Consider the following 144,179-nt stretch of genomic DNA (forward strand, 5'->3'; position numbering starts at 1 on the left):
TCCCTGTTGTGCTATTCAGGAATTAACAGAGTGATTATTCACATCTACTTTAGTCACCTTACTTAGACTTGCTAAGCACACTGAAACTGCCCTATTTGGCATTTTTGAAGGTACCATGATAACTAGAAAATCTGGACATCTCTCAAAAGAGGAATGTGAGTTGTACAGCAAGATTATTTCATATTTCCACACTAGGTAAGACAGCTAGGACCACATAGTAGTTTATCAGTGTCCTATTAAATACTTTCACCTTATGTCATAATGGGTAACTTTCCAGTTCAATCTGCCAGGATGGAACATTTTTATTTTTTTAATATAGATATTTATACCTGGTCTTTCTTCCAAATGTGAAACGTAAAGTAACTTACTACATTATTCTCCCCATCTCTATTTCACCAGCACAACATACCTGTGAGATATGTTAGGTCAAGAGAGAACGGCTAGCCTAAGTTCACTCATGGCACAGTGAAGATTCAAGCATGAGTCATTCAGTTTCTGCTCAGGCACTCTAACTACTACACCATATTAATTATTATGCCCAAGTCACACTTTAGATGCCCTTTTGGAGTTCTGCTGACTCTTCAGTGGAGTAGCACACATGCATCTAGGCCTATGTGTACAAGATGAAAGCTGAATCATACATTGCTATTTCCCACAATGCAACTTCAAGTGATATTCTAATGCTTTCTGCTAGTATTCTAAATACTGTATGGTAAAACCTTACATGGATATCACATAATACCAGGTAACTAAAATTAAAGACAGATCACATTAAAACCTAAATAGGTTTATATGTCAAAATAAGCTCTTCCTGTGTCAGTCACACCAACAGTCAGGAATGGTTACACATATCTAATATCAAAGAAGATCTGAAGTGTTTTGACCCAAAGAAGGCTTCTTCAGAGCTCAGTGTACCACACACACAAACATGTTTTTTTTTAAAAAAACCATAGTTCATAAACTAGAATTTCTTATTCAGGCCAGGAGGTTTGTGTGTGCATCCTGTAATTGAAAAAATAATAGTACAAATATTACAATGTATAAGCCATCAATCTTAAAAGAAATATATATATAGGGAATAATGACTTTATATACAAATGTCTAAATATTCACTATATTAAATGATAGTTCCAAATAAAGATGTAATTAAATACTATGAATGTCAAAGAACCATCTTCAGAATTATATCCACTAAACTACAAGAGAAAATAATGACAAAATATATTTTCATAGTGACCCATATTGTAATTTGTTTCCTTAAAGCTATGACATTAATGCCCTATTTTCTATTTCTTTTTTTTATTTACAACTTTATCAAGGGATTGTAATATACAAATATCTCCTAGATTAATATGTCCCCCTTCTACCACTTCCACAAAGTCAGAAACTAAAGTTTCCCTCATCTTAGCTACGTTCCAAAGCTTTAGCCACTGCTCATGCTACAGGTTTCTTTAGATGTCAATGTTTAGCAAACCAGATTGGCCATGGCAATAATCATATGGCACATGAACTGCTCTGTTTGGTTGCTGGTCTTTTTAAAAAGGCTAATAAACTTGGTGTGTCTAATTACAGTCATACTTTTAACATGCTGTACATAAAATTAACGCCCATAATTCTTGTTTAACAATGACTAATCTGCTAATAACAAGTATCCACATTTGTTGTATTTCAATTTCTATTGCATTTTCATTATTATCCAAACGTATCACCTAGCTTTTTCCATTGATGTACTGTCCAATTATATTGGGTAATCAGTGTAATCAAGGCTACTATGACTGCATATTTCCTAATGTTTTGGAGACATTTCAGTACTCCCAATGAAAAATAAAATTGGGAGTGCCAGCTCCCTTTATTATATAGAGGAAAAAGAGATATTCCTTCGACAGGAAAAGGAGTCTTAACAAAGATATGTCTTGCGTGAATGTTTTTTTCACCCTTTGCAGCCCACTCCTCTGAAATGAGGCGCGTCTATGCTTACTGATAAGAGTTCAACTTCAACCAAAGCCATGAATGTAGAAAATCATTACGAACAAATAGAAATTCTCTGCCAAGGAGAGGCCTGTAAATCCCTTTCTTCAGGTGAGCCACCGGGATCCCAGAAGAAAGGCATGGAGAGTCCATAGGCAACAGGCACATCCCCCACACCGTCAACCCCATCCTTTCCTCCATAGTTATTATATCGAAACGCGCGTGCGCAGCAACTAGCTCGGCCTGCAGGCCCGGCGGAGGTATGAGACGCGACGTCACAAACCCATCCCTTCACGTGTGGGCGGGGCTGCGCCTATTGTGAGGTTTGAGGTGAGAAGAGGCGGAGCGATAAACTTTTCGGCGAAACGGACGCGGCCATTTGGAGCCCGGCGCGGCGAAGGAAGCCGAGCGGGTAGGGCGGGTTTCGAGAGATCCGACCCGGCCTGTTTGGGGCGGCGGCGGCGGCGGCGGCGGGACAAAAGAGCAGCCACGACGACACCAATAACACCATGGTGTCGTGTATCATCTCCCGAGTTGTTGTGTAAGTGGGGTGAAGGTGGGCGGAAAGGTACCGAACCCGGCCCCTCCCAACCGCTTTCCTGTCACAGACGCCTGTCGTTGCTCACCCCCCCCCCCATGAAAGTGAGGGGGAAAGGGGTGCTACTGCGCGTGCGCACACAGCAGCCGATCCAGGTTGTCGTCGGGGATCTCCTGTTCTGTTTACCCGGCCAATTTAGTGCGGAGTGGGGGCAGCGGGGAAAGTCCTTCGCTTTCTGCTCCCCATTAAAACACCGGCTCTTTTTCTGCCTCCTCGCATGGGCATCACAGGGGAGGGGGGAGACGTTTCGTTTGCGCGTTATGTTTTCTGGTGGGCTACTTGAGGATGTAATGTGTGAATGCGATAGATGAGCGTTTTAAGGTGCCCTACGGGTTTGGATTCCCCTCACGGCCGTGTGGCTGCTCGGCGTCTGCTTTTAAGGTGTGTGCAATGGCATGATAAAGAATGTGACGGGACTGGATAAAGTTGTCTTGGATTTAACCCTCCAATAAGAGGTGCTGGGTGGCTCGGCCTGCCTTACTGAAGGCCAAAGCTTCCTATCTGGAGGTACCTCTTACAGCGAGGCTGTTTGGGTAGACTTACTGTTTGAAGCCAGTATATGTGTGTGTAGACTGTGCAATCTTATTCTGCTTCTTGGTCCCTGACATTGAAAGCAATTGCTGGGGCTAAGCTGAGCTTGAGGCACAAATTGTCATATCTAGTGATACCACAGTGAGATGTCATAAAAGGAAAGTGCAGCATTTATTCAGTTCTTCAGCTTTTTAGAAAATTAAGGCATTTAATGGAATGATGGTGGGTTTGATAAGGTGGCCAGTGGTGTTTTTGACTTGGCCCTTTGGAAAGGGCGCTCAGGATGTACTACGTATGTTTTATCTTGTACAGCTGGATTTATTTTTGTACAGGAGCAGGTAGGAGTTCTGATCGTGGGCGGTGTGGTGCTTGAAGCATTGAATCTGACTGGCTGGTTGATCTGCCTTCAAACGGTTGTCAAAAGTTTGCAGTACTTTCACAGTGGGATAGTGGGATAACCCACTATGGGATAACCCTATGGGATAGTGAAAGTGTACTGTTTCCAGAGATAAACTGAAGATACAACACTTGTCAGCATTTGTTAAGCTGTAACTCTGGGCTAGATAACCCTAGGCATATGTGCTGTCAGCAGTACCTAATACTAATTTTGCTTCGCACTCTGGACAGAAATCTACCTAAATTGGTAAAGCACCGGCAGCACCTCTGGGGCCAGTGATACAGGAGAAGACAACAGGTGTGGCATACGCCCATCATTGTCTCCTGAACCTTAAAAGTTACCGGTTGAGCCTTGGGTGAAGTCCTGGCATGTTGGGTGAAGTCCTGGCATGTTGGCGGTTCTCCTAGCACTTGACTGGTCCCAAGCATGCCTGGCAAAATATAGCCCTTTCTTAAAATGAGGGTTTATTTTGTTCACACACCACCAACTTTGCAGGTAGATATTGCAGGTTTATTAGCAACTTAGGTTGGAACATTTACCAGTGTCGATAAACCTTCTGTTATGTTTGAAACTGTGGTGATTTTAACTTGAGTTGCTGGCAAGTATAAAAGCAGGTGCTGACTCACAGGTTGACCTGGCTGATCTCAAATAATGAAGTTTTGTGGCACCTTAAAGCAATGCTACCCCTGTGTAATTTATTCTTCTATGGTAACTGTATAAGATCAACAAGTTGTTTTTCTGAGAGCCAAGTTGAAGACTGGTATTACAAAACACCAAAGCTTAGGTGACAAAATACATTTCAAGTGTTGGCAGCTATGAATGATACATGAACGCTGTGACTGAGCCCTTGTTTCCTTTTTTATTGTAGGGAAACTTGCTATATATGTGCATGCTGTAGTTGCAGCTTGATGTGATTAAGTGTATTAAATTATGTGATGTATTGCCTTTTACAGTGTATTATTTTATGGCACCGGTGTTTCAGCCTTAAGGGATCTATTCTTGAAAAGGGAGGCACTTTATTATGGAGTAGCTAAGATGTCCTGAGCGTCTCTGCCACGTGAGCAAGCCATTAAGTGTTCAAGGGCTCTTCCTTAAAAGCATGTCGTCAACCAGTAGACATGTTTCAAATGTTTGGAATTCTGTAGTGATGAGTTTGTGGTAGAAATGGCACACGCGGCCAAGAGATACTTTTTCTTAGACCTTTTAAAACTTTTGTGAGCAAGCAGTAAGCTCATATAAGTGTAGTTGGAATATATCGGGGAACAAGTGACACTGGACATTTTCGATATAATAACAAAAAATAACCCGTGGCAAGATAAACAGAGCGAAATTTTGAAGATATGGACAATATATGCAGACTGGATGAAAGAAGCTGGAGTCAGTGAGGAGATATGGGAGAAGAGATTACAAAGAATGAACTTACTGCTGGCTGTTTGATAAAATTATGAAGAAAATACAGGGGGGAGGGGGAAAAGGGGAAAATATGTTGTTTGAAGAAGAATATTAATATAAAATTGAATATTCAAATGATACAATAAAAAATATAAGTGTAGTACATCCACTCTGAAGGTACAGCCACTGGTCTGACTGAGAAACAGGTGCACATTATAAAAGGGATAGTGATGTGGTCCTTAGAAATCCAACCTGTTAATGGATGCTGTGTATATGCACATCCAGAACAACAGCCTTTCAAGCTGATTTAAATAACTGATCTGAGTTTAAAAAATATTTTGGTACTTGCCAGATGAAAATGCAATAAACTTGTTGCTGTGGTTATAAAAATGCATTCATTTGATAGACAATCTCAAATGGTGCACAATAACTTTGCTTAGGTATTTAAATGTTTTTACTATAATTAGGAAGCATTCGGTACGTAATTCTGTAGACCCCAGACAAGGAATCTTTTTCAATCTGGGCTGTAAGCAATTGTTAATTCCATCACCTGTCTGCAATATTAGAAGGCACTTCTTTCCAATGTTGTCTTTTGCCTGTTGCTTTTTATTTTTTGGTCCTGTCTTTTCTGTGAGGAGCTCAATATGACATCCTTGGCTTTCCCCACATCAGTTTTCCTCTCATGATAGCTGTATGAAGTAGTCTAGGTCAGGGGTCTGCAACCCGTGGCTCCGGAGCCGCATGTGTCTCTTTCAGCCTTATACTGCAACTCCACATGGTCTGGAGGTCGGAGGGTAGCGTGGGCATGTCCCTCCAGAGCAGCTGCCATCCCTCCTCTGCCATACCTGCAACCGCCATCCCCCCTCTGCCCCATGGAGCAGGCGGCTGCTCAGAGGGGGGATGGCAGCTGTGGCTTGGCGCCACTGCCTCCTGCAGCACGAGAGGAGGTGGCCCCGGGCAGGCCGCAGCTGCCATCCCCCCTCTGCCCCACGGAGCAGGCAGCTGCCTGCTCCATCAGGCAGAGGGGGTTTCCCTGCCCGGCGCCTCTGCCTCCCAGCGCTGGAAGGAAAGCTGAGTGGAGGGGCCAAACAGGAGGCGGCTCGTTGCAGAGCCGCCTCTCCTGCTCAGTAGACCTTCGGGGCCATGGAAAACAGATCCAAATGGCTCTTTGGGTGGTAAAGGTTGCCGACCCCTGGTCTAGGTGATAGGGACTGGCCCAAGGTCACCCAGTAAGCTTAATGGCATCTGTGTCTCCAAAATGCTTGTGACTATGCCACAGCTTTCTGTTTTAACCCTTTACCTGCTGCCAAACAAAGAAATCTTGAACAGAAGCAAGGGCTGGCAGTAGTTAATGGAGGTCACTTGTGTGTTCATGGGATAAAAGCTGACTGAATGACCATGCACTTCCGTAGTTCTTAATTCGAATGTTGAATGAATTTTAGAGGCCAGGTAGTTAGCAGGCATAAATGATTATTTTCCACCTTTATTTTTTTTACTAAGAAAAACAGATTTTGGAAGGAATGTATTCAGTTTTATGAGAGATTGCATTCAAATCCAGGTAATAATTTACACCAAGTTATTATTTTTTAAAAAGAGAAATACAGCTGAAGCTCTAAAACATAAACCCAGTTAAAGTACATGAAAAAATTGATTCAATTTTTGAACAGTTTTTTTTAACTTATGAAAAAAACTTTCTGGCTTTGAGAGCGCTTGACCTGTTCACCTGAGCAGTGAGTGGATAACGTAGCAAGCCATTTGCTCAGGGCCAGTAATCGTTCTTTCTGGATGATTAGCTTAACCAACTGAGAAAGCTGCTTAAATATTAGCATAATGAAGGCAAATCTTAGCTTTGTATATACATATGGCTAGTTTAATTGAATTAGAATGGCACTTTTATGGAGTTAACAAAGCGAAGATCATCTTTATACAAAATTGACTAAGAGATGGAATGTCCCGAGGACTCAATTCCCATCAATGGGTGCTTTGGACTCATAAAGTGACTCCTGTGCACCTATTGATTGGAAGTGCATCCTTCACATTCCAACGGCTCCCCTGGCCTGGTGGGGAGGGTGGCTTCCTGCCTCCCTTCTGGTTGGGCAGGGCAGCAGCCTCTCCATAGCCCCACCACCTTCCCCAACCCAAATAACGTCTGCCCTGCTGGGGACTCCCCACTCCACTTCCCAAAGCCTGGGCATCTTGGAAAGTGTATGTGGGGAGGAGACAGCATGATCCTGCATGCTGTCTAGTTCAAGATCTCCCTTCCCATCCTGTTTCCAAAAGCCTTGTATCCTTGGAAAGTGGGGTTGGGGGGAGAGTCCCACATGCAAAATCTCCCTCCCCGCCCCATCTCCATAGACACCCACCCACCCTGTGCATCCCGGCTTTGCAAAGAGAGTGGAGCTAGCAGGGCCAAGGGGGAAGTAAAGATGGGGAGCTTCCCCCTTCAGAGGGTGTTAACAACTGACATTATTCTCCTCTGCTCTGTTGTTCCTTACAACAACCCTTTGAGGTAGGCTAGGTTGAGAATATACAATTTGCCTAAGGTCATCCAGGAAGCTTCCACATCAGAGTGGGCATTTAAATGTGGGTTTCCCAGATCCTAGACTGATAGTCTAGCCCAGGGGTCTGCAACCTGTGGTTCTCCAGATGTTCATGGACTACAATTCCCATCAACCCCTGCCAGCATGGCCAATTGGTGTTGCTACTATTTTGGGATAAACCCAAATCAATAGATTTGGCTGCATAGAATATAAGACAAATTGATGTACGTCCAAAATAGTAAGCTTTTATTTCACTTGCTGCAAAGCATCCAGCAAACAGAACCAATAGGTTGAGGTAAAATCAATGGTAAAAACCATTACCCAGTTATAATAGTATTAAGAGTACTATAAATGCTAACAACAAGACTTACTATGCAGATCTACTGAACAGGACCTTTAAAGAATGCTTCACACGTGAATTTTACAGAGTGCCACTGCTGTATGTCAAAACCTGGTTATAAATCAGTCAAATTTCAGGGTGGTTACACTGGGCTTTGCTGATTGTAGTCACATTTGCTGTTTGAATAGTATGAGTGTGCATCATGGTCCTGTATTCAACTTCCAGGACTGAGTTGAAAGCAGTTTTGGACCTTGTCGGTGGATTTGGCTATTGGTATTGGTTGTCAGCTTATTATATGGGGGGGGGGGGGGATGTAGAGTTTAATAGTCAGTGGAAAAGACAATAATGCTGCAGCAGGAAAAGAGAAAGACCACCATGAAATGGATTGGATTGACTCTACAAAGAAAGTTACACCCCTTGGTTTGCAAGACCTGAGCAAGTCTGTTAATGATAGGATGTTTTGGAGGACATTGATTCATAGGGTTGCTATGAGTCGGAAGTGACTTGATGGCACTTAGCACAAGCACACAGAGTACTCACGGCCCAATCCGAGGGTGGGTGAGTGGGAACAGCCTCTGGGAGTAGCCGAGGGCTGTTTTGGTGTCTCTGCACCCTCCACCAGCATAAAGAACACTGCTGCTGGTAGAGAGGCCATAGAATGGATGCCAGCGGGGTGGTGGTGGTGTCCAGGGGTGGAACTGATTTTAGCTGGCTTCCACCAAGGCTTTGGAACCGGGAATGTGGAGGCCCAGGGCTCCGCCTGTCACGCTATGGAGGGCTTTCTAGGCAGCTGGGGGAATTTTCTATAATGCTGCTTCCCTGTACCACCTGAAAGCCCTCTGGAGGCAATGTGGCAGCGGTGCCATCCCTGGCTGCTTAGCCCTGTGGATTGGCCTGTCTGTGTGATTCGTGTTTCATGACATACTTCTCAGCTGCAATTTTACCTAAAGCAGTTAGAGATAACATGTGCCATTCACTTGCATTGAAATTTTCAAATGTTATAGCAAGAGAAAAAGAGAAGGACCAGTAACCTTTGTGTCAGCTTGTATTACGATTTATAATCAGGTGCATACATTTTAGAAAAGATGGTTTTCAAAAGTGTACTTTGAGAAAAGCATCCTTTGGCTTTCACATTTCCTTCTTACTGTAAGCCTTTTGTAGAAGAAATTCTGAATATATTGGTCATCACAGAAGGAAGTGTAAAATTCATATTAAAATTATATATCCAGTTAAATTTGTTACGGCTTAATAAAAATTACTGACAGTTTCCAATAATAAGTTTGAAGAAAACACATAACAGATTCAGGCTATGCTCATAAGGGAAACATTTGGCTCACTCATAAATGGATTTTCCTCTTTAGAGTAGTTTGGGTAGTGATGAAATTAGGTACTCCTTGTCACTGGTGGACCTTTACTCCTGAACCAAAACTAAAAGAGAGCGTAGTGGTACAGTTTAGTAACCGTATCAAGGAAAATAACTGTACTTCTGACAATCATTCACTGTTTATAATATGCTTCTTGCTGTAATAACCATTTTTCTGTGTCAGTATGGTTGTATTAATGACGTACATATTTAACGAGAACTACACAAAGTACATATTTAAATTGGGTATCATGTGGTATGTGATTCTCAGAAAGAAAATGTGTTACTGTTACCACGACTTGCCAGGTAACCATAAGTGATTTCAGCTCAGCAACTTAATGAGGCACAGGAAGCAGGCGTTCTTCAAAGCAAAAGGATTTTATTGCAGATGGTGGTCACAGCTCGATGAGGAGAGAATCGCGCCCTTGCAACGCAGTGCAAGAACTTTTATTCCCAAACTTCAAAAGGGGGCAAAGGGGAGGTGAGGGGGCGAGTCCCTCACCCCAAAACCCCAATCATGAAACCAAACAGTTTACAAACCAGATACAGTTACACTTTTCTGAATGGGAAACCCAAATCTCGCTGTCAGGCGTCTTCCCGCAGGATCTCGCAATGGTCCTGAACGGAAAGCAGATAGCGTCTATTGTCCGCGAAATCCAGATGGGCTTACCGCCGCACCCAGCTATCTCCTATCAGGTGGCTGCACCTTTCAGTGATGCCCTAAGGCTCCCGCCTTGCTTTGCTGTAACAAAAGGAAAGTTCAAACTGTCCAATGGTGGTTCCTACACGTCTTCCAACGGCTGGGTGACCCTTGGGTGCTGGCAGCGGATTCGATTTGTAAATCCAAAGAGGGTCGTTGTCCTTATCAAAGGGTCGGCTGGGCATTGGTCTAAGCTGCATTCCAGAGCCAACTTCCTTGTCCCTTAATATCAGACCTTAACTGGCTATTGCTTTTACTATCAGACACAAATTTCAAAAATAACATTTACATTAGGAAAATCTTAAAGGATAACACATATACTTATACTTATAGGTAAGACTTCACAACTACTTATTGGCATGGCTTTCTTAAATCTAACTAACAAAAACCTTAAGCTAACTGAAAAACCTAACTAACACTAACATCCTAAGCTGCAGGCACATCCTAATTTCAACTTAAAAGGGGCAATTATTACATCCTAAATGACACAAACACAAGGGAAACCATATAGCACTGGCACAATCATACATATACATTCTTTGTGAACCTTATGAAGGCTTCTGAACCACACAAGTCTCTGCATCCGGGCATGGAGCCAGTGTAGCCAGGCAACCTGTCTTCAAGAAAATATTTCTTTATTTTCTTGTGGTGGTAACAGTACCAGCAGAGCCTCTTACTTTCTACTGCTGACTTTTGCATGAGTCCCAGTGTTTTTCCTGGGCTCCCCTGAACTCCAGGGGTTGCATTGAAAGGAGAATGGGAAGAGATATGGCTGAACAGGGAGGCAGAAAGTTCTATTCCATGAGCAGAAATCTTGTGGCAGATAGTAATATCCCACTCATTGGTAGTGGACAGAATGAATTTGACCAGTTGGAATGACTGAAATAGACTGAGGAGGGCAGAGGAAGGCTTCCAGGAAGTCTCTGTAGAAGACTCCTTTCTGCTTTGCATGCCTTTGGGCAAGGTGAGGTCAGCAGTAATTAAATGTCTGGCTTTTGTATTGTTTTGTTGAATCGGTGTAGTTAGATCTGGGAGGAGGCATTCATATAGTGTTTCTGAAATCAACTGGAGCTTTTGCAAGTCTGTACATCTACATACAGTAACCAGTACAAAAATAATACATACATGCTTTTTAAGAAATGCTATTTTAAAAGATGGATACGCATTCAATTTGTACAACTCATATCTCACAATTTAGTCAAAAATTAATTGAACATGTTGTTTATGAAAACCAGGAACTACTTTGCGGCTGAGAAAAAAGTGTAACTATTATTGGTTGCAAAAATGTTATGTGGTTAGAGAAGTATATCATGAAAATACCACATGAAAATACCACATGTTGTATATCTTGAAGTACTGGAATAAGGGCTCGAAGGGAAAACAAAAGAACCAAAGGAGCATTATGGCAGGTTTCTGCACTAGGTGTAATTTTCATTTAATTTCTTTTAGGGTCACGTTGTTTTATCTAGCCAGGTGATCCATCACAAGATAGATTCAAATGCCAGCCCTTTTTGTACCTCCTGGAACACCCCTTTGGTATCTTCTTTGGAAAAGTATTTTAAGCTAACCGGGATGTAGGTTTGGCGGAGAGTAATTAGAATGTTATGCATAAAAATAATTATTTTTCAATTAAAAGCAAAAGGTCCTGTCTGAAGGTTCACAATCTAAAAACAGGACTCACATAGGGATGGGAAGAGTTGAGGTCACGAATGTTAGCTGAATATAGGACCATTGTTTGAGGAGGCCTTGTTTGTTGACTGTATTCATCAGTCATTCTGAAAAGCCTCCATTATGTTTTATGTACCAAGAATGGCCCTGAGCAGCATAGATTGTGGAACATGTTGCGGGGTTCCCAGTCTACTGCTTGTAGCTTATGCTGATTCTAGTCCTGACTGCCCTTTTCTGAGGCTTCTGGGTGTTTTTGGAGTCTCTAGTGGGGTTTTTTGGCTGGGGCTAATAAATGAGTTTGCAGAGATGTCAGTCTGTGGTCTTCAAAGTCAGTAACTCTGGAAATCTATATATATTTCAATCTCACCCATCCTCTAAGGAGCTCAGGGCACCATGAATCTTGCTCACTGCCTTCCACTGTCTCTTCACAACAACCCTATGAGATATGATAGGTTGAGAGAGAATGACTGGCCCGCAAACTTGAAGTGTTCATCTCCTAGGTTGCAGATAGCTGGGTCAGCAGCAGCGCCAGAGCCAGAGCAACTTGTCATAGTTGACCTTTAACGTGATTGGTTGAAGAGACTGTGACTCTGTTCCTATGGAAGGCTGTTGCTGGGCAAAGTACTAGCTTGAACCATTATAAAGGCAGTGTATATAACTCTGTATGTTTCTTTAGGCTTCTTACTTATCTTAGTGCTTAGTCCTGTGTAGCTTAAGAACTTTGTATTGTGTTATGCTGCAACTAACAAATAAAGCTTTCCTGTGGAAAGAACATCTTGTGTGAAGTGTCTTATTCCTAAGTGGAGGGAGGCTGCAGGGTGAACAATTGGACTACTAGACCTCCTTGTCTGCTATGGGTAGCTCCACTCTACTTTGCTGATAATTCTCCCTGCCAAGAATGAAGAGATAAGCAAGCATGACTTGTTTTTGATCTCTTTGTATGTCACTGTGGAGTGTGACTATGGTTCCTGAAGGCCAGGAAACAAACGTTCTGTCCCTTTAATAGAAGTTTAATATGTGGGAACGTGTAGTCAAAGTTTACGACCTTGGAAGTAAATATCACTTGGTAAATAATATACCATTGAGCCTAAAGGAACAGGACTTTTTCTCCAGGCCTCTTAACAGCCCTGTCTGACATATGAATAAAGAATGTGAAAATTAGTCGTTTTAAAGTGACCAGTGGCTCAGCACCGGAAACAAATGTACAAGTGTTGGCCATGGGATGAAGAGTTCACAACTTGGCAACTGATAAAAAGTCTAGTTGGGTGCTTTTTTGGTGGCCTCTACCTATGTCCTGGCTCAGGTGGTTGAGGGCTGTGGGGTCTGAGAAAAGCCCGTGATGAGAAGAAAGTTCTATGAATCGTGGCAGAAGTAGAAAGAAAACCACGTAATGGTTTGATATCCAAGGACGTGAGGATGTTTAGGGTTAGGAAAGAGAAAGTTAAGAAACGGAGTAGGGCAATTTTTTTTACTACAAGGCTTAGCAACAGAATTGGCTGAGAGCTCTTGGTGAAAACAATTTCAAAGGAATTGGTGACAATGGAGGCTGTGTAGTTAATAACCTGCTGGCCTATTTTATGTTTTTCGTTCCAGTGGTGGAGTGGGTGGGCTTTGTAGAACTGCATGCAGGCTGGATTAAAGGCACGTCTATGTATTTCAAATAGTGTAATGTTTTAAATAAGTGTTCTTTGGCATCAAAAGGGTATTTCCAGGACAAAAAGGCACTCATGCACATCCAGCTTTCTAAAATCCTGTTTAAAGAAGAAATGTTTTCAGCTTGCCCTTAAAATAATACAAAATTTTCCTCTTGCACATTTTATTTAATATGGAGTGAATTGCCTTTTTTTATAGTATGTGTTTTGTAGCATATAGTCAAAATACAAAAGCAGTATTCAAGACAAGTATATAGATTAATGTTGTTTGGGTAAGCAACTGTATGGTGAGGAGAGGAACCCTTTAAATACAGCCCTTCAATACAGTTTCTACTTTTATATGTCTTTTAAAAGCAAACAATCTCTTCTTGCCAATGCAAATTATGCCCCTGAACAATGACAGACTTTTCAGTCTTGGTAAGTGACCATAGATGGGCAGTGGCTCCTGTTGTAGGTTCAGAATTTTAGGGCAGGCTCAAAATAAGATTCTTGGCAGTCATGCCTGTCAGCAAAGTTCTACTGAAAAATGTAAGTGGTATGCTCATAAACCTGTGTGTGCAGCTATAGTTACTTACTCCATGTGCTTATGAGGAAAATTTGTGGCTGTGATGTACTTTGGAGTGAGGTGTCTGTAACCTCAAGTCTTCTGGTAGAATAGGAAAATGGGCAGTTACCTGGGCACATGTGTAAATATAATGTCTACAGACTGTGGGCAGATAACGGGTATAGCTCTACTGTGTGTGCTCAGGGGGTACCAGGTCTGTTCCATCCTGTTGAAGTTCAGTCTGCTGTCTCTTTAAATGCTTAGAATTCTGTGTCAAGGAGAATTTGTTCTTGCTGTTTTCTGGCACGCTCCCTGCTGAGTTTTTGGCGCACATTGATCACACTTGGAAGATTTTTCTGTTTAGCCCCTAAATCTATGAAACCTTTGTGTGCATGTTCTCTACTGTTTTAGTGCTATTTTTCTGCATTATATCACATCAAATTAAATTTATTATTAATACAGTCATTGCCCTGAGTATAAGAGTACTAGATAAACTCAAACATTTACATAAAACACATAACACAAAAGATAAAACCCTTTAACGTTCTGAAAAGTTTGCACATAAAATTTAGCCCAACAAGATGTAACAGATTTTGTATTCTATCACACAGAGCCTTGCAGTTCATGCTGAGATTTCTGAATTTTCATCCAAGAGTAGCATTGTGGCAAGCACAGAATCAGATCGGCCAGGTAGCCTATTAAGCAGAGGAGAGATAAACTTGAGACGAGCCTCACTATAGAAGAGGCAGCAAACTAAAACATTTTTTAAAGTTTTTATCTCATTTGAATCACAGGGGCATAACCGCTCTAATATGGTCACCTTTTAAAACCTTCCATCCAAAACCACAGATGGGAGTACTTGGCATCTAGCAAGAGTGAATTTCCTTCTGGGGTTGGCAGTAGGAGAGACTACGTATCTAGATTTTTATGGCAACAGGAAAGCTGGTGACCTCTCTAGGTCTGCCTGTCGCTCAGTGTCCTTTACCCTTCAGAACTCATTTTACCTGTAGATACCAATAAAGGTAGAGATTTCAATTTCTGTACAAGATTTTTATACATGGGAGCCCAGCTGGATTCCAGAAAGGCTTGTGTGATGCATCTGTAGATTCGCTTTGCACCCAAACCTTCTCCAGCCTTTGAGTCAACCCAGAAGACCATTTAGCTCATCAGTCTGCTTATTCTTATTCTGCTGGTGTGACCTAAACTAGATGACAGATTTTAAGGTGGATCTGCCTGGACAGTGGAATTATTTGCAGTGCGAGAGGAAGATGGACACTCTCCAAATAAGATAATATTTGGAAATTCTTCACCAGGGGCAATAAGGCCCAACATATGGTAGGGAATCTGGAACCTGTCATGAATGTGAACTTGCCATGGTAGTCTGCGTTGGTAGAACCATTCAAAATAGGAAGTTGTAAACGATATGCCTTTTTGGCAAAGCAGAGGCCAGCATAGTTCAGTCCCTGGTTCTTGGAGGAGTGCAGTAGAAGGGTACTTGTGAATTTATTCTCCAGGTCACCTAATGACAACTTGTAAATTAGTGCCAAGTGAAGAATCGTCTGGACTTAGTCTGCCATTTAAGTCTCCTGTCAATAGTACCATGTATTCCAGGAGAAGAGCAGTGACGTGATAGCCAATTAGCAATGATGTCATTTTTCCTGAGTTGTGCTCAGTATCATATGCTGTGCTTATCCAGATTTCTGTAATCCTAATACATTGCTTATTAGATGACTAGGAAGTAATCCACCACTGTTTAACTTCAGATATGGCCTTATTTAAAATTAATGAGGAAACAGGTCTGACAGATCAAAACCTACTTGTGTTTGAACATAGAGGCAAAATAGCCCCCGCACCTGAGCTTGACAACTAAAAGGCCTGAGTAATTTAATAAAGCACATTTATTCCATGTACACAGCACATTTATTCCATGTACACAAATGCATTGCTACATGGATTTTCTTTCACATCAATGTGAAACTTTGAAACTTCAATATCTTGTTATTTCATTGCTTCCTGTTTTTCCAGTTTTCTTTATCTATTTAATGAAACACTGATGAGAAAAATATTACAGTTCTGCTAGTTATTTTTGTGGCACAGAGTAATAAACAACAACTTTTGTCATTGAGCCTAGTATAGTGTACACACACACACACACAAACAATTTGAATCTTTTGCATATAACAGAATTGAGCATTCTCTCATGGGCTTTACAATGCTTTACAATGATACTTTGTTACCGAATCTGTTAGATAATGGTTTTGGCTGCCAGTCAAACAACTGCTCAAGAGTGCCAGGCAGTGTGTTGCATGGACAATTGCACAACTGCCTTTCTTGTGTTCTTTCAAAACTGGAAAAATGGGCTGTTCAAAAGAAACCTTCATGCAGTGTCCAGCAATAAAACTAAAGCCATAGGTTTAAGACAGGGGTGTCAAACATGTGGCCTGGGGCCCGATCCAACCCCTTGATGGGGCTTATCAGGCCTGCAAGCCAGCTGAGGCAACCCCCTCCCCACTGGGTTCACCAGGCCAGATCTGGAGCAAAGTTTTTGTTTGTTTGCCTCAGCTGGCTCATGGGCTTAATAAGGCGTCTCAAGGCAGCAACCCCACCCCACCCCACTGTAGACTCGTTCTGGGGCCATTTGAGGCAGCCACCCTCTCCAGCACTGGGCTCCAGCCAAACCAAGTCACATTTATGTCACAATTGGTCCTTGTAACAAATGAATTTGACGCCCCTGGTTTAAGGTGTGGAAGGCAGGGATGTTAAGAACTTAGATTCAAAAATGGTCCCCAGCTGATCTTAACTTGCTCATGCTCTTTCCTTATGTGAAATTTATTTACATTTATAGTTTCAGCCATGTGTTTGTGGGACATTTTTAATGGTTTTTAAGATAATGTTTTAATTAGTATATTTTAATTTGCTAGCTGCCTTAGTTGCCCTGTGGGGACAGAAGGGTGGTGCAAAAACCTTGTTAATAAATAAAATAAATTATAAATATGTAGACCATCTGTTACCCAGGATGGAAACAGTCTCTCAATAATGTGGGGAAAGTTAGCTCAGAGGAGACTGCTTATTAATATTCCAAGAGGCTGGGTAGGGAATCTTTAATACCAGTGTATACAAAGATCAGCTCTTGGAAGAAAATCCACAAAGAGGAATATAATGCAAATTTGACAATCTTTCTTGTAGGGATAAGAGGTTCACAAGCACTTGATTCAATGCAATGAATACACACACACACACACACACACACAGAGAGAGAGAGAGAGAGATTGGAAAATAGGTTTGGAATAGAAAGGGGCATGGGAGATTTTATATATATTTGGAAGGTGCCAGAACAACCTCTAGGAGGTGTCCAGATGGATTATTTAAGAAACAATAAGAGTGCATTGCAAAGTGATAAGGAGAAGTTAGTTACAGAAGGAAGTATCTGGGTTAAGATAATCAGTGGAAGCAATGTCTTCTTGTGGCTGGAAATGAGTATCCATTCAGCAGGGCTACTGTATCGTGTTGAGGGCACATTCTTTAACTATGGAGCTGAAAATGTGCTGCTATGGCAAACAAGCTGAGACGATGAACAGAAAGTTTTTTTTTTAAATCTTGGCAATTCCTTGAGGGTAGACCTGGCTATTGCCAGAGAATGGGGTCCCCATCTCTGCAACATCATCATCACCCTTTAGATGAGTAAGCACTCTCCCCCCCCACCCCCACCCCCACCCCCGCTATACCAGGGCGGTATGGGTACACATCTTTTTCACTGAGACTCAGCATGAATTAATGCAAGTTAATGGGACATTCAGTAAAGAAAACAATAAGGTTTTGAAAATGGAGCTGAAACAAAGCACAGGCATTAAAATGACACAGTATGTTAAATGATGCAGAAATTGCGTACCAGGATCATATATCAATGACTTCTGTTTGTGAAGGGACACTTCTCTTAGCGGCGGAGGACATCTCAGGGAGGCAGGAAAAATAATTCCGTCACTTCCTGTCAAGGCTCAGGCTCCATTTTAGCCAGTATTTTTCCTGCCTCAATAGGGAGTTCATGGAATTCTTCAGTCTCCTGCACTTGATTTTTGTTTTTGCATCATTTGGTGCTTGATCCATCCTCTTTGTCTTTGTCTTTTCTCTGTGTCTCTTCTTGTTCTTTTCCCCACTTGTATTTAGGCTGTTAGAATCTTTGTATTGTAGTGTGCTCTCTCTTTTAGGGACATTCACTAGCGGCCTTCTTTCCCACCAAAAAAGGGTTTTCCCCTCATAGGGCTAACTACCACCACTCTGCAGCAGAACCTGCCAGAGCAGCCCTTAGGAGGGTGGACTCCCCCACTAGAAACATAGAAGATCCCCGCTCAGCCCAGCATTGCGCATGCGATTGTGCACTGGGATGCAGGGCTGAACCGGAGGCTCATAGGCCTCAGCAGCCAAAAGGCGCACGGGGCAAGTGTCAGGCGGGATTGGAGCACCTGCCTTCAAAAAGTAAGTAGTTTGATAGCCACAAGCCCGCGCCACGTCTGGAGCACATCGCAGCACCCACTCCTCTGGATGTCTGTGCAGCGTCCCAGTCGGAGGCCCCTGTAACGATAAGAACATAAGAACATAAGAACTAGCCTGCTGGATCAGACCAGAGTCCATCTAGTCCAGCATTCTGCTACTCGCAGTGGCCCACCAGGTGCCTTTGGGAGCTCACATGCAGGATGTGAAAGCAATGCAGGTGCTCCAATCCCACCTGACACTTGCCCCGTGCGCCTTTTGGCTGCTGAGGCCTATGAGCCTCCTGTTCAGCTTCTGCTGCTGCTGCTCCTGAGCACCTGGTCTGCTAAGGCATTTGCAATCTGAGATCAAGGAGGATCAAGATTGGTAGCCATAGATTGACTTCTCCTCCATAAATTTGTCCAAGCCCTTTTTAAAGCTATCCAGGTTAGCAGCCAACTGGAATCAACAAGGCAAGATCGCAGCAGTTTGGGGGGAGGTGTGCAAACCTTGGAGGAGGGAGATAGCTCTGGAACTGTTCCCTTGCATGCCCCCTTTGACTGGCAGTCTTTCATCCCGTCTGCCAGTTTCTTGAATAAGGCTATAGATGACAAGCTGCAGCAATTCCACCAGGGCAGAGAGGCCAGGCCTACTGACTCTCTTCTCCACTCTGAAACAATGCAAGTTCCTATGCATGGGCAGACTAGGGGTTACCCTAGGTCCCCATTGCAGGGTCCAGATCCTCCACAAATGGGGAAGAATAGGAGTTACCTTTCTCTGACGTATTTAAACTAGTATTTCTTTATTTACAAAAGTCAGCTTTCCTGACGTTCAGGGTGATCAACTCTCTTAGCTCACCTTTAGCTTTCCATAAGATCAAGAATTCCAATATGATTTTGTCGCTTTCCCCAAAACTATTACTATTTTTACTGCATTGACCAAGTCATTCCTATTGGATGGGATGAGGGATAATAGTTACGCTCCGAAAAAAAAAGAAGTTTTAAAGAATTTATTGTCTATTCCATGATAATTTGAGTTCTCTGTTTCAAATTGAGTAGAAAGGGGAGAATGGAGCAACTGCAGGAGTAAATGGTATATCATGGCAAACTAATTCTAAAGTGTACAACAAGATTCAGGGCCAAAAAGATTGAATTTTAAAACTCGCAAGAACGTGATAAATTTTCCGGACTTGAATGACATCTCTAACCTAAGTTCTGGTATTGTCGTGCACACAGAGATGGTATGTAGTGGTCAAAGTCCAGTCCAAGGTCAGCACACATAGTCCTTCTCACGGGTGTCAAATCCTAACAGGGGTAACGCAACCAACACAAAGCCAGAAGTCCAGGCTGAGGTCAGAACAGAGGCGACAGTACACATACACTCACAGCAGGGTAGCAGCCAGCATACTCATTGCTTTCACACAGGCTACTGTTTCCCCCCTTCTTTTCACAGGAGGCTGACCAAGCAGTTGGAGATAGCCTGCAATTGGCCATCATATCAGCCCTGTTCCTTCAAACACTCTTTTTTGCTGTTGAGGCTGGGGCGATGCAGGGCTGCCAAGCGCACGCTGTGCCTTGTGCCTTGCAGGTCCTCATGCAGCCTTCCTATGGGCTGCTCACAGGCTCAGGGGATGCAGGGAGAGAGAGAAAGCTGACCTCTTTGTGGCTGGCCTGGTGGCAGGAGGCTGAGGAGCTTCTAAGCTGGTCCTGGCTGTGGCTCAGGGTTCACTCCCACTGCACAGGTTTCCAGTTGAAGCCCAGGGGACATCTACTCCTGTGGCTCCACTGCTGCTGGTTGGGGGGTACAGCACCATGTCACTATCTGACTCCCCATCTGATAAGTCCTCTGAATCCCTGGAGTCAACTGAGCCTGGCGGGGCTATGGCAGGTGTCTAGGGCATATATGAGGTAACCTGTATGGTATCATGTCAGATACCAGCCGTACATAGTTTTCTGTCAAGTCAGCTGAAATAAATGTTTTATACCCATGTGTCTATAATTGATCCAAAAGATCCTTTGGTAATGCTTGCCATGCCTCTCTGACAGGATGTGGCACCTGTACTGCGGCATCATCATTCTAACTGCTTCTGGTTTCTGTGTCTGGTTACTTTTGCTTTTTGCTGCTTTTGCTAGCATGCGAGCTTGCTTCAAGGACAGAGAGATAACACAGCTGTTCCTCTGTCTGGGAACATAGCATGGCTTGAATAATGGCTGCACAAGGGGGGCTGAATTGCTTAGCAACAGAAGGGGCCATAGAGCTGTATATCTGGAAGATCTGGACGCCAAAAACTAGTCTTTTCAAAGATTCTTACCATGTAGCATTCCTGGGAGCTGTTTTTCAATAAAAGGATTTCATTATTAATTGAGTCTGATTATTGGACAATCCAGAGCCACAACAGTTTAACAAGGCTGCATTACTGCCTGAGCTAGTTGTCGTACACAGAGAACCATGGCTGCCACTGATACACAAGACGTGGGCAACAATTCCTGAGAGACAAGGAACCGGGGGGGGGGGTCCCACTCCCACCCAATTGAACCCTACAGTTCAGGAGATGACTCAGCAGCAATAGGGACCCTGGGGTGGTCATGGCTGTGGTCAGTGGAGTCCCCCTCCCAGATGGCAGGACCATCATAGATAAGACCCTTCCAGAGACAGCAGCATGTGTGCTGGCAATGGGAGAGATTGGATTTCAAGGGAAAGAGAGACGCTTGCTGGACTGAGTTGCAGCAGGTGATGGCTGTGCTTGGAAGCTGAGAATGTAATCCTTCAGTAGCAGGCAATGGAGATGAAATGAGGCTTCCAAGACATGATGCAGCAGTTGGAGGCATTGAGGGTGAAGATGGGCAAGAAGCTGTGGTACCTAGGCGACCCGCACCATCCATGAGGCCCATCCTGGCACTGATTAGGCCCAACCAGTGGGACTTCTCCGAGGTGCGATGACATGAGACCTGAAGGCACCATTCTGTGCGGCCCCAGAGGAGCTACCCTATTCTCCAGGAGACGTAGGAAGTCTCTAATGGGTATTCCTATGCTCTTCTTTCAGGAGGCAGGACGTAGTTAAAACGAATCACTTCCCGTGTGACCTCTTGGAAGGTTGAAGTCCCCAGTTACTTCCTGCCTCTGTAAGGAGTGCACGGACACTTTCAGAGCTTCGTGTTTTAATTTCAAAGGAGCCTTAAATTGTTTTTTCCTGTGTTTCTTTTCCCCTCTAGTTTTGTTTGTCTGGGTTCCCCCTCCTTTCCCCCACCTTTCCCTCCGTTTTTTGACTTAGAGAAGAGCTGACGATCGGAAAGGGGGAGGAATTTTCGTTCTCCTCACGGCGAAGGATTGTTTTCCCACCGTTTTGAACGCCGCTTTCTTGAGGAGAGTATTGCGGCGGTGCTCCTGCCTAGCAGAGCACATTACTGAGGTGGTTTGTGGCAACACAATGGCAGACGGCAGGTTCTCTCCCATAAAGGAGGTTTTTGCCCCAAACGTGGCAGAGTCTACGCGGGCAGCAGCAGCCAGGGCTTCCACTCCCCAGCCGGGGCCAGTTGGAAATGCCCCCCCCCCCCCCCCGAGCATTCAACCGCTATGTCCGACCGTCTGCCACCCAACTCAGGGGGCTGTAAATCGGGGGACCAACAGACCCAAACAAAAAAGGGCACTGGCTCAAAATGTTCTGGGTCCCCATCAGTTGGCCAGGACCAACCAAAGAAGGCTAAAAAAGCCAACAAAAAGTCTTCTGAATCAAGGCAAGTGAATAATATAGAAGGGGCAGCGGGCTCTATGGGACAACCCCCCACCAGTACACAAGTAGCGGGAGGGCAGAGCAACCCTGTGTTCTCAGACAGTCCCACAGCCTGGAGTTCATTTTCTTCCCTTCAATTTGCCAATCTAATTGTGCAGCAACTTAATCAGCAACAGCATACTGCGGTGCATGAACAGAACTGCCCGGCTACATTTATCTTAGGCCCTCAGCAACAGGGGGAGGAAAGTGAGGAAGACATTACGTCTCTCTGGAGAAAGGCTCTTCACGGTGAGTGAACCAATAGCCGATTTTCTGATCCAAGTGGTGGGATACATACAAGATTGGGCAAGTACCTTTGCATCAGACAAGAGCTGTCCACTATGTCGAGGACCTACTTGAGGGAGAAGCAGCCATCTGGTTCATGGGCCTATTTTAGGTTACTGCTGCTGACCGGAACAACTTTTGACTAGTTCATGTTGGTGCTACAAGACCAGTTCGAAAACAGCCGCAGCGCTTAAGACAAGGATCCCGATCTGTGTCCGAGTATGTGGCCAAATTAAGATGTCTAGCCAGCCAAGTATATGCTTGGCCAGAAGTTACCCTGGTGACTTCTTTCAAAGATGACTTGGATGCTGAGCTGTTACAGTGGTCCCTGGTACAAGATGACCCAGAGACGATCCTGGAATGGATCTGGTTGGTGCGGGAAGTAGAGGCCTGAATGCAAACAATAAAACAGGCCAAGCAACAACAAGAAACCCCCAGTTGATTGGTGCTCATGGGTAGAACTGCTCTATTTTATATATGATGGTTTATTGTACACCGCCCAGAGCCCTTCGGGGATGGGGCGGTATAAAAGTCAAAAGAATAAATAAAATAAATAAATATTGTGTTATGTGAAATGATGTTTCATTCCTATGTAGATAAGCAAGAAGAGTTAATGAGTAGTGGGCAGAAAAATTGTGTATAAAATTTTCAACAGAGGCATTGTTTCATAAAATGAATAACCGTGAATGGCTGCCATTGTCAACACAATATCTTTTAGATAACCTTTTTATTTTCTCACATAGAAAAACAACACAAAAACATACAAAAAGAAAAAGCAAAGACAAACACAACCCATTACATATCATAAGGTGACTTCCAGCTATTTCATCTTTGACTGCAGGTTAACTCTAACCTCAGTGCATACAATTAACATGTTTCAGTAATTCTTTCTTAAATGTCTTCTAGTAATTACCGGCACAATCTATTGTTTTCTTTAGATTTCAAACCTTGACGCTGCTTCTCTATTTGAATAGTTCTTCAAAAGGTAATCTGTAAAGGGTTTCAAGTTTTGAGAAAATTTGTCCAAACTGTGATCTCTTAATAATGCTGTCACTTCTGCCATTCTGCATATTCTCTAACCCTTAGAATGCAATCCTCTTTTGTTAGTATCTTTTTGTTTCTCCATCATTGTGCAAATAAAGTCCTTGCTGCAGTTGTCATATGCATAAACAGAGTTCTGTACTGCCTAGGAAAGACTTCATTCACTGTTCCCAACAGAATAGCCTCAGGGTTCCCCCCCCCCACCCCAAATAGTTTTTTTTTAAAAAATTGCAGCTTTTTTCAGTATTATATCTGAAAAAGTCATAGCCTCTTTACCTGTTCACCACATATCCATATGGCTGAAATTACTGTCTGTGGACTCAATAAATCTTGTTGTCACTTCTTAGACATTTGCACTAGGAGACAGCACCTATTTGACACACCTTTATATATCTTTGCCAATTTTTCTGGCATTAGATACCATCAATACATCATTTTGTAACAATTTTCTGTCAAATTGTAACATTCTGCAAATTTTAAACTCTTCTACAGACTGTCACACAGTTCCATCAAAATATTATGACTAACAGTTCTAGACCATTTAATCATTACAGATTTAACCATCTAATCTTCTGTATCTTGTTGCAACAGCATCTTATACCTTTTGGTAATCAATTTGTCATTGTTTATACTCAAGTTACATTCAAAATTTGTAATTTGTGGATTAAAATCAACTTTTTTATAATTTTTAAATGTTTCTAACAGTTGATAGTAAAGAAAACAATTTTTAATTAAATTTTAAATCATTCATAGGTTTACGTTCACATTCATTATCTTGAAAAATCAAGAACACTCTATGGGCCGTTTTTCTTGCATATTCACTTTTCTGGCAATATTAGACAGATATGGCAGTTTCAGAGTTATAATCAATATCCATCAGGTGGTTATCCCTGGGAATTGTGTGGTGGAATACATGTATGTCTTGATTTATAAATTGGGGGCAGGTAGAGATGAATCCATGACTACATGGAATAATCCAAATAAAAAAATCAAGTTACGACTTCACATGATTTGACAGTACACATCAGATCAGAATCAAAGCTAAAATTGCACCATGTGCATGGAGATATAGAACAGTCATATAATATAAATGATGTTATGGAAAAGTGACTGTGAAACTAGGGTGCCCCTTGGCCTCCTTGGAAGAGAATAAAATTCTGTTGAAATGGGTGACTGAACAGCCACACCTATGGCACATCATGTGCAGTTATTTGGATATACTAAAATGTCTTTAGATAGTTCTTTTGTTTTATGTCCCCTTAAGGGGAAGTATAGGGTATTTGGTCTTTTAAAATGTGTACAAGTATGATGCCAATAACTATGTGAAAGTTTTACCGTACATTTGCTTAACCAGAAAGCTCTGTTAACAAGCATCCTGCCTTATCCATATGGCTGAAATTACTGTCTGTGGGCTCGATAAATCTTGTTGACACTTCTTAGACCTGTGCACTGGGAGACAGCACTCTTCAATGACAGACAGGACCAGTCAGTGCACGCACCCACATCTGTCCTTCTTGGTAGGGGCTCGCTGTCCCCCCACCTCCCTTCTCCTTTTCTTCCTGTCTGTAATGGTTGAATCATCACTTTCCTTCAGGGGCTGAAGCGCTTCCTTCCTGTCTATTGTAGTCTGTTACAGCTGTCTTACATCAACATATTCAAGGTCTTTGTGGAAACCTTAGTTTGTAGCACAGAGAATTGTCTTAGCTGTTACAGCATGATGTACTAGGTAGTTGGCTTCAGGTATTCAAGAAAAACAACTTCCTTTAATTCCTTGGTGAGTGAGGAGATGCAGCTTGTTCAGTTCCATTTAATGTTCATTTCTAGTCTCTCAAATACTGCAAACTTTCATGGATAGTGAAATGAGTGAGTGAGTGGCACTACAGTCTTGGACTACTAAGAGAGCCATTTGCAGCTATCTTATTACTTTCTTCCCATGTAGTGTTACATAGCCTAAAACACTGGTTTCCATTAGCCATCTTATTACTTTCTTCCTATATAGTGTTCCATAGCTTAAAAACACTGGTTTCAATTCTTTTTGTTTTCTGTCTTGCCTGCTGTGGTTGCTAGTTTGTATGGGAACATCTATGCGAAAGCTCATGGGGTCTGTAAAAAGTTGATATTCTGCCAGATTTATCACCCTGGGTCAATTTATCCTCATAAATTGTTGTGGAATAAGTGAGCAAATGTGGCAAGCGTTTAGAAATTAAAAAAATAGTACAGCACACTGTAAAAAATAATATTTTGGAAATCCACTGTTGCTGTTGTACCTGGAAGATGGAAAAGCTGTTCTCTTAGCATTCTATTTCCTGGCAGGGGTGGGTAAAATATTGTTTAGCGTTCTGCCAGTATAATTGGGATATTTACTGCCAGTTACACTGGTAGAACATTGACCAGTTTTCTGCAGGTACAACAGGAGATGGAAACCAATCATGGTATTCCAAATGCAGGCTTTCTTTCCATGCGATGTGGTTCATTCTTTCATACTCCCACTGACTTATTCCATTCAGTTCACCCGTGAAGTTAGTTTTCATTCCTAAACAGCTGATGGTGTGGTGGTATGACCTTGTGAGTTACTGTACTCTTCAGCTCTCTTCCTCATTTGTTGTTCCTAGCCAAGTCCTAAAAACATGACTCTACACTTTTAGTATTACTTGACATATAAGAATGCAGGTAAACAAATCTTAAGCATAATTAACCGTAAGTGTTGAGAGCAGGACAGGGCCAAGGATGATCATACTTGAATCCAGATCTGGAATGTGCTTCGTCCAGGTAAAGGTGCAAAGTGTTACTCCCTGAGGCTTAACTCTGCCAGCATAGGGATTAATTTTGCATACCTGTTTGCTTGAAAAAAACTGGAGCTTGACTGTGCACTTCCAGGTAATAAACTAAGCTAGATCACAATCTCATGCGATTCCTGATTCAAGTTCCAGTTTAACAATGCAAGGATGGGTATCAAAATACACTAATAGCTAATTAAGCGAGCAGTGAAGTGTAAAGTAAGTTTATATAGTATCTCCCACTTGATAAGCAAAATCAGTGTGAGCTTCAAACAGCAGCAGATTTAAGCAATTTAGCCCTTTCAAATAACTCATGTATTTCTGGGATGTGTGTGTGTGTGTGTGTTTAAATTTTGGCTTTTGTTGGAAATGTTTTTAAACTATTATTGTAAGCTGCCTTTGAGCAGCTTAAATAAAATAGTCATGAACCTACTACAAAGTCCAGCACCACCATACTTCAAGCCCAACAATGAACTATCAGATCAGCAGGGAAAAAAATAAGCACCACAACAGTGAAATTCCAAAAATAATACAATCATAATAAGGCTTGCTAGGTCGAATGTTTGTCTTGCACAGTTTCTTGAATTAGGTAAGAAAAAAGAGCCTCATTAACCAAATAAGCCAAATCATCTCCCATGAAGAGGCCATCTCCTAGAAGATGACTTTGGGCATTTCTAAGTTGGTGAGAGGTAGTTAATCTTTAGTTAATCTTTAATAGAGAGGGGAAGTTTTTGTTATGTGTATGTGAGATATTGATTGTATACCTATTCAATCAATTATGAGACAGGTAGCAACTACAATGTGTCTAATTTGTCAGCATTCCTTCTAAATTACTTTCCCCTTTGATTATTTTTGAAAGAAGCAAAACATTTGTATAAACCCTGTCAGCTTGGCTTGATACAGGTCAGAGTTGGTTTTGTTAATGTAGACTACTTTTCAGGTGCCTAGCATGTTCTTACACAGGAGGCCAGTTTCAGCTGACCAGAAGCAAAGCTTGTTGTGGTAATCACTTTTATTTAGTTGCCTTATTCACGTAAGAAGTAGGAATCTGTGAACTCATTAGCACTACTTTTGGATTGCTAGTGTAGGTAGGAGACACTTGTCAGAACATATTTGAGGTGAATGTAAATAGGTTATGCATATGCTTCATTATGTGAAGTCTACCTCTAGCAAACTATTGCGTATGTTTGCCAAAACCTGTTCTGTACAGAAATGGAGACTGTAGGAAATACTTGAAAGAACTGGAGTGTTGCCAGCACCTGTTTGGAATTGAAAACAGCCATCTGGTGATTTAAAGCATGGTTCACTAGGCTTCCATGGCAACCAAGAATTAAATAGAAGCTAGCTCTTTGAGTTTAGAAAAACAAAATCCTCATTGAAAGAATGTGACTCTTTAATCCTGAACATGCTGGTGAATCACATACACTAAAATAATGTTACTAGGTAGCAAGATGGTCCCTAATGTATCACAGCCCACTACACTGAACGTAGTAGGTCACCAATGGAAACTGTCTTCCCCAGTACAAAATAATACACTGCAGATTTTCTTAGAAGCTTTTTTATCTTTGCTGTGTGTCCTTGGTCACTGTAGTGTTAGGGTCAGCCAGAAATACTTGGTTTAGCTGAATAAGAAGAATGATATGCCCGTCCTTAGAACAGGAGTGGGCAGCTTGTTGAATATTAGACTTATGAACAACCGTGCCTCAAAGGTGTGGAGTTAATTTATTTTGTTAAAAATACATTAAAACATTTCTTTGAAGGCTAAAGCACACTGCAGTGTACTAGTAGCACCATTTTGTCAGTCGTCAAAAGTAGCCTCAAACATACAATTCCACAAATTTGAGCTGGCCTTGGTAGCCAGTTAAAACTTGAGGTCACCACCCCAGCTTCAGTTATTTACTTCCTTTATTCCCCATCTTTCTCCCCAGTGGGGACCCAGTGTTGCTTGCATTGTTCTCTTGTCCTCCATTTTATCCCAACAACAGCCTGTGAGGTGTACGACTGGCCTAGGATCCCCCGGCAGGCTTCCATGGCAGAGCAGGGAGTCAAACCTGGGTCTCTCAGTTCTTAGTCCAACACTCTTAATACTCCTGTATTTTAACCAGTACACCACAATTACTCTTAAGACAGCAGGTCGTAGGCAAAATCAGGCTGAAGTTAGTTTGGCTGACATTTAGCATTACTGTAGTGATAACCCCTGTCCCTCTCCCAAGTTCCAGGCAGGAGGGGGGCAGAGTTACCTCTGCAGTTACACTCAGTGGCAGACACAGGATGCCATCTGTCTACTGGCTTGCCTGCAGTCTCCGTTTCAGAGCCTTTATTGGCATATCGTAATATTTATTTATTTTTATTTATTTATTTATTAAACTTTTATTAAATATTAAAATAAAACAAGAATAATAAAAAGAGGAAAATAAAAAAGGTTATATACATTTGTTCTATACATTCAAATACAGACCTAGTGAACAATTGCCTGCAGTCCCTTTCTCTTCCTCCTCTACCAGGAAAACGATTCTGTTTTCCCAGTAGCAAATGGTACAACGTAAAAAATTAATTCATTTATAGTCTGCCTTTCTTATGGAGAGTCAAAGCAGATTATGGAATTCAACAACAATGCAGTTAAAGCCAGAATAGTAGTTACAACAAATGGTGCAATACAAAGTTAGAGAACAGTGAAATAAGAACACTACAATATATCCATGAAACAATTCAAAGGTGGGGAAAACTGTCTATATTTTTCAGATGTTAAAACAGATTAATCATACCAAAATAGCCAAATAATGTGAATTCCCATGAGGACCACAGAAATGCCCTGAACAATGCAGTGGCATGTACCAACTAAATAGTTTCCTTTCCAGCTGTTTGGTTATTTCTCTTAATCCCTTAGCTGCGTTTACTGTTTTTTTCCTGTCTGATCATTACAGCTCTCACTAAAAAGGCATGTTCTAGTACACGAAAAATCCTGAGCGCTCTTAAATTCATGATCTGTGTTTTTATTTTGTTAATTGTACGGTCATAATTTATTTTCTTGATTGCTGCATTGTTTGTCACCTTGAATTCCAGGAAAATAAGGTAGAGCAGAAAGGCTTTAAATAAATAAATACAATTAGTGTTCCTGGGAAACTGTCAGTAGAAATGTACAAGAACTCAAAAAACAAGTGACCTTTGCTGTGCTTCCTGCAATAGAGGTGTGTGTTGTCTTTTGTATTTTGTAACCACTTAGTATCTACACTGTGGTTGACCTCAGGATTTTTAATAAGTACTCTATAGGTCTTTGCTACAATCTGTCCAGTAGTACTTTGATTATAGATTGTTATATTACATAGTATGGCTATCATCTTTTGTTTTTCCTTTGTCGGCTGCCTTGAGGATGTTTCTGGAAAGACAGTAGACAAACTTCCTCAATAAAATGTTTCTGATAACCTTTTTTGTTCAAGTGGTTCTGGGGCCTGAAATGTTCAGATATTGAGTGATGGAGTTTGCACATGTGCAGTATGGTTTACAAGGGGTGTGGAAAACAATAAGCATCTGAGAATACTTGATATGGAGGCAAAGATAAAAGGAACTGTACTTTTGCCAAATATATTCTGATAAATAACCAGATTTGTTTACCTTGATTTGTTACTAGTAGTCTGTTCACAAGGTAAATTGTGCCTGTTGCTGTTTACCTGAAATATCAACACTCTTCATGTATTAACAAAGTAGTTCTCTGTCAAGCTGGAAAAGAATTATCTTTTGTGTTCAGGGGACAGCATTCTGTGTGACATGTATAGCATCCCGTAATCTTCTGCTACCCGTTAAATTCATCATGAACCTCTGCAGGTCACCTAAATCACTTGTCACTTCTTATCTGGCATCAACCCATTAAACTACTGAACCTCCATGGCGAAGCCTCTAGGCACATTCTAAATATGAGGGTGTTTGGAATGGCTAATATGACTCTTTCTACAGACTGTAATAGCAGCAATGTGTATTAAACGTATTAGAGAGACGGGAAATCACCTTTACCAATATTTCTACATTTTGTTGGTAAACTCTTATAGATGATCTTGAGAGATGCAACAAGAAGACATGTTTCATACAAATGGCGGAGGACATGTTTCATACCCCGTTCTCTGGGAGGCAGGAACTACTTTTTTCTAACTTCCTGTCTTGCCAGCAGACTCTATTTTAGCTAGTATTTTTCCTGCCTTGTATGGGAGTGCACGGAGCTTTAATGGCTCCTTAGCTTGTTAGAGAGTCCTTGTCTAGTGTTTTCTGTGTTCTATCTCTGTCTTGTTATCTACCTTCCCCTGTTTGGTGTGTCTACCCTGCCCTTAGTACTGCCATAAGGGGGGGAGGGATAGGGAAGGTGGAAAAACTTTTTGACGCCTTTTTTACTTCATGAAGAAGACAAGATAGCTGCCTCAGTTTCTCCTCAAAGAGAAAGCTTCACCAGGAGTGCTGCTGAAGCCACCAGGGAAGTCACTGCCTTAAGCAGCTATCCCCCTCAGAAAGTCGCATGGCTGAGAGGAGGGCAACGATTGCAGCAAAGAAGAAAAAGCACGAAGCAGAGAAGCGTTGCAAGGGCATGCCACAGACAAGCTCAGATGGTGGATGAGCCATGGCTGCAGTGCTCTCCCACAGCCTGAACATCAACTGGAGGAGAGCGCTGAGAACAGGCAAGATCCACCTGGGACTGTAGGGGAGTGGGGAGTGCTGGGGACCTGACGCAAGGGAGGTTGCCCAGGCCTCTTCTGAGACTTCTAGTCTAGGATGGCAAGGTTTCTCCCCTAATGATTTTGGGACCTTGCTGGCGAGAACAGTGAAGGAGCCAGTCAAATCCTCTCACCGGGGACATCTTCCAAGCAATTCTTCCAGAAGACTCTCTTCCTCCCCTCCCAGATCAAGGTCCAGGTCATCCTCTGTAAGTAACTCTGAGAAGAGGAGACCTTCCTGCAGGAATCCAATAGCCTTCCCAGAAGAGGATCAGTGGAGTGAAGGGGAGGGAAGAGATTGGTCTAATTGTTTCTCTTACTCAGAGGAGAATCCCCCAGATTCTGCTGATCAGGCTTCACACTTCTTTAAACTGGATGGCCTACCCTTGCTTAACACCAAGGCCATAGTTGCACTGGATCTCCTGGACCCAGAAGATGCTCTGGACCTCTCTGGAGAATCTAAAGAGTCATGCAAGCCTATTAAGGGAAGACCTAAAGGGAGCAAACAATATTTCCCTAGTGTGGATGCCCAAACAGAGTGCTTCCCTGTCCCAGAACTGTTTGAGAGTAGGATTAAGACGAATCAGACTAATTCAGCCAGCAGCAGAGGTCTGCCAGCTGCGGTTAAGAGATTATACCTGATGCCAGAGTATTATACCATTAATGGATGCCCCTTGGCAGAACTTCAGTCTGGAAGTTTGGTTGCCAGGGATGGGGAGGGGAATCCTAAAGACCCACTAGACAAAAAAGTCTGATGTTGCCCTGAGGAGGACACATGAGTGGCTGGCATTGTCCATCAAAGCAATTGTTACTTCATCAACGGTGGCCAGAGCATCCATAGTGTGGATCAAGCACCTTCTGGACATGGTTCCCCTGGAGGATACAGATATTAGAGAGGACTTGGAAAGAGTCTTGATAGCAAACTCTTTTTTGGCTGATTCCATGCTCAATGCGGTCTTCCTCTCCACTCGCTCCATGGCATCTGCCATGGTGAAAAGAAGAAACGCATGGCTTAGAGCATGGCAAGCAGACCTTCACTTGAAGGTCATTGTTGCAGGGTACTCCTTCCAAGGTGACAAGTTATTCGGTCAAGAACTAGACCAAATTTTAGTGGAGAATTGAGATAAGTCTCAACTCAAATTTGTAAGAGCCATTTCTCCCCAGTCCTTTCATAGGTCTTCCTTTCAGACCCAGAGAACCCTCTCCAGGAACTCTAGAGATGGCAGATAACCAGCATGGCAACCACAGCAGTCGTGGCAGAGAATCCTTTCACCCCTTCAGCAGATCGAGCAGGTTCAGCAGGGCAGACAGATCCTGTGAGCCACCAGTGAGCCATCAGCCCAACAAAGCCTGAAGAAGGGTGGCAGCTATACAACATCTGCTACAGATCAGAGCAATTAAACCAGTCCCATCTTCAGAAAGGACCTCAGGAGTTTACTCTCACTTTTTTACTGTCCTGAAGAAGAATGGCGATTGGCAAGCCATCCTGAACTTGCAGTATGTGAACAAACACAACCGAGTACAGAAGTTCAGGATGGAGACTCTTCGGTTCATTTCAGAAGCCCTGAGACCAGGAGATTTATTGTTGTCTCTGGACTTCACAGAGCTTTACCTGCATGAGCCAATAAATCCGGCTCACAGGAAGTTCCTGAGGTTTTCCGTGGGTCAACATCACTACCAGTCCCAAGCACTACCCTTCTGTTTGGCAACGTCTCCAAGGGTCATCTCCAAGGTCCTGCTGGCTCTGGTGGTGCTTCTCCATCAGCAAGGCATACACATCCATCCATATCTGGACGATATTCAGTCCGGATTCCAAGATCAAGCCCTTCGAGATCTGACAAGAGTCATCCAGGTTTTGGAAGAACACGGCTTCCAAATAAATAGTCAAAAAAGTTCCTTAGAATCCAAGCAGCAGATGGAACATCTAGGGGTCATGATTTCATCGGAAGAAAATGCCCTGTTGCTCCCCACGGACAAGGTGCTCAGCATTCAGCAGTCTGTGTCTTGCATCCTTCGCAGCAAATGGCATCTCCTGCTACAATTATCCAGACTCCTAGGACTGATGATGTCAACCATCAACATGATCCAGTGGGGGAGGCTGCACGCCAGGCCCCTCCAACAGTTTCTCAGACCATACTAGCAGGACATAATAGAGAAAAAAGATCGACCCCTGGTCATACCATCCCAGCCTTCAATGGTTGATGTCCAGGGCGAACTTGACAAAAGGCAAAGTTTGCCTGTTTGCAGATTGGCCACATGTGTTCACAGATGCAGGCCTACAAGGTTGGGGAGCAACATTGGGTACACAATTCACACAAGGAGTGTGGACAAGAGAGGAATCTTGTTTGCCCATCAGTGTGCTAGAGATTCGGGCCATCTTCCTGGGATTACAATACTTCCAGAGGGCCATCAGTCAGCAGCATGTATTAGGACCAACAACATGTCAGCCAAATTTTGCATCAACCATCAAGGTGGGTCCAAGTCATCCCAGCTATACTGGGAGGTATTCAGGATTCTGGTGTGGGCGGAACATAATCTTCTGTCATTTCATGCGAAACACATCCAGGGGAAATTGAACATGACAGCAGACTGACCGAGCTGTCAAACTGTGATGGAAGCAGAATGGTCACTCAACAAGCAAGTATTCCAGGCGACAGTGACCAGGTTAGGGATGCCGGCAATAGACCTGTTTGCAACATCAGGAAACAGCCAAGTTGAAACCTTCATGTCAAGGTATCACGAAGCCACAGCTTATGCCACATACGCACTTACAGCTACCTGGCCATTCCTTCTCCTCTGTACCTTTCTTCTGTTTCTAGCTATCCCCAGTCTTCTCCAGAAGATCAGGATGGAGCAAGCATGAGTGGTACTAGTAATTCCCTTCTGGCTGAGTCGTCCTTGGTTTCGGTGATCCAGGAACTGGCGGAGGCCCCTCCATTCCATCTCCCTCTTGTCCTTGATTTGCTGGTTCAGGAACCCCTGTGGCATCCCAATCCCACATCGTTTCGTCTGACTACGTGACAGATGAAAGTGCAAACTTGAGATGGAAAGGTTATTCGGACAAGGTGGTGTCTACCTTACTAGCCTCATGTCGCCAGGCTACAGTTAGAATTTATAACTCCTCTTGGAAGACCTTCATGATGTGGGGAAGGAGGAATCACATAGACCTGATGTCCCCAAGCCTACCAGCAGTTTTGGATTTTCTCCAGGAGGAAGTGGAAGCCGGATTACAAAGCTCCACTCTGAGATGCCAAGTGGCAGCCCTATCCACGGTCTGGTCCTCCTTTCAGAGGGTGCCAACCTCACGTCATCCCGATGTGGTGCGGTTCCTTAAAGGGGTTCATCAACACAGCCACCAACAGTACACAGGTTTCCATCTTGGAGGTTGCAGTCTGTCCTGTCAGCTCTCACCAAGTCACTTTTCGAGCCACTGCAGTCAATTCATCTGAAATGGCTAAGGATGAAGGCACTCTTTCTCATCACCATCACTTCAGCCAGATGTGTCTCCGAGCTCCGAGCCTTGTCAGTCAACTCTAATTTGTGTACCTTTCACAAGGACAGGGTCATCTTAAGAACAGATCCCACATTCGGGCCCAAAGCTAGCTCTTCATTTCATTTAAATCAGGACATTGTTCTTCCTAATTTTTGCCCTCAGCCATCTCATCTGAAGGAAAGGCTCTGGCACAATCTTGATACCTGTAGGGCACTTCCAGTGTTTATCATCAGAACTGAGAACATCCTCCAGACAGATAGCCTCTTCATTAACATCTCTGCACCAAACATCGGTCACCAGATGCCAGTGGCTGCAATCAGTACTACTTTAAAGGCCTGCATCATCAAGGCCCACAAAGCTAGTAATTTACCAGTCCCAGTGGGGATCATTGCACGCTCTGTAAGATGTGTCTCTACCAATGCAGCTCTCAGAAATAGAGCACCAGTCGAATATATCTATAAAGTTGGTCCTTGCCATCCTCCTTTGTAAGGCATTGTAAGCTTCAGTCTTGGGTGGCTGCTGAGACCGCCTTTGGCAAGAGAGTGTTAGAGCACATACTAGAAGACCATGTTTAACCCTCCCTTTTTTGATGGGCACTGCTTTAGGAGGCCCCATCAAGATGTCCTCCGCCTCCAGGAGAACGGACCATTGGATACTCACTGTGAAGGGTCCTTCTCCTGGGGGATAGGAGGACATCTTGGCCCTCCCTGAATTAACATGTCTTACAGTGGTGCTCTTTCATTCCTAGGACATGTACAGTTGCTGTTAAGGTTACCATTCTTTTTTTAGATATTGTTATGTTCTTTCCTGTTATCATGTGTTATTGGTTCTTGTTTATCTGCTCTGTCAGTCAAATACTGGCTAGAATGGAGTCCGCTGGCAAGACAGCAAGTTAGAAAAAAGTAGTTCCTGCCTCCCACAGAACGGGGTATGAAACACCCATCAAGATGTCCTCCTATCCCCCAGGAGAAAGACCAGTGGTCCGTTCTCAAAACAGTTCTGAGGATGTGTGCTAATGTACATTGACAGTAAATATTTGAGGCTAATTGCTTGCCCAGAGATTGGATCTGAGCAGTTTTGCATGTTGGGGTTAGGAAGGGAAAAGATAACATAGAGACTGAAGTTCAATGCTGCATTTAGCCCTTTGATTTCAGGGATCCTGGGCATGCTTAAGTTTGTGTTGGATTGTGGCTGAAATATGTAACTTTTGCTGGGGTGGGAGTTCACATTGTTGTTTAATTTGGCCTGGCCAGATATGACAGCAGTAGTACTGGAAAGCTGTTCTTGGGGGATCTTTTGGGAGCCAAAGGATGCCTTTGAAGTGACAGGAAGAAAAGTCATTCTTTCCTTTCCCATGCCTTTTGTTGCTCCTTGATTGCTATGACTCTAGAGCTGCATTGGTACACACAACACTTGACTTGTGTAACTTTCGTCAAACCTAAAATATTTCTATTTTTCAACAGGTTGGTCTTTGGAATGCTGTATCCTGCTTATTATTCATACAAAGCTGTAAAGACAAAAAATGTGAAGGAATATGTAAGTGTTTATTTATTTTTTTTTTTTTTTGTTTATATTTTGATTGGACAGCGTTAAGGTGCAATCAAGTCATGTGTACTTTTGCCCAGGCAGAAAAGTTCACATTAGGTTCTAACAGTGTGCTTTGAGCATCAAGTTTGAGTTTTGCATAAAGGGCTTTCCGCTTGAAGGGTGTAGAGGTAAACTGTCTTTTAAAAACAAATTGCTTAATAGAACTCATGCAGAAAGCATAGTTCTCTCCTTCTCAGGTTATTCTCATAGTAACCTTGTCAGGTAGATGAAGATGAGAGAAAGCAACTGACCCACATTTACCCAGTGATATTTGTGGCAAAGCAGGAATTGGAACCTCGGTCCCCCATTCACCATCCAGCACTTTAACCCAGAGGTTCTCACTCTTTTTCAGTCTGTTGGCACCTTTGGAGAATGGTGGGTGCGCTCACAAAATGGCTGCCACAGGAGGTGGAGCCAGTCACCGAATACCAGGGAATTAGGTCATTTGTAATTGTAATAGTAACTCTGCAATATTTGTGGCAGAAGTTCTGTTTAAAAGGATGCTTATTAATCTGCACAGACAACCAGAATTCCTGCTGGTTAAAAAAGCCCCACCTAGCTTTCTAAAAGCACTTGGCGGGCACCAGCAAAAGTATCAGGGGGCCCCATGGTGCCCATGAGTGCTGTGCTGGAGATTTTTGCTTTAACTGCTGTGCCATACTGACTCTCCTGTCGAAATAGTCTGCCCACTTCATTGGACTGCACAGGCTGTGTAGATCAAGCAGAGGCTCAAGGTACATCCAGCTTCCCATTTGTAATTTACCTAGCATTCAAGTTGGGATGGATGCAAGCAGTTTGATGAAAGAGCTTTGTAAACTGCTCCTGGCAAGTTCTGGCCTCTATTTTTGCAGGCCTAAGCTGTAACAAGCCTGATATTACTCAAAATGGCTTTGCTGAATGGCACTGGGCAGGTGCATTGATAGTAGAGAAGTATACTTTGCTGCTGTTGCGACCCAGGAGAAGCGCTGAAAAGAGCTGTATTGTGACTGAATAGTCAGATCCACTCCAAATTTGTGTCATCCCCTAGCTGTTCTGTGAACATCAGTTGTTCAGTGGCTCTGGTGAGAAATGCCCTGCACCCCAGAATTTCATGTGAGAACCTCATTAAAAAGGGGTTTGCACTCTGTATATACTTAGTGCCAGAATGACTTTTACTGGCTTCTGCTAACTTGGCAAGGGAAATGCAGCTTAGGCATGAGGCACAGGCACAGAGCAATTTGGTGCCTTGTAAGTACAAGTGACACAAGAGAGACAAAAGGTTCACAGTTCACATCCCAGCTGCTTCACACCTCAGCTAGACAAGCACATCTAAGAATACAAAGTTTAACTGACCAAAGGGTAGAAAGTATCCTTTCCCCTTTGAACAAGAAGAAAAGGAAGACCCGCAAGATGGTGGGCAAAGGGAGATAATATATTCTCTAGTCATGAGGAAGACACAATTAGTTGCTGCTGGCCATTTTATCTTTTATCCATGGATACCTGAACTCTGTCTTGAGCATATAGTCTTGAAGAAGGTACTGAGGTAATGAACTATTTCTGGCTATTTGCAAGTGCAAGAATAAGTAGCCTTCCTTAAGCTATCAAGGTATGTAGAGAACTTAGGAAAAGGGGCATATGGTTTTGTTGCTTTTCTTTGGCTCTTTTCTCAACTTAATGGCATAGCATATCTGTGCTTTTCATTTTGTCAAATCTGTTTTTCTTCTGAATGCTGTAGTTTGAGATCTGTAGCCCTCAGTTTGCCCCAATTGTTCACAGCTGTCTAGTATGCTAGTGAAGGTACCAAGGCAAGTAGAGCTGGAAGTTGCCCAGCCAAAGCCTGTGAAGGCACCAGGAGTAAGGAGCCTTAGATCAGACCGCTCAAGTGATTTCCTCTGATTTGGTCTGTCGTCGTACCAGCTGATCAGAGAGATGGATTAAGGGGAGCTGAGCTGGATGGAGATTCAGTTGGCAGAACAACTTTCAGTCCCTCAGAAGAGGAACAGGCTGTTGCTAGCTCCAACCCTCCAGAGGCTCAATTATTTATCTTTATCTTTATTTTGCAAGTGAGAGATTCTTGAAGTTAACTGAGGCTTTTTATTGTAAGCCGAAACCCTACTAGGCTTAGGAGCAGTGATCTGCTCATGACAATGCAACTAACAGTAGGCTAATTCATGCTCTCCAGAACAGAACATCAAATCAAGAGTCTCCATGAAATCTGAAAGCCTGAAATCTTGTGATGCATAATATAAGGGGGCCTCGGCTTGAATGGTGGTCTTTCAGAACAGCAGATCATTGGCTTTTTTCACAATAGAGCCTTGTTTACCTTTACTAAGAAAAGAAAATTTAAGTAACCGACCAACTGTCACACATATTGCTGCTTGAAGTACTCTTGTGCTTTGGCCACAGACCTCTTCACTGCCACCAGATACATAATGTTTCAAGTCAAAACGCAATGACTCATGACTTGATGCTAGCACTGCTGATGGAGGGATATACATCCCCATCATTTGTAATAAGCACAGGGCCTGGTAGTCACTGGTAAAGTCATGAGTAAGCTGAAATTTCCTTCTTTGGCCTTTTAATGTTTTGTTTATTCCCTGCAAGTTCAGATGTTGACTAGTGAGCAGGGATGTTGGTCCCTCCCCGTTTTCGTACTTCTGTTATTGACGTGAATTTATTTTCAAGCAGTATAATTAGGGCTGAAAATCATGGTATTCATTCCTGGGATGTTACTGTATAGTTCAGCAGTGAGCGAGGATCTTTGATATTGTGCCTCCAATGAAGATTTCTTGTTTTGTTTGATTTGTCATGTCCATTTTTTACTTCACTCATACTGGGTGACTGTTTGCCCCTTTTATCCCTGCTGCCCATTCATCCTGTGGAAAGGATTCATCATAATATGACAGCTGGGGGTGTTGTTAATGGGCTCGCTAGCCTCCCCCCCAAAAAAACAGACTACAACTTCACATTTGAATTATGCATGACTTTAAGGAGAGGTATCTCTAAATTCATTGAGTCTAGAGTATAAAATAACCAATGTGTGCACTGATCGGATTTAACAATGCAATCTTAAACAAACTTACTCCCGTTTATTTATTTTAGTGGGTTCAAGCAGGAGTAACTCTACATTGGATTGTACTATAAGACTCTCAGTCTTTCAAAAAGCTGGATTTCAAGCTGATATCACCTTTTTTAAAGGTACTTCAGCCAAATTTCTTTGCAGCCTTCATAAGACACCAACAGGTTAGGTAGAGCAGATAGTACGTCCTTGGAAGTGTGATATATGGGAACTACCCCCTCCGCAGTCCTTGGCTGTTGTCAATTAAAGAGTCAACACACATCATCTGTTATTCAAGGTAGCTGACAAATCTTCTCCGAGCTACAGCGATCAAAGGTTGTTGGTTCTCCTGACCTATTTGGACATTCTAAAAGATTAAACACTTAAAGCATGTAGAATTGTCCTTGCTTGGGGGTGGGGACTGCAGTTGTATTTGAGCCGTTCCTCACAACTGAAATGTTGCTTTGAATTCTTAAAAGGCAAGCAGAATGTTACAGACTTTTGCAAGTCATGGTGTTATATCATCCTGTTGTTCCCCTGACAGGAGAAGATCTTTGCCCAGTACTCCTTGTGGGCATTGGAAAACCTCCATAGTCCAAAAACTGGGCAGGTCAGAGAGCTGTACTGGGGAGCAGAACTGGGTGGGATCTGTTCTCTTCCCTAGTTCACTCAGCAGCATGACTGTGCGATATGGCCATTTAAGTATATGTTAACTACTAGTAGAATTTTAACCCTCAATCTGTATAGATTAGATAGGAATCTGGGACATAAGGCAACCACACAGTGTCCATATCCTCAGTCTCATAATCGGAGATTGAAGATTAGATATGGGGTGTGTACACAGTTAAGATGGTGCCCCCTTCCCTGCCTGCACAATGTGTGGGACTAAATATTGTCTTAAACTTGCCTCCTTTGAAGTCTTGTCAACTCCTTCAACAAAAGACCTGTTTTCCTGTAAAGGAGAGCAGCTATTCTGAAAAGGGCTAAAAATGGAACTAGTGCCTTCAATACTATAAGAAGAAATAGGTCACAGGTGTCAAACTCGTGGCCCTCCAGATGTTATGGACTACAGTTCTCATCATCCCCTGCCAGCATCATGCTGGCAGGGGATGATGGGAACTGTAGTCCATAACATCTGGAGGGCCGCAAGTTTGACACCTATGCAATAGGTGATAGAATATGAGGGATGGCTGAGAAAGTCTCAGCTGGGATCCTGAAATAATTCCATTTTGTTTTAGCTGAGACTACTTTTCGTAACAGGTTAAGTAGCTTCAGATTCTTTTCTTTAGGTCAACTCAGTAAGCACTGTCAATTTATTGAGCACAGATCTAGGCATGAACTTCAGGTTACTTTGGAAGCGTTGTGTTATGTTAAATTTCTCTATGGTGTCTTACCATAGTGTGAAGGGTAAGCAAGCGTGATGCTCATACTTCCATTTGATACTTTGCATTTTTTTTTATTTTGCATTGGTAAATGGGGAATTAGAAGTTGAGGTGGTGGGAGAAGGACAAGGTAATAGCATTGACTGCACTTGGAACTGTTGGACCCCCACCCGCTGTTCTTCATAGGGGAAAAGGTTTGAGCAGAAAGTGCTCCCCAGGTCTTCCTGCCCAGCTGTTGATGGGGTGCTGGCGGCTTACCTTTACCATTCACCTTTTCTCAACCACAACAGCAAACCTCCAGAAGAAAAGATGGTCTAGTTTAGTGCAGGCCTATATTTTGAACCAGTGCTTGTGGACAGTGATATCTCCCTGTGAGGGTGAGGTTCCTCTAAGAGATAGTAGGAAGGAACAACTGGACAGAAACTAAGATAAGAATTCAGTTATCAGGCAGATCTTCAGGAGAGCAAGCAGAAAGGCTCTCTACAGATGTCCTCTGGCTAATAATGTTAATAAAGTATTAATTATAGAATAAAGATTCCTGCAAAACTTACCAGAGAACACCATAAACCTGTCTGTGGGGGACCGCCAGCCAGTGGCGTACTTCGGCAAACTGGAGCCCTGGGCAAAACCTGAGTTTGATGCCCCCCCCCCCCCCATGGACAGCCACCCTCCCTCACAGTGACCAACCAATGATTTTTTTCCACCAGGTCGTTTCAAAGACACCATCACATTATGAAACATGCCCCAACTCACAAATCTGAACACAGCAATGGGCCATGCCACACAGCAGAAATATTTTTGTTGAAAAAAAATTCAAAATGCTTTCAAAATGTTTTATTACTGCTATGAAAACATTTTATGGTGTTGTATCCAGTCCCCCCAATTGGGGGAAACAGCATCACTTTCAATGTTTAAACTGGGGACCTCAGATTCTCCCTTTAAATCCATGCCAAAGGGGTGGATTTAATAACAATAACAAATAAATAATAATAACAACAACAACAATAACAATAACAATAACAATAATAATAATAATAACAATAATAAATGCAACCTTTATTAGGCATTGAGAGAATAAAAGAAAGAAAGAAAGAAAACAAGCATTGGCAGGAGGGGGTGGATTTAAAAGGAGAACCTGGGGAAATTTAGGGGGTGCCTGCTGTCAAGGGTGCAATTATTAAGATAGCAGCACCAAAATTTCAGAGTATCTTTGTGAGACCCTACTGATGATACCACCCAGATTTGGTGAAGTTTGGTTCAGGGGGTCCAAAGTTATGGACCCTCAAAGGTGTAGCCCCCATCTCCTATTAGCTCCCATTGGAAACAATGGGGGATGGGGGCACTCCCCAAAGTTATGGACTCCCTAAACCAAACCTCACCAAACCTGGGTGATATCATCAGGAGAGTCTCCTGAAAAATTCCTGAAATTTTGGTGCTGCTAGCCTAAAAACTGCGCCCCCTGCAGGCCAAAAACGGAAAAACACTGAAAATACAAAAAAATCCCACAAACGAACCTGCATTTTTGGCGCCTACCACAAGGTGGCACCCTGGGCAACTGCCCACTTTGCCCAATGGGAGGAACGCCTCTGCCGCCAGCCACTGTTGAATATCCTGCTCAGATCTGCAAATCTATTGTCTCCTGCTTTTGAAGAATGGTAATTGTCTAGATAGGATCAGCATGTTAACCCCCCCCCCCAAACACACACACCACACACACCAGTTTTCTCTAGTTTGTGTATGTTTGCTTTCACAACTCTCAGGCTGATAACAGTAGCAGCCCTACATTTTGACTAACTACTCTCCCTCAGAGTTGTTATGCTTTCTAACACAATTAAGGCAAACAGTTCTTAACAGAAGGAACATTCAAGACCAAAAGCCTCTCAGGTTGTTTTGTGAGGGAGTTAACCTCCTTCCTCCTCTGCATTATCTTGCCCTTTGGCCAATCAGAGTACAGGTGGTTTCCCCTTTCCCAGACCTCCAGGCCTTACTCTGGATGCAAACAATAATGACTCCTGTCAGACCTGCACTTACTAAAACACACTTTTCTCTGCAGTTCATCATACCAGCAAAGCTGGCTAATGTCAGCTCCTCTCCTGACCATGCCACCAGCCCACTCCTACCATGGGGCAATGGAATGATGGCGCGGTGTCCCAGCATTGGGGAGGGCTGCAGCAGTTGCATTCCAGGGCAAGTACCCTGGAAAGGGGAAATCCACTGTTGAGGCACCCCTCCCACGGGCTAATTTGCCTCCCCCATTTAGATGAGGCTGTCAGAGTTTGATTTTTTAAAAAGAAATCATCTTGTTAAAATTGTGCTTTTTCTTGCAGATGGCATATCACTCAGGGGTCAAACTAGTTTTGAAACTGATTGAAGGTCATGGATCTCTCTTCACATTGGCAATCCTATGCAGAATTGCTCCTGCCTAAACCCACTGAAATCAGGATTTTGCATTGGATTCAGTGAATTTTAACCTATGGAAGCTGATGCTCTAATACACCCACAAATGTCAGGTGCCACAAATATGTTTTTGTGCTCACAATAGTAGGCTAATGCAACTAACCCACTGGAGGTTCAGGATTTCTGTTTCCATAAATGGCCACATTTTATTTTTGGCCCCTTTATTTTAAAACAGGGGCTTCATTTTATATTTTAAAATTTGTATCCCACTAAATTTGGCTCCATGAAGCTTCCAGTGTGATTAATAGACATATATGCCAGAATCTTGAATTACACTTGTTTTAAAGCCAAGCTATTTTTTCCGCATTTCCTTGGCATTGAAGTCTTGTGTTCAGTCTGCAAAGTTCACATGAAGGTCAGTTTTTCAGATAAGACAGCCCATCAGTGTAGTAACTTTAGCTGGCATATACACTAATTTAACTCTGTTCCTTCAGGCTTAAAATACCCTCTAATTCCTTTGAGAGTTAAGCCTAGGATATTCATCACATGACTAGCATTCTGTTCAATCTCAGAGCTAAGAAGTCTGTCTAAACCTGAAGAATTTCAAGGCATAAAGGGAATGAGAGAGGGCATGTTTCAAGACATGAGCTCATAAATAGTTATTTAAATTGATTTAACAGGCTCTACTGTCCACTGATTAAGCAGTTTTAAGTAATCTACATACTATCTAATAAATGCCAAATCCTCAATATTTGTGTCTTTTTGAGATACTGAAAGACACATAAAGTATGCTGTCACTCATTCTTGGAAGTAAAGGAGATGCAAGCATTTGAATTGCATGTTTTAAGTTGAGGTGGAAAAGTTGTTCTGATGCTTTAAAAATATTTGTGCTGAATGAAATGGTTGAACCTTATTTTGTTGTTCTTGACTGTTACCAACGGTGACCTTTTGATGTAACCTGCCTTCCAGTGACGAGAACTGAGATTAGAAGTGTTTGCTTTAACAAAACAGTAGAAGTGTTCTGTTTTATATGCTTGGAAGCAAAATGGTGGATATAATATGCTATTAAATCTACAGCCTTATCTAATACAGGAAGGCAAGGTTCCATTAAAAAAAAAGTAAAATAGTGTTTGGCTATTTTTGCAGTGGTGTATATAGTGTGGATAGGAATAGATTCCTTCTGTCCTTCACTCTGAAGTATGAAATCTGACATCAGTCTGTGTTGGAACTGTAGTATAGATAGATTAAATATCTGGTGGGAGCAAATCCTTGAACTTAATACTGCAGTTCACTTTTCATGTCGCAGATGCCATAGACAATTATTTAAATAGTGACTACAAACTGGAGACACTTCTCTTGCCCACCAGACACACAGTTTGAGAATGCTCTCTTTAAAAAGTACCTTGGGAGGTTTAGCATGGCATTTCAGCGGGTCTGCGCCCCTGCATTCCAGCTTTGCCTGGTGGTGCAGAATAGGAGATTTTTACCCATGAATTTTGCTCATGAAATGACAGGGTTACCCAGTGGAGAGGCAGCAGCTCTGACTAGCCTAAGGGTAAGCTGCCATGTCTAAAGCTGCAGTCTGTGTTGGTGGTACCCTGCCACCTTCATCTCTGCACCTCACTGTCCTAGCTTGCTAAAGGATATAACCAGACTGCTTTTTGCTGCCCTTCAGCGCCACAACTGCAGGTGGCTGGAGGGTAGTACTGCACAACCAACTTGGCTTGGGGCTTATGGTGCAAGAGACCAATAGGATTTCACCTGACCCTTTAAATTTGCTTAGCCTCTCAGTCTAAGCAACTCATTGTTCAAACACAAACTGAGCTCCTTTGTCACTGCCTGTCTGCTTCCTGACTCGACGACCCATTTGCCCCCAGACCTTAGAGCAGGAAGTGAGAGCAGCCATGAAATGGGCCCGTTACACATCTCTGCCAAACATAGCGTTTCTAAACAATAGGAAATTGTTTCTATCGCTCTTGTTTAGGTTCTTGCCTTCCAGTGAAAAGTAACAATAGCAACAGTATAGTGTCAGTTTCCTTTCAGGTAGAGACCACTTCATACTTCAGTGGCTCTCAATAATGAGGATGCCCAGGTCATGGCACTGAATGTTGGGCTTCCTTTTTCACTCTGTTGAATGAACAATTCAGCTTTTTCTTTCCTTGATGAAGGCAGTTTAAATTTTCTGAAATCGCATATGGCATGGCCTTCGTTGGAAGGTGTGATTTTATGTGGCATGTGCAGGTTATACGTTTGAATATTCTCTCATGTGGCAAATTAGAAGAAGAAGAAGAAGAAGAGTTTGGATTTATATCCCCCCTTTTTCTCCTGTAGGAGACTCAAAGGGGCTGACAATCTCCTTGCCCTTCCCCCCTCACAACAAACACCCTGTGAGGTAGGTGGGGCTGAGAGAGCTCCAAGAAGCTGTGACTAGCCCAAGGTCACCCAGCTGGCGTGTGTGGGAGTACACAGGCTAATCTGAATTCCCCAGATAAGCCTCCACAGCTCAAGCGGCAGAGCGGGGAATCAAACCCAGTTCCTCCAGATTAGAGTGTACCTGCTCTTAACCACTGCGCCACTGCTGCTCAAATTAGCATAATGAAGACAGCAATTTTGGCTTAGCCATCTTCCAGACAAGCTGCCTTTTCTATAGCAGGGCATATGGAGATACATAGAGCCTTGGGGCTTAACTCAAACTTACAGGGATAAGGCCTTGTCTTTGATTCTAGGAGCCACTCCTAGAATTTCAATGCCCGACTCATTTATTCATTTTTAGTCTGCCTTTCTCATTGACACTCAAGGCAGAATGCTCAGTTTAAAACAGTGCAATAACAGCAGTCCAATATGTACAAATGCAGTAACACTATTACAAAATTAGGCACCTAGTGCAACAATATGCATTCAGAGCACAAAATAAATGAAAACTGCCTAAAATTTCAGACATTAACTTGTGACCCTGTGGCCTTTACGAACATTTCTGCTGAACGGTTTCTTTTTACATATTCTGTAGAATGAAAGCATTGAGAGCATTCTTGACTGATCTGGTGGGAACCACACCAGGAGTTCTTGCCCATTTGCAATGTAACATTTTCAGGAGAGGAAAGCTGCCACAGCAGGGTATATTGGGAAAGTTGCCCTAAGCTATAAAGTGGTTTGCAGGTGATGAACAGTATTTTGAATTGAACCTGGAAACTAGCTGGTAGCCAGTGCAGCAACTGCAGTGTGGTGGAATAGCCTGCTCTGGCCTGCAGGCCCTATTCTACCATGTCCTCCAATGCATCTGGGTCCCAGCAGTTCCCAAGTTTTCTATAACATATAGTCAGCTGCTATAAAATCCTATCTAAGGTCACAGCTGACTATAAGTTAATGGCCAACAAATGGTTGGCTATGGTAACGTTGGCTTTTATTCCTTAAGAAACAAGCAAAAGCAAAATAATGTGTCTGAAGCTTGAATTTGTTACCATACACACTAAACGAAGTAGCTCTTTTTGTATGTAGTTACAGTTCATTTGTTTCAGATCAAGCAGAACGGTAAACAATGTTTACAGACATAACTACACGCACGTATGTGGAGAGAGCTTTTTTCCATCCCCTCTGTGTGAAGGCTTAGCTTAACTGCCCTAACTGCCGCTGATAGAATGCTCACTCTTGACAATTTCTCCCCAACTGCCTAACTGCCGCAGATAGAATGTTTACTCCTGAAAACTTCTCCCAGCATGCTATCTCTTCACAGAGGGCCAAGCCACCCAGCTTCCTTGCCCTGTTTTGAGCCCTCACCTGTGTGTCTTTAAAAATGCATTTCTTCACAGGAGTAAATGCGTACTTCATCCAGCAATCAAGCTGTGGCATTCTGTACCAGCTGGAATTTTCTAAAATCTTCAAGGGGTGATCTATGCAGAGTGTGTTACAATTGTTGTCAGAGCTACTGTAGGATGGTCCACATGGCAGCATTGGCCACATCAAGGCAGGAGGCCATCCTACAGGCTCAATTAAGATGGAAGAAAGCATTTTCTAAGACACAGTTTGACTCAGAATGCATTGCGTCCAAACTAAACTGGAAATTTCTGTTGATTCCATCTTCTTGCTGCAGATGTTCCTCATAGTTTTCCTCAGGGTCCACTATCCTCCAGGAGTAGCGTATTGTGGAGATCAGTGGCTATAACGAAAAGAGGGAGTCAAGAAAGTTCCATTTTGTTGACAGAAAATGTAGTCTGGATTATATCCCCGGTCTGTGGTATGAAGATTTATGCAAAACAATCTGCAATATTAGGGGACAGTAATTCGTGTGTAGGCTCTAAACATCTGCAACAGTTTCAAGGATATGTTTATTATTTAAGTATGATTCATTTTGTCTACAGTATTGTCCGGGTTCGGCTGCAGCGCCCGGACTTGCCCCGCTGGGTCACGTGCAGGCCAGCACTGCGGGGGATGTGAAGGCCGCAGAGGAGCTTCTTGCAGCGGCAGTGGAGGCCTTAGAGGACTTGTTCAGAGAGGAAGGCAGGGGAGAGAGGAGTTTCAGGCCCAGCAGGCCCTGCCCGCCCACAGCTGAGGCGGCTGTGGGAGATGGGCTGGGGAAGCAGCTGGGACGAGGGAGAGAAATGAGAGGGCAGAAGGGATATAAGGAAGTGGGAAAGGGAGAGACAGGAGCTGCCGCAGCAGCAGAAAATGTGGGTGGTGGTGTGAAAAGGCAAGGGAAAGGGGCAGCTCAATGGTGGGAAGTAGGAAGAGGACCTTGGAGCCAAGACCCCCTGCCAGAACCTAGAGCACTGTTTAGGCTGGTCCCAACCCTGTGAAGTAACAGGGTGGGAACCTTTCACACAGACTGGAAACCTCCTCTCCCTGTGAGGCCACAGGGGAGAGGCAAACCCCTGGAAACTCCTCTCCCTGTGAAGCATCAAGGGAGAGAGAGAGGGAGGGTGCGAACTCTCAGATCAGCCAGGGAAAGGAGGGCAGAGAGACCTAGGCAGAGGGTGGCGTGGGGAAGGGCTGCTGTGTACATCTGGCACCTTGTGGGCACGGTTGTTTCTTGGCCCCTCGGGCCAACTGGAAAAGTCATCGGCTGGGGCGACCAACCCCCAGGTCAGGGAAGGAGGGAAGGATCAGCTGCCCGAGAGCCCCGGGTGAGGAGGGGAAACTCCACAAGTATGTTATAAAGTATATGTTGATATAGTTCTGTAGAATTCAACGTTTTTCAGTGTTATAAAATTTAACTCCATATCCATATGTGCTGATAGTCCTATTTTGACTGTGTGAGGACCATATGTGTTCAGATAGCATCCTTTCTTTTATTTACTACATGCGTCATGAGTTTTTTGATGTTTCAGAGGGCAAAAACTAGGAAGCATATGCTAAAATAGAGTAGGGTGCATTAGAAAGCGATTGCAGGTAGCCACATTGATCCAAAGCAAAAGCCACAAACAAAAGCCACATGATACCTTTGATTAAGACCAGCCAAAATGGTGCAAACAGTGTGTAAGCTTTTTTTTTGAGTTCTGAAACTTTTCATGAAGCTGGATGGTTTAACAAAAAAGGAAAGAGTAAATGATGTCTCAGGCCATACTCTTGGGGCCTTGGCTTACAAGCATGCTGTGTGGAAAGTTGAGCAACTATGGCAGATTTACAGCTATTTGTGCAGGTGTCAGGTTGCATCCTTTGTCTTTTTTGAAGACTTTTTTTTAAAGGAAGGAAGGACCTCATTGAAAACAACAACCAACACTTTTTGAAATGTGCCTCAGACATCAGGCAGGGCAAACATGTCCCTTAGAAGGTAAAGAGCAAAGAGAAGGAATGGTCAAGATCAAAATCTGAGACGTTTCTGCCCTCTGACCTATACTTCGTTCTTAAATATCCTGCCTGAAGAGTACTGGAGAACTTGGCATGTTGCTCACTGTATTGTATTGTTTTGCTTGGTCTTGGAAAGGGGTATCATGTGGCTTTTGTTTATAAGACACAGTAGTTTGCAGCACTTTATCTCTAGCATTGGCGACATTTGCAGCTTTCTGCTAGGAAACAAAGACAGCAATCCTAAGACACTTAGAGCTGCATTGAATACTATGGAATTTACTCATGAGCACATATGCATAGGAATTTATATATTTGAATTCCATAAATATGCCAAACACAATTTTATATACCAATTGACAAATGACACATTTTTTAAAAGTTCAGGCTTGATAATCGTCATCAAGATAATTCTCACCATCGCTCTCTCTGTGGATACTTAAATGCAAAAACAGGAGCTATGAACAGATGAGATGGATCTTTCTACAAACCTGAGAAAAGTCTCAGAAAAATCTGATACTTATAATATAATACATTGGGATTAAAACCCTCCAGTGGTAGCATCTGTAGTGCTAGGCAACCACAGCAGCATTGCTAGCCTTCAAGCCTTGGTTTCTGTCACTCAAAGATAGGAGGAAGGCCCTTCTCAGAGCTGTTCTAGCCTTTGAGGGAATGACTAGTCAGGGCCAGGCTTAGCTGCAACCACCAAGCAACTTGTTAACATTCAACTTGAATGATTCACTCACGCCTGGTTCCTTGCTATTGTTGAACAGCATCTCTCACCCACAAAAGCCAGTGTGGTATAGTGGTTAGTTTCAAATGAGGATGTGGGAAATTCAGATCCACGCCCTGCTGTGGAAGCTCACAGGGTGACTTTGGCCTGTTACTTTCAGCCTAGCCTACTTCACAGGGTTGTTGTGGGAATAAAGAAGAGGAGAGAAGAATTATATAAACTTCTATGGGTCCCCATTGGACAGAAAGTTGGGGCATACATTAAGAAGGTTATAAAAATAGGTGAAGATAAGGGGGTTGCAAAAGGAAGCAGGGTAAGCTGAAGATATGGGGGCTGCCCAGAGGGTGCAAAGAAGAAATAATGTAGGGAGGAAAAATATGGGAGAAAGCAAGGTGCCTCCCACAAGTACTTAAAGTCCACCACCATTCAGCTAAGCCTAGCCTGACTAGTATCATATACTAATTGGCCCAGCTCAGCTAGCATTGGGCAATTGGGCCTGACTTGGTGTCTGGCACAACACAATCATTTTGCCAGGGAAAGGAGTCCAGGGGGAGAGGCAGGGGTGTAATGCCCATTGGGCAAAGTGGGCAGTTGCCCAGGGCACCCCCTTGTGGCAGGCACCAAAAATGCAGGGTTCATTTGTGGGGATTTTTTGGTATTTTAGTGGGTTTTTTGTTTTTGGCCTGCAGGGGTGCAGTTTTTAGGCTAGCAGCATCAAAGTTTCAGGGATGTTTCAGGAGACTCTCCTAATGCTATCACCCTGGTTTGGTGAGGTTTGGTTCAAGGAGTCCAAAGTTATGGACTCCCAAAGGGGGTGCCCCATCCCCCATTGTTTCCAATGGGAGCTAATAGGAGATGGGGGCTACACCTTTGAGGGTCCATAACTTTGGACCCCCTGAACTAAACTTCACCAAACCTGGGTGCTATCATCAGGAGAGTCTTTTACTGATACCACCCATGTTTTGTGAAGTTTTGTCCAGGGGGTCCAAAGCTATGGACTCCAAAAGGGGGTGCCCCCATCACACATTGTGTCCAATGAGAACTAATAGAAGATGGGGTCTACACTTTTGAGGGTCCATAACTTTGGACTCCCTGAACCAAACTTCACCAAACCTGGGAGGTTTCATCAGGAGAGTCACTTACCAATGCCACGCAGGTTTTGTGAAGTTTGGTTCAGGGGGCCCAAAGCTATGGACTCCCAAAGGGGATGCCCCCATCCCCCATTGTTTCCAATGGGAGCTAATAGGAGATGGGGGCTACACCTTTGAGGGTCAATAACTTTGGACCCCCTCAACCAAACTTCACCAAACCTGGGTGGTATCATTGGGAGAGTCTCCTAAAAATACCCTGAAAGTTTGGTGCTGCTAGCTTAACAGTTGCATCCCTGACATCAGGCACCCCCCAAATTTCCCCAGATTGTCCTTTAACCCCCCCCCTTTGGCATGGATTTAAAGGGAGAATCTGAGGTCCCCAGTTTAAACATTGAAAGTGATACTGTTTCAGGGTGGGGGAGAATCCACCCCAAAATAGCATCATTTTCAATGTTGTTTAAACTGGGAACCCCAGATTCTCCCTTTAAGGTGGATTCAAAAGGAGAATCTGGGCTCCCTAGTTCAAACACCATTGAAAATGATGCTGTTTGGGGGTGGATTCCAGCATCACTTGTTTAAACTAGGGAGCCCAGATTCTCCTATTAAATCCACCCTAAAGGGAGAATCTGGGGTCCCCAGTTTAAATAACAGTTTCCCCCAATTGGAGGGACTGGATACAACACCATAAAATGTTTTCACAGCAGTAATAAAACATTTTGAAAGCATTTTGAAAATGTTTTCAAAAAAATTATTTCTGCTGTGTGGCATGGCCTATTGCTGTGTTCAGATTTGTGAGTTGGGGCATGTTCTATAATGTGATGGTGACTTTGAAATGACCTGGTGTAAAAAATCATTGCTTGGTCATAGTGGAGGAGGGCATCTGCCCATGGGGGGCGCCAAACTCCAGTTTGCCTAGATATTCCACTGGGCATAGCTACAAGGGAGTTGGGGGCGTTGCACCGGGGACACACCAGGGGGCATCAAACTCAGGTTTTGCCCAGGGCTCCAGTTTGCCTAGTTATGCCACTGGGGAGAGGTGGTTAAATGCAGGCTGATTGGTACATCAGGAGGAGGTAGGAAAAAGGAGAAAGCTATAGGGGTTTTCAGGGCAGGGAAAGAGGAAATCATGGGGGAGAAGAAATGTAGTGTCCCCTGCTGGTCTCCAGTGTGTAGATATGTATTTTTCCACCCAAAAATGGGTGTTCTAGAAAAGAAACCCCGCTCTCCACCACCACCTGTTTTATATCCCTGTTGCAAAGAATTCTCAGCACCCTCACCAGACTACTTACTGATTCTTTTTGGATTGGCATGAAAATTAGACTGGTGTAACAAGGGAGCTTTTTTTAGCTGAGAGACCTAGCTGGTTCTGCTCCACGCACCACTGATGCTGAAGTTAAATTTTGAAAAAGTATAGCAGTTCTCACTTAATAAACATATTTTTAAGGACCTCTAAATGATTTGTTTTAAGCTTTGACTGCATTAAAAGATTGGTGGGGTTATATCCATGTTGATGAAGTGTGTGATCCTCTTTGTTAAGGAAAGAAACTTCAGTGGATGGCGGTGAACGTGTTGGAGGCAGAATTTAACCAGACTGTTAGAGTTGCTTTGATGCAGGCTGGAACAAAAGACCCCTGTTTCAGTTCCAATCCTTTTAAAAGAACATAATAACTACAAACAAGAATGCATAGTTTGATTTGGGCTGAAATGTGAATATAGCCAATTGTATGTATCTATGTCAGATGTATTTTTAAAATATTCAGATTTACAGTGTTTTCATTTGTTCTAAGGTGCGGTGGATGATGTACTGGATCGTGTTCGCACTTTACACCATTACTGAAACAATAGCAGACCTAACGATCTCTTGGTAAGAGCCATCTGCGCACTAAATGTAATACAACTGTTATTTGTGACATATCAAGTAGACATGATGTCAAAGATCATATCAAGTTATCTGTGGAGTGGAGTTATAATGTAACACTCTTGAGTTTCGTTAGTTACAGAAGGGGGTGGCAGGAACTTACCGCAGCCGCCATTTGCTGCCGGGGGAAGGGTGGCGCGCAGCTCCTTCCCCTTCCTGCTTCATGGTGGGGGTGGGCCCGTCCCTGGGCTGTGAGGCAGTGTGGCCTGCAGCGCTGATTGGCGGGAGGGTGACGTCACAGCGCCAGCACCTGGCGTCGGCCACCTGGGCTGTCCCCTCGCCATTTAAGGCAGCGCTGAGCCGAGCAGGCCCTCTTTCTCCCGCTGCCGAGATTGTCCCACCCATCACTCCCTGTCTGCTTGAAGGGGTACTTAGGTTCTAGATTTTGTTTCTCTTGTCATAGCCATCCAGCGGTTTGCGCATGGGGGACTGATCCTGCTTGGGGTAAGCTGCTTGCTAACCCCCTTTGGAACCTCCTTATGAGGTAGGGGTGGAGCAAGCATGGGGTCTGGCAGCCCAGGCTTGGGCTGAGACCGCTTGCACCCCCCTCAGCAAATGGGGGATTCTTCAGAATGCGGCCCGCCACCCGTCTGAAATTTCCCCCCCGTTCGTTGCTGTCCTTTTAACTCAGAGTGTGAGTTTATTTTCCTCAAACAGCTGGTTTGCCCAGCTCTCAGATCAGACCCCCATGCTGCGCCTAACGCTTATCTGTTCTCTCTTGTCAATAAAGAAAAGGCTATGGCCAGTTTTTACTTACCACAATAAAGTGTTTGCGTATTATTTCCACTCAGTTTCATGCTTCTCTCCAGTCTAGCCTTTCCCCTCCCTCAGGCGGCAACAAGTATTCTCCCCATGAGCCTTGAATTTTTAAAAAATGCTTAAAATGTAACAGTGGGTGCAATGTAAAACTAACTGAAAAAGCACAGTCAGTTTTAAAGAGCATGCAACCTGATTCTGGATTTATGTATTGCAGGTTTCCACTGTACTATGAACTGAAAATTGCTTTTGTTATTTGGCTGCTCTCTCCATATACTAGAGGGGCAAGTTTAATTTATAGGAAATTTCTTCATCCCCTTCTTTCTTCAAAAGAGAAGGTAAGACTTTCCCCAGAATTGTATAAAATGCTTAAATGCAAATATAACTGGAGCAGAGGGGTATTTTTTAAGTATATATGTGACAGGGGAGACCAGAGGCGTAGCTCCAAGGGGGAAAGGGGGAGTGCGTGACGCACCGAGTTCATGCCCCTGTGGGGGTGTGGCGAGGGCATGGTGGGGGCAGAGGACGCACCAGTGCACTGGGCGCTTTTTTCCCTTGCTACACCTCTGGGGGAGACAGACCTGTAGTAAAACCTTGTGCTTAACATTAAGAAATGTATGTGTTGTAGATTGTAGATGTCAAATTAGTCCGGTGGTCCTATGGTAATTTTTCTTTCTTTCTCCCCTTAGGAGATTGATGAATATATTGTGCAAGCCAAAGAACGGGGCTATGAAACAATGGTTAACTTTGGAAAACAGGGTTTAAATTTAGCTGCTACTGCTGCAGTCACTGCAGCAGTAAAGGTAAATATTGCATGTTTGTTCAGTGTAAAAATATAGTGTGGATACACATAAGAAAAGCTGGGTGACTTATTTCAACAGCATGTTCTAAAAGTGTGTTATCTTTTTGAACACTGGACATATGACTTTTTAATGGTGAAGATGACCCTTTCTCTCTCTTTTGTTGCTGGTAATCACACTCCATAGGATTTCTGGCCTCTTTCTGCTGTTTTCCTTCAATCAAGTTGAGGTAATTGCTGAGCATGGAATAGTGCTACTCTCCATACACGTGGAAAATGGACATGAATCCATATTGAGCTCTTTGTTTTTAGAATAGTTCATTAATTCCGCTACGCCAACTTTTGCTACTATGACTTGAAGTTGTATAATACTAGGAAGTGTTAATCTGGCTGTGCTGTTTGATATGGACTTGGAGGTACTCCTGGCTTCCTGTAACTTACCCAGAATAATGACCGGCTCCATTATAATGCAGGCATGTAGCTAATGGTCACTAATGCTATCCTCTTTTATGATGCAACAATATGGAAAGAGTACCTGCATACCACTGAGCATTTCCTGTTTTACCTGCGGTAAATCTGAATTAGCAGAAGGCAGTTTTGGTTGGGTAACTTCCTTTTCTTGATATCCAGGGAGTCTAGGTAAGGATATCATTGGGATGAAAGATGACATTTCCTTCATGTTGCCAAATGTTCATGCTCTGTAGACTTTCAGAAGAACTCTCACCCCATTTCTTCATGACTGGGAAGAAGGCAAGATTACAAGAACTCTTTATTAAGCCTGTGCTGTAAGAACATTTGGAGTGGTAAATAGTGGGATTTGCTTAGTGCTTCCATGAGTGCCTGATAAAAGATTGGGGAAGGGAGAGATTCTGCAGATCTCGTAAGGGAGTGATCCCATGCGGTCTACCTTGAAAAATTAATTCTAGCTGGAGGTATGTCGTGGAACAACCAGTATTCACATGTACCAAAGACTGGCAGTCCAATTGTTATTCTATTTTAATGCAGTAGTAAGTACACATACAAACGTCAAACGTATGTATCTGGGGAATTAGATAGCTACAACTGTATAAAATACTCTGAATAATGAAAGTCATTTCTCTAGTCAGCTGAACTGAAGATTGAATCCGTTAGCAGTTCTTATAAATGTTGAAAAGGGATTCTTCTAGTGGCAGACTTCTAGTAATTGTGAATATCCGTCTGCAAAAAAAAGTAATAAAGCAATAGCAATAGCATTTTATTTTCTACCTTGGCTAGATATTTGCAGATTTATGACAATTTTTACACTGATTAGCTTTCAAAAGATAAATTACTATTTCAGCCCACCTCCAGATATGGGGATGTGAGTCAAGTAGGTCAGTCTGCACTTAATTTGGAAGCCAAAGATTGTTCTGCATGTTCACAGCATCTGAGAGCTGGCTCAAAGAAAAACTCCCAGCACCACCAGAATGGTTTTTATATATGGAAACAATAAAATTCTCATTGCTTCCAGTATCCACAGAGCAGTTCCATTAGCCTTCATGAGAACATGACACTTGTATTATGATGGTTATGTGCTTCCGGGCAAGAGCACACGTCTGTTTTAGATATTAGTGTTTGTCATGGGGCGCTGCTAAGGGAAAAGCTTTCCCAAAAATGGTTATAGGGCTAACATTTGAACTGTGCCTCTTGTTTAGCTCTTTGTGGAACATGGCAACTACAACTGTTTTGTTCAGGAAACAGCGATTACTTTAATTGAAACTGCAGGAGGTACTGAGGGGGGAAATAATTCCTAGTTGGCAAGGGCTGAGCATTGTCGTTCTTGGGGAAACTTTTAGATCCTTAATGACTTCTACTGCTCATACCATGTTTGATTAAACATGCCTGCCATTGGCATATGTTCCTTAGCATCTTGTGTGACTTCTCTTACTAACGTAGTAATCTCAAATGTGACCTTGGCATGACTTATTTGCAAATGACATCTGAATGAGTAGAATGTGAATTTGTCTGCCTTTATCTTGTGAGACAGGACCAGCAAATAAAACATTTTTTAAAAAACCAGGTTCTGGTAGAGCATAAAAGAAATCTTGGAAATGTTTTCCAGGGGGTGGGAGATAACTCTGTTTTAGATGTTCAGCGTGACTGATTCTTTGTGTTTCAAACCTTTACGCTGAGCTATCCTTGCGGTGACCTTTTTAAGGAAGGTGATAGTCTGCTGCTTACTGATGGAGAGCTAATAAGATGACAGTTCTACAATCTTCTTGGAAACACAGGCCAGCCTAAGGCGCAGGCAAGGGTTCTGGTCCTGCTGTGTTCATTCATTATCAAGGCAGGCTTGTCCTCTGTATCACACAGCTTGATTTATTTGTGTGAGGAGGTGGGGAGGCTGCACAAGACCATATGATGCTCAGCTTCCACACTGTGTGGCTTGTTTATGGATTCCACAATTGAGATGCCTGGTGTATCTTAAAGCATTTCACTTCTTCTATTTAAACAGTGCAAACGCCAGATGGTACAAAGCCACAACAGCTTCTCATTTTGCTTTCTAGTATAATATCAAATACTTGGCCATGGTTTGTCTGTTTACCATAGCCTTATCCTTGGATCTAGCTGTTAGTAACAGCCATTATGTTTTTGAATACATAATCTGTTGTTGGAGAGATCTCCTCTACCAGTTTATCTGCGAAGGGATCATCATGGCCTTTGGCCAAGGCTAACTTTGTGTAGCTTTCTGCTCAAGTGGTGATGATTTTGTGAGAGAGATTCAGACTATTCATGCCTTGTTGCAATTGTGTTTGGATAGCTATACACATCACGTGCCTGTAAGAACAAAAATTATACTAAAATGTTGACATTGAAAACTTTGTGGCTGTTACTTTTGAGCAATCTTTTCAGTCATAACATCTATTCTTTGCTAAGCCAGATGCCTCTCCAAATGTTATCAATGGGGTAGCTAGTGCCATTATTGAGTTAATGACGCCAGAGCTTGTGACGATCAAATTGTACAGGAAGGAAATACAATTGTTGTGCTTAAAATAACTTGCAAATGTGCCCTGAAAACAGTAATTGATATTTTATATTGAATGCAGTATTTGAATTTCAATAACACTTGGAACTCCTTAGCCAGGAACTGGGTGATTCCAGGTGGAGTAGTTCAGTGAGGCACAGCTAGAGTGTTAAAACCTTGTAGAACAGGCATTCAAGACTGCACAGGATAGGAAAATAGCTGGGCATATATATGGCTTCCTGAAAATCAGAAACCTCTAAGACTTCCATAAAGTTTCAGATGTTACTGCACAGTTTCAAGTGTACTAGAAATGGTTTCCTTTTTAATGGAATGCAGAGAACCATGCTGTTTAGGGTTAGAGGATGAGTCTTTTGGAAGCTTCCAGTGCAATTTATGTCAACATAGAAGAATTACTGGATCCACCCTGAATACTCTGGTGCATGAAGTCCAGTAAAGTAGATGTATTGTAATCATATTGTCCACTGCACTAAAGCTTTACTGCTGATCTTGATACAAAATTGGGGAGTTGGCTAAAGGACAAAATATTATAAGGGATAATTTCAGTTATTGGGCAACTGAAAGAATATTCTGGTGGTGGCAGAAAACACATAAGAACATAAGAAAGAGCCTGCTGGATCAGACCAGAGTCCATCTAGTCCAGCACTGTGCTATTTGCAGTGGCCTACCAGGTGCCTTTGGGAGCTCACATGCAGGATGTGAAAGCAATGGCCTGCTGCTGCTCCCGAGCACCTAGTATGCTAAGGCATTTGCAATCTCAGATCAAAGAGGATCAAGATTGGTAGCCATAGATCGACTTCTCCTCCATAAATCTGTCCAAGCCCTTTTTAAAGCTATCCAGGTGAGTGGCCATCACTACCTCCTGTGGCAGCATGTTCCAAACACCAATCACATGTTGCATGACGAAGTGTTTCCTTTTGTTAGTTCTTATTCTTCCCCCCAGCATTTTCAATGGATGCCCCCTGGTTCTAGTATTGTGAGAAAGAGAGAAAAAATTATTTCTGTCATTATTTTCTACCCCATGCATAATTTTATAGACTTCAATCACATCCCCCCTCAGACGTCTCCTCTCCAAACGAAAGAGTCCCAAACGCTGTAGCCTCTCCTCATAAGGAAGTTGCTCCAGTCCCTCAATCATCCTTGTAGCCCTTCTTTTAGATACAAGTGATTTGTGTGTTAGAGTAGTCATGGAATTGACTTCATTACTTAATATTGAGTGGTAGCCAGGACCTAGTCTGGGATGCTGTTGTTGCCAACCACTTTGAAAGAGTGGCCACCAGAGGATCATCAATACAGCATTTGCATGAGTGGGCAAGTGCCCAGAAATTCCAATGGTAGCATTTAATTTTAGAAGAGGACACTTGAAAAAGTATTCAGAAAGAAGATGAAAGGGAAGCCCAGGCAGTCACATCCCTCTGAGAATCTTGAATACTTATTAAAAACTACTCCAGTAGAAGTTCTGTTGAAAAGTATACTACTGATTAGAAAAAGATAAGTCCAAGATAATGAAAGAAAGCAAAGCTTCAGATTTTAAAAGTGGAAATCTTGCCTTAGCAAGTAAAAAGGCCACAAACTCTAACAGAACAAATACAATCATTAAGGCATGTGAAGAAGGAATTTGAAAAAACAGTTTCATGCCTTTAGCAGTTCAGACAGTTGTATAGTTGACAGTAGGCACAAAGAATTGCATCACCCCCTACATCTATGCTGGCCTCTGACCTTTGTGTTGTTCAGTTGTCTTGATTTTAGTGACCTTCGTGATTTTGAACTCTGGTAGACAGGTATAACACTGAAGGTGTCTTGAACGGCTCAGAACTGTAAAAAAATATTTACCTTTTACCACCCTGGTCTCCTGTTCCAGGAACAATATTCTGACTTTCCTTCCCAATGTGTGATGACCTCCTGCTTGAAGCAGGTTTTTTTCTAGATATCCTCTTGACTGTTCTGAAGTATCTATCCATGCCCTGTTAAAACAAATTACATCAAATGACTGTAACTGCAATCATAGTGTAGTCAGACCAAGATGACTTGGATACTACAGGCAGACCTGTGGTTGGGCTTCGTTGAATGTACAGTTTAAACTCTGAACTTGGCTTTAATGGTTTTAAAACTTAACTATTGGAAATTGTGAGGGGGGAAGGGAAAGGAGTTTGTAAGCCCCTTTGAGTCTCCTCACAGGAGAGAAAGGGGGCTATAAATCCAACTCTTCTTCTTCTTCTAAAGTGAGAAATAATGGCTTTATAAATTGGTTTACTTTCTTTGTAAAATGGGAAAATGTTAAGACTAAGCAAAATGTGACCTGAAAGAACATGAATGCTTTGTTATTGGAGTCAAATGTAAACATGACACACAGTCTTTTCATAGCACAGCCTTGCATTTTACTACCACAAATCCATTTGAAGAAGTAGATTTCCACCTCTTCCTCGCAACACTTTTTCTTCCTTTTATTGTTACAGAGCCAAGGAGCAATAACTGAAAGACTGCGGAGTTTTAGCATGCATGACTTAACAGCTATTCAAGGTGATGAGCCAGTGGGACAAAGACGCTATCAAACTTTGCCGGAGACCAGAAAGAGAAGCAAAAGCTCCACTCATGAATCCTTAGGTTGGTACGTTACTAAAAGAACTTTGGCTGTCTGTTTTTTGCGACATGACAGTCCTGTAGAAGACAAGAAGTGTCTTACATAGATACAGGGAACCTTATCCTGTGTACTTGATAAGGATGTCTGGAGGCTTGGCATTATGGAAGTGACATATTTCCCTCTTTACCTGGAATACATGAATATCTAGAAACAGCTGTTTGTGTCTAGCCTAAGCGATGATATCCTTCCTGCCCTGTTGTGCTGGTTTTACTGAACAGAATATAATTTGGTTTCCATAGTCTGCATGGCCTGCAGCTTGCCTCAGCATGGACCTTTTGTGTAATGATATGCAGATTCACAGACATTTTTGTGACTTTTTTGTTGAGCTGATGTGCTTTGCTGTGCCATTCTACTGGCGGCGGGGGGTATCTTGATTGGGTGTTTTCTTCATTACTTGCAAGGAGGCAGGAACCACTTAACAGAGTTGAAACTCCCCTTCCTGTGACGTGCTCCGGGGTTATTCCCCCCAGTATTCTTTCCTGCCTGCAAGGAGTGCAAGGCATTTCGCGCAGCTCCCCAGGGATCTTCTAAAGTCAGTGTGTTTATGTCCCCTGTCTGTCTCCCCCCTGCCTTATGTAAGTAAGTGGGAAGGGGGGAGGCTTGTTCAACATCCAAGGGGAGCTAGTGTAGACTCCGTCGCGACGAAAACAGCTTCCCGCCATTTTTAGCGGATCCCGCCTCAAGATGGCGACTGGATCCTTTACCCCCCCCCAGGGAGGACTTCGCCCGGTCTGCGGCCGAGGGAACGAGAGCCGCCAGGAACAAGGCGGCGGAGACCCAAGCCACCGGACAGAAAGCGACGTCCAAAAAGAAGGGGACTAAAACGGCCGGCGGGCAATTAGCAGGCGCTCCCGCGCAGAAGCGCGCGCGCCAAAATGAAGCGGATGGGAGCTCGGCGCCTTCTGAGGGCGCTGCCAGTACAGGCGGCTCCACAGCCGGGTCCTCCTACCCCTTGCGGGATTCGGAGTCCCCGGCTTCCCCCAGCAACGAGGAGAGAAGGGTTCCCTCGGAGCCACAGAGAGCAATAGGAAACCAGGGGGAGGGGGCGGAGACGCGCGAAGGCGCTTATCTCCAGCCAGACCCTGCGGCAGCTTCTGTCGCGGCCTGGCAAGCAGCCCCACCAGCAGATTTCGCCCGCTTCCTCTCGGACCAAATTGAAAAGGCCCTAGACGCCAGAGAAGCCCGCCAGGCTTCAGTACATAGAGCAGCCACCAACGTAGCTGGAGCTCCACAGAGAGAAGGGGTTGACCTGGCCTACAGGAACCCCATTGAATTCCCAGACGAGGAGGAGGACTCCTCCCAAGAAGGGGAGGGGGCAGAGGGGGCCAGGTTTTCAGACACAGAAGACAACCTGGTAGAGACAACAGAACAAGCCCCAAAGTTCTTCAAACTAGAGAACTTGCAAATACTGATCACGAAGGCCATCTCTGCCCTGGACCTACAGGACCAGGAGGGGGCAGAAGACCCCCCACCAGACCCAGACCTCCCCCCCACCTCCGGCAAGCCCGTGAAGGGCTACCCCAAGGGCAATCTGGACTATTTTCCCAAGGATCAGGAGGGAGAGAAATTCTTCCCAGTCCCGGAGTATTTTGTCACTAGAATTAGGAAGGAGTGGATTAAGCCGGCCGCTCACAAGACCCTACCTCCATCCTTCAAGAAAACTTACCTCATGCCCCCTCAATTTCACACCTTGCTACAGGCCCCCCCGTAGCATGCCCCAGTAGCAGCTTCTGCACTCGGCTTAGACCTTGGTAAAAGATCAAAGAGGGGAGGGTAACATCAGGGACCCCCTCGATAGGAGGTCCGAGGCAGCCCTAAGAAAGACGCACGAATGGTTGGCGGCTGCAACCAAGACCCTCACTCCGGCCTCCACAGTCGCCAGGGGCTAAATTATAGTGTGTGGTTGACAGAGGGTACTGGAACGCTTATTCCAGAGCTGGACACTGCCACCAGAGAAGGGGTGGAGCGCGTCCTCATGGCTAGCGCTTAGCCATGGCAGACAGCTTCACCCTAGAGCGCCATTATTGCCCTGGTGGCTGTGGAGGCCATGGCGACTCAGGCATGATTGCCAGGCGCAATGCCTGGCTTCGACCAAGCGGCAGAGCTGGACGCTTCGCTTCTAAAAAAATGTAGTTGCCGCATATTCCTATCATGGGTCAGCCCTATTTGGCCCCGATCTAGACAGGGTCCTAGTCGAAACTAAGGACAAAAAGAAAACTCTGCCCAAGGTAATCAAACACGAAAGGAGCAACACCTCCACTAGCAGACCCACCTTTAGATCCAACAGGGCACTCCCCAGATTCCCCAGTGAAGGGAACAAACAGGGCTGGCAACAGCGGAATTCCTTTCGGGACAAACACTTCACCAAAGCGGGCAACAAACAGGGGAAACCCTTCAAGCCGGACTTTAAGAAGCAGTGACTATGCGGACGCACCGGTGGGGGGCCGCCTTACCAGGTTCGCCGCGGCTTGGCAGGGAACCCACGTGGACAGATGGTCCAGAGAGGCTATTCCAGGAGGGACTCACTGTATTAGAATTCCCTACAGTTTCCAAGGCAGCAATTACGTCCCATCTCCAATCGCGGAAAAATCTCCCAAAACACAACGAACCCTTCAGGCAGTGGCCCACCTGCTGGACATGCAAGCAATAGAACGGGTCCCGACAAGCAGTGGAGAGGTTCTCCGGCACGTATTCGCGACTTCTTTACAGTCCCCAAGCGCAACGGGGACTGCAGGGCAGTGCTTGTGAACCTCCCGGACGGTCAACAAATCACTCCGCCTGCCAAAATTTCGCGACTTGGAAACTCTAAGAACCATATCGGTAGCCCTGAGGCCCAACGATTTCTCACCTCATTAGGATCTAAAGGAGGCCTACCTCCACATTATGATCCACCCTGGCTCCACAGAAAGTTCCTAAGGTTCGCGGTGGGGCAGCAGCACTTTCAGTACAGGGCGTTACCCTTCGGCCTGGCCACCGCCCCAAGAACATTCTCAAAGATCCTCCTGGGACCCATCATCCAACTGAGGGAACAGGGGATCCACATACATCCCTTACTTGGACGACCCTCCTCATCAGGTCCCGGATTCCAAACACCAGGCACGCGGAGGATGTGGCCAGGGTCCAGGAGGTGCTGCAGGCGCACGGATTCTTAGTCGACCTATAAAAAAAAAGAAAACTCGCTTGTCCCCAAGCAAGAGACTGGAACACCTCGGAGCAATAGTGGACATGACAAAAAACGCACTATTCATCCCTCCAGAAAAGGCACTAAAAATTCAGCTTTCTGCTACCAAAGGCTACTACTGTCGGGCGCCACTGGCCCATCGCTAAGCTCAAGGCAGCCAGCTTGCTGGGGTCTCTCTTATCTCAGTCATGGACCCCTTACAAACTTCAGTGGGCGCGGTTCCACGCCAGGCCTCTGCAACAGCTTCTACGCAGATTTCAATGGGACATTATCCAGAAGAGGGACAAACCCATCTCCATTCCCACCTCGGTACGCGTCAGTCTCAGATGGTGGCTAAGCAAGCACAACCTAGCACAAGGCAAATGCTTCCTCCATGCAGCCAGACCGCAGATTTTTACGGACTCCAGCCTGCAGGGCTGGGGAGCAACCCTCAACCAACAATTCACACAGGGACAATGGTCAGAGGAGGAGTCCCTCCTCCCAATCAACGTGCTAGAGACAAGAGCCATACTCCTAGCACTGAAGCACTTTCGCCCTCAAATACAACAGCAACACATACTAGTGCGCACGGACAACGTGGCAGAAAGATCTACCTAAACAATCAGGGGGGATCAAGATCCCCCACCCTTCACAAAGAGGCGGCCAAGATACTCGCTTGGGCGGAACAGCACCTGCAGTCTCTGGAAGCCCAGTACATAAAGGGCAAGCTAAACAGCCAGGCAGACTGGCTCAGCAGGAAGCAAGTACTGGAGAGCGAATGGCAGCTCAACCCAAGAGAGTTCCACAGAATCTGCAAAATCCTCGGCACGCCTCTAATAGACCTATTTGCAACGCAGGGCAATGCCCAACTGCCAAAATTCATGACAAGACATTTTCACAAGGCGGCGCTAGCAACAGACGCCCTAGCGGCAGAATGGCCAAAAGCCCTACTCTACGCCTTCCCGCCGTTTCCGATGATTCCGCGACTCCTGAGGAGGATCCAATCGGACAGGGCGGAAGTGATACTAGTGGCCCCCAGGTGGCCGAGGAGGCCGTGGTTTTCAGCCATCCAGGAAATGGCCACCAGAGAACCAGTGGCCCTAAAGCTATCGGCGGACCTCCTCTTACAGGGCCCCATACACCACCCGGATCCCAGCTGGCTAAACTTGACCGCGTGGCGTGTGAAAGGAGGAGATTAGCAGCCAAAGGTTATTCAACCAAGGTCACCAACACAATCCTATCCGCACGCAAGAAGTCTACTATCAATATTTACAATGCGTCATGGAGGACCTTCGTGCGCTGGGCCCAAACCAAGCACATCGACCCAGAGAAGCCAAGAGTCAGAGACATCCTAGACTTCCTACAGAGAGGATTCGAGATGGGCCTACGTGTCTCTACACTTAAAAGACAGCTCTCGGCTCTGATCACTGTTTGCCCCGCCGTCAAGGGCAGACCACTCTCGAGACATCCCGACATAGTGGGGTTTCTCCGAGGCGTCAGGCTCTCTCAACCCCCGAGGGTTCACAGGTTCCCGTCGTGGCGCCTCCACGAGGTCCTGACGGCGCTCACGCTGCCACCGTTCGAACCTATTCAATCAATCCCGTTAAGGTGGGTTCGCATGAAAACCCTGTTCTTAGTCGCCTTAACGTCGGCAAGGCGCGTTTCGGAACTACAGGCCCTCTCGGCAGACAGAAAATTCTGTACCTTCCATCCGGATAGAGTGACCCTGCGGCTGGACCCCACATTCAGCCCCAAGATCCACTCCGCGTTTCACATGAAGCAAGAAATTGTGATACCAAACTTCATGCCCAACCCTGTGCACCCCAAAGAGAGGCTATGGCATAACCTCGATGTGCGCAGGGCGCTCAAGGCGTTCTTAATAAGATCTGAACCCATAAGAAGATCAGAGTCAATCTTTATCAACGTCTCCCCACCCAACGTGGGGATGCCCATGTCAAAAGCTGCCATCAGTATGACCCTCAAGGCCACCATATTAGAGGCCTACAAGGCTCAAGCCCTGCCGATGCATCTACCGGAGTGACGGCTCACTCCATCAGAAGTTGCAGCGACCAACCTTGCCTTAACTAGGAACTGCCATGACTGCCAATTAGAGGATATCTACTGGGGAGCTCGCGGCGATGAGCATCGACCTCTTTCGTTTGTAAGACACCTGAATATCATGCACCTCAGGGCGGCGTTGTCTGGAAAGAATATCAGGGACTGATACCTAGCCCACCAGTTTTTTTGTACGGACATCTGGGGCCCCAATCTCGAATGCCAGTGAAGGGTCGTGATACTTACTGTGAAGGGCCTTTGCTGGGCTAGAAATTGGCAACCCTCTGGTTGTTATCAAATCCCAATGTTTGTTTCTCCTTAGTTCATAGTTCAGTTAGTTCCTGGGGTAAGATAGTTTTCGTTAGTGTGTTATCCTTCCTGTGTGTCCCGGTTTGTTTTGTGAGCACTACTTGGTCGGTTCGAATACTGAGGGGAATAACTTGAACCCTACGTCACAGAGGTTTCCTTTGTTAGAGGTGGTTCCTGCCTTGCAAGAGTAACAAGAGGCCACTGATCGAGATGCCCCTGGCGGAGTCAGTAGAAAGGCTAACTACGAGTAAAGTATTCAATGGACCCTTCTGCTTTGACTCAGCTCATCCAGAGCTGGCAGGATTCATTAAATTGCCTTCAGCAGGGGAGACATCTTCTCTTCAACTAAACTGTAGTATTTTCCCTCCCCGCATACACCTCTGTTTATGAGCATGAACACAAAACTGAGGCATGTACGTTTCCAGTACGCATTTGAGGAAGTGAATTCCAACACATACGCTTACACGGGAATAAATAAGTGTTGTTAGTCTCCAGGGTGCCACTGGAATCATGTCTTATATTGCTGCTGCAGATCTGTTATTCCAGTGTGATAACCTGCTGCTCCCAAAATAACACATTTGTGGCTTTCTGAAAACTAGTGAATATATTGACACCATTGTCCAGAAGTGAGGCTCCCAACTCAAAGTCTTTACATTCAGGGTCATTACAAAATAACTTGTTATTGATCACTCTCGGTGTTTCCCCTTCCGTTCCATATGCTTGGTTGGATGTTTTGGGTTACGTATTTTAAGGGTGTTCGGAAGTGCTGGTCCAAAGAGCATTCCAGAAGCAACAGCCATGTGCTATCTCACTAAAAGATGCACCACGAAATAACTACATGGTGTGACAAGATTCTCTGGAACTCTTCCCTGGCTGTATGTTTTGGAGGGAGGGAGTTACTGGATAGAATCATTCAGGCCTGTGATTGTTGGGTCTTGTTTACCATCTGTGAATACCCTGCAAACTATGGGCACTGGGTGTGGAACTGATTGTAAAATCTGTTGAACTTTTCAGTATGCCCGAGGTGACATCTTCTGCTACTGCATACATAGCAGAATAATAGGTTTTCACCCAAATTTAGCCAGTTTTTACTTTAGTTAATGGAAAACTGAGAAGTGTATCAAATGCTTTTCAGTTCTTGTGGTCAAAGGTTCAAGAGCTGTCTCAGAGTATACTCCCAACAGGATAGAGTGTCTTTAATTGGGAATTAACTTACCCTAGCAGCTGTGCATGATCAGATACCCTCCCTGCCTGGCAATGACATACAGCTGGATAGGGTGGGGCTGTTCTTGAATGGGATATAGCAGACCTTACTGCTTTGGGAACATGGATTTGTTAGCTGTATGGATCCAAAATTTCATTCCATAAATCATGGAGCCTGCTGTATGGGGAACCTTTCATGGAAGCCTTGACAGAAAAGGTTTACACTATTGTGAAAGGCTTCGCTGTTAGAAAGGAATCTTTTTGTCCACTGTTCTTTGGATCCCTGTCTACGTTAAGCAGTTGATCTTGTACCTTGTCATGAATGTAATAATTTGAATGTTCTGCCTCCTGTTAAAATAAAAATGACGGACGTGTAAATGTCTCTGTCATAACACCTAGGCATTATTTTTTTGTTAGGCTTTAATTTATCCCAAGTAAAAAAAAGACTAGGAAAGATAATCAAAACTGATGAAAGAAGAGGGACCTATTCAGAAGATAGAATCTTTATAGAGAGGGTCTTAAGCGAATAGTATAAAATCTGTAAAAACTATCAGGCAAAGGCAATTATAATCTTTGATAATATGAATAGCTAGGATGCTTCATTACAGCCCTATGGAATATTTTAATAGTAGAATTGTTTTCATTGCAGTAAAAATTTAATTGGTAATACTGCAAAATGACATTCCTTTTAAGGGATGAATTTTTACTACTAACCTTTGATGTCTGCAAACCATCAGACAGTTTTGATCAAATGCATCAGATGGGAAACCCTTTTGCAGCTAGAATATTTTTGACTGTATATTGCTGATTTCCTTCCCTTACTATATTGTGGCTGTGATGCAGAGGAATTGTGTCTACACGGGTTTGTTCTGAAAAACATTCAAGAGCTGCCTCTCCAAGAGATGCCTTTTCATTACTGTGCAATTCTCCCAGGTTAGAAAAAAGCCCTTGGAGACTTGACACTAACTTAACAACACAAAGAGGAAACTTGGCCAGAGAAGAGTTGTTAGAATACCACCCTCATTCCCACTTACTACAAAACTTAAAATACTTTCTTAAATTAGGGTTTTATATTAGCAGGAAACTTTTCTGTGAATAAATGGAGAGATGGCACAATCTTTCTTTAAAAAAAGCTGCCCAACCAGAACATAACTTTCCCCAGTGCAGAGCATCTCAAAACTCCAGAATCAGTAAATTATCTGCTATAGTATGGACAGATGAGGCCAGTGTAGTGTCTTGCTACAGTGACCCAAATGTCAAACAGAGTGGTGCATGAATTAAAATAAGAATTGATAAAACCTACTGGAGTGCTTACCTGGAATTGAATCTGTCTGTTACTTGCTTCTAGCCATTTGTGATTAAACTCTGGGATGAAACTGAACTGATGAATAACAGCAGTTACTAGATTTGATTACTGACAGAGATGCTCTTTTCTTTTTTTATTTTACTAGCTTATATATTCTCAAATTACTCACAATAGAGAGAAAATGGAAATGCACAAGAAAAATACACAATTCCCATATCTATTTGCCACACAGGGCATGCTGATTCTTTTCATTCTTCCATGACTTAACTGCAAAATAGATTTAGAATTTTAGAAGATTAATACAATAGTGCTTAAATATTCAGCAGTCCGAGAGAAGGGCACACTAAAATGGAAAATGCATCAATAATCAAAGCCTGTCTATTAACCGGGGCTCTTCTTATAATGCGTTCCATGCACGATACATTAATGGCCTGGAGCAAAGAAAAGCTTGGGCGGTTTCCCACAGAGTGGCAGCAGCGCTGTGGCGTGAACCAGCTCTTCTTCCTCCCCAGGTGGCGTCTGGCCATTATAAACAATAACCTTTAGGGTGCAGGGAGAAGGCGATCTTCCCAGGCAGTGGGAGCAGCCGCTTCGAGCTGGCTGTCTCCTTACATGGTGTCTCTGATTGGCCTGCGAGGCGTGACCAGCCCACACACTGTCCTCCGATCTCCCGGGGTGGGGCCGAGTCAGGCAGGGCTGTGTTGCAACGGCGGCTACCTCAATGAGAAGCCCAGGCAGAGAGAAGCCGACTCCACGTCTGGAGCGCGATCTACCGACCTCCCGGCAACCCGTTCATGCTTGCATGCGAGCAGACTCCATGCGCCCGCACTCTTGGCGTGGGGAAGAACGTCTTGAGCTTGGCCTATAATGTTTTGATTTCCCCTTTTTGTTCCTATTTGTTACACATGTGACAAGAAATGCAATACAAAGCGACTTTTGTTTTACATTAATTTTCAAAATTTTTTTGACAACAAGCTAATTAAAATAATTTATATATGAAACTTGCCATCTTGTTTCCACCTATTCTGGTGTATTTATTAATTTGCGATATATTTATAGTTTGGAAACAGTTTGTTACCTCTTCATTTTGATAATCTAGCTGCATAGGTTCAGCGTTCTTATACACCACAATTATTTATTTAATAAGTTTCCTAATTCTAGTTTGCTTCTTATAGAAGTGTATGTAAAAAATATATATACCATTGTGTGAAATTCTGTAATTGGTCTGTTATGCTCCTAGAGATGTTAATTTGCCCATTAGATATTCGGTTAGCTTACTTATCATTCATTTCAGGTCGAGATTGCAGCCTGACCTTCACTTTGGGAGGCATATTCCCTCGGACCACTGTCACCATATATTTTAAAAATGGTTCTTATATCTTTTTTGGTGCTTTGTAGCATGTTGTAACATGTTGCGTTCTAATTTGTTTGGTATCTTCTTGCGTCTCACTAATGAATCTGACTATCCAATATGTTTTACTTTCTTACATATCCCACTACGTAGCGGTAGCTTGTATCATCTCTATTTTATTTTAGCATTTACTGTTATATGTGCTCACGTTAACGGTATATATCTTTGGTGTAATGTACACCTATAAAACATCTTGTACCAGTTTTTTCTGGAGTGTCTGACCTTCTACCGACTTAATTTCAAGTGGTCTAAAAGTACTCAGTGATTTATACTTATATTCTCAAATTGTCCATTTTGTGTACGGTTTCATTTGCTCTGTTCAGAGTATCTGTGAAGTAAAGTTTTCCTGATAGATGTTCCATATCTCCTGTTATTAACTGATCAAAATTAGTTAGGAGAAAATTTTTGGATTAGAATAGTTCAGGTGTTCTAAAAATGTTTCATGTTTTCTTCTTCCTTTTCAGGTGCGGTATGGGTCATTACAAATATAAAGTGAAGACCACAAGTGTGTACTCTAAATTATCTTGATAGTTCGAAGCGTAAATCAAATTGCTGCATGTGTTTCTTCTCTACAGGTCTGGTCCTGTATGCAGGAGGCTTTCCCATTCTTTGAAATTATTTCACATACATGGATTCTCCATTGCTAGTGAAGCGTACTAGACTCTCAGTAAAGAGAAAAGATCCTCTGTATGACCCGGTCTCTGTCTGTCAGTAACTGACCACAGTGTTCAGAACTTCAGTTACCAAACACAGTGGTTGAGTTGATTTCTGTTACTATTAAAATTGACCCTTGCTAAATATGGGGTAGATAGTATTTTAGAGGTTTTGTATTATGTAAACAATGAAATAATAATTTCAACTGGATTCTTGAGGTTTTTTTTAACTTCCATGGCTGCTGTGGGTGAACAGATGAGAGTGGCTGGTTAATGTCCAATTCTTAATACAAATTGCACAACTCAGCATTTTCTTTAACAGGGAAATTTATACTTGAATGCATTTTAGTTCTGGGTTTAGAGAAAGTTCTTAGTATCCTAACGTTACAGAGGAAATAAGAGATGTTTGTGGAAGTAGAACTGATCTTTTCATGTGCTTTGGTAAACATAGCATGACTAAAAGTTAACTTTCTCATAAAAAAAGACTGTGATCCCTGGTGGGAATTCTCTTTTTTAAGCAACTGAGCCTCTGCGCTCTACATCACCTGTGTTAAGAGTTTCTTCATTGCCTCTCTGATGTGGGAAGCTTGGTCATTGTAGTTCAGGGCAGGATTCACTAAGGGAATTATGGCTGATATTCTTCCTATGAGAAAGAATGAATTACATTTAAAAGGATGCAATTAGAAGTAAAACTGGAATCAATTCTTTTTTGTTTCTTGCTTCTGAAGTCATGTACTGTAACATTATCTGTACAGGAGTTAGAAAAACAGTTCACCAAAAACTTTCAGACATGTCTATCAGATATTGAAAGTCAGACAACATCCTGTGCACTAAGATAGATCATGTGAAGTGATAGCAAAGAAAAGAGTGTACAATATTTATAAAGTTCATTATTTCTCCTGTGGTTTTAGAGTCCCATGAGTTTTATTGATGGTTTTAAAACTTTATTATTTTTTGTTTCCTTTGTATATCTTTGCTAAAGGCTTTCTATTAGAGGGCAACACTTCGGAGACAGAAAGCCATATTAGAAGTACAAGAGTAGCTAAGATAGATGTACCTACTATATAAATCCAGCCGTTACATTAAAGGGTGTATGTTAATGTGGATACCTTTCTGTGATAATCCTTTCAATCAGTAATGGTTTCCAAGAGGTGGCACTAGGTATACTTTTAAAATCAGATTAACTCATTAACTCTACAAGAAAGTGAAGGCTGCCAACTTACATAGGAGAATCCCCTTTAAGGATGATCTTTGTATTCTGGTCAGGTGAGCATCTCCCATCCCTGCTGTAATTGTTATTAGCTTGAGCAGTATGGCAACTACTAGATATAAGAGGCATGGTAAGCATGTCCCTGGAGTCATTAGATGGAATTTAGGAAATCATGTATTGGAAGCTTGCATTTTGAAACCACATAGCTGTAGAAGCTGGAGCGTTTTAAATTGAGCACTTGGAAACAGTACTGCTGTTTTTTGTATCACTTGGTGCTCAGGCTTTAATCTGGAAGAGACCAAAGTTCCAAAGAAACATAACTTCTGCCTGCAGATGGAGTTTTGCAGAGCAGGGGTGGGAACCTGGGCTCTCCAGATGTTCAGACTACCAATTCCATCCAGCCCCTTCCTGCATGTGAGTGGCCATGGGAAAATAGTCTAATTCTGGCAAAATGTATAAATTGGTACACAGTATTCATATTTCTACATATCTTGTAGAGGTCTCTCTTTCCTAGAAAAATTTGTTACTAATTTCTTCTGCCAGGAAGGGAGGTAACAGTTACCGTTGTGGCAACATGTTTGAATATGAGGGACTGTGTGGCAGCTCTTCGCTTTCACGCAGGTTTTGTCCAGTTGCTGGGATTATGGTAGTGCATGCAGGCAGGATTGCCTCCATATAGCATTGTTATAGCGATGTAATTTATAGTGTGGATTTACTACTGACTACACCCAGAATATGTGGCATATGCACTCATGAAGCGTGTTAGCCTTTATGAATTTACATTGCGTGTCGCGCACATGAAATTCTACTAGGAAGACTATCTTACTGAGATATGCTGGAGTCATTGCTTGCAGGGAGGGCGAGGACCCCAATCAAATTCTTTGATCCCACTTCTGTAATTGTGGTCCCTCGAGGGCTGGGATCCCTCAGTGCCACCTCTACAGGGTGTTACGAGATGTGTTTAACTAGGCTCCAGCTTAACTCACCTGTGTGTGTAATATTAATGTGGAAAAAATTCTTGTGTCTTTGTTTTTTCCAGTCTACTGACTGGATAATTGGATTTGTCTTGTTTTATTATTGCTGGTCCTGTGTGTCGGGAAAAGATGAATCAGCACAAAGGCCTCGTTCACAAACTATGGCCTCAGGGTCCTTCCTTTCCAGTTATTCCATACGTTCCTCACCAGGAAGAGAACACAAGGAGCAAGAGCAGCAACAAACTCAGCAGACGTTTTCTCTAGAAGCAGGAAGTTTAGACCAAAGAAGCGTGGAAGCGCCCAGAGGCAGCGAGGACCTCCAACGCCCAAGAAAGAAGCAAAGAAGCGTCACGGGAGCTCTTGCGCCTTCAGAAGGCGCCGCTGGATTAGCCAGCCAGCGAGGTCTTTCGGCGGGCTTTGGGCGACCCGGCAGCTGAAGCGACCCAACGAAAGCGGACTAGAGGCGTGCGTCCACCGGAGCGGCGTGCCCTCAACAGAGCAGAGAGTCCGGGCCCCCCAGGGTCCTACCTCCGGGGGAGGGGCCGAGCCACGCCACATAAATAAGAAGCAGGCGCCGCGTGCGCGCCGCTCCAGAAGCCCTGCAGTGCAGTCAGGTTCGCCGGTTGTACTGGCGGCGGGCGTACCTGACTGCTGGTTGCTGGTAGCAATTGAAAAAGCCTTATCGAAGGCTGGGCACGCCAAGGCGGAGCTGGCACAACAGAGGATAGAATGCAAAATAGCGCGCCCAGCCCCCAATCAAGTAGCTAGCTTCGGTGACAACTATAGGGTTACCTCCTTTCCCGGATGAGGAACTGGAATGGATCGAACCAGCGAAGATATTCTGAGGAAATGAAAGAGATTTTTCAACGGAAGGAGGGACTCCCTCGAGGAGGCTTCTGATCAATCCACTAAACTTTTCAAAAATGACGATTTGCAAATGCCCAGTAAGACAATCTCAGCACTTAATTTACAGGATCACAGCCCGGCCAGACAGAACCAGACAACTCTGGAGGATTCCTCCAGAGACAGTGGGAGCTGGAAAACAGGAATTATTTTCCAAAAGACTCTGAAGGGAAAAATTTTCCCAGTGCGAATCGCTGCAATGTGTGTCCAAGAAGGATAGCAAAACCAGCCCGGTGGGAAGGACTTCTCAACCTTCGAAAGACTTGCCTGTTGCACCACCCACCTTCCATACTACAGTGCAGAGCCCCAGTAGACTCACCAGTAGCTATTCTGCATTCCGGGCTGGTGGCCTAGAGGAAGGAGAAAGGTCCATTAAGAGACCCTAGACCTTAGCCAGATCAGAGGCAGCCCTCCGCGGGTCACCGCGACTGGCTGCATTAATGAAGTCCCTCATCCCAGCCTCACTGTCTCAGGGGCAGCTGTAGGTCAGCAGAAGCCCAGTTTTAGAGGGCTCAGCTGATGGAAGCCAGCCTGAGAGGGGGGGGTGGAAGGGTGTTTATAGCCAATGCAGCTGTGCAGGCAGCTACCATGGTTCTTTATCCTCTGGCAGCCAGACCATGGCTTCAAACAGAAGGAATGCCTGGATTACGACCTTGTGAACAGACCATAGTCAAAACCGTGCTAGCAGCCTATTCATGCATTCTGGGGAGCACTGTGGGAGAGAGAATTAGAGGTCCTTGTAGAAACCTTAAGACAAAATAATGCCCAAGACACTAAAACCTGAGATCTCTCAGGGCCTTGAAACCTGCCAGAACCCGAAACCATGGGTTTTCCCCAGGAGGTTCCGCCCTAATTGTAGAACCAAAGTTCCTAACTTCCCAAAGGAACAAGCAAGAGACTACAGAGCCCTTCAACAAACAGGAAAAAAAACTTCGAAACCGACCACACTTAATAAACAAGCCTTTCCCGGACCCTGTGGGGAAGTGTCCATGCTTATAAATTCCATCCCAGCACTGCTTGGAGGCTGACCATGCGGACAGATGGGTACAGGAGGTAGTAGAGGAGCGGATATGCAATGGGTTCTTAAAAACTGCAAACACCACTTTATTGCCGTCCCTGTTCAGGGACTCAAATAAAACAAAGCAGACTGCCAAAACAGATCGCAGTAATGATCCAGGCAGCGGAGGAGTCCCGACCAAATTCTCAGGTGGTGTTACAAATGCTACGGTCCCAAAATCCGAGGGACTACAGAGCAGTGCTGAACAGAAATTTCTCAACAACAAATTCCCTTAAATTACCAAAATTCCAAGATGGAAACACTGAAATCATCACACGTTGGCTTGAAATCCAATCAGGACTTTCTCACCTCCCTGGATCTGAAGAGCGTGCTTGTATCCTGATACTGACCCTACGAACAGCTTCCTCCGGGTTAGCGGTGGGAGGCGTCATACAATGCAGAACTCTCCCATTTGGGCTAGCTACACCTTGAGCAGTCCTCAAGAGGTCCACAATGGCCCCCCGTGTCATTTCTCCTCAGAGGCAGGAGAATACATATATCCCTACTTAAGCGACCTCCTAAATCGCTCCAAGTCTCTAGTGGGGCTCAGGATGTGAAGATTCAGAGCACGATCTACAGAACGCGGGTTCCTGATAAACAAAGAAAAAAGCTCCCACTTATTCCAGCCACAATTAGAGCACCCAGGTGCCATCATGCACGATACCACAAGGGCCTCTTTCTGACTCCAAAACAAAAAAATAAATGCATACAAAGCGATCAATTGGAACTTCGGCAGACAGCCTCAGTGCTTCATCACAAACCTTCTGGGCCTCTTTATATCAGTAGTCACCTTGGTGGGCAAGATTCCATACCAGGCCTCTACAACTGTTCCTGAGAGATACCAAAAGAAATATAATCCTAAAGAAGGACAAAAAGGTAGCCGCCACTAGTTCGGTCACGGGCAGCCTCGGTGGTGTGGCAGCTGCAACCATAACCTCTCAAAGGAAAAAAAAGGTTCCTGCGATTACAGACCCCAAATTTCCACGGACCCTACGAAAGGAGGACTGAGACACTTCGACTCCACCTATTTGTCCAAACTTGGTCCAACTCAGAAACCAAACTCTAATAAATGTCTCCTAGAAACAAGGAGCAATCTAGCCCTGGAACATTTCCTTCCATGAATCAATGCTCATTGCACATTGATCGTCGGGGCCGGTTCTTTCAACAAAAATATTACATAAACAATCAGGGGCTCTGAGTCCCACAAGACTGTGAGGGTGTCCAGATCCTGTGGGCAGAACTGGCACCTACCTGCTGGAAGTAACACACTAAAGAATTCAAAGTAAAGGCAGACTGGCTCAGCAGACAGCAGATCCAGGAGAATAGCATCTAAACCAGGTGTTTCAACAAGTAACCAGGACTCTGGGATCCCCGACAATTTAGAATCTCCAACAACCGCATAACTGCAACGGTTTTGTGACCAGATTCTGATCCCAGAGCCATGAGCCTGAAACTAGCACTAACCGCTCCCTGGCCACCGGGGATCTATATGCCTTTCTCCCAATTGACCACGCCTTCTCAGAAAAATAAAACAGGAGAAATAGTAATCGTTACTTCCGATAGCCCAGAGGAGGCCACGTGGACACCTCATAGTCAGGAGGTCTCATGGCGCCTCCCCTGCAGCTGAGGCCGGTTCGGATCTCCTCCACAAGGCCATCATACAATCCAGGAGAATGGCGCTCAAACTGACCCACAGCGATAGCTTGCAGGAGGCATCTAACAGAGTAGAAGGTTTCTCAGCAAAAGGTCCCACCATTCCATACTGGCAGCACCACTCCCGATCAACATATATAATGCCTCATGGAAAACCCTCACGTCATTGAGTTTGATACCACTCAGTAAATCCAAGAACAACCCATCTGCAGGATTATTAGAATTCCTAGAAGGAGTTTGATGGGCAGCCATGATGCTACCCTAGAAAAAGAGACAAGCTAACACCCTTATGCTTCCGTCTACCCCTCTATCAATGGCCTCCAATGATACAAAACATAGGAGTGGTGCATGGGAACTTGCCAAGGAGATTTGAAGCTTCCACAACCCCACCACTCCATAAGGTCCCGCCGTGGAAGCTACACTCAGTAGTGTGACACTTACTAAGCACCCCTTGAACCAGTTCAGTCTGTCCACTGGGGTGGGTGAGGATGAACTTTGTTCCCTGATTGCTATAACCTCGTGGAGGTCTCCAGAGTTGCCTCTCTCCTCGAACCGAGACTGTGCACATTCTCGAAGGACAGAGTAACAGTGGCCAGCTTCATCCCTAAGGTGAAACAGCGCCTTTCATTCGACAACGGGAAATAGCATTGCAAACTTCATGCCAAACCCTAAACATCCAAGGAAATTAGGTGTGGCACCTCTGGGCGTCAGGAGGCACTAAAAGCCTTCCTTATCAGGGCGGAAGAACTGCGTGGAGTCAGAAACCCTGTTAGATCAACATTCAACCCCGCCCAGGTTGGAGCTACCGATAATCAGCGTGCATTACCTTTCAGCAACTAAAGCAACCATCATTGGGCATACAAGGCCGAGTGGCAGCTGCCACCATCTGGAGTCCGCCTTTCTGGTAGCTGGCAACCAACGCAATAACATTCAGAAACCAACTGGTGGAAGAAATCTGCAAAACATGGGTCTCATGTGGTCATTTTGTTGGGCTACTACCAACTCAATTCCACGCCGCTGACCCACCAGAATTTGGCTTTTGGTAGGAAGGGTGTTGGAAAGCATCGTAGGAGATTGATGGGGGCCCACCTGGTTAGGGGACACTTTACTCAGGGGAGGTCCCTAAGGTCTTCCCAGTAGAAGAGTCCATTTGGATACTTACGTGGGGCCTGGAGGAAGACATCTTGACCCTCCTACCTCTATCTTTACTCCGATGATGCCTATTCACACCTAAAAATGGAGCTTGAAGGTGGCTGAGAGAGGGAACCTTAAGCTGATATTTGTCCAACTTATTTGTGCATTTGGTGTACAAAGTTGTGTTCTACAAGTCATTTGTGTTTATTTATTAGGGAGCCAGTAATTTTTTGTGGTCCTCATTTCTACTAGATGACAGACGGTGTACTGAGGGATCGCCTGAGGACACCACGGAAGTGGGATCAAAAAATTTGATTGGTCCCACCTACCACTAAAAGCAATGGCAGGCATCTCTAGCAGATGTGCCTTCCTCAGTAGAAAAAAAAAGCCTTAAGTACAGTCAGTGGACTCTCGAACCGAACTTTCAAGTCTTCCTATTCTGTAAATCCTCAACTAATTTAATACATTAGCAGAGTGAAAACATATTGCATGTCCTGCATATTGGCAGGATGCTGCTATAAACACTCGGGTTTGTTTTCAGTCTGCAACATACTACCATAAGTGGTTTTAGGATCCCTGTCTACTGACACTTCGAAATATGGCCCCAGGATAGACAAATAACCTTCTGCCTTCCCACAATTGATTTGAATTAGATGATTTCAGAACCATTGAACAAGGAACAGTTGTGGAATGACGCACACTGTCTTCACTGTATTTCAGCAACTTGGCAACTGCCAGTTGAAGACCTCTTAAATAATGACTTGTGAGATTCCTTGCTGTAATGGCTATCGGCAGGCCTATTGTTTCTGAATTCATCCAAGTTTTTTGGCTAGGAGATCTGACCTTTAAAGTTGGCACATTTTAAATGCCACACTGCATTTTACTGCATGCCTTCATTATCCATACTAAAAATGTAGCATGTAGTGGTTAAAGAGTGTGTGGGGACATGCCACAGAGCTTCTGATTGGCCAGAACTTCTCAGGGCAGGTATCTGCTTTGCAATACTGGAGGCTACTTCACATGAGGTGCATGAAAGCTGCAAGTATGTGCACTCAATGAGAATGTCCTTCAATTAACTGAGTAAGAGGCAGCCCCATCCCCCATTCTTTAGCACCTTGGGTTCCATGAATGGCAAGAGACAAATGGTAGAAATTGTATCATGTCAAAACACCTTTCTTTTAAACAAGGTACAGGGCTTCTGTCTACAAAGTATTGCACACAAGATGCATGTTCTTAAGGAAACTTAAAGTACTTTCAAGGATTGCTTCCACTGACCAGTTCTTAAAATTTCAATATCAGCATTCAGACTTTAAAACACTGTAAACTTTAACTTTTTCTATTTGTAATAGCTGGCAACTTGTTTACATATTTGTAGTGCTGGGGAGCCTTTTATGCATTTTGTACTAATATTTCTTTACCTTTGTAAATACTATTTTTGAAGGCGCAATGGCTTTTATGACTTTTTAAAAAAAACAATGCACAATAAAATGAGTACATTCATACTTTGTCTGATTCAGTTTCAATTTTAACGTTTTGGGAGGAAGATTGGACATGTTGAAGCGCGTGAACCTGAAAGGGTGGTCTTAAGTGTTAATTGCAAATTGCTGTCTTCATTGTGATGGAGAAGAAACAAATTCAAAAGCAATACAAACTTGTAAATTTTGAGGTATACAACGGACTTTATTTCAATGTGTAGTGTTTTGTAGAACAGCTGAAGTGGCTTGCTATGTGCCTGCTTCAAAATATACTGCCGACATAAATAGACAATGACATTTGCCCTAATTCCTTTCATAACTTTGTTGTTTGGGTAGTATTCCTTGTCCATGGGAGCGAAAGGGGGCACTGTAGATACTCCCTAGGCGACGGGTCTGTATTACCACTAGTGAGATTTTTTCTAAATCCATTTTGTCCTATCAATTTCTCATATAGCTTGACTGTGTTTTACTCCATCAGATTTGTAGCTCATCCTTCTTCCAAATACCCTGGGGTACATAGCAATTTTCCTCAGGGCAGTTTTGAGAGGTAGAACAGGCTGGGAGTCTATGACAGACCCAGTGAGCTTCATCAGCAAGAAGTGATTAAGATCTTGTTTCTTCCATTTAGCACCTGGTCCATTATATTGTACTGGCTATCACATTAGGTCACGGAAAGACGACTAGCAGTATACAAGGAAGGCCTTTTAATAGAAATGCCGTGGCACAATAGATCTATTTTATTTGTGTAGAGCACAGTTATGCCGCCTTTCTATCTAACAGAGTCCTCAAGGCACTGAACAATAAAACAGCTTTTAAAAAACTGTTTCAGCAAAGAAATGCAAACAATATAGAATTTTTCACCTGCTGGTGGAAAACTCTGATCTGAGGAGGAAATTTCATAATTTTGGTGCCATGACTGAAAAGGCCCTTTTCAGGTTGCTATCTATCTAGTCTCAGATGGAAGGGCACCCAAAGACTCCTTGTGTGTTTGCAAAAGCATGATCGACTATGATTGCAATGATCAGGTATGTTCAAATTGCAGTGGGTAGACTGTAATGTTTGTTGGTCCCAATATGTATGGGGCTTTTAAGAGTTTAACACCTTGACTAAACCAACACAGGGATTGTTTTCCAGTAGGAAGGGGCTGGTGGAAGAATGGAGCTGGGCATGTGACATGAGAAACATGACCCATGGGGAAAGAGCCATGGTTCACTCCTTTTGGATCTTGTTCAGGTGGTATCAGGATGTAGTACTTGCATTGACAGTTCTCCGTTTATAGAGGTGCTCAGTCTTCAAATGCTAGATTGCTTGTGGAAAGCTAGCTGTGTATCTTCAAACTTGGCTCCCAAATCTCTGAAAAGCTCCAGAACTGCTGTAGAAAGAAGGGCAAAGATGTCACTTCAACATCTTTTATAAAGTTATTTCAATTCTAACTCATGTTCACGTTTTCTGCTCTTCCAAGTTTGTTACTGATAACTTTGTGTTGGAGTTATTATAATTAGAAGCATTTGTGACTGAGCGGCGGATGAGCTTCTTAGCTTTCTCCCTACTGGGATGCAAAACAAATTTTTTTGCTGAAGACTGTATTTTCTGATCAACCAAGGAGGCCAGCCATGCTCCCCACCCTTCTGAGAGCTTTATATGCAGCCCTTTTAACACTATAAGATCATACTTATGTCTTGTGGAAGTAAATTTTTAGATTCTACTTATACCGTATCTCACCTAAAGAAACTTGACAGTGTGTGTCTGTCCCTGGGAAAGTGCAGAGCTCTAAAGGAGTTTGTTCACACTAGGTAGTATAATTTTGACGTGAACAGTGTAAAGTATGTGTGTATTTAGAGGGCTACTGGATTAAAAATCTTGCTTACAGGTGAAACTATACATTCCTTTTTGTTAATCTAAATGGCATTACTCTCCCAATACAATCCTATACAGTGACTCTAGTCTTAATTCTATGGATTTAATCCAGGGGTCCTCAAACTACGGCCCGGGGGCCAAATGTGGCCCCCTGAAGGCATTTATCCGGCCCGCCAGGCATGGCGGCGATGGCTCCATTCATGTGCAGTGGGGGCTCGAGGGAGAGGAGGAACTGGCCCCAACGGCTGTTGATTGCAGTTACATGATGGCACCCCCAAATCTCCATGCATTTTCTGACCCAGAGTTGGAAACCTTTACATGTGTGTAACGCTTCTTCTGCTCCAGCCCTTCCCTCTCTCAGCTACTCCATGCTGTGTGCTCTCAGGCTTTCTGTTCCGCCCCTCACTCCCATTGCCCAGCATCTAAGCCAGAGCTGGCCGAATGCAGGCTCACCTGGCTGCTAGGGAGGAAAGAACCCAGGAAGATACCTGATCCTGGGTTAGATGGAATGCTTCATTGGGAAAGTTCTGCTTTTTTTTTTACAGGGGAAGGTATTCCACAGCCTCCCCAACAATATTTGGAGCCCACCCTGTACTTGACATACTTTGGTCACTGTTCTAAAAATAGACCATGACAGAAAGGCTGAAAGGTGAAATCAAACATTTTACAATCATTTGTGCATAGGAATTTGTTCATAGTTTTTTTTAGTCCGGCCCTCCAACAGTCTGAGGGACAGTAAACTGGCCCCCTGTTTAAAAATTTTGGGGACCCCTGATTTAATCTTTAAACTAGGGTAAATTCTTTAAACTAGGGTAAATTAGGTGGCTTTAAGCTAGGGTAACTCTTCATATGATTGTGCTGTCAGTCATCTAAGAGTGCTGCATAATGGAGAAAAGAAGCTGCAGAGACTCCTAGAGGGAGGCTATCCTGGAAAAATGGACACACAGGCCCTCATTCAGTATTTCTGAACATGTTGGAGTTGTGTCTATATTTATTTGTTGTTCTGGGAAAAGCTACACAGAGAACAACCGCAGGAGCCTTTGGATCCTAGCAAACTCCAGGCTTGGAATCCAGCATGATTGGACGGAATAAGTGAAAGGGGAAAATAAGAAGAAACTGGAGGTTTCTACTTATTTTATTAGCCCTCTTTTCGGGGGGAGCAGGAAATTGTATTGTTAATTTTGGGGATGGTTCTTGCTATGCCCGAAGCAGCACCAGATCTGTCCAGTAACGTCTGTACACTTGGACTGACGGTTCTGGTTTGGTCTGTTTCATGCAACCATCAATTGTTTTAACCAGTCATCTCTCAAGATTCTATCAGCATCTATTTTTCAAAGTTTGTATGGGAGACCCCCCCCCCCCCAATTTTTTTACAATACTGAGTGGCAGAGATATTGTAACTGGCAGCTAGTTTCTTCTGACTCTGGTGCTGCAGTGCCCATCTGAAAGGGAATGATCACAGTTGGTATTTGTTTGACTTAGTTCATGTATTTGCATCCAGCTAGGGATGCCAGCTTCCTGGTGGGACCTCAGGATTCACTGGAATTACAGCTCATTTCCAGACCACAAAGATCAGTTCCCCTGAAGAAAATGGATGCTTTGAAGGGTTGACTGTGCGGCTCCACCCCACCGAATCCCTGCCCTTCTCAGACTCCACCTGCAAATCTCCAGGAGTTTCCCAACCTGGATCTGGCAACCCTGCCACCCCCACCCCCGGTGCCCTGCTGGTGTCCTGGAAATCCTAACATCCAACTCTTCCTTCAAGGAGCTTGCTATAGTCTCTGGCATTCTGACTAAGATTTCCAATCCATGTAAGGTAGTTTTGTGCCAGATCACAGTGAAGCCTTAAAGTGGCGCCTTTAGCCCTAGAGAAGTCAGAATTTGAAACCGCTTAAATAATCTCAGCAAAGAATCAGCAGATGTTACAGCAAGTTCGTAGAGGTCGTATCAGCTTACATTAAAACAAAGAAAAATATGTTCCTTACGATTATTTTAGCCAGGAAAAAGTTTCTTTCCTGCCCCCTTAAATGTTAAGCGGCTTCCATTCAAGGCACAGTTGATAATGAAAATGCATCAGTGCATACATGAAATAATCTATGAAATGCTGTTGAAATGGTATGAATCAGTGCGGGGAATGCCCTAATCTAGTGAGAAAACCTGGCTGTTCTTAATCCAATAACATAATTGTGCTGCAATTACTAGATCAGCAAACACACACACAAAAATCTGCTTTCTCCCTCTTGGCTCCAGTGACCCTGGATTTGCCTTATTTGTTGTTTGTAGTCTACCTTTCTCACTGAGACTCAAGGTGGAATGTACAGTGTAAATACAATCAATAAGACAATGCATTTAATAAACAATGTAATAGGAGAAAGAATTGCAGAAATTTGAAATCAAGCTGAACAAAAGAATAAGTATTAAACATGACATGATAAACAACGCAGGGCATGTTATTACATTGTTAGAAACTGCATTTTGGCAGCCATGAGTTTTACAGGCTGTGTGGTCATTGTCTGGTAGTTTTTGCTCTTAACATTTTGCTGCATGGTAAGGTATATTTTTTCCCCACACATGAGGATGAGGCACATTTGCGTGTGTCTGGGTGCATTTCAAGATGCCAGCCAAGATGTGGGCAAAACATTAGGAGCTAAAACTACCAGACCACAGCCACACAGCCCAGAAAACTCACAACAGCTAATTGATTCTGGCTGTGAAGCCCTTCAACAATACAGTGCATTATCCTGGGCAAATCTATTACCAATTAGCCTTCTTCCTGATCCATTTTGTTTTAGGTAGTTTGAGAAATGCCTAGAGTGTGAGAACCATCGCACTCATCAGCCAGATTTTTCCAGACAATATCACAGCTTTGTTTCACCACTGCCTAACAACCAGCTACTTCCAATGGGACAATGATTACTATGAGCAGACAAATAGGGAAGCCATGGGAAGCCCCCTCAGCTTGGTGATAGCCAGTTTTTACATGGAATATTTTGAGAAACAAGTCCTCAAAACAGCACCCAGGAAACCCGCAACTTGGTTCCGATTTATGGATGACACTTTTACAATGTGGAGCCATGGTGAGGAGGAACTGCTGAATTTTCTGGACCACCTTAACAGCATCTACCCAAACATTCAATTAGCCATGGAAGCTGAAAAAGAAGGAAAACTGCCCTTTTTTAGATGTCTTGGTCTTTCACAGACCCAACCATCAATTGGGCCACACAGTATATAGAAAACCATCGCACACAGACCGGTAAAACTCCATAAAAACTCCAACCACCATTCACAACAGAAAAGGGGTATAATCAAAACTCTGACAGATCATGCAAAACGAATTTGTGAACTTCACCTCCTCCCTGATAAAATCAATCGTCTAAACTGGGCTTTGCAGGCTAATGGCTACTCCACACCAGAAATCAGAAGAGCTTTAAGACCAAGAGAACCCAGAGGACTGAGGAGAAACAGCCCACCACAGGAAAAATATTTCAACCATCCATCAAGGGAGTCATGAATCAAATAGGGAAACTGATGGAAAAACATAACCTACAAATCATCTTCAATCCTACCAGGAAAATACAGCAGATGCTATGCTCAGCAAAGAACAAGAGAGACACCCTCACTTCTGCAGGAGTCTATCGCATACCCTGCAGTGGTGGAATGGCCTACATAGGAACCACAAAATGCAGCATTCAGACTCAAGGAGCACAAAAGACACTCTCGGCTTAACCATCCTGAAAAATCTGCAGTAGCAGAACATGTCCTAAACAAAACTGGACATAACATTTTATTTGAAAATACTGAAATTCTTGGCAATTCGAAAGGTTAGACTGCACAGGGAGGCCATTGAAAATCACAAACACCAAGACAACTTCAACAAGAAAGAAGAAACTCTGAGAATTAACAAAGCTTGGCTACCAGAACTTAAAAACACCAGAATCAAAGGCCAAGGGCATGCTAAGTTCATGGACAATGGACTCCACCCAGACACAGGATTTGCATTCACCAATACTGCTGCTGCTGGGAATGCAAATGTGAATCACTTCCTGGACTGAAAACCCCCACCTGCAATGCAATACTATCAACCACACCTTTGCATAGCAGTTCCACTCAAACACTTACTGATTGGTTCCCCACCATGGGACATGGACAATATATACCCCGATAAAACATTCCCTTCTCACTGGATACAGTGTGTAACAGACTTCCTTCTATGATACATCTCTGAAGATGTCAGCCACAGATGCAGGCGAAATGTTAGGAACAAAATCTACCAGACCATAGCCACCCAGCCTGGAAAATCCACCACAACCAACTACAATACATTGGTCTTAAGCCTGTGTCCCTACCATTTTCAAGTACCAATTCACTGCATCGCCTGCCTCAGTTTAAACAGAGATACTGATGATACCCTACTGCAGATAACCACCCCTAGTCAGGGAAGTAGTGCCAAGGGGGCAGGGGGGCGGGACGCATCGGGTGTGCGCCGGTGCAGTGGGGATGTTCTGAGACTGGGGGCGCAGCAGGGGCACAGGATGCACACATGCCCCAGGTGCCGTTCCTCCTCGCTCCAGCCCTGCTCCCAGTGGCTTCACGTAGATGCGAAATAGCATGGAACTTCCTGTTTCATGCAACCATCAAATGTTTTAATTAGTCATCTCTCTGGATTCTATCAGCATCTGGTTTTCAAAATAGCATTCTGAGAACAGAGCCAAGGGGAGGACGTCACCGGTTCAACCCTCATGCTTCTAGGTGGTCCACTGGCACCCCCCAGTTATTGTAGACACTAATTTCTTTCCACCCATCTTTTGTCTTTAGATCGGAAACCCTGAAATTGGATTTGACCCAGAGGCCTCCACTTTCTGATCCCTACTTTAGACCATTTCCTGCTTCACTCTTGCCGGTGTAGGCTGCCCTCTTTAGCTCTGAAACGAATGCTTAAGCTTTTGACTCATGATTTATCCCAGATCACACTTTGTGCTTGGAAGCAAACAGCTTTTGAGAACGCAACTTAGTGGCTGGCCTACCAAGGAGATATTCCAGCAATTCCTCGCTTGAGAACAAAATGTGTTTATTTTGGCACAGGAGCTCTTAGCATGAATTTCCTTTTCCTAGTGAATGCCAAGAGAAATAGCTGAGTAGTTCTCTGAAGGTGGGGTGGTGTAGATGTTGAAGTGTTTTTTTTTTAATGAAGACCCACATAGAGTGAGATACATGAGAACTTTCAACCAAAGTGGTCATGAAAGGACAACAATCCAGAGCACTCTAGCCAAACTGTTGTTTTTCAAAGCAGGGACTCCCTAATGGAAACATAACTCTCAGATCTTGTTTCATAAGAACCAAGAAAAACAGGGGGAATAATGTTATGAACTGAGCTTCCATTAAAAGTCAATTTCTTTACAGCTGTGATTTGCTTGAGAAGAGCATTACTGCACTCTGTCCTGAAGTCTTCAGTTGCATTTCAATTTAAAACTGCACGTAGATGTTTTAACCATATGACTAACAAACTGAACAATACACATCCAAACTAAATCAAAATATTCCAGACTCAGCCCTTTCCCTTGATACCATTTCAGCATCCTCCACCAAGGATTGTTTTAAGTATTTCCATGTAAGAATTGGCATGTAAGTTGCGCATAGATAATTTCTTATCAAAACTGAAGATTGATACATTATACTGTGTATGATCAATATGTAGGTTATAGGTTGATTCCTACCAGGGAGAACCTTCAGTTTCAAACCTCTAATGTGCCTAAAATAGCTTTAAAAGATCCCTTAGCCAAGATCCAGTTCTCATGTTGCCTTTTGTGGTGTGGCTGGTGCTGTAATGCTGAACCACATGGAATCTAAACCACTATGTGGGTGTGTAAATAGCTTCCAACAGTGGGGTTGCCAATTGCGTGGAAAAAAGTATCTGGTCCCTTTAATAGAGGTTCCATGGCTTCCAGACACCATGCCTCTATTAAAGGGACAAGACATTTTTCTTCCAGGCATGTTGGCAGCCCTCCCACAGGTAGCATCAACAGAACTAATGTTTTTCAGTTGGTTGCACTGTTGTGGCAAAATCACACCCCTTGTGAAAATCACTCCATACATCTGGTTTTCATTGCTGTTTGCTTCGGTATGGTTTGGCATGGTGGTAGCAGAAACCATTTTGGAAATGCAACAGGAAAACTGGGTTGAACTTAACATCTTAAACTGCTTCTCAAAGCAGCTTAGAGATGTTTAGTGTACAAACAGTTACAGAACTGGCTGTTGTGGATTTTCCGGGCTGTGGCAATGGTAAGCATAAGCAATGGTACTAGAGAAAATTTCCTGCAACCAAGAAGAGATTTTTAAAATAATACAGCTGCTTAGCTTTAAAAAGGTAATGTGTAAAGTAGTTCTGTAACGGTATTGTCAAAGGGGTTTCTGACTGGAATCAACTAGCTATTGTGGGTTTTCTGGGTTGCGTGGCCGTGCTCCAGTAATGTTTAAGCCCAATATTTCACTTGCATCTGTGGCTGGCATCTTCAAAACACATCATGCCATGACACACTCGGAAGATGCCAGCCACAGATGCAGGTGAAACACTGGAAGCAAAAACTACCGGACCATGGCCACGCAACCCAGAATACCCACAATACCAGTTGATTCAAGTTGGGAAAGCTTGCAACAACACTGTTACAGAACTACTTGGGGGGCTGCTGGTGGGCTCAGTGGGGCACTGGCAACTTACTGCCAATGCCTACAGGGCCTGGCTTCGCCTTTGGGAAGTGGGTGGGAGATAGCAGGCGGGGAAATGGGGAGGGTGCTGATGGGGGCTGTTGGCCATGCTGGCTGGGGCTGATTGGATTTGTAGTCCATGAACATCTGGAGAGCCACAGGTTGCAGACCCCTGGGCTAGCGGCACCAAAATTTCAGGGTATCATCAGGTGACACTCCTGATGATAACAGCCAGGTTTGGTGAAGTTTCGTTCAGGGGGTCCAAAGTTATGGATCCCCAAAGTGGGTGCTCCCAACCCCCATTTTTTCCAAAGGAAGCTAATAGTAGATGGGGCTACCCTTTTGAGGGTCCATAACTTTGGGCCCCCTGAACCAAACTTCACCAAACCTGGGTGGTATCATCAGGAGGGTCTCCTAAAGATACTCTGAAATGTTGGTACTGCTAACATAAACATTCCTCCCCTGACAGGCATGTTTTTGAATATTTATTTCAAAGAAAAACTGTAAACTAGGTCTGTAAGCTCAGATTCTCCCTTTAAATCACCCCCCTCTGAGTGGATTTAAAGGGAGAATCAGGGCTTACAGAGCTAGTTTACTGTTTTTCTTTGAAATAAATATTTAAAAACATTTAACCTACTGATGCCTCAATTAATGTAATTTTATTGGTATCTATTTTTATTTTTGAAATTTATCAGTAGCTGCTGCATTCCCCACCCTCGACTTATAAACGAGTATATACGGTAGATGTCAACTGTACTAACTGTTCCTATATGTTGTAATAATAAAAAGTATTTTAATTTAAAAAGAAAGTATTAAACATGCTCAACTTTAACAATACATTATAAGAATTACTGCATATTAATTACAGATACATTATTAATAATTAAACAAGAAATAGATCCTCAAAATATGTTGTTTGTCTCTAACATGCATAAGAATTACCATTTTCTAATGCAGTAGGTAATTTCATAGAAAAATCTCAATACTACATTTTCTGTAAATAAAACCTTGTCTTCGAAACCATTACATTCATTTTAAAAGAAAGAGTGCAATTTCAATTTCATTTCAGTGTCCCTAATTTTTTGAATTTGTTAGAAAATAAAAAGAAGTTTTTGAGAAAAACAGAGCTCCCCCCATTTTTATTGGCGTTGTCTGGGTTTTCACATCTCCAAAGAGGACACGTCAATGGGACATTTTAGAAATAGCACCAAATCAATAATGGCTTGGTATTTATGCACACCATCTTCCCCTTGCTCCTTCCCGTATTTCTTGATTGATCATGATAAGCAATTCTGGTTTGGTGGGAAACAGCAAACCACAGTTTGCTGATCACAAGAGTACAAAACTGGACATTAGGAAAAAAGTTTTACAATAAGATTAGTTCAGAAGTAGAATTGGCTGCCCAGGGAGGTGGTAAGCTTCTCCTTTCTGAAAGTCTTCAAGTAGCGGCTGGATGAACACTTGTCAGGGATGCTTGATGGCCCCTTCCAACTCTACAATTCTATGATTCTAAGGTGTATGTGCAAACCTGAGGCACATTCGTGTAATGCTAAACCATGGTATGGTATCAAATCTCATCTGAGACACTTTCTTAATGCTATAACTCCATTTTCTAATACAGGCTGACAAGTGAAATGTTAGATGCTCCAAAACTGGAACCAATCCACCAGAAATCCAAACAGCCACTTCACAAGCATCTTCGATGTAACATCTAAGGACTTTATCATCAGTGAACCACAAGCAGATTGTCCTAAAAATAACAGAACTCAGGTTCATGTCAGAGCTTATACAAACTTCATCAGTGCAGAATTTCAAAATTAATTCCTAATGTTTGTAGCCACTGGGACATATTAAAGGAAAAAATGTATGCAGGAATTTTCAGAAACCCCTCCCAATGCATAAGCATCCCCAGCTGGTTTACTGTAGCTTAGCCTCTTATCAGGCAAGCCAGATGATAGAGCAAGATAGTTTTCTGACCATATGTGCCTTGAGACAGAGGTATGTCAGGCTAAATTAAAAACAGCTTTAGTACTATCCAGCCATTTCCTGACTTTTGTTAGTATAAGGCCAGACATTTGTCACAGTTTAGTGATTTGCCTCCAGGTATTGTCTACACAAGCTATTGTTCTTCCCTCCTCCACAATTGTGCCTAAGCTAGTTATGAAAAAGTATGTTTGCATGAAGAAAAATTAAATTCTAATGCATGGATTGCCTTCTTTGTTTGTAAATGATTATGGACTTACTTTTTCCCATTAAAAGGGTGTGTTTTTTTGAGCAGGGAAAGCTGAACAAATTATCTTTGCTTTGCCTAATTATATTCCAGCAGTATTCAGTCCAAAGGGCACTCTCAACCTCTTCTTTCACATCAGGTTTTCCATCTAACTTAATGCACAATCCTGATTCATGATCAGGACTCATGTGTAGAAATAAGAACAAAATCTACAGCCGTGATCCAAAGAGGATTACTGGGAAGGGATCAAACAATAATCTTCAAGCCAGGCAAATGTAGTCCAGTGCTGAAGAGAATGTGCACTGTTGGGTATATTGCAACTTCTGATTACTGAGTCACTTGTTGTGGATACAGGTTTAAAATTTAAGAATGATATCCCTCAGTAGTGATAGCGGAGCCAGGAGAGAATCCCGCTCCTGGAATATGTCTGAACTAAAAACGATTGGAAAATTTATTCTGTCTTGTATTTGTTTAGGTAGGAACTGATTTGTATTAGGTAGAAATAGGATTTGTAAGTTTCCCTGTATTTGTGCTTGTATGGAACCTCCTTGGCCCAGGGCAGAGAGCCATCTCTGCCCCACCCGGACTTATCCCATTCATGTGTAAAGTCCCCTGATGCACACGGACAAATGTAATCCCCAGCCGAAGCGTCTTGCCCCGCCTAATCTTGTCAGACGGCAGATAAGGGGACTCACGTCATCACTTTTTGCTTCCTGACCCCGGCCACCTGGAGAAAACCTTTGTGTCCCCATGGCAGTGGACACGTCATCGCCTCCTGCTCTAGTGAAACTTGAGAAGAGAGGATGCCCTATCGACATTGATTGGTTCCTGCATGTTGCAAATGAATGATTGGTTGTTTTGAATGGTGGTGGCGATGTCTTTGATTACTCGAGGGCTCCGGCCGGAAGAAAGTGTACTTAAGGTGTTGTAAGGCTGCTAGGCAGGGCAGTTGTTGTCTTGGAAGGGAGGTGCTGACACTTAGGTCCAGCATCTCAATAAATCACTTTTATTTATCCGAGCCTTGTTTGGTCTTGCTTGGGTTCCTGGGCTGCCGAGGCGGGATACCTCTGGGACAAAAAGTGTTATCCTGAGCAGCGGTAACAGTTGGGGGCTTCGTCCGGGATTTTCTGGACCTACGGGAGAACCGGTATTGCTCGAGGAACCGGACTCCGACTGGCGGAGTGCAGTTCCGAGAACGGCGCTTGGTTGCAGTAGTTAGGAGATGGGAGGTCTTGTTTGGTGGCGGAGGTTGTGGGACGCCTCTGCAGGACAGGTGAGACTGGACCTGCTTAAGGGAGAAGGGGAACAGAGAGATCAGGGAGAGAGAGGATTTTCCATTAGGAGCCATAAAGAAGGAACGGAGGGCCACCGGCGTTAAAGGGGTTAGTCGGGGAAGGACAAAAGAAAGAACCCAGGCCAGGTTTAAACCCGAAGCGTGTCCTTAGGCCCAGGAATTTGGCAAACGGGTTTTGGTCCGGGAAGGACGGGAACAGAAGCCCAGGTCAGAAATTAGCTTGAGCAGAGTTGGTTAGGAAAATGGGAGCCTGTGGGTCTAAGGGATGGAAGCCCCAAGTCTCCGAGAATCCCACCCGCTGGCTTCGTCCTGTATAACTGGGATAAGCTCAGCCGCCAAGCCCCGGTGTCTAAGAGAAAGTTGGAGTCGTGTAGTGCGAGTGAATGGACCAATTACAATTTGTCCGCTGGCTCTTGGGCAGTAGCGAGGCTCGTTGCTGGCCAGTCCTTCAAGAATGTATCAGGTCCTAAGGAGTACTGGAGTTAAAGAAACAAGCTGAAGGCGTTGGAGAGGACTTTATGGAGGCTTACAGAAACCCCAAGAGTTATGCCTGTGTTCAGGGAACCAAGATTATGTTAGTGGTGGAGCCAGGCGCCCACCGGGAGTCAGTAGTTTTAGGGGTCAGCCCATGGATATCCTGCCCCTCCCCAGATGATCTATTAGATTTCCCAGTAAGCGCAAGCATGGCCTCAACCCACGAGTGTGGCTATAAACGGAAGCTCTCCAGCATTTGGACAGCAGGCATACCGTTTCTCAATGCGGCTGATAAGCGCCTCGAGGGTGGTGCCCTCCGCCTCCTCAGATGGGGATGGCCCCTCCTCTTTGGCTCCACAGCTCCGCAGCGACTCAACCTTCCCCAGAGGGAGTCTGGCCCCTCATCCCCAATTGAATTCAGGCTCCTCCGGGGACTTCCTCCCACGGGACCCCAGAACACCGTGATTTGGCTCAGATGCTGGGCCCGGCGTGGCCTCCCAAGTTCACAGTTTGCAGTCTGCCCTCAGGAGGTCCCGGGTCCTGGCTCCAGCCTGGTCTTCCCATGGTCGGGCTGCCTCCCTCTCCCACTGAGATGGTCGAGACCCAGTCTTTTCCCGTCCACGCTTGTCCTACGAGCTCAAGAGAATGGCAGCCGCTACCGACGCCAGGAGTATGCCCCTCCGACCGTCTCCAGGTGGGGAGTTAAATCAGATGCAGAAGCGGCGTCAGCGGGTTGTTTCCCATCCGTTACTCCAGATGGGAATGACCCCAACGGAACCCAGCTCCTTCTGCCCATGTCCCCTTTACTGCCTCGGACCTGTATAGTGGAAGGAGAGGTCGCTCCCAGACACCGCTGATCCACTTAGCAATGACAGCCAACTGGTAGAATCCATTTTTGCGACTCACTTGCCCACTTTGCGGATATTCAACAACTCACGACTCCTTTTGACTTTGGGAGAGGGTTTGGTTATGCAGGCAGCCAGAATCGAAGCCACCCAATATGTAGATGATCACCAGGAAGGGCAAACCCGCCACGTGGCTGAGGTGTTCCCGAAGTTAGACCCAGGGTGGGATGTGAACAGAGAGGCAGACCCGGGATAAATTAAGGAACTTCTCGAGCTTTATCATCTCGGTTCTCAAAATGGCTACGCCGCCATGATCATCCAAACTCCACCAGCTAGCTCAGAATAAGGATGAGTCACCCACGCCCGCCTTCATGGAGGCAGCATTAGATTTCGAGTGTAAAATAAATGGACACGGTGGGATCCAGCTGACCCAGTCTATCGCCTCACATCAATAAGCGTGTTCGCCGGAGGGAGTGCCCTGGATATTAGAAAGAAGCTGAATCGAATCCCGGATAATACCCTGTAAGGATCAGCTGATCTCCTGAAGACGGCCAATACTGTATATTTTGAGCAGGAAGAGATGGCACAGGATGCAAAGGAGCCCGAAGGAGACTACGCCACCGCCAGCTGGTGGGCCTTACAGGCAGCTGTGAGCACTAATCGAGACCCTGGTTTTGAATCGTCTTGTGGGAATGGCTGGGACTCCCCTGTATGCTCCAGCGACTCCGGAGCTTAGAACAGATTCAGCATTACGTTGCAGGAAGTAATGGGAGCCTTACAGTTTTGGTGGGAACCGGGGATTTTTGGCGGAAGCTTCAGGGTTACCAGGGCTCTCCAGCAGCCACCACCGGCTTCCCGCAATGCCCGGAGGATAGGGACCAGTGTAGCTATTGCCGCCAACACGGCCACTGGCGCCCGAGTGTGCTGCCAGGTTGGCATGGTCGTCAACCCCAACCCGCGTGGCAACAGTTACCGGCAACCCCCCAGCTCCGGGTTTCCAGGCCCCAGTCTCTACTAACCCGTGCCCAATCTCCCCAAACCTCGCTGGGACAGCCCGGTCCCTTACCAGGCAGGGAACCCCGCTTTAGGTGGGTGCGGACCTGGAGACCGAGGCGACAGGCAGGCTCTAGGATCTTTGGGCTCAGAGAGCAGGCCGGCTCTCCCCGTTTTGGGTTGAGAGCTCAGCTTAGCATACTCGGCGTTCCCTCTACTAGGAGACCAGCAGGCGGCTCAAGCAGAGTCTTGCGCCCCTCACGCAAATCTTTACCCAGCCCGGCTGGAGGTGATCGCCAGCCCGTCCCTGAAGTCCCTGTTCCGGCTCCCTGGAGCCTCTGGGGTGGTTGTTGGGATCTTTGCGGCCTCCCCAGTCCCGGGAAGGCGGCCCTCGGTTTCCCACGCACCTCTCCCACCCGGGGTGTTCCCCGCCCGTCCCTGGAATTAGCCCCAGTGTTTGAGGCCACTCCACAGGTTGCAGGCCCCTCCTCCCTCGCCTCTGAACATGTGCAAGAATTGCTTCCTGAGCCTGTTTCTCCCCCTGTTCCGGATGATTCATCCGGCTCTGGTAGACCTGACGCCGCAGACTTCGATGCCTGTGTCGGAATTGAGTGCCTGGACACCTCTGCGGCCCATCGGCGGGGAGGCTGCCCAATGGCACCCTGATGACCTCGCTTCCTCTATCTCCCTCCATTCCGATTTTTTCCTGTCTTGGTGGGGGCCTCTCTATTCCCATGTTGGTTGATACGGGGCCTCCTACTCTGTTCCTGAACTCTGAGTCCGTTCCCATGCACGTGGGAGAGGTGCGTGTCATGGGTGCTAGTGGCGAGCCGCGGCTTGTTCCCGCCTCGTTCCAACCCCTCGTCTCTGTCGGCCGATGGAGGTCGAGCATTCCTTCCTTAACATGGAGGATTGCGGTCGCTCTTGGGCGCGACCGAGTGGCGCTACTCCCTTTCATTCTCCCGCTCCGGCTGCTCGTTGATTTTTTGGACCTGGATCGGAGGGCGTCGACCCTCGTTGCCTGCTCCTGATAGCCCCTATCACGGAATCAGTCAACCCGGACTCTCAGACCCGCCTCCCGGTCCCGATGTGCCCCTGCTCGCTGGCCTGTCCGAAAGTGCCTACTCCAGCAGCGGCCGCAGGACTCGCGTTCCTCGACTCAAACGGTCTTGTGAGCTGCCGGCCTGACCTCGCTTCGCCCTTTGAGTTTGGGAATGATGTTATATCCCTCCCTTCTTGCGCTCAGCTCCGGCCCACTGGAAGGCGGTGGTTGCCAGCTATTACTGCGTGTAGGACGGTGGTGGCTATGTGTGTGTGGGATTCCCGGCCCGCTTTGACCGCAGCCCTATCCCTCCCGCTGCAGGCTGGCCGGTCTCCCCTGTTACCGGTCCCTCTCTGCGCTTCACATCTGGGGCCGCTGAGCCTCCTTGCTCTGCCCTGTGCTCCCGAGCCCTCGGTTTCTCGTGCGTGAGCTGCGGACGGCCAAGGGGGTGGTTTTAGTGTGGGAAACGCGGCCCTGTTGCCTACTCGGTCCCGTTGCCCTCGCTCTGGAAGCCTTTCGGAGCCCTGTTTTCCTGCCGCCCGGCGGCCGGTTTCCGCCTTTTCACCCTCGCCAGTTTGGGTGGGTGCCAGCCCTCCCTGGTCTGGCGCTGCTTGGTGGGTGGTCTGGCTCTCCGCTTCGCTTTGTGCCTCCGTGCCGCCTCCCTACCTTTGGGGCCCCTGGTTTTGGAATTTTGCAACGCCTTGGTTTGGTGGGTCCTGGGCCCTAGGGTTGTTTCTGAGACATTGCCTCCAAAGGGGGGAGAGAACCCAGACCACGCCTCGTGAGAGAACCCAGACCACGCTTTAAAATGGATGCAATGTCTCAGATCCAACCAGTCAGTTTTCAACCAGCTAGTTTTTTCCCTTTTTTTGGCCTTTTAGAGACGCCTCCAGCCTCAGAGCACCGCGCCAAATTTCAGTTTTGAGGCTCCAGCCAATTCTTTAGACAAGGGACTGGTGGCTGTGGAGTCCCAGCTGGGAAAGCGTTTAAAACTTATTGCGTGCTCGAACTGCGTCAAACCCGGCACCTCGGGTTTTAGCCGCCAAAGTGGAGCCTCCTGTGCCAAGTGCAGTTGGGCCCACCAGATCTGAACAAAGCTTTTGCATGTGCACAATCGCTTAGGAATATTGCCACAACTGCTGCCAAAAGCGCCTAAAGGGAAGGAGGGGCCGGGTTTCAGGGTGCCACTAGGATGAAGGGGAGGGAGTTCACGCTTATGCTGCTCCCTTTTTTGGCGGTGTACCTTTCTGGTTGCAATGTTTAGACAAACTGTACCAGTACTGGGCCCATTTTGCCACATGGGCGCCCAGGTCTCTCCGTTCTGTTTCTGGCTACTCTGTTTTGGCTCAGTTCTACAAGCCCTGTCTTCAGGTTGGCCCTTCTTCCACCATGACAGCACCATTCAAATACAAATACAAATACAATACCTTTAATGGCATATAAAAAGTGGTAAAATGCAAATTATGTTAAAACCAATTGACTAAAATTTACACAACGGTTTCCCCCTTGATCCAAGTGCCTTTGTTTAAAAACCTGGCAACTGATTCAGTAGTGTTGGGATGATGGTCACTAAGCAAGTATGAAACTATTTCCTTGTCTGATCTCACTGAAAATTTCTTCAAGATGGCCTCGAGAAAAAGGACAGCACCATTCATGAAAAGGAAGGGGAACACACTGGTGGGTTGGGTTGGCCCGCTTTGGTTCAGACCACAAACTCGCTATGGGTTTTCCTCTGGGTTTTGTTTTTCTTTCTTTTCACTACCAAAGACGGGAGGACCTTAGCGGGGTCACTCCCTAAAAACTATGTACAATTGGCCTATTTACATATCAACATATTTTACAGTTAAAAAACCAGTCCTACTGTGCAATATATGCCAATGTGAGGGCAGCATGCAGGACAATGACGGTTCCAAAGAAGTCTGCATATGGCTAGCTTGGGAACATGATCTCGCCCTCCTCCACTTAAGCATATTCACAGACGGGGACACCATCACATCACAATTGGAAACCGGTCACGGTACTGCTATTGGACACCCACATGGCTCCATGCCATTCTCCGACGGGACATGGTCTGGCAACGCGGAGAAAACCTGGTTGGATTCATCTTTTGTCTGTAATTAGCTATGCATACCCACTTGATTCCTACAGCCCAGCCCTTGGTCAGTAGGCGGGCCAAGACACTCACGGAGCCGCCGCCGCCTACGCTTATTGGCGGCTGCTGCGCTCGCTAGGCTTCAACTCTTTTGCCCTAAGAATTTCTGCCCGCTCTGGCCTCCTCCTCCTCTTCGGCTTGCTTGCCGGCTTACCCTTATACCGTGATGTTTTCCTCACCAAATGTTTAAGTGTTTTTCCTATGCAAAGGTTGTTTAGAAAGTAACATGGGAGGTCTCCCAGGCACTTTACACCCCTCATGAAATTATGGACTTTTGGCTGCCCCGTACTGGGACTCGGTCTAAAGTTTTGGCAGCAACAGATCTGGACAAGCCGCGTTTATGCGTTAAGTGCCTGTAGGATGTCTCCAAGAAGATCGCGACCTGGGATAGATGCGCCGCCTCTGGTGATGAGGGAGCCTGGCTAAAGATGCCATTGACCCTGCTGCTGCTAAGATGTGAAGAGCGGTGCCATGCCGCTTGACAGCCACCAGCGCCAGAAGTATCGAGGGGTGCAGCCTCCACTGACGCTTCCGGTAATGCGGTGACCCCGATGCCCAGCGTTGCCCAGAGATGCCAAGGATTCTACAGAGCGCCAAAAGCCGGAACCTGGACTGGAGCGTGTGTGGGTGTCGCGTTTGGGTTCCGGATCCATCCCTAGACCCGGCCGCTTCTGCCTTTCGTGTTGTTTCAACTCAGCCTTCCGGTTTCTCCGGTTGCCGGGAATACCTCCATGCGCTCGCCTGCGTTCGAACGTTCCAGAGATTACTTCGTTCACCCTTTGTCCCTTCTTTAGTTGGGTTTACGTGTATGATCTCCTTGTTTATAGGTGTACTGTGATGCTCTGTTTTGTATGTGTATGATGTGTTCTTAGAAGGTCCCGATACTCCCGCTGTCGCGAGGGATCTCTTATGCTCCTCAAGCGTCCTCTGGATTACCCGGGTGCTTCCAGGGCCCCCCTCCCGAATTCTCCGGTTATTGCAATTGTCTGGGCATCCATGCCATGATGGCCATGGCATGAAAGCCCAGAAAGGAAAATGATAGGCGGAGCCAGGAGAGAATCCCCGGCCCTGGAATATGTCTGAACTAAGCGATTGGAAAATTTATTCTGGCTTGTATTTGTTTAGGTAGGAACTGATTTGTATTAGGTAGAAATAGGATTTGTAAGTTTCCCTGTATTTGTGCTTGTATGGAACCTCTTGGCCCAGGGCAGAAACCATCTCTGCCCCACCGGACTTATCGACCATTCACGTTAAAGTCCCCTGATGCACACGGACAAAGGAAACCTCAGCGAGCGCCTTGCCCTGCCTAATCAAGCCAGCAGGCAGATAAGGGGACTCCACGCCATCGCTTTTGCTTCTGACCCGGACACCTGAGAAAACCTTTATTGTGTCCCAGCCAGTGGACCGTCATGCAGCTTCTCCCTGCTCTGGTGAAACTTGAGAAGAGGATGCCTATCCGGACACTGGATTGGTTCCTGCATGTTGCAAATGAATGATTGGTTGTTTTGAATGGTGGTGGGCTGTCTTTGATTCTCCCGGGCTCCAGCCCGGAAGAAAGTGTACTTTAAGGTGTTTGTAAGGGCTGCTAGGCAGGGCAGTTGTTAAAGCGGAGGAGGTGCTGACACTTAGGTCAGCATCTCAATAAATCACTTTATTTATCCGAGCCTTGTCGGTCTTATCAGGTTCCTGGCTGCCGAAGTGGCCTTGGGGATACCTCTGGGACGGAAAGTGTTATCCTGAGCAGCGCGGTAACAGTAGCTACATCGGCTCTAGTAATAGAGTGTTCAGGTACATCTGCCTAATGAGGACCCACAACACAGCATCTGATGAAGTTAGCTCTAGTCCATGAAAGCTTAGACCGGAATAAAAAATGGTTAGGCTTTAAAGCCGCAAGACTCTTGTTCAGATTTGCTATTAGTTTTTCAAATCACAAACAGAAATGTAATTGAGATAGCAAGGCTTCAGAAGTTCACACGATCGCTTTATTAATCCTTTAAATACATGTTTTTGAAGCCAGCACACATGACAGGATTTTAAAAATATAAAAACTGCCCCTTCACGGAAGGATTTATAATTATAATATTAAATGGGAAGCAAAACAGGAGGAAGATATAATGAATAAACAAGGAGGCCTGCATGAAACTCCTGGATGGAGAAGTCTGGGGGAAAAAAAGAAAACATCTTTTTTCTTTTTTGCTCTTTCTCCTTACTCTCTGCATATTCCTCAGTGTGCCTTGTGGGGGCAGGAGATCCTATGGAGGAGGGCCCCAGTGGTCCTCTTCAGAATCTCCTCACTGCTCCCCTTCCGTCCCAATCCTACTACAGGGGTTTATCCACAGCTCAGGGGATGACCTTAGGAATCCTCCAATTCCTGTCCTTCAGGCTCCACGTGTGCAAAAGAGGGGCAGCACGTAATACAGGATTTAACATGAAACCAGCTGTTTATGAAGTTAATTGCTTCAGCTTACCATGGAAAGCATACTTAGTAGCCAAGTAGGTCACACTGAAATGTTATTAATTTCAGGGCCAGAGAAAAGAGCATCTGTGTGCCACAGGGTTACCAATCCCAGCCTGGAAAATTCCTCGCTGTCTGACAGTACTTCTAGGGGAGAGGAGAATCAGGGGAGGGTGATCAATGGGATGCCATGTGTCACCACCAAGGGAAAGTTCAACTCCTCCCCTTTCTGTGAGGCCATTTCCTCCCACCAACTTTCAAATTTCCCACCTCGTGTCACTCAACCTAGAAAAAAACCCTTCAAAATCATCTTGTTTTTTCAGCGTTAAGGAGAAAAATCGGGAGAGTCATTGGAGGTAATAACCAACAGCAGTCCAGTCTCTCTGTCAGACCCCAACTGGCCTCTGATCTTAAGTATTCTCGCAAGTGACTATCAGTCAGTTTAGTCTTCATGATGGTCCATCCTCCAAAGCTACCAGCTCCTCCAGTGGAACTGGTCTCTGGTTTGGAGACGAAGGTCGATTCCGTACTTGGGTTATCGACTTAAGTTCGAACTCGTTAAAACCTAAATTCTCCACTGTACTGGGATCAGCCGTGGTTTTGTACCAGCTTGTGATGTAACTGTCAAATTTCCGACTCCAGTTGGGAACTACTACTTTTTCAGGGAACCACGCTCGAACTCAGCTCGATTCCAGTAAAGTGCGGAATCTCTGGTGCCAGGAGTCACCCTTCAGCCAATCACAGCTGAGTGTTTCGGGCATGCGTACAGCTGGACAATCAAAAAACGCCACCGTCCCTCCATTCCTGTGGCAGTTTTTTTTAATAACGTGTGTGGGGATAGACGGAACATGGCGTGAACAGTAGCCAATCAGAACGGAGCGGCGAAGAGGCACAGGATGATTCCGCCCTCCGAGCTGGGATCAAGCTGGTTGCAGTGGGGAACAACAATGGCTTCGACCTAGGTTAGTACCCTTCTTAGGGAACTGGGTCGAACCTATTTTACTCGTGTGCGGAATCGCCCCAGCTGTACTTTCCAGAGAACTCCAGGGCTCTACCTTGAAGTTGCTAATCTTAATGTTCTAGTGTGATATAGTGCTGAGAGTGCTGAGTGGCTTTTAAAATCAGGGACAGTTGGGTTCAGATCTCTACTGTGGTCATGAAGTTAATTGAATAATTGTAGGCCAGTCACTGTCAATCAGTCTAATCTACCTTATAGGGTTGTTGTGAGGGTAAAGAGAAGAGAATGACATACGGTGTCTTGAGCTCTGTGAAGACTACTGAACTCCCCAAAAAAACTGTGCTGAGGACTGCTTCACATTGACTTGTTTTTGAGAAACTGATTTGTAATTATCTTTCTCCTTGCCGCATATCAGCAAACTGCTCTCATGTGGCAATCAGCATATGAACCACTTAATTTGCAAAATGAAATGCAGTTTGTATACATGGATTGAAGTATAGTAGAAGGCAAAACAAAAAGGGACTTAAAGCATACACACTAAATACGAAACCGACAGTTGAATCTTGGCAATACTCCCTCTGCTGTCAGAAATGTGATTTCTGTTCAAAGAAACAGATTTTAAAAGGTTATGCTGAAGAGATATATGAACCTATGATACTGCCTTACACCGACCATCAGGTCCAGCCCTATCTATTTTGCCTGGTAGCAACTCTCCCAGGCAGAGCCTTAGCAACGGGGAACAGCACCCGGGGCACGTGTGTGGCCCCACCACGCCCCTGCACTGGCGCACGCCCGGTGCAAGACATCCCCCCCGTTCCCTGGGCGCTACGCCACTGCTTCAGAGGAGTCCTTTTCCTGGATTGGCTATCCTTAACTCAAGGTGAAAATTAGGCCTGAAACCTTCCAGGCAATCTTTGTACTCTACCACTGAGCCCCGGCACCTCCCATTAATTTGGGTTGGATTTAAGTGCCAAGGCATGGAAGTGTGCAGATGAAAATGGTTGCTGAACAGGGACTGGCCTTTTCCCGGGGATTATGCTTGTCCCCCTTTCTTGTGCCTCCCTCTGAGGGCATCATGGCTCTATGAAATACTTGCTAGAACTTACCAATTGTCTTTGGCTCTGGAAAAGGAAGTTTGTGCGTACACGCTCCTTGACAGCAGCACCCAACGTACCTCTTCCATCTCTACTTGTTGCTTTCAGCAACAAAGAATTACTATCAGGGTTCAATGTCATTGATACAACATCTGCTCTTGATTTGGAAAGCAGAGGTTAGCAAGGAACATCACAGTGACAACAGCCAGAACTGGGGTAGGGTCAAAAGGAAAAGAGGCAATTGCCTCACCCAGGCTGCAGCCACTTCCCAATAAGAACATGCTAGATCAGACCAGTGGTCTGCCTAGTCCGGCACTCAGTTTCACACAGCAGCAGGCCAGTTGCCCTGAAGGCGGAGGTGTATCGGGGGGGGGGGGGGAATGGCGCCTGGAGACAACTCCTTCGGGTGCTACTCCTGCATTGGGGGGGGGGGGTGTCCCCACCGCCTGAGCCCCACCCCCTGGACTCCTTGCTTTCAAAAGCTCTGACTTTCAAAAGCTGGCCTGCAGGAAGGCGGAGGAGGGGAGGCTTGGTGGCATGCAGCTGGTGGCTGTGCAGCCGGTGCCCCCCACATGACCAAAAGGCGTGTGCCTGGGGACATGGGTGTCCCCATGTCCCTATAGGCAGTATACCTCTGCCTGGAGGGCTAAACAGGGCACAGAAGCTGAGGCCACTCCTGCTGCAGCCTCTCAGTATTGGGTGTTCAGAGGTTTGCTGCCTCTGGATATGGAGGCTCCTTTCAGTCACTATGTGTAGTAGTCATAGATAGACCTAACAGTTTGCCCAACCACCTTTAAAGCTATCCATGCTCATGGCTGTCACTACCTCCTCATAGTTAAATTACCTGTTTAGTAAAGAACCATTTCCTTTTGTCTGTCCTGAACCTATTTCACTGGGTGCCTCTGAGTTCTAGTATTGCCAGGGAGGGAGAGGGGCATAAAGCTCCCTCTATTAATTTTCTCCACCCCATGCTTTAATGTTATAAACCTCTTTCTGGCCTTTATAAACCTCTTATCAGGAGGGAAGGAGGCATGGTTTAGTCCAGGGGTAGGGAACCTGCGGCTCTCCAGATGTTCAGGAACTACAATTCCCATCAGCCTCTGTCAGCATGGCCAATTGGCCATGCTGGTAGGGGCTGATGGGAATTGTAGTTCCTGAACATCTGGAGAGCCGCAGGTTCCCTACCCCTGGACTTTAGTCCAATGTTGTGAGATCTCAGAAGGTAAGCCTGGTTGGTACTTGGAAGGGAGATCACCCAGAAAGACTCTGCAGAGGAAGGCAATGGCAAACCACCTCTGCTTCTCACTTGCCTTGAAGGACCCTTGCTGGACTCATCATCATAAGAATAGTAGTAGTAGTTTGGATTTATACCCCCCTTTCTCTCCTGTAAGGAAGCCCAAAGGGGCTTACAAACTCCATTCCCTTCTTCTCCCCTTAACAGACACCTTGTGAGGTAGGTGGGGCTGAGAGAGTTTGGCGAGAACTGAGACTAGCCCAAGATCACCCAGCAGGAATGTAGGAGTGGGGAGACAAATCTGGTTCACCAGATAAGGCTCCACACTCATATGGAGGAGTGGGGAACTGATCTGGTTCTCCAGATTACAGTCCACTGTTCTTAACCACTACACCATACTGTTGAGACTTAGCAACACTTCACATCTATAATGTCCCAGGTGCTCCAACCTCCTAATTACTTTGGTGACCGACCTCTATGCTTTTTCCAGCTCTGCAATAAAATGACCAGAACTGCATACAGTATTCTAAATGGGGCCACACACTAACATTAGAAGCAGGCTTTTCAGTTGCATGTTCTGAAAAATGGAAGGGCCCTCTCTACTTGGGAAGTATTTCTTGGTAGTGTACAAACTACCACAGCTGGCCCTGGGTATGAAAGGGTTCTATGCAGAGGTGTGGGGAGGGGAATGGTGCCTGGGGCAATTCCTGCTCTAGCAGCCCCCCCCCCCCCACGCCCCACTTACTTTGCTGATGGGAGCCTGTCAAGGGGCGCCTAGCGGCAGGCTCCCGTCAACAAGGTAAGTGCAGCACGCGGGTGGGCAGGGTGATTCTCCACCCCCCACGTGACCAGCTGATGTGCACCCGGGGACATGTGACCCCACATGTCCCTATGAGCGCTCTGCCTCTGGTTGTATGTAAGGTTGCCAGCTCTGGGCTGGAGAATACCTGCAGATTTGAGGGCTGGAATCTGGGAAGGGCAGGATTTGGGGAGATCTCACCTGGGTATAACACCATACAGACGAAGCTGCCCCTCACTCCAGCAGCCATTTCTCCCCAGGAACTGATCTTGATTGTTTGGCAATCAACTGCAATAGTGGGAGATGTCCAGGTGTTACCTAGAGGTTGACAATCCTACATGTACACCATCATCCAAACTGAAAAAGGCACTGGCAAGGGCCAGTCATGTGGGATCATTTATGCACAGTGAATCCAATGGAAGTCCAACTGGCGTCCAATGGGACTGACTCTGACTATAATTGTAAGCCATTATGAGTAATTCCCACTCAAATCGGTAGAAGTTGTCTGAGCAAATGGGATAGCATTGTATCTGTTTATAGGACTGAGACCAGGTCATTAGACCTTCGGCAAGTTTATAATGAGGTTCTACATAAACGAACACTGATGCAAAACCAGTTAAGCACTTGTTAACATCAACACATTCACTTCAATCAGGAAACTCCTGCTAAGCCTGAAGCCTGCAATCACTAAACCGCCGAGGGACTCCCGATGAACCGAGACTGACCCCTTTAGAGCAGGATAGTGCTAGAGGCGAGAACAGCATCACAGCCACGGAGCTGAAACTCGTGCACGTCGCCACTACATCATCCCATGAGTTTCACTCGTGAAGCCTTTTTAAACTTCACTCCTTGCCTGTAAATTGTCAGGCTGCGATCCTCACCCTTATTCACGCAATTCACTTACTTTTCGGGAAGGGGGAAGAGGAAGTTTGCTTTTTGGGAAGGAGGGGATGAACTTTGCAATAAAGGCAAAGAAGCGCGGGGGGGGGGAAGGAGTTTGCAATAATTAGTGTGCAATTTATTAGTTTGCAATGAATAATTAGTTTGCAATTTATAATTAGTTTGCAATCAACTGCAAACTCAATATCAAGAGTTTACAAATTGCACGCTCATTATCAAGAGCCATCTTTTGATTGCGTTTTGCACGTATGCAAGCCCCCTCCTGGACAGACCTTCTGACCCAGAAGCCTCTGCGCGCTGAGGCTCGCTTTCTCGAGAAAGCGGCAAAGTCGAGCGACGCTCCCTCTTGGCTCCTCCTCCGACGCCCGGCGGGAGTTCTGCCGGCAACCGCCAGGGGGCGGGCCCTTCTCCCTGGCCGGCCGCCTTTTTCTTTCTGCTGCCGCCACCTCAGCGTTGTGAGGATGACGCCACCGACGAGCAAGTGAGGTCACAGACCGAGGCCCGGCCGCCCGCTGCGTCGCTGTGGGGGATGCTGCGGGGAGGCCGAGCGGAGCCATGGAGCTGGACGAAGCTTTCGGCTTGGTGGGGGAGTTCGGCCCCAGGCAGAGGCGCCTCACCGCTTTCCTGGTGCTGCTGCAGGTGGGCGTCAGGAAGACCACCCAGCTTCTCTCCTGGGGGCCGCCGGGAGACCCCTCCCTTCTCCTCCCAGCTTCCTATTCGCTTCTCTCCTTGGTTGCTAGGCAACGCCGGAAAGGAATGGGGCGAGGGGCGAGTGGGGGTTGCCAGGGCAACAGACTGGGCGCTACGGTTCTTGCCTGCAAGTGGTTGAGGGGAATTGGCACCTCGACCTACCTGGGTGGAAGGGAGGGTCTCTGTGTCCGGTATACATTGTCATTCTAACCCACCTCACAAGGTTGTTGTGAGGGTGAAATGATTACAGGAGAGCGGTGCTACGCACCGCCGACCCTCTGGGGGGAAGGACCCAATGCCTTAAAACCAGAGGGATTTGGCCCTTCACTACTACACAGGAAAGCTGGTGTGGCACAGGGATTAGAGTGTCGACAGGGGATCAAATCCTGATCCTGCTATGTTTACCAGACACAAACTGTCAGTGGAACCTATTTTAGAGGTTGTTGTGAGGAAGGGAGAGCCACGTGAATGGCTGGAAGCTCTTTGGAGGAAAGTAGAAGACAGATGGAAATAGGAAGATCTTGCCTGGTATCCCAAGGGGGGCACTACTGAAAGTGAACAGTGTATAAGTAGGAATAACTTTTTCTCTGCAGGGGCTTCAAGGCAGGCAGACCTCCTGAAAGTAGTATGACATGAACAAAAAAGTCTTCACCTGCGGAATTTTGCCTGCTTAGGCACAGAAGCCCTAATAGGAAAAAAAACCAGCACTCTAAAATACACCAGGTGGCCAGCATAACCATATTTTCTGCCTAGTTGGTGCCTGGGATATTAGAACAGCTGGAAGGAAGGGGACATTTCACCAGCCAACCAACTACCACTCTGAACTTGTCATATGTATTATATTTTTAGCAGATCAGTCATTGGTTTCTCTTTGCTTGGCTTCTGAGGTGCGAAGCATGTACCACTCCAGCCACGCAATCTTGAACCCAACTTTTAGGATAGTTATGGTGGGAATGACAGGAGATGGTGGTGTGGGGAGAAGCAATGTGATTTTTTAAAAATATTGTACGCTGGTGAAAAGCAGTCTTTAATATATATGTAATGTGACTTGTTTAGAGGCCCTAGAAGTTCTCCCATCCAAGCAGCGAACACCTTAGCTACCTACTTAAGCTTTGGCATGGCTGTTACATTATGTGCCGGCCTTCTAGTCATATTTTAGGAATAAGAGTGCCAGCAGACCTGGAGAAACTGGCCTGTCCCTTTAACAGAGGCTTGACAGGGTAATATTTATCTTCATGCCTTGAACAGCTTACCTGCTTGTTTCCATGCATGAACAATCTCTTAAAGGGACAGGACACTTCTCCTCAGGCCTGCTTGCAACCCTTGCCTCTGGGAATTCTTTTCGCAGTTGTATTTTGCACTCTTTTTCTAAGGAGCTGAAGGTGACTTATCTCATATTTAGGGCTAGGTAATGAAACTTTGGTTGATTATGTGCACTTTACGTGCAATTATCTATGTAGATTATTTGTAAATTGAACATTAATTCTGAAGTGGAAAAACTTTATGTTTAGAAGATGGCAGTGTATGTCGTACAGTGGAACCTCGGTTTTCATTGCGTTTGGTTTTCATCGGTTTTTTCAGTGAAAAATGTGTCGCGGTTTTCATCGATTTGCCTCGGTTTTCATCGATTTGCAGTAAGGTGCAAAGATTTGTGGAGAAAAATCACCCAGACAAAGCTGTTGCAGCCTGTGTCTGCAACTTGTTTAATGACAATGACTTGCCCCATTTTAGACAAAGAGGCGTCAGAAACACACTTCTTTGGACAGCTTTCTGGTGCGACATTGGTCCACTGGCTCTGAAGCTGGTCCTAGTGTTATTGTTTGTTACTGTTTTCAGTATTAAACACTATTATTCACCAAAAATGTGTTTTGGTATGTTTTTGGAGTGCCTAGAACGGATTAATTGGATTTACATTGATTCCTATGGAAAAGTTTGCCTCGGTTTTAATCGGTTTCCGTTTTCATAGATTCTTTTCGGACAGACTACCAACAAAAACCGAGGTTCCACTGTACTTTGCACCATTTTAGAAGAAGCTCAAAGGACGGGAGGAAGGCTGCAACAGAATCCAGAAAAAAAAAGAACAAATTGAACAAAAAGCCGCTTGATAAATTAGAGGCACTTTCTAAGTTGATGAAAATGTGTTTTATTCCTCTGTACTTAACCACTCACCCATTTTATCCTTGCATGAACTATGTCGGATTAGGCCCAGTGCTGGCGAATGTTTGGCACTCCAGATGTTATAGACTACAATCCCCATCAGCCCCTGCCAGCATGGCCTGACAGGGGCTGATGGGAATTGTAGTCCATAACATCTGGAGTGCCAAACGTTCACCACCACGGAGCTAGGCTGAGAGCACCTGGCTTTCCTATGTCCAAGTCTAACAGTGACTTCATGCCAACGTGATTGGTTGGACGCCACTTACTTCATGTCAAGGTGATTGGTTGGTGGTGGTGTAGCTGTTTTAACCTTGCATTCTAATGTGTAGTAAAGAGATTTAAATCTTTATGATTGGCCTCATGTAGTTCCTTTGTATAAGGCAGGGGTAGGGAACCTGCGGCTTTCCAGATGTTCAGGAACTACAATTCCCATCAGCCCCTACCAGCATGGCCAATTGGCCATGCTGACAGAGGCTGATGGGAATTGTAGTTCCTGAACATCTGGAGAGCCGCAGGTTCCCTACCCCTGGTATAAGGCATCTAGCTGGTGACAGTTGAAAAGTTGCTTATGTAAAGTAGAGTTCTGTTGCTGATGTTGTCTTTAAGGAACGGTTTGTCGCAGTTTTCCGGTTTAACAGTACCTAGTGTTGTACTTGGAAATGCAGTTTTCATGAGATTTTTTAACGTCTGCATACTGTAGAGTGATTTTTTTTTGCCTCCTGATATCCTTGAAGTTTTACTTCCTGTGTACTTTAATGGTGGGTCGATCCATGTACAGGGATCTGGTTACATACATTTTATTTTGATGTGTAAATTGAACCTTTTTCCTCAGTCCTTTTTCATTTTGTGAAGATAATGCACACAGAGAAGATTAGTTAAAATATAGCCATAAAGAATATATACATCTTTTAAATTATATGCAATAGTGGCTTGTTTGAACATCCCAGTGTTAGGTCTCGAACCTTCAAACAATAAACCGACTCTGTATTGTTGATCAGTAGCATTTATTGATAGGCATCAAAGCACTCAGCTTGACAACACCAGTTCTGGCAAACCAGGCTTTTGCTGTACCCTTTATTCTGATGTTAGTCCCCCTTCCCATTTTCCCAAGAAATGAGGGAAAGAATTAGTTTGGAGATGAGGTGCCCCAAGGTTGGCGACAGATAGAGATAGAGTGCCACCTGGCATCCTGCCTCCACAAGATAATGGATGCAATTCCAGTTCTCATGAGACCAAAGTGTCAGGGGAAAGCCTAGTTATCTGCTCTGTGTGTGAAGCCATAAACTAAAGATCAAGGAAAGAATGCCACAGAATGGCAGTGATAACATATAGCAGGCTGGTTACATATATTTTGTATCAATTACGTTGAGTTAGGAATGCATCTCAATCACTTAGATACAACCCCCCTGACTCCCAGCCAGATGTCTGTACAGTCTATGCTACATATGCTGTAGTAGTTTGCAGTTCTCTCTGACTGGGTGTATTTGCAAACTTCTCTTCATAAATATGTAAAGCTTTTTTGCCATCTCTGGGATGCTGTTTACCGCCTGTGCGGAAACAGCTATGATACAAGGGTAGGTTTCCCCATCACAGAAACAGGGTCCCAAAGTACAGCTTTGGGGCTTTACTTTGCCCCATAGGAGTGAATAGAAGCAATTAATTTATATGGAAGAAAGTAGAGGCATGACTCAGACTTCCTTCTGTCCAGACACGCAGGGGGGCGTCCAGACATGCAGGGGGGCCGTCCAGACACGCAGGAGGGTGTCCGGACACGCAAGGGGGCATGTAATAATTATTTTCAGTAATCGGTAATAATCGGTTTCAGTAATCAGCAGTAATCGGTAATAATCGGTTTCAGTAATCGGTAATAATCGAAAATAGTAGGTTTCAGTAATCGGTAATAATCGGTTGCAGTAATTGGTAATCATCCGTTTCAGTAATCAGTAATAATTGGTAAAAATCGGTTTCAATAATTGGTAATAATCGGTTTCAGTAATCGGTAATGATCGGTAATAATCGGTTTCAGGGGGGCGTCCGGACACGCGGGGGGGGTGTCCGGACACACGGGGGGCGCCCGGACACGCGGGGGGGCGTCCAGACATGCGGGGGGGGGCTGTCTGGACACGCAAGGGGGTGTGTAGTAATCGGTTTCAGTAATCTGTAATAATTCGTTCCAGTAATTGATAATAATTGGTAATGGTAGGTTTCAGTAATCGGTAATAATCAGTTTCAGTAATCGCTTTCAGTAACCGGTAATAATTGGTAATAATCGGTTTCAGTAATTGGTAATAATCGGATTCAGTAATTGGTAATAATCCTATATTATATGTTTTGGTCACACTAAAGTGTGACAGAACGTTATGATCTTTTTTTTAAGTACTACTGATATACTTTAATAGACCATTTGTTTTACTTTCAAGGTGTTCGTGGCCTTTCAGTCTATGCTTATTTTGATAGTGGGAGCTGTGCCAGAATATCACATCAATGAGGAAGAGATTCCAACAAGTTCAGAAGCTCTTGCAAAGAGTGTTCGATTTGCTAATAACTTCACATCCATAGCAACAGAGGTAAGTTCATTAGGTTAATGTAAAACATTTTCCCGCATTTCGGATTTCTTAACCATATGGATTCAATGTAGGCCGTTGTCTTTTGAATCTTGCGAGAAAAAAATGTTTTTTCTGGATTTGTGCATGCTTTGCAGTTTTTCTTTAAATTAGTTTGTGGAAATTGCAAATAAAGAAGTCATTTGAACTAGAACTCTCGCCTCTAGTCTAAAAAGGTGCATATAGTTTAAACATTATTTCTTATTTCTGAATTTACTAGATTATTTTGAACTCCTTAATAATAAAATAGCAGGTTGTATATTTCAATTGTTCTTTTGTCAGATTGGAGACACATACTTCTGGTAGTATTAATATCTCCTTTTATGTTTGCTTTGGGATCTTTGAGCAATCAAGAGAGAGCTTCCTACTTTTCCATGTGCTACTATACCCTGTATACAAGATCTCTTTTCAGATACTCTTCCACCATGTGAAAGAAGCTGGAACAATCTTCATGTACACAATTTTACACGCATTGGGTTCTCCCTGGGTGATCAGGAAACCATTGTGTAGAAGTTTGGAGAGGGGACAATCACAGTTTTGTTCATCTCCCTTTCACGTGTTGAAAGAGTACTTGAAAAGGAATCTGGTGAGCAGGAAATGAAGATCATTGGCAACCATGAGCCACTGCATTCCACCCTGGTCTTTTTCCAAGTGCTGTGCCTCAATTTGCTTGGATTATTTAGTGCTAAACAACAGATAAGCATCATGGATCTCAGAAACAATAACAAAATCATGTAGAGGCTGAACAAGACAGTGTGTGTAAGCCAATTTGTGCAATTTAGGTTAAACACTTTTTGATGTTATATTATTTTTACATTAAAGGTTATTTAATGAAGTTGTGAATCTTATTACTCATTAAATTTGTACAATAATTAAATATTACAACAACCCTGTAATTTTACTTGTAAATAGACATACACCATAACCAACACAGCAACTTATAAACACAGCAGATCTATATTTGTCAAACACATCAAATCATAATTTGAGACAATTATAATTCAATCATAACAGTCTAACACAAAGTCTGCAGAGAATTCAAAGGTGAACAGGGGCAGGGATATGCTTCCAGGATATACAAACATTACAAACATAAACAGATTCCCAGAAGATTAAAGTTGTTTTGAGCCCTAAAGGTCTTCTATGGTGTTGGATAGAATTGTCCCTTGTATTGCTTAAACTGCATTCTATATAACCTGCTCTTCTCTCAGCACAGTTAGGACCCAAGGCAGGTAACAATCAATACAATTCAGAAATGATTTAACTTATTAAAGCTACCATTAAAGCAGATTAGTCAAAGATAGGGCTGCCAACTTGCCTGGAGAAAAATGTCCCGCTTCTTAATGTGTACAAATGGGCAGCTGAAGCTTTTCATGACGTGGAGGCATAAAACCAGTGGTGGGATTCAGCAGGTTCGCACCACTTCGGCAGAACCGGTTGTTAAAATGGTGCTTGTAAACAACCAGTTGTTCAATTATTTGAATCCCACCACTGGAACTGGTTGTTAAATTATTTGAATCCCACCACTGTATATAACATTACCTAGTTAAAGATGAGCACTTCTTTTCTCATAAGTTTAAGGCATATTATAAAATGTATATGTAAGATGCTTACTGTTATTTATTCTAATAAGATGGAAATTCATTTATCCTGTAGTTTTATTAGTAAATACTATCTATAGACCATGGGGAATGGTTATATCTTTTGCTAAACAGCAGCGAATAGGGAAGAGTCAGATACAAGCTAATTTCGGATTTTAAACATAGTTGTATTGTAGTTGTTTTATAAATATATATTATAACTGAACGGTTAAAGCCAATTAATCCATTTTATATCTTCTATAAATGAACGATCACGATAGAATGTAAAACCCATAGATGGCATATATTATCTCTTTTAAACTTAACACAGTATATAACCACATTCTTATACTTTATGCCAATAAAGGTTATTGTGATTGTGAACTTTTTTTCTCCTGGCAGTTGGCAAGCCTAGCACCATGTACCATGCACATAGCCCCATACATTCTTCCAACAGCTCTGTCTTACAGCCTTCCTGGAATAGGAGTCCACATCACTCCTTTCAGGAAGCAGTTCGACAGACTTGGGACAGCAGCAGAAAAAATCTGGGCAGCATCAGATCATACTCTTGAGACTGAGGGGGTTGCTTAGAGACTGTCTTGTGAGAATCTTGGGTTCAAATCAGAAAGAGTCGTCCTTCAGTATAAAATATACAAAACCATAAATAAGAGCAACACATTATGAAGAATAAGTAACTAAACAGTAACTGCTGGAATAAGTGAAATACTGGAGGTACGTGGGGGAGGAGAGGAAGAAGGCAGGTTTTTACCTGAAAGCAGATGCAGAATAAGGATATATGTTAGTGATTGTCCCTTGATGTTGAATTCTAGAAAGTTTAGGGTTACCATTTATTTTCGAATTGCAGTTGTGTAGAAAAATAATCATAGCTGTATGTTATTGAATAAGGGACCTTTAAAAAAAGATTTGTACTGGTCTCATGTTTCATTACAAACTGAAAAAAACTAACTTTCTTTTTAAACCACCCTTGCTTTTGTTCACTGAAAGAGGAACTGTGTAAGCTTATAGTAAAATGGGGGTGGAGCTCCAACTGACATCATTTGATAATAAATCCATATTGATAACACATGGAAAAATAAAACAAAAATTGCATGTGGGTTGGTGCTTGCCCAATGAACAATCTGTTTGCCCTGCAGTGAAAGGGAATATTGGTCAAGGAATTGGATCTTGGCAGCCTACAGCACCATACATTTGTATGGGCTCAGGTTCTGGTACTGTTACTAACATTTCACCATTGTTATTTGTCCCTGTGGTATAAGTACAATAGAGATTGATAATAAAACACTTTGTGAATTGGCAGGGAGTGATGAAAAGATATTGAGTATGATAAGGATTTTTGTTTGTTTTTACATTTCTCAAGATTGTGCTGTTCATCTAAGGCAGGGGTCAGCAATCCGCGGCTCTTTCATCCTTGTACTGCAGCTCCTCAGCGGCGACACCAACAATGGCAAGTTGCATGTGGGACCCGGCGAGCTCTCCTCCTTCCCCGCCCCCTCCTTCCTTCCTTCCTTCCTCCCTCCGGCATCCTTTCCCCTCCTTCCCTCATCTGGCGCCTGGGCAGGGGAGGAAAGGACGCCAGAGGGAGGAAGGAAGGAGTGGGCGGGGAAGGAGGCATGCTCGCCGTATCCCAGTGCAGCTTGCCGTGGTTGGTGTCGCCACCACTATCTATCCCACCTGCTTGGCTTGGGAAGGCCAGGGGCGGGGCTTGGGGAGGCGGGGCCAAATGGCACTTTGGGTACTAAAGGTTGCTGACCTCTGATCTAAGGAAAGCAAAGGTATATAGTTTCCTTGATGAGAAAGTGGACAGGGCTGGTTGGGGTTTTTCCCACAAGGCTTCTGATTAGCAATTGGAGATTTGATTGGTTGTCAAGATTTTTTTTAAAAAATGCTCTTTGACTGCACTTCTGCTACCGCATAAGGCTCTTCACTGTGTTATTGAAGGTGAGCTGTGGCAGCCGTTTTTTGGCTGACTGGCGTTCAGCAGCCATTTTGTGACTGCCCTCACCACACCATGTCAGGTATCAAAAGGTGTCCTCGGGCTCAAAAAGGTTGGCAACTGCTGTTTTGGCCCTTCGCCATGTGATTCTCATTTGTTTCCTGGAGGGAAAGACAGCCATGTAGACATTTGCATTATGAGTAGTGTCTGGGTTACAGGTTTTTTTCCTGCTTCCCTAAATGCTCATAACGATATATTAATATATGAACATAATAACAGAGGGTTGACTTTTGCAAAGAACAGTACAAACAGGGTGTCTTTTTGGCTCCAGCTCACCTCCCCTGTTCTAGTTCTGTCTTTCCTGATGATCAGGAGGATTTTTAAAAAGTTTATTTCCAACAACCCTCTATTTTAAAAGAAGCCTTTCTCTTCTCTTGTGGCTGTGGCAGCAAGAGACAGTGTGTGGAGGAAGTCTTGGGACTACTGAGTCTTGGGACTACTGAGTGTGATGAGATTTGTGCCTTCAAGGTTGTTGATGGGCAGTGTTAAGAGAATCGGGAGAAGCAGAGGCCCAGCTGAGTTCAGCAGGCAAACTGCATTGCAGGCTGTGGGCTGCCTCCTCACATGTAAGCAGAGAAATGTGAGACTACAAGCCTGCAGAACAGTGAAGAGTCCCGAGGTAAGCATTCCATGTATATAGTTTCAGAGGGCAGTGGTGTTGGTCTGCACTAGATTCAAGTTCAGCCTGTAACACCTCTGGAACCAAAAATCCAGTAGCACCTCTGGAACCAAAAAAAATTGGCAGCATGAGCTTTGGAGCATCAACATCTCCTTTGTCAGACACAGTATTTTATATTATGGAGAATGCAGGGTGATGAGACAAGGAAAACGTGTTTGTGATTTATAGCGTAATAAAATGTCTGTTCTTGCAGCTGTATGTGTGGAGGTGCTTATTATCTGGAACGCTGCACCTCTGTGCTTTGGTCAGTATCTATACAAGAAAATAAGGTAATGATCTGTTCATGTCCTTGAGAGTTACAAATGCATAATTCATCAGCTAACTCATTTTGGAAATGTTAAAGCTTAGTTTTGTCCTTGCACACTTGCAGTGAGTCCTGAGGCCACAGAGTTCTTGCCAAAAATATAAAAATAGTGTTAGGAGTTAGTTTTCCTCTGCATTGTTACTGTTCTTCTCTTATTATTCAATAGTGAATACAAGAAATCTTATCAGTGTTTCAATCAATCATAGACCAGCATAGGATAAATAAAATAAAAAATAGTACACAAAGAATAAAAAATATTAAAACAGTAAGTATAAGCACTAAAAGGGGTAAAAACTTAAAAGGAGAATAGAGATAAGAAGACACCCCAAAAGTTACAGCTGTCAGGTCACTATACCTACTGTGTTGCACAGATCATCCCGTAATGTATTTCAAGTGCTATTACAAAGAATCATAAGCCGGATCAGGATTGGTGTCTGTAAGCAACATGGAGATATAAAACTGTTCTGCATGACCTGGAAATCTATACAACAGTAGTGAAATATAACTAATATGTATACTTTTGTAAAACTGACAGTGGAGAAGCATATGCTCTACTGTTTTTATGTGCCTAGATCCACAGGGGATATTTTCTCTTCTGACATGGAGTCTTCATGTTTTGGCCTCCCAGGACATCAGAGATGAGGGCCTGGCACCATGTGAGTGTAAAAGATCCTGTTGTTTAGACTTTTCCAGATTAGTTAGGTACTCCATGGTGTCAGGCCCAGCTTGCGCTGAGCCTGGCATCCCAGGGACCAGCCTGGCTCCACGGAGTCTGGTGGGATCTGCTATTGCCCAAGGCCACAGCTGGCTTGTTATTACCGCTTGGTGTTTGAATGGTCATTCTTTTTTTCCATACATCCACCTTATTGCCCATGTCCTGGGACTAAGGGGGAGTCTTTCGCAGGCTCAAGATTCCATAACAATATGCACTCTCTATGTCTTTCCTTGTGTGCTGCAAATTGTTTTGAGAAATGTGGGAGTGGGGAATACTGATGGATAAAATACTGCCTGATATACACCAGGGACAAGAGCCACAGCCCCCAGCTTTGGCTACCTGTCACTAGGGTTCTGACAGGGTTCAATAAAGCTTTTGATACCTTCATGAGTCTCAATAATTGACTGGAGTGCCAGACCCTTATACCTGGGAGAGACTGACTACCTTTTAGATTCACTGGCAGTAAAGGTTGGAGGCCTGGCTAAATCCAGTTGGCGCTCTACATCTGCCCAACACTGTTTGATTGCTTCTTTGGCCTGTTCATAGCCCATACTGAATAAAAGTTGCCGAGAAAAACCTCAGTTTAAGATTTTGATAACCGCTGCCTACTTCCGTTAAGACTGAAAATCATCAGAGTCGGGGCAAGGCCAAGTGGGCAAAAAAATTAATTTGATCCAGTAATTAAGTATAACCATTCATGTACTCTAGCCTTCATTCTCATGAAAGTCTCCCCAATGCTGAGAACCCCTGTTGGGTTTAACAGACTTATGCCTCCCAAAAGGGTTGTAACATGCTGAATGGCCAGGAGGAAGGTCACTAACATCAGCTCCTCCTCTGGCCCACACCTGCTATGCTGGCAGCAGCAGCACCACATCTCAGTGCTGAGGAGGGCCGCAGCGGCCTCACACCAGTAGTTTCACCCCTCCACCGGGGCAAGTGGCCCAGGGAGGGCAAATCCCCCAGTGTGGCTGCCATCTGCTCCCATGGGCGGATCCCCCCCCCCCTTGGGACTCCTAGAACACATTTTGGTACTTGAAAGGTTGGGTTAAATAATCTCACCCCTTCTAATCATTTTCAGCAATGAAGGGGGCTTTTGTCTAAAGCAGGGGTCTGCAACCTGCGGCTCTCCAAATGTTCATGGACTACAATTCCCATCAGCCCCTGCCAGCATGGCCAATTGGGGCTGATGGGAATTGTAGTCCATGAACACCTGGAGAGCCGCAGGTTACAGACCCCTGGTCTAAAGAGCTCTATTTGAATTTCCTTCATCTATAAAGTGAATGGAGCCAGACATTTGGGAATTTGTTTAGGTAAAGAACTGCAGATCTCAGAAGAAACTACTCAAGGAACCCCATGTGTGAAAAATGTATGTGCAAAGGGGTAAAACCTTAGGGACTGTCGTGTTCTTAAGACTATGCATATGTACTTACATCCCCAAATGTAGTTTGTGTAACTCACCTGTTTTCCTTCCTTTTTGGATTAGCACTCCAATGTGTAGCATTGCTTGTTTTTTGTACTGATGATTAACCCACATATCAAGGACTTCATCAGAAACTCCAAGTCTGTAGCTTCCTAGAATTAGACTGAAATAAAGGGTTCAGCTGTTTAAACATGTAGCCGTTATGAATTCAGCTTGACATTTTCCAGTTACCATAGTAACCAATGTCTGGCTGCTGTTGTTACCTACGCAAAACTCCAAAATGTATTCCAGACCAGAGAGCTGTTCTCTGATGGCGTGAGATAAATCTTCTTTCTCTCTTCATAAATCTTTTGACTGTGGAGAGTAGAAGACCTCTTGCACCCCATTTTGTGGGATTCCAGTCACATCCAGGTTTATTGCAGTGTCTATGCCATGTGGGTCAATACACAATTGGGGGGGCGTAGGGATACTGGAAAGAGTCCAGCAGGGGGAGGCCAGAAGAGATTTATGGAGCTATCCTAAGCAGATTTACAGCCAAGAAAACACAGGCTAAAGTATCATTTTTTCACTCAATAAGCACTTTATTGATCTGATTTATTGTAATGATGTTATGATTAAGCAGATTTACATTACCTTCAGTGGACGTAGAAGAGTATGACTCTGCTTAGAATGGCATTGCTAGTACAGGGACTGAATTAAGAACATAAGCAAACCATTCTGGATCACATATGGTCCAGCAGTGGCCAAACAGTTGCCCTGAAGAACCAACAAACAGGTCATAGATGCAGAGTTCTTCCCTAATGTTTCCTCTTAGAGTGGGTTTCATTGTTTTACTGTTTGTGAACATGGAGATGCACCTTTTATTCACTATGGTTAGGAATTATGTACTAGGGTGGATTTGAATTCAGTCAAATAGATTTAAATCAAGATTTCAATTATTAGTCAGTAAGACTTGGCCCCTTTCCGCACAAGCGGTTAAGAGCGCCCCAGGGACGCTAAAAGCAGCGTCCCAGGGGAGGGGTTTGCATGGCCGCTGCAGCGACGGCCTTGTAACCCCTGAGCGGCGCGAAGATGCTGCTCCCTGAGCGAGGTTTTTCAGAAGCAGTGTCTTCCAACTGCTGCCGTGTAAATGGCAGCGGCTGGAATGCGCCATTTCCCCCCTTTCCCGAATGCCTTACCGTCCCCTCCGGCCTTCCGGCGCGTCGCACAGGCCAGGGGACACGCCCTCCTGCCCTGCAACTCCAGAGCTGTCACGCAGGGCTGGGGGAGCATGTCCCCTGGCCTGTGCGATGCGCTGGAAGGCTGGAGTAGATGGTAAGGCGTTCGGGGAACAGCGCAGCCTCTGCGCAGGCTGCGCCGTCTTCCCCACCCCTACCGGGACCATCCATGCGGTCCTGGGGGGGGGGGTGCGTGGGCATAGTTTATGCCGATGCACCCCCACAGCGTGGCCGTGCAGAAACGGCCTCGATTTGTGGTTTTCTACATAAAGACTAATTCTTGCTGGTGTAATAATCAGAGGCATAGCTGGACCAAACTGCGCCAGGTGCGCATTCTACATTTTTCGCCCCCTCCAGCGGCACCCCCCTTCGCACACTTACCTCAGTTCCTTTCCTTTTTCAGAACTTTTTCAGGCTGCAAAAGGCCTGTTCTCAGTAAAAATGGCCTGATGGGAACTGTACTTCCCAGGAGACCTTGTGAGCCCCAAGGTCTCCTGGGAACTGTAGTTCCTCAGGCCGTTTTTATTGAGAACAGGCCTTTTGCAGCCTGAAAAAGTTCTCAAAAAGGAAAGGAACTAAGGTAAGTGTGGGAAGGGGGAAAGGGGGGGCGCCATGTGGGGCACCATGGGGGATTTTCCGAACCCCCCAGGCGTGCGCCCAGTGCACAGCACACCCCCACTTCCCCTTGTAGCTTCGCCACTGGTAATCATAATATTTACAACCAGATAATGGTCTCATTTTTAGAATAATAACTTTTCAGATTAGCTTTACAGTTAATATAAAAATTACTGATTTGGTCACATTGTTAGAACTATATAGATAGTTCACCTCTAAATAATGTCATCATTATATCCAGTTTCATTTGGACCTTCAGACCTTTCATTTCTTTGTTGCATTGTTTGCATTATGCACCCATGCCAACCTTACCTGTAGGTAGAGGAAATTCATTAAAATATTCCCAAACTGGATCTCTTTTACTGCCTGCTGCTATTTTAGATTTTTTTGCTCCAAGGTTACAATAATGTGGTAAACCTCAGACTATACGCACGAAGATCCCAAGACATGTGGAATATTCCGTTCCAAAGGGTTCCCTTTCAATTTTACTGCTTGCCTCTCCCTCCTCACAAGTAGCTCCTTGTACAGATCTATTCCATACCAAACAATCTTCTATTCATTGAACTTCTTGAAACTTAGTACCTAAGAGGTAAGGGGGTTGATTCTGTGTACATAAATTTGCAAAGGAACCTTGGGATTAAGGTCTTGTTCCTCAACTCCCTATGTTCATTTTATAACATTTTTGCTGTGAACGAAAACTTGTTATTTTTGCAGAGACAGATTTGCAGTTTTGAGAACTGCAAAACCGTATATCTGTGATAATACTTTATAGATAGAAAAAAAAATGTCCAAAACATTCTTACAGAAACTGCTGGAAAAGCATGACATTGTGAATGGATTAATGGAATTAATTTACACAAAAAAATTAAAAATGTAATGAATATACAGCTTCAAGCTGTATAATTAAAAACTAATTCTTATTTCATAAGGAAGAACCTTTACACTATGATGCATCTTAAATAGAAAACTATTTAAACTATCTTCACATAGATTTTTCCTCAAAAAGGATTTTATTAAAAAACAGGTTTTAAATTTTAAAAATTTGATTTTATTTGTTTATACATATATGCATATCATTGATTAGTATCCACCTTCCCATTGACCATGATCTAGATGACCCAGACTTGCCCGATCTTGTCACATCATGCAGGCTAAGCGGGGTCAGTCCTTGTTAGTACTTGGATGGGAGACTACCAAGGAATACCAGGGTCGTTATGCAGAGGAAGGCAATGGCAAGCCATCTCTGTTAGTTTCTGGCCTTGAAAATCCTACTAGGTTGCCATTAGTTGGCTGTGTCTTGATGACACTTTACATACACAGTTGCCATGTGTCTGTCTAATTCTCTTCTAAAGCTCTACTCATGGCCATTGTTGTATCCACTGGCAGTGAATTTCACAATTGAGTAAAGAAGTATTTCCTTTTACCTGTCCTGTACCTGTTGCCCATCACCTTGGTTGCCCCTGAGTTCTAGTATTATGTGGGATGGAGAAAAGCCCCTCTCTAGGCATTCTCTCTACCATATACATAATTTTATAAACCTCTACTGTGATAACATAACCATCTGTTTTCTAAACTGACAATTCCCAAACTCTTCAGCCTTTCCTCATAGGACGGGTGCATGTACCCCTTGATCATTTTGGTTGCCTGCATTATAGCCTGATTCCAAAATAGATGGCACATTGTGATCTTTTAGGAATCCTTTTCCTGTGGTTGTATGTCCATTTTTAGAGCCTCATTAATTGAAAAATGACTGAATGTAAGCAGGTTTTTTTGGAGGTAAATGTGGGTGGGGAAGGGTTCACTACTCCTCATGGCCTTTGTAAACTCTCCACTTTCCCAAACTTCTATTCGGTAGGAAGTTGTCAGTAAGCTGATTCTCAAGACACTAATTTTTCATGTCAGGCTTCCCTCTAAAAATTCTCTGATTTGTTACTGTATTTTAACTGATCAACTACTCAATTTTTTGTTTCCAACAGTGGTATTTAATCAAACATGAAGCATATAAAGTGAGCCTGGCATCGTCTTTGTATTTTGCTGGCTTACTCATTGGAAATATACTGTTTGGCCCATTGTCAGATAAACTGGGCAGGAAGCCTGTGTATATGTCAGGTAAGATCTTGTGGACTTTTTCTTCATGGACTCATTTCTTTGCAAATTTGAACTTTTTCCATTAGTATGAGCATCCTTTGGCTTATAAAATATATAGAGTTTTTAGCATTTTTAGAGTTTTTAGCATTAAACAAATGAATTCACGTTGTTTCCCACCTGCACTTGTATGAATTTTATTGATGTAAACTGCATCATTCTAGAATGACTCCACAAAATCCTGAAGTTACAAAAGAAAAAGAAAAATTTATACCATGTTTGGAGAAATTAAATTTCAACTGAAGTTTACAGCACTACGGTAATATTTTCCCCCAGCTAATTTTTTATGCCCCTCCAGCTACACAATGAAAAAATGATATTTGAAAAGAAAGAATCTGTACAAAATTATTGGTTTATTTTACCAATTTAGGTGAATAATTTTTGACAGGTTTCTATTTATTACAGTTATTCATTTTATGTATTAAAACATTTTTATCTTGTCTTCCCTCTTGGTTCAAGGTGTCTTACAATAATAATTAAAACAATCCCAAAGATAATAATTTAAGATTTTACAGTTAGCTTTGTTTTCACTTTACAGATATTCATTGGTGTCCTTACTGGCCTTTTAATATAATCTTAATAGAACCATCTCTGGGATAAACTATAATGTATATCTTGTTATGAACATTATATATCTGATTTTCAGACAATCTTAATTTTGGGTAGTCCAGCATATATAGAAATTAATCCTACTTTATCTTGGCCAGCATTTTTAGTATTGACTTTATATCATATGTTCTAGGCTTTGCTGTTCATTTAAAAATTTTATTTATTTAAACTCTGCCCTGCTGTCTCCTGATAAATTGGGCCCGGGGCGTCTTACGCTAGGGTACAACAATTAAAATACATATATAACTGTTAAAACCTTGTTATATAACAGTGGTGGCGAACCTCTGGCACGGGTGCCAGAGGTGGCACTCAGAGTCCTCTCTGTGGGCACGCACAGAGTTGCCCCCACCACACATCTAGGCTGGCCTGGACCGTTGGCTTGATTATTAGCATTAAACCTAAGACCTAGTTTTGGGGAAGTAGTGTAGGTAACCCTGTTAAGTGCTGTTAAACTAAAGCATGATCCTTTACCTGGGAGTAAGCTAGGTTGCTGGCGATGGGGCTTGCTTCTGAGTAAACCCTCCTAGGATCGTGATTCACGCGTTGGAAGAGTTGCACGGTTGCTTCAAAGCAAAGCCACGGACTACCACCAAGCTTACTCCCGAGTAACGCACACCTTGGAGCCAACCGGTTTTTCTAAACAAAAACGTCAGTATTCAGGTTAAATTGTCGTGTTGGCACTTTGCGATAAATAAGTGGGTTTTGGGTTGCAGTTTGGGCACTCGGTCTCAAAAAGGTTCGCCATCGCTGTTATATAATGTTCAGAAGTGCTCAAATGTACTAAAATCTTGTACATTTCCTCTTATTGGAAGAGGAAAAGGAAGAAACAATTAACCCTTAACCAAAAAAGGATAAAAGAGAAGGGAGGAGGGAAAGGGAGACCAGCTAGATTAATGATTTTAGATGAGTCTAAACACTGTTGTTTGGTTATGTTTTAAGACAGTAAAAATTCATTATGATCATTTGCTTCAGTGGCTCTAAGGTTTCACCCAAGATGCAGTAAGAAGGTAGTGTGTTTTCTTTTTCTCCATAATTGTTCATTATTTAGGATTAATATATTGTGTGTTTTGTGCAGGTCTCTTCTTCGATGTTATTTTTGGGTATATCTCAGCATTTGCACCAAGCTATGAAATTTTTGCAATGTCACGCTTTTTTGTTGGGATTACAAATGGTGGTATGTCTTTAGTGTCTTTTGTTTTGACACAAGAATATGTAGGAAAATCATTCTGGGCATTGACAGGTAAGATATTAGGACTTGGTTCAATCTGTAAAATGTAACTGTCAAAATTCTTGCCAATTAGATTTACGTTTAGTGGAGAGAAGAACTTGATGTATTGGGATTCTTAGTCCAGAGTTTATTGATTTCAGGAGGAAACTTGCCAAGGAGTACTTTATTAGCTCACAAACACAGACCTTGAGATCTTTGTTTAAAGGTTTCAGAATATGGCAGTTGCTTTTAATAGGCATTTAATATTATATTTTAAATTCCCAAAACTCATTCCTGGTTTCATTTCTCAACAACTTTAGAATGGCAGGACCCCAAACTTTTATTTTTTTCCCACAAAATAATTTTCTATCGTGGTATTTTTAATCCTTGAAAGTCCACATGTGCATTTAATATTTTTCAAAGTTTGAAAGAAGACATCTTTTCCAATATCTGCTCTGACTCCTGGAGGTTATTTATTGGGCTTGTTGATGACTGAACAGTACTCTGTTTTCCTGTAGCATGTGCTCCAGAAGCAGCTTGGCAGCATGCAAGATACCTACTTGGTTCATTTCTGATTATTGTGTATGTGAAGTGCTGTCAAGTCACAGCTGAGTTAAGGTGACCTCATAGGGTTTCCAAGGCAAGAGATGTTCAGAGAAGGTTTGCCATTGCCGGCTCTGCATCATGCCCCTGGTATTCTTTGGAAGTCTCCCACCCAAATACTTGTCAGGGTTGAGGCTAAGAGTGTGTGACTGGCCCTGGGGTCACCCAGCAAGTTATGGCAGAGTGAGAATTCAAACCTGGGTTTCCCAGATCCTAGTCTGGCACTGTTATTCCCTGTAAAGGTAAAGTAGATCACTAGATCAGCAAAATGGGGCTACTTTAATCTAGGGAATGATGTCTGCATATCTAGGGAAATGCCAATTCCATAGTACCTATTTCTTTTTCTAATCCCCCCCCCCCGCAAGAATTGTGAATGTTTGCAAGTACAAGCCCTCTGTTTCCCTGATTGTCCTATGAACAAAGACCTTTTGCCTACATTTTAAGGATCAGTGATTCCCACTTGTTTTCCAAGTCCTCTAAAGGTCTCTGTCTCCTCACAGAAGTCTGAAAAGCATTGAGATACTTCCCTGATTTTCAAACCTCTATGAGATCAAAAGAAAAGCGACAGAGACTACTCCACCTTTCTCTGTTATCTGCAAAAAGGAATGAGGAATCTCCCTGTCTTGGGCTGAGTCTCTTGAAAATCCCAAGACAAAAAGATTCACTCTTCCTTCTTCGGACCACAAAGAAAGGTGGAGGAGTCTTGTCACCTGAATTGAGTTGGGGCAGGTTTCATATGTGTGTGGGAAGGAACCCAACTTTGAACAATTCATCCACTTCATAAAGGGCTGATGGCCAAGCTAGTTGGCGGCCTAGAACTTTTTAAAACACTGTGCGTGCCTATAGGTATGCCTGGCCAACTCCTGCTAATTTAAATTTGAGTAAGCTGGCCTCCTCAACTTGAGTGCTTTATCACAGACTCACTCCTGCATGCCTGAATAAGAGTGTTACATAGTGCTCCAACATATCCTGTTCCTGTTTGACTGGGACTGAACAAAACCATACTTCTTAGAGACTGGAGGAGATATTGGAGATTCTATTATTAGGCAATGGTAGCTGGGCACTTTGGAGTTATTAAAAACAGCAGGCCAGTCCAAAAGTTTGTGATAGAACTTTGATATTGCAAGATGCCTCTTGAATGTAATTGGTTCATACATTCAGCTGTGCCATCAAGCGATAACAAATGATTTTGTAATCATCATTGCTGTTAGCAATTGTTTAAAAGTACAGACTGAATATTGGGCAACCTAACTAATAACCATGTGATTTGATATGAATTTGTGTATTGTCTGTTAGGTTAACGTTGTGAGAAGCATCATTATTCCTTATGCACACTTAATAAGATTTAGTAAATTTTGACATTATTATTCTCTCTAGCAGTGGCAGATGTATGACACATGTGAACACTAGCAGTCACTCTCAGGGTGGCTTATCCATTTCTTTTCTTAATTTGGAGGGAGGGTGTCTTTCAATTAAATCATTGTAGGTGAGTTGTCAATCAAACATGATCTTGTGCCTTATCCCTTTATTTTTCCAGTTATCTATTGTCCCCTCCTTCTTCTTCCCCATGTGTGTTCTTATTACCTTGTAGAGACTGTAATGAGTCATGCTTTTTCATTCACTTGTTGATTTTTCTTCTTCTCTCCAAAAGCTTCCCTCCTATTTTGTTTGTTACCATTTCCCGTCTGTTTTTCCTTTCTGGTTTCTCCCTCCTGTTGATCTCTCTTGGCTCACCTTTCATTTCCCCCGGCAGAGCTGGCCCTTAAGAGGTTGAAGAGGTGCTCCACTCCCTGCTGCCTGCCATTTCAGGTGCTGTGTTTAGTATCTCTCAGCCATCAAGCAGACTGAGATGGTTGATTAGTACTTGGCAGGGAGAGGGAGTCAGTATTTCACAATAGCATTGATGATGTAGTGGTAGACATGGCAACCGTGTTAAAAGGTCCACAAGCTACAGTTTTTCAGCTGCTGTTTGTGAACTCCTCTTATGGTATATATTATTACTTATACTACATTCAATAGATAGCAAATGTTTTGTCCTTTAGCTGTGGATTCTTTCATAAATGTCTTGACTGAGAATATTTTTCAGTAATTTCTGTTCAAACCACATCTTTATAAGGTCAGGATCCTCTGAAGACTGGGTCAGAATATGGTTTGAATGAGTCAGTGGGATGTAGTTTTTTCAATCAATGTGATTCAGATTGAAGTACTAATGGATTTTGGTGGGGGATTTTCTGTGTTAGTTTTGCATTTTTTGTGTCTCTCTGAATTATTTATCAAAATGTACAGAGATATATCAGCTACAGCATTTCTTTGTCCCTCTCTGCTAAGTTTGAATCTATTGCATGTCATTTACTTTTCATTTTATCTACCTAAGTTTTTTTAAAATGCTGGAATCTAATAAATCTAATAAATTTCTTAAGATTGCCGAGCTACGTAAACTGTAAGGAAAGGGTTAAGATACTAGGAGCAAAGTGTTTCATTATAAATAGTTTCCAGTTTGTTACACAATTCCATAGATATGTTTCATGTAAATTTCAACAGGTTAGTAGACCAGAACATATATGAAGTGTTTTACTGAAGTAATTTGATTCTTCATGAGTAATTCTTAAAAAAAAAAAAGAATTGTAGTCTTAAAACATTTATATCATTGAGAAAATTTGAGATCCTGGAGAAACAGCACCAGTATTTAACACAGTAGTTTATTTCTTTGTTCTGCTTTCAGGCTCATTAACAAATGTGACATTTGCAGTTGGCATAGCAGTTTATGCCTTATTGGGTTATTGCATAAGAGACTGGCGCTTCCTGGCCTTCGTATCAAATTCTCCAGGACTTTTCTTTTTCCTTCTTTCTTTGTAAGTAGCTATTTCACGTGAAAGTAAATGAATGTGGAATATTTTTTTGTATACCCCTGGAGGACAGAATAAAAGCTTGACAACTAGTTTGCTTGCCATATTAAGGCTACATTGACGCACAGCACATAGAAGGATAAATTTTATTTATTTCAAATCCCCTTTTTTCCTCTTTTCAAACAAAAAATCCAAGACTGCAAACTATGACAGTTGGTTACAAGTTAGTGAAACCTGCCCTCCCTATTTCACACTAGTTGGGCCAAGCAGGCTGATGAAAAGGACCTCTCCCTGCAAAGTTGCAGAGTGGCCACCCTTGATGGCATCTAAATAGGAAGGGCCAGCCTGGCTGATAGCAAACTGAAGCCTGCTTCAGAGTGCAGTAGAAAGCTAACCGTGGTTAGTGTTGCCAGAGTGCTAATGCCAAGTTTTATGTTGGGTTGGATACTATCCATGTGTGGGGACAATAAATGTATTGGTTCACAATAGATAAGAATTTTGACCAGTTTTCCCCTTACTGTTTTTGGCACCTACCAAACCCTTAAGGGCATGATGTTGGAGGGTACAGCAGGCATCAGTAGGGAGGGGGACTGTTCAGTGATGGGATTCAAATAATTTAACAACCAGTTCCGGTGGTGGGAATTCAAATAATTTAACAACTGATTGCTTTCAAGCACCATTTTAACAACCGGTTGTGCCGAAGTGGTGCGAACCTGCTGAATCCCACCACTGGGACTGTTGCATCTGTGGGCATACTTCCACTCGCGCTAGGCAAGATCTGCCCCACATGATCAATGCTGACGAGAGAGGGACAGGCATGAGTGTGTCTTAAAAGCCATGTGTTTAGCCAGACATAAGGGTGTAATATTTATTTAATTTAAAAATCTTTTTAAGCTGCCCTTGCACTCAGTGTAGGGTCCCCAACAACAAAAATATTAAAACAAGCTTATCACACATGAAAAGTAATTAAAACAAAACAGACAGATAAGCAGGAACATGTTTATAATAAGGGAGATAAGAGTTTCCATGCTGGTGGCATAATGACAGATAAATAAATTTCCGAGAACTCTACAGGGAAAAATTAATTAAAAATAAAGCAAGTAAAAGATGTTCTCCCTCTTGCACATTGCCTTGTGATTATGGCATTATATTACACAAAATAATAACACTGTAATTGTTAAATTGGTTATGGCTCTAATGTAACAAGCAATTATGATGTGTCAGTTCCAGTAGGTTTGTCTTTCTTTTGTCACATTGAATGAAGCAGCTTGTTTAGTCTGTCTTTCACACCAGCTAATAATTATTTAAAATGAATTGTGTGGCATCTCATTTGCCATTTGGAAGTCCAGTGTGGTCTAGGTAGCTTTTTACATTCTGCTACACTGATAATTTGCAATAGGAGAATGTGAAAAGAAGAAAAATAAACATGGACATGATCCATCTCTTTGAAAGCATGGAAGGCAAGCATGCCCACAATAAAGCTTATTAGAATTAGATGAAAGAAAATGTATGTATTTTTCTATTTTCTTGAGAAGTCTTAGAAGAGGTTAATACATAAAAGAAACACAACCATAAGGGGTGGATGCAATAGAAATGACTATTCTGCCCATGACTTGGGGAGCTAAAATCCTTCCAGGTGTTGATGCTGGTTCCTTTGTTTCCTTAGTTTTGTGACTGAGGATGATGATGCACTTTATGTGGGCTTTAAAAAGAATGTTGGGATAAACTGTGTGTTTGTGTAAAGTGCTGTCAAATCACAGCTGACTTACAGTTATCCCATAGGGTTTTCAAAGCAAGAAATAGTCAGGGATTGTTTGCTATTGCCTACCTTTGTGTCCTGACCCTGGACCTCCTTAATAGCCTCCCATCCAAGTACTGATCAAGGCTGATCCTACTTAGCTTCTGTGACCTAATAAGATTGACGTAGCCTGGGCTATCCAGGTTAGGGCTAGAGGTGAACTGCTAGTGCATTACTCTCTTGGTGGTTTGGAGGGTGTTTTAATATTTTAATAGAATTTCAGATTGGAAAGGTTTACAAAGTTCTGTATATTTTTACCTGTTCTCTGTGGTAGATAATTTTTGTGAAACTTTGAAAAGTATTTCACACCATAGAGTTGGAGCCATTCAAAACTGGAAGTTTCCACTGACTCCTCCTTCCAGCTGCAGACCCTCCTTACATAGTTCTTTAGAGTAAACTATCTGCCTAGAGCAACATTTCATGGAGAGCAGTGGGCAGCGGTTGGAAGGGAAAGGGGAGAAAGTTCCATTCTACTGATGGAAAATGGTGTCTGGATCCAATCCTATAATTGTTACATAATCTGACACTTGTATTAAAAGAAGCATAGTAATTCAGTGAGTAAGTGTGAGTGTTTTTGTTGTAATGTTTCTCTTTCAGCATGCTTCCAGAATCACCAAGGTGGCTGTACACCCAAGGCAGAACTGCAGAAGCAGAGAAAGTTCTACAATACATAGCCCATGGAAACGGAAAAGAAAGAGTGGCTGTGAAATTGAAACAGTGTCCTGGAGCAGTGAAAAAGGATGACTCAACAGCTGCTGTCTTAAATCTAGTTCAACACCCTGTCCTTCGGTGGCGCACTGTCATCTTAATGTACATCTGGTAATTAATGCGAAGAGATTCAGAAAATACTTGAACCAATTTCACAGGGGAAAAGCAAATCCTAATGGGTAGAAATCTTATTTTGAAGCTGCATTGGAACATTTTCAAGGTTACCAGAACATCAAACAAAACTAAAGAAAAAAGCTGTTTTTTCTTGATAACTTTTTCTTTTGAAATCATGAAGGATCATTGTCTTGATTTTTGTAGCATTCCGCCCTCTTCAATCTATGGGGCTGAGAATTGAGTCTTCCCCAGCCTTATGACATCACCACAGACGTCTATGAGTTATAATTGTTAAACAGGTTCAATGTGTGGCAAGTACAGTGTACACTAGGGGGTTGTGGGGTTTCCAGTAGCATTTTCTCCTGGCTCTTCACCTGCATCTGTGGCTGGCATCTTCAGAGGATCTGATGGTAGTAAAGCAAGTGGAGTATATATACCTGTGGAATGTCCAGGGTGGGAGATCCCACCCTGCAAAATTCGGTTCCCAGGAATGGGCAGTGTTGTGGAAGAAGACTTGGTTGGATTATGAGCTGGGAACAGCCAACTCTTTATGAGTTTTGGGCTGTTAAAACAAAGAAACTCTGGCAAGTTAATGGCCCTTAATTGCTGGACAGGAGGTTTAAGATTAAGGTTCGGGAGAAAAAGGTGCAGGGTGAGTAGCTTCACTGATGAAATCAGGGTGTGGGCATTTATAAGTTCTTTGTGAGACTGGTGCCGGGTGCATGATCTCAAGGTTGGGCTGTTATCTAGATTCAAGTGGCTGAGCCATTGTCTAATGCTATACATGCTTAATTCGGGAGGCGGAAAGACATGTCAGGCAAGCCCTCTTATCAAAGCCCTTGAATTAAGATTTGGTGTCCTTTTTACCCTTGCTCTGCTCCATGAGTCTGGGCTGTCTATGATATCAAGAAATAACTGGTAGGGCCTTCAGAAATGCCCCCACCCCAATCTGGCTGTAGGCTTGCCTGGCAACAGTCTCCTGCTGAGAGCCCAGCAGGAGGAGGATTTTCTGCTCCACATGTTGTTATCTGACAGAAGGGAGAGGGAGGAAGTGGGAGGTCTGAACTCTTTCCTGCTGAAAATCCTGTCCTCTCTAGTGCCTCATGAAATCTGATAGCTAGAAGCTTCTCCGCTACAAAATTATGTGTTTTTCTGTAATATATTCTTTGCATGGTACTCAGCTAAATAAAAGTTAGTGCTGCTTGAATAAAGCCTAAAGCAATCGTCATTTGCTGATCAATCTTTCGTTGAAATCTTTAGGTATGTGTGCAGCCTTGTATATTATGGCTTAACACTGAATGCCGGTGAATTAGGAGGGAATCTGTATCTTAATGTTGCTCTTTATGGCCTTGTCGAAGTTCCAGCATTTCCACTCTGTATGTTCTTCATTGAGAAACCTTGGTAAGCATCCAACTGCCGGGGGTATAATGGACTGTTACAACTAACATTGCATTGTGGAGTTTTGCATTGACTTGTTTTATTAAAGTACATAAGTGTGCGATTGCCGTGATGAATAAATCTTAGATGACCTTATCACTACAGCTGAGACCTGCTGGGCTTGGGCAGTACATGAACTGTGCTCTTTTGGCCTAAAATCATACCTACTTCATGCACTGATGGCCTCGTCAAAGATTAATATTCTATTTAGCACTGACCTACTCAGTTTTTAAGACTTGCCTGCCTGTTTCTTTGATTGATTTTTCTCTTGACAACCACAGGGATATTTCCAATAGTTTTTAAAAAATTTCAAATCCTTGTGGAGTTCCAGACTGAACTTGTGTTGTTTTTCTTCTGTAGGTCAGGAAGACGTAAAAGTACAACTGCTTTTTTGATATTTGCCGGTTTTGCTTGTATGTTTACCATGTTTGTACCAGAGAATACTGGTGGTGAGTATGTTCTCCCCCACCCCCCTTAAAGTAAATGTAACTTGTGCTGGTGTACACAGCTGGTCTTATCAGAACACAAAATGCCAAATGCCTGTTGTGTTTTAGAGGCCAACAAGAGCATCATTGTGAAATTTTCCTAAATAAACTTAAAAGCCTGCATTTTGAACTGTGCACATTGGCTCAGTTCAGACATCATGTGAAACAGATCTCAGAGAGACACCAAAGCAAATGCAGAGTTCAATGCCATTGTTACTTTGATTAAATTACAGGTTTGCACAATGACTGAAGTGAGCCAATGTGCATTTGCAAAGTATGTATTCACTGAGACTTCTATTTCCTTGATTTCTGTGGAACCTGCTTTGAGTATCAGCAAGCCAAATCAATACCATATCTTTATTCACAGCTTTTGTTTAGTGGGAAAAAAATTAGAGCTGCTATTAGTAATTTAGTAATTTCCCATAAATCATTCCTGGTAGCCTGGAGCATTATTCTGTAATTTTCATAAAAGTCTATGTCTTGTATTTGCTGGTTATTAACCCATTCTGTCGTGTGAGTTTCGCTGTTGGAGTTCTGGACCAATACAGTTCCTCCTATTTAGGCCTCTTGGCTGGCTTCAGAATGGGAGATGGTTCACTTTCACCTTTGCCCACGTCCTCCTCTCTACTATGACAGGAGAGTCTCATACCCTCCTCCCTGACCTGCAAAGGAGGTCTTTATGTGTGAGAGAGGATCCCAGATGTATACCTGCCTAGGAGGGCTCCTCAGCCCCTCCCAGTAAGAGCTTCCCTTGTGAGAGGCTTGAAGGGGCATGGGCACCTTTCACACCCATGCTGGGGGCAGAAAAGTCTGGATTTGTATCCCCCCTTTCTCTCCTGTAAGGAGATTCAAAGGGGCTTACAATCTCCTTTCCCTCCCCCCCCCCAACAAACACCCCATGAAGTGGGTGGGACTGAGAGAGCTCTGAAGAACTGTGACTAGCCCAAGGTCACCGAGCTGGCATGTGTTGGAGTGCATAAGCTAAAGTGGTTCACCACATAAGCCTCCACAGCTCAAGCGGCAGAGCAGAGAATCAAACCCGGTTCTCCACATTAGAGTGCACCTGCTCTTAACCACGCTGGCTCTCCCCTGGTCAGCTGATGGAAGTGCTGGATGCGGCAGTCTGGCAAGGTGTTCTGCTGCTCATGGCTCTGCTGAAGGTGTGACCAGTGGCCCACTCTATCAGTAACATGCACATGTACACCAAGACAGGGAGTGAGGGCAGGGAGTGGCATTGATAAATCAGCTAGATTCAGAGCCCATCTTCTGTGGGATTTCCAGTGAGTGCAGATGTGATGCTCGACGTTTAGTCATGTGCTCTATCTGCAAGTTACTTATCGCTGGAGTTTTTGGGAAAATGTTGCTACACAACTAAATGATTATCCATTTTATTTGAAGTTCCCTCTAGAGAGAGTTAAAAAGAGTTCCAGGGCTGGGAGAGGAAAGAATGTTACACTTTCCGTGGTCCTCCTTGTTTCATTTCTTGAAGAATCTTCTGAACAGTTTGTGTATGGAAACAACCAAAATGGTGATGTGGGTATATAGTTGAATGACCATCATATGGTGGCCACCATAAGTGTGTTTCATGGAGGCTGTTGTCTGCCCGGAGCTCTCTACCATGTGGAGAAGCTTACATTCACTGTACCACGGCAAGATAGTATTTTGTAGTGATATATTAATAATACTCCCTCACTTTGAGTCAGTTTCAAACAGAGAGCTGCACTGCATTGTGGATATTTGTAAATAGCCCTGTTTATGAAAAACAGATGTAAGGCAAATCCAGAGAAGTTCCAAACTGTTCTTTAGTGGAATATACTAGGCAAGAATAAATGTTAAAAGGAGCATTTAAGACTATTTTTTATTGAACATAGCTTGGTCAGATACAAATTCATACAACAGAACTCTTCCCCCTCCCCCCAATTCAACATCCATTTCTGCCTCCAATATAGTCACATTCATTAAGTGCTCTGTGGCCTTTTCAGCATTGACTACTGTGAGCTTTTGAAAATATTGCTGGATAGGGGGAAAATCACAAAACAAGTTTATCATTAGCTGAACAATCAATATTGTCATGATTCTTGTAATCTTTAAAAGAAATTTACTTCAGAAATGAATGGTCCTCAGACATCAGATGTAATTACTAAGTGCCGGTTAGCAGGACTTTGCTCACAGACGAAATGAGTCATGCTTATATTTTTGCAAGTGATTTTTTTTAACTGTTGTGTTGTCTTCTAGAATTTTTCATCAGTCCCAGTCTCTTAGCCTTATACGGAAAATTTACCGTGAGTGCTGCCTTCAACATCATATATATTTATACTTCAGAACTCTATCCAACAGTAGTAAGGTAAATGAAAACTGTAATTGTAGTTCAAACTCTTTATTTTCAAATTATATAAGATCCTCAAATAATGACAGCAACACAGCGCAGGTCAGTTTAAACAGCAGCAGCGTATATATTACACTTTCGTAGTTTTAACCTTTTGTGCTCCCAAATTGGCCATTTAGGGGTTCATTGTCTTTGCTGAGCATAAATAAAGTTAATGTCTGGTAGTAAAACAACTCTGTGGTTTACTTGTTGCCTAAGAGCCTATAAAGCTGTTCCTAACTAGTCTTGAGCAAGAGGTATCTGAAGGGTCACCTACTCCTGTGTAAAGCTGCCACATACATAGATTGACAACTAAGACCTTGTAACATGGCTCTCCCCACCCCCACCCCCCTGTAGATTACTTTGTCTGTTGTTGTACCCTGGCTTTAGAATTCCCTCTCCAGACAGGTTCACATTAGCCTACCCTGTTATTCTACTATGGGTAAAACATAATTGCATAGTTTTAATGTGTTTTACCTGTTAGTGCTGATGCTACTTTACTTGTTTTGTCTGGTTTGTATTTTAATCTTGTATTGATTTAATTTCATACATGAGCTTCCTTGCTCTTTGGGGGAATGATGGAATATAACTCTTCAAATTGACTATAAGAGATGAATGATACACAAGGAAATGTCTCTCTCACTTGAAGTATTGAAAGCCATTTTAGCTATTACAGTGCAAATTATGTTTGGGGTGGCTGCAGCCCCCTATTTGGAATGATGAATGTTTTTGTAGGAATTGTGATGTGTGCTTGCATACAGTTTTCCTCTCTTAATGGAAAAACAAACGTGGGACTAGAGATCCATGACACATTTTAAATCGATATATGAAACAAAACAAAATACTGCTTTTCAAGTAAAATGATTTTGATGGATTCCCCCCAATATGATGACTATTGCAGTCACATGAACAACTAAAATAATATTGCATGCCTGAATACTTTTTAGGAATATATCTGTACAAAGTTTTATTCATTGGAGGGTGAAGAAATCTTTGAAAACAATACTTTGCTACCACCTTGTGGTAATGCTTGAATTTACTTAGCTTTCTTCATCCACTTTACACTATATAATATGACTTAATTCAGACAATTCACTAGCCAAAGTTCAGAAAGCAAATGTGGCTCAGGTTCCAAATATACAGGCCATGGCTAATTTCTATCTGTCTGCTTTCTTTTGCCATCTAATCAGCATCATATTCTCTAAGTGGTGTAGCTCCTGGAGGCAGAGCAACACCCAGAGTTTGTCAGTTCAGATAACCATAGCATCATGTATGTTCTGCCTTAGGGCATTCAGTATTGATTTTATTGGTTGGCTACTTTATTGAATGGCTGTTTTTAAATGATTGGTTTGATTTTAAATTGTACTGCATTATTGTAGGAAACTTTTTTGAGCTATGGAAAAGATAGTCTGCAGATTCTTCAAATATATAATTAAAATCAAGTTATTTAGGAGCACAGATTTCTTGATGAGTTAACTGCTGATTGCTTAATAGCAGAGGTTTTTCATTAAACTAGAGGTGAATCGCCTGAAGTTATATGAATCAGGTTCGTCCTTGATTAGAACTCAGAGGCCCCAACCCATGACATACCAATGCTTCATTATGGGGCAAAACAACTGACCTACCTTAAAGGACTGCTTTAAGAATTGCAGAAATAGTATGGTTCAAAAAGCTTTGTACACTTGAACTGCACTATAGAAATCATTTCATCATGATGTCTGTTGTTATCAGGTCTGTCTGCCAACTGAAACCTTTTTACTAGGTATGTTAAGGTAGTAGAGCTATTGATAAGGGACTGGATCCTAGAGTAGATTTCTGCTATTGGAAAGGAAGGTGATTTTTATCAGTTCCCCACTTACAGTGCAAACTATCCAGTTTGCCACTTTGGCTGTTCTTTGAGGCCTCTGTCCCCAGGTAGCAATGTTTTGATAATGTTTTAGTACGCTGCTGGACTAGGGAGGAGAGATTAACAGTGCCATTTCGCTGACAAATATCTTCCATTAGTAGAACGCACTATTGGATTTAGCCCTGTATTTAAATAGAATGTTAATTGTTGTATCTTCTGCGCAGTCCTGCATGGGGGATTGTGCAGGCACAGGTTGGCCACAGAGAACTGACCAGAAGGCTTCTAGAAGCTTTTGAGCACTTGGAGTGCTGCCCACTTCCCTCCAGAGCTGAGAGTAGGCTGGGTTTCCTGCCCAAATGGTCATGCGAAAGGAAGTGTGGAGAGTGTCCTCCCTCAGTACTGTCTTTGCTGCCTTGGAGGGAGGACCTGTTTCACTGAGCTTTCAGTTTACTCAAGATTTTTTCTTTCTTCATAAGGGCATTATTCAAAAAGTGTTCCAAATGTTGCACTAAGATGGCTAAAAATGATGAGCATGAAGAATGCCTCTTCTATCTTTGTGAGACATATATTGGCTGTGTGTCCTTCTTGCTTCCTTTTCCCTTTGAAGATCAGGCATGAATGGGTTTTGAGGCCTAAAGTCTCTCACTTTGGTGGATACTCCCTCTAGCAAGTGTTTGAAGAGGACACATATGCCCTCAGCCTCTTCAGGCCCTATGATTCCGCCAGGGCAGTCTTTTAAACACAGTTTTACTCAGCACATGGGGCTGCTTTGGAGCCCCGTGTTAAAAAGGCCAAAAAGAAGGTGAAAAATATCCCTCAGGCAAAGTTGCTAATGTTCTAGCCCAGGGACTTGTCATCACATCCACAGTCAAGTTTCCCATTTTGCCCACATGAGGTCTTTTCTTGATACTGATCATTGTTCTCACCTCAGTGCCAGTGCACCAATCTGACTCCCCAGTTCGTCAGTCTAATGTCTCTTCTTGGCATTCACCTCTGTCTCCTCAATGCCGAGATCCGTTGGTTCCATGGTGTCCATCTTCTGAACATTTTCAGTTGCAATCTCCTCCTCCTTGAAGTGTGTGTCATGGTCAGAGTCCAGGCATCCCATGTCAGCGTTCCCATGTCATGCCCCCCACCATCTGTCGTATCTGTTACTGTTGTAGATTGTCCCTGCTGGTCTACACCTCCTCCATCATCTGAGGACACCTTTCCCTGTCTTTAGCAGGCATTTGTCTCCCTTGCTGGGCGACAATGTTTTTGAGGTCCCTCTGCCTCCTTTAGATGGAGGGGAAAGGTTGACATTGGTAACATATTTGTCTTGTCAACCACAAGTTCAAAATGCTTTCCCTTGCAGATACTCTCCTCTTATTGTCGGGGGACATTAAGTTTGTGGTCCTTGACTTTAAAGATGCCTATTTTCCCTCATTGATTTATGATGCTTTGGTTTCAATATGGCAGAAACTTCTATTAATACAGTATGTTACCAGATTTCCCCTGGTAGGAATCAGCACCAACAACCATAGCAGGTGGAATTCTAACAGGTACCTCCCCTGAGAGCCTTGTTCATTTCTTGCCTACCTGGCAAAGAATTACTTTGGAGACTTAGTATTCCATATTGTTCAATTTGGTTATAGACTTGAGTTTTTTGATCTTCCTCCTTGCGATCACTTTTCTATGGCCAGAGACAGTGCCTTGCTGCAGCTGATTTTACAGTTGCAGGACTTATTAATGAAGGGGGCTGTACAAGAGGTGGTAGTCATCAACTTAAAAGATGCCTGCTTCCATATTTCAATCCATCCAGACTGCAGAAAGTACTTGGGGTTTAGGTATGGGTCCCATGCTTTTCAGAATGTAGTGCTGCTTTTTGGTTTGGCAACAGCCACAAGGGTCTTTACCAATTGCATTGCAGTTGTTGTAGCATACTTGTATATTCTGCGATGCTCTGTTTACCCTTATCTAGATGACTCACTGATAATAGTTCAAACTAAGGATGCCCTCTTGTTATACATTGAGTGGAATTTGAGATTGGTTGTAAATTGGAAGAAATCCAGACTTCAACCTACCCAGAGAATTGACTTCATTGGCAATGTCTTTGACTCCAAGATGTTCAGGACAGTCCTTCCCCCAGACAGGGCTCATTCTCCAAGATCTACTACTCTATCCTTCCTGAGGTCCCACTGGCAGTCAGTCAGGTCCATTCACCACCTCTTGGGTTTGATGGCCTCCACCATGGCAGGAATGGGTAATGCCTACCGAAGGATGCATCCACTGCAGCTTTGGTTTGTGAAGCACTTGAATCCAGCCATTCACCCTCAACATATGCGTGTAGTTGCAAGGGCAGTCACAGCCCATCAGATGCAACTGAGATGCTGAGGCTATCAACAGAGTAGAGCAGAGCTACCCTTGAGTAGACAAGGAGGTCTAGTAGTCCAACTGCTTACACTGCAGCCTCCCACCTTCTTAGAATAAGAATTAGAATAAGAAACACATTGTTCTTTCCACAGGAAGGCTTTACTTGATAGTTGCAGCATAACAGAATACAATACACTATGCAGAGTTCTAAGCTACACAAGACTAAGATAAGCAGAGTAGGACTAAGCACGAAGTCTAAGATAAGTCAGATAACATACAAAGTTCTATACACAGCTTTATAATGTTCAAGCTAGGTATTTTGCCCAGCAATAGTCATCCCATAGGAATAGAGTCACAGTCTAAGGCTCCATTCACATTATAGGTCAACTGTCACAAGTTGCTCCAGACTCTGTCTCAGTCTGTTGCTGACTCAGCTATTTATTTATTTATTTATTTATACTTTCAGCTTTTATACCGCCCTGTCCCCGAGGTATTTGTCTTGTCAACCACAAGTTCAAAATGCTTTCCCTTGCAAAATGCTCCCTAGGCAGCTATCTGCTGCCTAGGAGATTAACTCTTTTTTCCTTTTACATACCATGACAGAGGCTCCTGCTCCTCATGGGTTACACAGTAGCCAAATTACTGACTATGTCTTAGTTGAGTCCAAGATGTTGCGCTCCAGTGAGACCAATTTCTCATAAGAAGGCTTCTCCCACAGCAGAACCTGCGCTCCCTTGAGAGCTGGCCAAGGTGCTGCAATTGTAAGGCTGATCACAGCACCTCAAACTCAGCTGAGAAATCGAGATTGTTCCTTTCCTTTGGGGGAAATCAACACTTCTCAGCTGGGTCCAAGTTGCTGCTGTGATGACTGCAATGTCTGGAGCCTGGCTGAAGCACCTCCTTCACCAGCCTTGCAGGAAGGGAAACATATAGCTGCTAGCAGAAGCTTTGGGTGGTCTGACTTGCTTCTGTGGACCTTGTGTTTTGTGAAAGAGTATCACTTGAGTCCATGTATATCTACAGCTCTGAACTAGAATTTTTTCTCTTAGATATAGGCACTTAATTAAAGAAAAAAGAAACAATTCTCTGTTACATCTGGTATCAGTCCATACGATACTATACCCTTTTCCACCAGAAGGTCTAAGTAGAATTGTAACTTCATCTGCCACCTTTGTTTTACAATGCTCTGCTTGGGTCCTAGTGCCTACCTAACAGATCTAAAGCATTCTGAAACAAAGAGGGCCAAACATGTGGCCGATGAAGTCATAGTTCTACTTAGATCTTTTGATGGGAAAGAGTATAGTGCTTGTTTCACATCAAGAACATTAAATGAACGGAAGAGGTCTTATTATCTTTTTGATATATTTGTTTCATCCCACATGATATAGTTGATAACAATGGTTTACAGATGATCTGGCAGCAAGTAATTGGTGGGAATTTCTTCTCTGTGGACTCTGAACAAAAATGAGTTTGTGTTGATAATCACTACAATCCCAGTTTTTTTAATGAAAACTGTTACCATGCTTAGTATAATCATAGTTAACATAAAATTAAGCTGTATCAATCTTGTTCTATTCCCCTTGATTCAAAAGTATTGTGCAGGTTGAACAATGAAGATAAGGCTTCTGGCTCTGGAGAAGGTCCTTGTTTTGCTTTAATAACTGTTTTTCATTGAAGTGAATTTTAAGTGTTTTAATTTTTCCTCACCATTATTTTAACAACAGTATTGGGTGATTTGTGGCCTGTCGATGAGATACGGCGGATTGGTTCAGATCAGTATGAGAAACTTGGAATCTCAGCTCTCCCGCCCACAGGAGTGTCTTCCAGTTTCTTCAGTTTCTTTTGTAGTCCTTTAGTCCTGATAACAGATAGCTTAATATTAGGATGTGTTTTTAATAGATCCATCATGCTGGTGCTGGTCAGCAAAAGGTTTGGGGGACCCAGATGCCATCCCATAACCCTTTCCTAGCTAATTCCCACACCAGCATATGCACATCTCCTTAACGTTCTTTTTATACTTGCCATAAAACCGCCCCAAGTCCTTTTTGGAGAGTCGGCGGGATATAAATGGAAACAAACAAACAAATAAATAGCAGTGTTTTTTGCTGCCAATACTAAACGCCATTCTAATCTGTGTAGGAGGAATTTTCCTAGAGGATCTTGCAACACTGCAAGAGCCTCTGGGACAGCAGAAGGTGTAATGAGTGAGCAGCTAGTGGTAGCAAAGAGCATCAGCAGTTCTTTCTGCTGCTTTGCGAGTTGCAGCTTGCTCAGCTTCCTGCGCGGGTTGGAAGATTTGTGTGGGACTTGGTATCTGCTTACTGATACCTGTCTCTGCCGCTGAGCTTGATACCATGTTTTCTTTTAAACAGAAATGCTGGCTTAGGAGTCTGTTCGATGACTTGCCGAATGGGTGGCATTTTGGCTCCATTTGTTCCCTCTATGGTAAGTGCATATTTTCTTTCTGTTGAGAAGCTGATGTCCCAACATTATTGTCCAAACATTGCAAACAGGAGAGTTGGCTTTGAGAGAGAATGGCTTGCTAATGGCCATATCACCATTTCAGGAGAGAGTCCAGAATTGAAGTGCAGATCTCCTGTGTTACTGACCAGAGTCTTCGCCATTGTTCAATACCAACTCTCAGTATATCTGTTCTTCCCCTCCCTTTCAGCTTTGAAACCCATTCACACCTTTATTTTGTACCATTATTTTTTTCATCCCTGTCCATGCAATCAAATCAGAGTATTGTGAGGGGCGGGGGGGGGGGGGATTGTGTAGGAGAGGAGGACTTGGATTTAAAGTAGTGGGTAATAGATGTTTCTGTGTTCATAGATTAGTTATATGCATTGTGTGCAACTGGGCATCAATTGGGCATCAATTGATGGAGGATTCCTTGTTGATTTGTTTTAGAAATCTCTTGGTCCATCGGTACCATTTATGATCTTTGGCATCAGTGGGTTGTCCGCCGGTTTCCTGACTCTTCTGCTTCCAGAAACTCTTAACAAACCCATTGCGGAGACTATGGAAGACTTGCAGACTCCTGTCTACCAAACGCTTAAAAACAAAAAGGCAGAGTAAAAATGATTTTTTGTTTCTAATTTTAAGATATAATTGATATACTGTCCAGAATGATGTCAGAGTTTTTCATTCTTTTGAAAACTCTTCTGTTCTTAGGTTTTTTCTCCTCAAAAGCAGGTTTTTTTCTCTCTGAACCCACGAACGATAGCTACTGTATGGTGATAAAACAGATGGCATTCAACATTTTGAGCAGTGACATGCCTGACAAGAGTCCTTGTGTCATCTACTTTCTAGCATGCTTGCCTTTGCTTAGTTATAATACTGACAAGTAACTTAATATTTGATATAAGGAAGAATTCTTGGTTTCAAATTTCTTTGTTAGAAAAGCCATCTGGAAGGTTTTGTAATAGCAGATGAATGGCAGATAAAACTTATGAAATTCTAAAGTAGCTTAGTTTTGTATATTTACTGTCATTGATAGATTCACTGTGGTTAGTTTAAAAAGATGAATTTCAAGTTTGGTGACTATGTTGTTATGTTGGCATTTGAGAATTACAGATGTTTAATAGCATCTTTTAAAGTTTTTCCCAGAAAAACCCAATGTAAAATGAAATTATCTCAATAAGACCTTTTTTTGTTTTGCTTGGTGTACCGCCAGTAAACTTTTATTGACCCTCTTCTCTGGTTGTGTGTGTTTGTGTGTCTTTATGTGATTATTGTTTTATTAAATATATGTATTTTAAGAGTGTTTTAATATCTTGATCACTTCTTTTGGGACCCAGTTTGGGTGGAAAGACAGCATATAAATGTTTTAAATAAAATAAATCTTTTCTCACAAAAGAATGGAATGGGGTGGACATTTTATGAAAATAATAATTTGTCATAAGATATGCAGATTACTGATTTTTCAGTTACATTCAGTTGAGAAAGTGAGGACACGGTAATGTTGTTGCATATACACAGCTGATGGCGTGGCAAAAACTGACATGCTTTTACAGATTCTGAAATGTAGTAAAGCACTTGAAATAGTTGGGCTCAATTGAAATGAGCAGTTGGAGCTTTTAACATAGCTCTTGTTTGTAAAATCAGCTTCTCTTTTTTCTTTTAAATTTATTTAATTTTTATTTAATTTTAAGCTGTATTATGTATTTAATTTATTTTAAACTGTATTATTTATTTTAATTGATTTCATATTTCTATATAGCTTGCTGCTCTGAGCCTGTCTTCAGTTGGGAAAAGGCAGGAAATAAATCTAATCAAATAAAAATGAATTTTTACATAAGCCTGAGGAAACTGGTCATCGAAAAATTTTGTTCAGCATTCTAACTATTCACATTTTCATCTGTTTTAACAGGTAAATCTGTTAGAAGAAAAGAGTTAACATTTCAAAAAACGTTGTGAAGCGCCTTCTGGTGTGATGTTTTCTGTGCTGAGGTGTGGCACCATCAAGATAATCACACTGCAATGCTCAAAGTTTTGTATGATTTATAATATGTTCAGTTATTTATTTTTATCCAGACATTAGTGGTGAATACGGAAATAAGGAAACTTCTAAGGAAAAATTAAGTGGTCAAATTGTTAACTTGAAATACTGGACTGTTGTTAAGAATGCAGTAGCTGCATAAAATTCAAAGGAAAGAATCCCAGATTGATTGGATGTCAGCATTTTGGTTTAGCTTTTTAAATTGTAATCTTAAACACACTGTTATGCATAAAATATCAATGTTTCTGCATCTGTGTTTAGGCTTATTTATATGGATTTAGGATTCTGCTTTGTCACATACCTTCCGATTGGAAGACTGCACAACAACCTGGAATATCTAGACATGTTTTGGTTCTGACATTTTACATATGCTGTGCAATTCCAGTTCATGCTTTGTAATGAACGTTCCACTATTTATAAAGACCAAAGATGCCTTTTGCTACTATTTCTATTACCTTGCAGCAATTTGATTTATCTGAAGTATGGAAACAGTGTCATTTGTTTGCATATGTAGCAGTGCACATGTGCTGCAGAAAACAGGTAAATGCTGAAGAAGCTATTGTGGGTTTCATTTGAAACAGGTACTGATTTGAGTTATATTTGAATCCAGTATTGCTGCAAATCACTGCACAAACTAGCTTTATAAGCTAATGAGAGGAGTGTTTTGTACAGCATGCCGTCCCCATGCTAATGGATTCTTTTCCTCACCGGACCCTTTATTTATATGGAGAATCCTGAAAGTTAAAAATAATATTTTGACAAGCTGGTATTATATAGGCCAGCATCCTGCAATGTGTGATAGCTAAGCAGACTTCTGTCAGCCTGTTCAATCATGTTGATGTCTGGCAAAGTTTCAACTGACTCAGCTCTACATTTATAGTTTGTGGTTTTAAGGTCAGCTTTTGAAAGTTATATACAGCTAAAAAGCCAAAATCTTTAAGTGATTGCCACTTGTTATTAATTGATTATCCCAGTTCTCCCATCAGTAATAAACTGGGCAGAGACCAGTTTTTTTTTCTTTTATGCATTCCATTTTAGCTTTAGATCACAGTCAGCTGTTCTGAAGCGTCTTCTGGCACTCCCTCGCTTTCCTTTATTGGTCATGTCAAAGTAGTTGAAAAAGATGAAGACCAATTTTATGTGGAGTTTTACATCCTTGTACTATAATAAAAATTATTATGGAAAGCTTTATAAGTCTATATTTTTATAATAAAAATGCAACATAAAGTTCTGGTTGTGGAAGAGTGAGATGCAAAGGTAATTCTCTCAGGACACGCTGCCATATCATGAAATGATTCGTACCTTAGATATGTAATGTATCTTTATAGAGGCTGTTTTGTCTGCCTTTTGTTCCCCGTGGTGTAAAAGATGGATAATAAACAACAATTTCCATTTAAATGGGTAGGTGTTCTGTAGTTTGTCTTATTAACTTTGAAATGATCCTCCTAAGATTATACTAAAATGTAGGTGATTTGTCAAGGTAGCTTCCTGTGTGTGGTTGTCTCAGAATGGGACAAATATGACCCTTAAAAATTAGAATGAAAGGGCATGCGTGTCTTCACATACCCACAGGAACTGGACAACAGAGGTGAATTAAGGAGCTGCCTTGCCTTGTGTTGTATTGCAAATTGAACTGTAGTAAATTGAACCATCTGTGAGTTTGACCAGAAGAATCTTGTTGCATTCTTCAGCTTTTCTGAAGAATAAGAATTTTGTATTTTTCCTGTTTATTTACCTAATGTAGTTTCTCGGGATTACTAAGGTCAAAGAAGATGGCTGAGTATTTCTATACCCTGGAGTCTGTTTTGCACTCTCAAACCATAACGGTACTCTGAGGACATCTCAGTAGAACACCGAGGAAGAGAATCATTAACAATAGTCTAGATGGGGTGAATAGCCAAGGTGCTTAAGACACAATCTGGCTGGCTTCTTAATTAGCTAATTATAGACCTTTTGGGTTCCCCTGGAGACGACCTGTTTCAAATGCTAGATAGTTGCAAGACAAAGTGTTGCTGCTGTTCATGGGAATGGTGTTTATCACTGCACAGTCCTTTATGACAAAGGATTTATGGGAAATGCCTTTAGCAGTTTCCTCTTTTTGTTGTATTCAGCCTACCTCTAATTCTCTCACTGTATGGGATTCCAGCTACTCCCATTCAAGGGTTGCTGTTAATATTTTACCAGGCACTGTTCTCAGTATTGCAGCCCAGTGACTGATTCCCAGAGGCTCTCAGATACTTCCTGTACCTTTCTAAGACTTGAAGAACGTTGCTCACAGCCAGCCCTTTTACTTTTGATAGGAAAACAATGTAAAATTCCCTCAATTTCTGTGACAAGCTATAAGAACAGCATTGCTGGATCAGGCCAATTTACCAGCATCCTATTTCACACAGTGACCCACCACTTATTCTGAATAGCTGACAATAAAGCATGGAGGCCAAGGCCTTCCCCTGAGGTTGCCTCCTGGAACTGATATTCAGTGGTTTACTGCCTCTGAACATTGAGCTTCCCTAAGTTACCATGGCTGGTTGCCACCAGTGGTGGGCCTATTCTCCATGGATTTATCTAATCCCCCCCACCCCCTTAAAGCCATCTATGCTTGCGGCCATCACTAAAACCTCTTGCCAAATTCCAGAGGCAATACTTGTCAGGAAATTTCAAGGGTATATTGTTAATACACAAATCTTATGTTAACTTTTACAAAAATAGCCTTCTTCAGTTTATGAAGTATTCAGACAGAAAGTTCACTGTTTCAGATTTATTCTGAACCTCAAGGGCGCTCTAAATCTGGAATATGAGGTAAAATGCCTTTAGATTTATTTGATGTTTTCTGTGCATCAACAGGTAATTTTTGGCTGATCATCAAATATGATAACATTGCGTACGAGTTACACAATTCCGGAGTGATTGACATCCAATACCGTAGAAACCCCTGGAACAGTCTCCCTGCTCTAGAGAATGAGGAAAGCCTAGGTGAGGCTGTAAGGTTGAACTATATAAGCAAGTGTTTGCTAGTTTAAGTATTTTTGATTTTTTAGGATAATTTTTTTTGCAGATGCTTCTACTCTGAGGATCCCCTGTGCCCCAGGAGCAACATTCTGGGGGTGTCAGACTGCAACTGGAGGGGGGAAATTGGCAATAATTTCACTCTTCTACTGGCCAAAGTGGCTTGTTCTGGTGAAAAAGGGCCTTGGTTCTGTCTACTGGATTGGATGCAGACTGATGATTCTGTTCACGGAACTTGATTTTCTCCCCTGAAATGTCCCCTGAAATCTTGTTTCTAGGATATTCCCTCTCTGCCAAGAGTAGGATTGGGGTGGCATCCAAGCCATTGTGTTCTTCAGCCTCCAAGCATTGTGAAGGGGTGTGCTGTTCTTGTGGCAGGCTACCTATGCATGGTTCTGAGGAGACAACATGCTTTCATTTCCATGCGTTCAGTTGTCTAAAGAACTTATAAAGTGTATCTCCCAAGGTAGCAATATCAACTCCATGGTGCATGGAATGCTTACCTCTGGGCTGTTCACTGCACAGTGGGGTTGTAGTGAGGTCTCCTCATGCTTCTCTGTTAACATGATGAGGCACTCACTGCACAGCTTGTCTCCTGAACTCTCCCAGGTCTGCTTTTCCTAGTTCTCTTAACTCTGTCCACTCTTAAAGGCACAGATCTCATCACATCTGGTAGGCTGAAGATTGCTGGCTTTGTAAAAGCATTTAAATTATATCAATATTGCTGCTATAGCAGTTATATCAATATTGTAGCCCTCACCAAAAAAATAATCCCTCCCCAAATGAAAGAGGCAAAGCAGTTCTCTGGATCATAGACTGCTGATATTTTCTCCCCCTTTCTTCCACATATATACACTCTTCCTGCCGCTGCTGCTTCAGGAAGAGAGAGGCTTGTTATTTTGATGTTCCTGTATTAGATCATTATTTTGATAGATTTAATATGGTACAAATGCTTGAAGTTGAATTAAAGTTTTAAAAAGCTGTACAACCTCCATATCTGCTCCTTGCCATCCTTATAGTGTATGTGTGAGAGGGGGGGGGTTCACACCATTCCTGAAAAAGGGGGGAGGTGAGTGCGCAGAAACATTGGGTATATGGCGGGACCAAGCATTGTCTGTTGTTATTATATCAAAACATCAATATGAGAATTTAGAAGTTGGTGTGTTTGGCTAAGTTCATGTGGTTGAGCTTCTTTTCTTTGACTCCCACTTGCTGGCTACTGAAACGTACTTGTCACTGCATGACAAGTAGGAAGCAGGAAGGAGTTGGCAACATGGAAGTGGGGGGAA

General features: G+C 43.6%; 2 protein-coding genes and 1 long non-coding RNA gene across 5 annotated transcripts; 2 read left to right on the forward strand and 1 right to left on the reverse strand.

Moving 5' to 3' along the window:
- Window positions 1-953: 953 nt before the first annotated feature.
- Window positions 954-2,162, reverse strand: LOC125438625. Its single transcript, XR_007245354.1, has 2 exons — window positions 2,032-2,162; window positions 954-1,002 (listed from the first exon to the last, which is right to left on the reverse strand). It is a non-coding gene; the product is annotated as an uncharacterized LOC125438625 (long non-coding RNA).
- Window positions 2,163-2,264: 102 nt separating this feature from the next.
- REEP3 (receptor accessory protein 3) lies at window positions 2,265-66,616 on the forward strand. The gene is made up of 7 exons (XM_048507089.1): window positions 2,265-2,509; window positions 35,686-35,758; window positions 52,015-52,091; window positions 53,119-53,239; window positions 53,591-53,704; window positions 59,158-59,305; window positions 66,487-66,616. The coding sequence occupies exons 1-7, from the start codon at window positions 2,478-2,480 to the stop codon at window positions 66,597-66,599; spliced, it is 678 nt and encodes a 225-aa protein (XP_048363046.1). The 5' UTR covers window positions 2,265-2,477; the 3' UTR covers window positions 66,600-66,616.
- A 36,611-nt stretch (window positions 66,617-103,227) lies between these two features.
- LOC125437717 (solute carrier family 22 member 15-like) lies at window positions 103,228-141,282 on the forward strand. 3 transcript variants are annotated; one of them, XM_048505581.1, is made up of 12 exons: window positions 103,228-103,513; window positions 108,142-108,288; window positions 118,845-118,977; window positions 120,698-120,862; window positions 124,155-124,284; window positions 126,674-126,895; window positions 128,159-128,299; window positions 128,696-128,784; window positions 131,056-131,164; window positions 137,756-137,828; window positions 138,294-138,457; window positions 139,756-141,282. In XM_048505581.1, the coding sequence occupies exons 1-12, from the start codon at window positions 103,430-103,432 to the stop codon at window positions 139,757-139,759; spliced, it is 1,461 nt and encodes a 486-aa protein (XP_048361538.1). In that variant the 5' UTR covers window positions 103,228-103,429; the 3' UTR covers window positions 139,760-141,282. The 3 variants fall into 3 exon arrangements, with proteins under 3 accessions (XP_048361538.1, XP_048361537.1, XP_048361539.1); XM_048505580.1 differs by having other exon boundaries at window positions 103,229-103,513; window positions 138,294-138,452; XM_048505582.1 differs by lacking the exon at window positions 103,228-103,513 and adding an exon at window positions 112,791-112,866 and having other exon boundaries at window positions 108,217-108,288; window positions 138,294-138,452.
- The last annotated feature ends 2,897 nt before the right edge of the window (window positions 141,283-144,179 follow it).

This window comes from Sphaerodactylus townsendi, linkage group LG08, assembly GCF_021028975.2.
Source record: "Sphaerodactylus townsendi isolate TG3544 linkage group LG08, MPM_Stown_v2.3, whole genome shotgun sequence".
NCBI classification, from domain to species: Eukaryota; Metazoa; Chordata; class Lepidosauria; order Squamata; family Sphaerodactylidae; genus Sphaerodactylus; species Sphaerodactylus townsendi.

Bases quoted from the DNA above. Each gene is read 5' to 3' on its own strand.
- REEP3 (XM_048507089.1), top strand. From the start codon at position 2,478: ATGGTGTCGTGTATCATCTCCCGAGTTGTTGT. The intron at 52,092-53,118 runs GTAAGAGCCATC...TATGTATTGCAG, and splicing joins GCAGACCTAACGATCTCTTG to GTTTCCACTGTACTATGAAC. The intron at 53,240-53,590 runs GTAAGACTTTCC...TTCTCCCCTTAG, and splicing joins TTCTTTCTTCAAAAGAGAAG to GAGATTGATGAATATATTGT.
- LOC125437717 (XM_048505580.1), top strand. From the start codon at position 103,430: ATGGAGCTGGACGAAGCTTTCGGCTTGGTGGGGGAGTTCGGCCCCAGG. The intron at 103,514-108,141 runs GTGGGCGTCAGG...TTTACTTTCAAG, and splicing joins CTTTCCTGGTGCTGCTGCAG to GTGTTCGTGGCCTTTCAGTC. The intron at 138,453-139,755 runs GCAGAGTAAAAA...CTGTTTTAACAG, and splicing joins AAACGCTTAAAAACAAAAAG to GTAAATCTGTTAGAAGAAAA.